General features: G+C 45.7%; 6 protein-coding genes, 2 long non-coding RNA genes and 2 pseudogenes across 11 annotated transcripts in view; 5 read left to right on the top strand and 5 right to left on the bottom strand.

The window, feature by feature from the left end:
- LOC145363523 (uncharacterized) overlaps positions 1-1,342 on the bottom strand; it is a 16,459-nt pseudogene extending 15,117 nt beyond the window's left edge. Inside the window, exon 1 of the transcript XR_013890017.1 lies at positions 862-1,342. The product of XR_013890017.1 is annotated as an uncharacterized LOC145363523 (transcript). The remainder of the gene's footprint in view (positions 1-861) is intronic.
- LOC145363463 (uncharacterized) overlaps positions 1-2,364 on the top strand; it is a 2,746-nt gene extending 382 nt beyond the window's left edge. The window contains exon 2 of the mRNA XM_080218666.1: positions 1,255-2,364. Coding sequence (XP_080074792.1) covers positions 1,345-2,214 — 870 coding nt within the window. The 5' untranslated portion in view covers positions 1,255-1,344 and the 3' untranslated portion in view covers positions 2,215-2,364. The remainder of the gene's footprint in view (positions 1-1,254) is intronic.
- A 4,016-nt stretch (positions 2,365-6,380) lies between these two features.
- Positions 6,381-10,163, bottom strand: LOC145363466 (uncharacterized). Its single transcript, XR_013890015.1, has 3 exons — positions 10,053-10,163; positions 8,148-8,313; positions 6,381-7,555 (listed from the first exon to the last, which is right to left on the bottom strand). It is a non-coding gene; the product is annotated as an uncharacterized LOC145363466 (long non-coding RNA).
- A 154-nt stretch (positions 10,164-10,317) lies between these two features.
- Positions 10,318-15,961, top strand: LOC145363522 (uncharacterized). The gene is made up of 3 exons (XM_080218713.1): positions 10,318-10,558; positions 11,278-11,769; positions 14,708-15,961. The coding sequence occupies exons 1-3, from the start codon at positions 10,318-10,320 to the stop codon at positions 14,713-14,715; spliced, it is 741 nt and encodes a 246-aa protein (XP_080074839.1). The 3' UTR covers positions 14,716-15,961.
- A 20,372-nt stretch (positions 15,962-36,333) lies between these two features.
- LOC145335622 (uncharacterized) lies at positions 36,334-46,681 on the top strand. The gene is made up of 3 exons (XM_080181427.1): positions 36,334-37,327; positions 39,985-39,991; positions 43,898-46,681. Exons 1-3 carry the CDS (start codon positions 36,546-36,548, stop codon positions 44,480-44,482), a joined length of 1,374 nt encoding a protein of 457 aa, XP_080037553.1. The 5' UTR covers positions 36,334-36,545; the 3' UTR covers positions 44,483-46,681.
- A 2,898-nt stretch (positions 46,682-49,579) lies between these two features.
- LOC145363521 (uncharacterized) lies at positions 49,580-68,586 on the bottom strand (the record flags this gene model as incomplete). Its single annotated transcript, XM_080218712.1, has 2 exons — positions 49,580-53,076; positions 67,964-68,586. Coding segments are annotated over 2 exons (1,752 nt in total), but the record flags the coding sequence as incomplete, so codon positions are not given.
- Positions 68,587-68,663: 77 nt separating this feature from the next.
- LOC145335623 (uncharacterized) lies at positions 68,664-78,709 on the bottom strand. Its single transcript, XR_013885280.1, has 2 exons — positions 78,270-78,709; positions 68,664-68,890 (listed from the first exon to the last, which is right to left on the bottom strand). It is a non-coding gene; the product is annotated as an uncharacterized LOC145335623 (long non-coding RNA).
- An 11,439-nt stretch (positions 78,710-90,148) lies between these two features.
- On the bottom strand, positions 90,149-96,347 carry LOC145335618 (uncharacterized). 2 transcript variants are annotated; one of them, XR_013885279.1, is made up of 3 exons: positions 96,186-96,347; positions 91,530-95,517; positions 90,149-91,401 (listed from the first exon to the last, which is right to left on the bottom strand). XR_013885279.1 is itself a non-coding variant. In XM_080181421.1 (2 exons), the coding sequence occupies exon 2, from the start codon at positions 95,409-95,411 to the stop codon at positions 94,794-94,796; it is 618 nt and encodes a 205-aa protein (XP_080037547.1). In that variant the 5' UTR covers positions 95,412-95,517; positions 96,186-96,347; the 3' UTR covers positions 90,149-94,793. The 2 variants fall into 2 exon arrangements, 1 of the variants encoding a protein (XP_080037547.1); XM_080181421.1 differs by having other exon boundaries at positions 90,149-95,517.
- Positions 96,348-107,626: 11,279 nt separating this feature from the next.
- LOC145335610 (uncharacterized) lies at positions 107,627-113,044 on the top strand. 2 transcript variants are annotated; one of them, XM_080181410.1, is made up of 2 exons: positions 107,627-107,656; positions 110,904-113,044. In XM_080181410.1, the coding sequence occupies exon 2, from the start codon at positions 111,550-111,552 to the stop codon at positions 112,765-112,767; it is 1,218 nt and encodes a 405-aa protein (XP_080037536.1). In that variant the 5' UTR covers positions 107,627-107,656; positions 110,904-111,549; the 3' UTR covers positions 112,768-113,044. The 2 variants fall into 2 exon arrangements, with proteins under 2 accessions (XP_080037536.1, XP_080037537.1); XM_080181411.1 differs by having other exon boundaries at positions 107,637-107,668.
- Positions 113,045-115,846: 2,802 nt separating this feature from the next.
- LOC145363520 (uncharacterized) lies at positions 115,847-123,647 on the top strand (annotated as a pseudogene).
- Positions 123,648-143,911: the final 20,264 nt, after the last annotated feature.

Genomic DNA, 143,911 nt, shown 5'->3' with positions numbered 1-143,911 from the left:
TGACTAACGTTTTCCCGTGCTGTAGATAGGGAACATTCACTACCGCGACGAATAGTGGGTAAAGTGTACGCCATTAACACTATTCATTTGTGAAAAGTGAGTTTTTTTTGCTACTATGTGAAAATTAGGGATGGGCTCCAGTCAATAAAATCAGGAATCAAATTATACTGTGTTTCTCTGTCTCCATAGATGCTGTCAAACCTAATGAGTATTTCCAACATTTTCTCTTATCATTTCAGATTTCCATCAGCTCCAATGTTTTGATTTTGCTTAAATCGCAAACAGAACGGAGTCTAGAAACAAACAGACCATTTAAAGCTGTGTTTCAAGTGTAGAAAAAGTAGTTCTGTTGGGGGATTTTCATTAAATTTACATATAGAAATTTTTCAAATTAGTAACTGGAAAATGGACATTACTAGAACCACCAGAAATTGGCTAAACCTCCTTTGACAGCACCTTACAAAACCACAAATTTCTCCACCAACAACATGGATAAAGGCAGTTGGTGCATGAAATCCCCACTACCTGCATTTACTCATCAAAATCACACACCACTCTGACTGTGCCTTCACTATCACTCGAGCAAAAGCCTAAAACTTATTTCCTAGCAATACAGCACAGTGGTTAGCACTACTCGTAGCACAGTGGAACAGGGCAAGCACAGTGGTTAGCACTGCTCATAGCACTATAGAGCTTGGTTCGATTCTGGCTTTGAGTGATTATTTGTATGCAGTTTGCACATTCTCCCCGTGACTGCATGGGTTTCCTTCGGGTGCTCCAGTTTTCTCCCACACCCCAAAGGTATGCAGGTTAAGTGGATTGGCCATGCTAAATTGCCCCTTAAATGCAGGATACAGTTACCTCAGGATTACAAGTTGTTTTGAGATTGAAAGTGACATTTGGAGGTGATAGTTTTCCTGTGTCCTTTGAGTTGGTGGAGGTTTTGGTTATGCAGGTTGTGTCAAAGTTTTTGTCCAGTTCTAGATGTATAAAGTCCTTCTCATTCATTCCCTCCTGATTTCATCTCTATCTTTCTCCTCCATTAAGGCTGAATTCTTGTGTAGATCTGGACTGGGTGGCAGGTTTCCTGCAATGAAGGACATTAACTTGGGTTTTTCATGACATTCCAGCAACTTCCATGCTCACTTCTTCCTTGTGCCTGCTCCACAAATTATCGGATTCATTCAGCTCAGTTTCACAATCTGCCATTAACTTTATCACACTCTTTTTCTCCTCTTTGAATTAATTTTACAGCATATTAGAAGAGAATGATTTGTAGGTGGGAAACTCAGATCAAAAATCACATCAGGATCTGACAGTCACTCAAATCATCGGCTTTTGAACATGGAATCAAAAAGCACCGTTCACAGTGGGGAGAAGGTGTTTTCATGTTCTGTGTGTGGACGAAATTTCAGTCGATCATCAAACCTGTCAAAACACAAGTGTTGTCCCACTGGGGAGAAACCCTGGAAATGTGGAAACTGTGGGAAGGGATTCGATTACCCATCTGAGTTACATATTCATCATCGCAGTCACACTGGGGAGAGGCCATTCACTTGCTCTGTCTGTCAGAAAGGATTCACTAAGTCATCCCACCTTCTAAGACACCGGCGTGTTCACACTGGGGAGAAACCATTCACCTGCTCCGTCTGTGGGAAAGACTTCACAAACTCATCCCACCTCCTGTCACACCATCGAATCCACAGTGAGGAGAGACCTTTCCAATGTTCTGACTGTGAAAAAAACTATAAAAGGAAAAATGATCTGTTGATCCATAAACGCACTCACACCGGGGAGAGACTGTTCCCCTGCTCCGTGTGTGGGAAGAGATTCACTCGTTCATTTGATCTACTGACACACCAACTTATTCATACTGATAAGAGACTGTTTAAATGTCCTGACTGTGAGAAGTACTTTAAAAGCCAGACGGATCTGCTGATGCACCAACTCACTCACACCAGGGAGAGACCCTTCACCTGCCTTTTCTGTGGGAAAGGCTTCACTTGGATGTCCAACCTACTTAATCACCAACGGAGTCACACTGGGGAGAGACCATTCATCTGTTCAGTGTGTGGGAAGGGATTCACTCAGTCCTCCACCCTGCTGACACACCAGCGAGTTCACACTGGGGAGAGGCCATTTCCTTGCTCAGTGTGCGGAAAGAGATTCAGTCGTTCATCCACACAGCTGAGGCACCAGCGAGTTCACAAGTAACTGAAAGGATTGGATTTAGAATCTGCTGTTATTGCTGCTGTTAATCACATCCAGGACTGAACAAACTCTGACAGTTGGACTGTATTACTGCTGATATTAATAAGCATGAAAGCTGGGGTGTACAGTGATGTTGTATGTAAGTGTTGATTAAATCAGCTATGATTCAAACACAGTGTTTTGAACATTTGATTTCTCCAATAATAAGAGGGGAATGATTGATCTCCTGTTTTTGACAGTGCCATTATTTGGGCCTTTTCTTACTCAAGATTATTTCTGTTCTCTGGTTCACCTTCTCCCAGATTAAACTCTGAACTTTCAAGATGATCAGAGGATTAGATAGGGTGGACAGTGAGAGCCTTTTTCCTCAGATGGTGATGGCTAACGCAAGGGGACATAGCTTTAAATTGAGGGGTGATAAATATAGGACAGATATCAGAGGTAGGTTCTTTACTCAGAGGGTAGTAAGGGCGTGGAACGCCCTACCTGCAGGAGTAGTGGATTCACCAACTTTAAGGGCATTCAAATGGTCATTGGATAGACATATGGATAATATTGGAATAGTTTAGGTTAGAGGGTCATTAGATTGTTGCGCCAACCAGTGGAACCATCGAGGGCCAAAGGGCCTGTACTGCGCTGTAATGTTCTATGAATAATATAAATCTATTGAAGACAGTGGGTGCTTGGTTAAACCCATCTGATGTTGGTGTCAATTGCCTTTCGGAAGATTTCCCAGTTTTCTGAAATTCCATCGTGGTTCTGGTGTTGATGTAATGATGGGAGTTTCAGTTCCAATGCTGATGATGTAGGGTCTGTGCTGACAGAAACACAGAATCCTGACAGTGCTGAAGGGTACCATTCAGTCCATTGAGTCTGTACTGGGTCTCTGAAAGAGCATTGTACCCAGTCCTACTTCCCTGCCTTATTCCCGTAACATTGCACATTCTTTTTTTTTTCCAGATAGCAATCTAATTTTCCTTTGAATACCTCGATAGAACCTGCCTCCACCACCTTCTCAGTGAATCTGTTCCAGACTCCGACCAACCTCTGAGTGAAACATTTTTACTCACATTGCTCTTACTTCTTTGCTAAATACTTTGAATCTGTGCCCTAGTTCTTGGTGCCCTCTTGAGTCTGAACAGTTTCTCACTATTTACTCTGTCCATACTCATTGATCAAGCCATTGAACTGAATGGCCTGCTGGACCATTTAAAGACCCACATTGCTGTGGATCTGGAGTCACATGTAGAACATACTGGGAAAGGGCAGCAGATTTCCTTCCCTAAAGGATATTAGTTTTTTTTTAAATAACAATTGGCAATGGTTTCATTAAAAGTTTATTTCCAGATTTTTTTTTGTTACTAAATTCAAATTCCACCAGCTGTCATGGTGGGATTTGAACCCAGGTCCCCAGAACATGACTTTGGATTTCCAGAGTACTTATTCAGTGACAATACCACTTCACCACTGGCTGCCCCTGAGCTCATAAGAAATCTTACACTAGAAGCTTTGGCCTGGATATCTAACTCAGACATTGGTATTTAACACGGTTTTTGCTTCTTCTCTCAGACAGTAAAAGAAAAGAAACTGCAAGCTTGTTCTGTTTGAGTGATCTACTTGTGGGTGTGACAAATTAGAACATAGAACCCTACAATGCAGAAAGAGGCCCTTCGGCCCTTCGCATCTTTGCCAAACACATTCCCACTCAGGCCCTACCCCCAAATCCCCACATATTACTCCCTCGAATACCTCTAACCTATGCATCCCTAGATACTAAGGGCAATTTCTTAGCATGGCCAATCAACCTAACCGCACATCTTTGGACTGTGAGAGGAAACCAGAGTACCCGGAGGAAACCCATGCAGACACGAGGAGAATGTGACCCAAGCCAGGAATCAAACCCAGGACCCTGGAGCTGTGAAGCAGCAGTGCTAACCACTGTGCTGCCCAATTGAACTGTAGTGTTTCACTTTACACCCATCTGGAGTGCCTGTGAACCATCCATTATATAACGATATTGCATAAGAAATCTGTTATTTTCTGGGTCAATTAACCTTCCTGGAATCTTGTTTATTAAAACTCCACCACACGTACTGCATGTGAGAGCCTTTGAAATGCTTTGATCTTTGTAATTGGCACTGTTGATTTTGATGGCTTTCCTGGCATCCAATAGATCCACACCCCACCCCCTACTGATGCAAATCTCCTGAATGCTAAAGAAATTGATAGTTTGGGAAGATTGCAGTGTCAAACTCGTCAGACTCTTTTGACACTTTTTGTGCCCTGTATGTTTTCAAGAAAGTGATGCTAGTGTGCTGTTAAGAAATGTATTTTTTTTAAATGTCCTCTGCAGTTTGTAAGCAGCTTTATTTTATTGTGGCACTGGCTGCCTGCTTAAGTATCCTCTTATTGCTGCTTAAATTTGGTGACTATATGTAAATGGTCTCTGGATTTGGTGTCTCGGTGTAAATGGTCCCTGGATTTGGTGTCTCGGTGTAAATGGTCCCTGGATTTGGTGTCTCGGTGTAAATGGTCCCTGGGTTTCGTGTCACAATATAGGTGATCCCTGGATTTGGTGTCTCAGTGTAAACAGTCCCTGGATTTGGTGTCACAGGGGAGGTGGTCCCTGGATTTGGTGTCACAGGGGAGGTGGTCCCTGGATTTGGTGTCACAGCGGAGGTGCTCCCTGGATTTGGTGTCACAGCGGAGGTGCTCCCTGGATTTGGTGTCACAGCGGAGGTGCTCCCTGGATTTGGTGTCACAGCGGAGGTGCTCCCTGGATTTGGTGTCACAGCGGAGGTGCTCCCTGGATTTGGTGTCACAGCGGAGGTGCTCCCTGGATTTGGTGTCACAGCGGAGGTGCTCCCTGGATTTGGTGTCACAGTGGAGGTGGTCCCTCGATTTGGTGTCTCGGTATAAGTAGTCTCTGGATTTAGTGTCTGAGTGTACGTGGTCCCTAATTTGGTGTCTGTGGTTGGATTTATTACTATTTACTGTGCATTCATGTCACACTGGAAACACTGTGTCCATATCTACTTGTCCATCCCATTTGAAGACCTGTATCAGGAGAATTATAGAATCCCTACAGCGTAGAAGGAAGCCATTCAGCCCACTGAGTCTGCGCTGACTCTGTAAAAGAGCATCTTACCCAGGCCCAGCCCCAGCAAGCCTACACATTTACCCTGCTAATCCTCTAACCTGCACGTCTTTTGACTGTGGGAGGAAGCCAGAGCACTAGGAGAAAACCTCTGCAGACACAGAGGAAAATGTGCAAACTCCACACAGACACTGAGGCAGCAGTGCTAACCACTGTGCCACCCTGTAGAGATGAGCCTTTCTTTAGTTTGAGATTGCTGTGTGTAAAATCTCCCCTTTTAATCCCCTGTAAAGGGAGTTTCCAAAATCCATTCAGGATTTCATCCATTCACAACATTCTCTCCTCCTACTCCAGCTTTGTCACCAGGATAATTCCCCTTCCGTCCACTCGGTAGCTTCCCATTTGGGGTTTGCGTTTACACAACATATTTCCGGAGAATCTCCGTCCACCCACCAGATCCATTGCTCCCGCCATTCCCTCCTTTTACCTATCGTGGATCTGAGAGAGAAGCATCTGTTCATAGTCATGGCTGACTCTGCGGATGCTCCAAATACTGGGCGGAACTGTGCCTGCCCACTGCTCTCGTGTGCTGTGGATAGGGGATATCTCAACCAAGGGGAATGCTGGGTAAAAACACCGCCATTGATGGTCCCAATTAAATGATGACAGAACCCAGAGGAAGATGCAGTTTCAGAGCTCAGTCAATGAGGAACTTTAGAAGCAATTTTTTTCTGGTGGGCTGCTGGAAGTAATAGAATTGGTTTGCTGGATGCTGTCGATCATAAAGAAGCTCTATGAGCTACCTGCACTTGTTATTGGAAGTGAGGATGGAGGTAAGAGGGAATGGGCAGAACATCTCAAAAGCTCCTAACATAGTGCGGATCTCGGTCACTCTGCTAAACACAAAGTTGATTTATTTAACTTTTAACCAGAAGATTAAAAACATACAACTAGCCTGGGGTTTATCATCAGCAGGAGAAATAGACCCCAAGAATATGGTTCATGACTGGCTGTGATTAAAAGTAAAATACAATCAGTAAAGTTTATTTATTAGCTACAAGTAAGACTTACATTAACACTGCAATGAAGTTACTGTGAAATTCCCCTAGTCATCACAGCCTGCCTGTTCAGGTCAATGCACTAACCAGTACATCTTTCAGAATATGAGAGGAAACTGGAGCACCCGCAGGAAACCCACGCAGACACACAGAACGTGAGACTTTATACAGATATTGACCCAATCCAGGAATTGAACCCAGGTCACTGGTGCTGTCAGGTACCAATGCTGCCCGTAGTGTAGTTATTTCTGAAATCACTGGGTCTCAGCAGGTGGGACAAATGAGTGACTCTCTTCCCACATTCAGAGGAAGTGAACATTCTCTCCTCAGTGTCAATGCACTGGTGTACAATGAGATGAGATTACCTGAACTCAGACCAGAATGATCGTCTCTAGTCAGTGTGGATTAGTCGATGGGAAAGCATTTCCCTAGAGCTTTTGTTGCACTTCCCAAGTTCAGTCTCGTCAGTGTGAACTTGCTGGTGCATCAGTAGGTGGGATGAATTCGTGAATCCCTTCCCACTCCATGCAAGTGAACGGCCTCTCCCCAGTGTGAACGTGTTAGTATCTCGGCAGGTTGGATGAATTAATGAATCCCTTTCCACACTCAGGGCAAGTGAATGGTCTCTTCCCAGTATGAATCTGCTGGTGTGTCAACAGAGAGGACAACTGAGCAAATCCCTTCCCACACTCTTTGCAGGTGAATGGCCACTCCCAGTGTGAATCTGCTGGTGGACAGGTGGGGTAAGATGATTGTTTGAACCCAGTCCCACAGTGAGAGCACCTGAACAGTCTCTTGTCAGTGTGAACATGTTGATGGCGCATCAGTTCCCCAAAACTTTTGTAGCACTTCCCACAGTTCATGCATTTAAGAGCTCTCTCCGCATTGTGAACTCGTTGGTGTCTCAACAGATGTGATGAATTAGTGAATCCCTTCCCACATTCAGTGCAAGTGAACGGCCTCTCCCAGTGTGAACGAGCTGGTGTCTCAGCAGTCTGGTTGAATTCGCGAAGCTTTTCCCACACTCGGTGCAGATGCAGTCATAGGTGGACACAGTGGTGAAGAAGGCATTCAACATGCTTTGTTTCATCGGTCAGAACATTGAATACAGGAGTTGGGATGTCTTGTTGAAGTTGTACAAGACATTGGTAAGGCCACACTTGGAATAATGTGTACAGTTCTGGTCACCCTATTATAGAAAGAATATTATTAAACTAGAAAGAGTGCAGAGAAGACTTACTAGGATGCTACCGGGACTTGATGGTTTGAGTTATAAGGAGAGACGAGATAGCCTGGGACTTTTTCCTCTGGAGCGTAGGAGGCTGAGGGGTGATCTTATAGTGGTCTATAAAATAGAGGGGCACAGATCAGCTAGATCGTCAATATCTTTTCCCAAAGGTAGGGGAGTCTAAAACAAGAGAGCATAGGTTTAATGTGAGAGGGGAGAGATACAGAAGTGTGCAGAGGGGCAATATTTTTCGCATGGTGAATGTCTGGAAGAAAGTACCTGAGGTAGTAGTAGAGGCGGTACACTTTTGTCTTTTAAAAAGCATTTGGATAATTTCATGGGTAAGATGGGTACAGAGGGATATGGGCCAAATACAGCCAATTGGGATTAGCTTAGGGATTTTTTTTAAAAAAAGGGCAGCATGGACAACATGGATGGGCCTGTTTCCATGCTGTAAACCTCTATGACTCTATAAATGGCTACACCCCAGTGTGAATGCACTGCTGAGTTCCCAGCATAACTGAGTGACTGAATCCCTTCCCACAGTCCTCACCTTTTGTGGGTGTCCTTGTGTCTCTCCAGGTTCCACAGTCAGATGAAGCCTCATCCACACACAGAAAACACATACGGTTTCTCCCCACTGTGAATGGTGCTTTATCTTTCCACGTTTACGATCCAGTGATTTCAGGTTTTGATAAATTAGGTGACTCCAGCAGTTTCTGATGTGATATTTAGTTTGAGTTTTCAAAAGAGAGAAAAGGGAATGAGAAATAAGCCACAAAAGCAGGCTGTGAAATTGAACTGAACAAATTTGGGCATTTGTGGGGCAGGCACTAAGAAAATGTGACCATGAAAACTGACATTGTTGTGAAAAACTCAACTGGTTCACTGGTATGGGAACCTACCACCTTGTAACGACTTACACCAGGCTCTCCTCTATGGGAGGGGAAGGAAAGGGAGAGAAGTGGAGCGGCATGGGGCGATGGGAGGGAATTTTATTACAAATCAATCAACCACCAACCTCCACCACCTTGGAGGACCAGGGTAGTAAGTGTATGTGAACATCACCCCTCCAGAATTACCTTCAAGTCACACATCGCACTGCCTTATCTGGCATCTGGTACTGGATGCACCGAAATTCCCTCCGTTGAGAGTCATAGAGTTTTACAGCATAGAAAGAAGCCCTTTGGCCCATCATGTCTATGCCAGCCAGCAAGCACCTATCTATTCTAATCCCATTTCCAGTAATTGGTTCATAACCTTGAATGCTATGGTTTCACATGTTCATCTAAATGCTTCTTAAATATTGTGAGGGTTCTTGTCTCTACCACCCTTTCAGACAGTGAGTTCCAGATTCCCACCACCCTCTGAGTGAAAGGTTTGTCCTGCACTCCACTCTAAACCTCCTGCCCCTTAACTTAAATCTATCTCCCTGGTTATTGACCTCTCTACTAAGGGGAAAAGTTCCTTCCAATTTACCTGATCTATGTTCCTCATAATCTTGTACACCTCAGTCAGGTCATCCCTCAGCCTTCACTGTTCTAAGGAAAACAACCTCAGTTTAACCAGCCTCTCTTCATAGCTGAAATGCTCCAGCCCAGGCAACATCTTGGTGAATCTTCTCTGCACCCTCTCTGGTTCAATCACATCCTTCCTATAATCTTCCAAACAGAACTGCACACATGACCCGAGTTGTGACTTAACAGGTATTTTATATAGATCCATCATAACCACTTTATCTTCTTGTCCTGCTGGCTTCAAGGACAATTGGGAATGCTCCCCAATGTCCCTCTGGTCCTCTATATTCCCTGGCCTTGTCATCCTCCTAAGAGTCATCACTTCATACTTTTCAGGGTTAAATTCCATTTGCCACTGTTCTGCCCATCTGACCAGCCCGTCTCTTTTACCCTGTAATCTAAGTTTGTCCTCGCTACTTACCACAATACCAATCACAATCTGATCCATTCTACCACACACCCGTCCCTGCTTTCTGTACCTACATTGTCCTTCCACACTGAACACGGATGCAAAATACTCATTTAATACCTCAAATACATCTTCTGGCTTCACTCCAAGGTTGCCTAATGGGCAACTGATTCCAAACCTACCAACCTACTTACTCTTTCCCTGATTACCTTCTTGCCCTTAAAATATTTATAAAGCATCTTGTGATTTATTTCCTGCTCTGCCTCATCAATAAGACATTGGGACTCAAGAGGGTTGATGCAGTTTGATGGGCAGGTTGTCTCCATTAAGAACAATAGAGGATAGCCCCACCCCCCATTCATTCACAACATTGCCCCTTACAAAGATGGCGATCACCCATGCGCACCACCGGACATTGCCCCCAATAAAGATGGAGGCTGTTAACGCGCGGGCCGATCTCACGGATCTTTGACCCGCTCGACGCAAATGGAGTAACCGGAAAATTTTAGGGGTGGTTTACAGATCGCACAACCTGTTTATGAAGCCTTCCCGTCCACTCGCCGGTTCCATCGTAGCCACCGAGCGGCGATTTTCCGATTACAAATTACGGATCGGAGACAATAAGCGTTGGTCGCCGCCGCCATTGCCCGCACTGCGCATGCTTCAGTCGCCGCCCCTCGATCACTCTGATTGGTTGGAGGACCGGCCCGCCCACGGTCCTCCAGCCCCACCTTCCTCATCCTATTGGCCCTGAGCTGCCGTCAATCACCCTCCCCCGGGGCATTGTGATCTAGCACATGCGTAGTCCGGTCCGGTTGATGAGGCTGGACAATCGGTCCGAATGTGGAGCATGCGCGATTCCTTTGTTCGCCTCGAGAGCGAGAGTCCTTTGTCCCGGAGAAGCGGAGTCAGCGTTAGGCGGTGTCTCGGAGGGTCTGGAAACACTTTGTGGACCTGCAAACCCTTCAGAATCATTGTCAGCTCCCTGGTTTGCAGCTGCGGGGCTTCTCCCTCCCTACCTCCCGGGAACAGACCCAGGTTAACGGCCCCATCCTGGCACAGCCTCTGGAGGATGGTTCACATCAGAGGACGGGGGGGGGGACAGTAAATAAGAGGTTACACTTTGCCCTCAAATCAGTGAGGACTCTGATCTCTGCGAAGGAAGGAAAGCCTGGGAGGTGGGCGGGGAGGATTCACAAACTGGAGGCCCCCCAACAAGCAGCAGCTCCCTGCAAGTGACCAGGAGAGAAAATAATTGATTTTATTTTCACTCTGTACAAAAGAGAACTGAACTCATCCAGAATAGAGTTGGGGGGGGAGGGAGATTTGTTCAGATGCTTCACACTGGGTTTGCCAGGCTGACCAAGTTTCACAAAAAAAATGAAAGAACATCCTTCATGAATCTATAGGAGCAGACGGGCAGTATTGTGTGTGGTGCTACCAGAACTGCGAGGGCAGACAGGGACTGGTTGGCAGGCAGAACAGCTGGAAGAGGGTGCTGCACAGATCCATTTTATAAGTCAAATAGGACCTATATACCATGCAGTGAACTTAAATATGGGATAATATAAGATATGACTTGGTTGGTCACCCTGGAGTTTGGATTCCAGCACAAGGCTGAAGGGTAGTGTGTGGGATGAGGGTTTATTGCTTCGTAGGAACAAGCGAGGAAAGCATGTTCCGTAGCAACTAGAATGTTTTGTTCTGAATTTCTATCCTGTATTGACAGTGATGATGTTTGTAAACTCCTTTCACAGGATATCTGAAATATACAGACACTAAATCAGCCAACCTGGAGAGGCACGAGGACATCTACACCATAGAGAACCCGTGGAAATGTGGGGACTGTGGGAAGGAATTCAGTTCTCCGTCTCAACTGGAGACACATCGGCGAAGTCACACTGGGGAGAAACCGTTCATCTGCACCATGTGTGGAAAGAGGTTTAGTCGAATGTTCAACCTTCGCACTCATCAGCGACTTCACACTGGGGAGCGGCCATTCACCTGCTCTCTGTGTATGAAGGGATTCAGCAGTTCATCTCGCCTGCTGAAACACAAGCGTGGTCACACTGGGGAAAGGCCTTTCACCTGCTCCGTGTGCGCGAAGAGATTCACTAACTCATCCGATCTCCTGACACATCAGCGAGTTCACACTGGGGAGAGGCCGTTCACCTGCTCCATATGTGGGAACAGATTTACTCAGTCACAAAATCTAATGAGACACCAGCGTGTTCACAAGTCTTCTGAAGGTAGATTCCCCAGTTATTGAAGAATTAATCACATCCTAGACTGACCCATGTTCATTCTGATAGCTGTGGGATGTTTCTGCTGCTGTTAATAATCTCTATAACCAGCTGGAGTTAACTGTTCAGGTATTTGTTCTTCAAGTTCAGAGAGACTAATTGATTAGCCAGGGTCTAACTGAAAGACAGAGCAGACTCAAAGGGCTGAATGACCTACTCTGTTTCCTGTGTTGTCCTGTTTCCCCTTCCCCCTTCCCTGGGCTTCTCCCCACTCTCTAACTCTGCTCTAGTGCTGGTTTTGGTGAAGTATCTTCTCCCCAGTTTTCCCATCACTTTCCATTCATCAGTGTGGTATTCGCACTCAAGTTTATTGGGAAGAAGAGGAAACCATTTATCCCCCTCGAGCCTGTTTCCTCATTCACTGGGGTCAGGGCTGATCTGTGACCTAACTCCATTTATCTGGATATTGTTTTAATCCTGACTTCCCCAGTCTGTTACAATGTGATTTTAGAATAATTTTTATTTACATCAGATCTTTAATGTAGGAGAGTGTCCCATGACAATCTCAGAAACAGAACATTACAGCACAGTACGGGCCCTTCAGCCCTCAATGTTGTGCTGAGCTATGTCCAATCCCAAGATCAAGCTATCCCACTCCCTATAATTCTGGAGTGCTCCATGTGCGTATCCAATAACCACTTGAAAGTTCCTAAAGTGTCCGACTCCACTATCACAGCAGGCAGTCCAACCACTCTCTGAGTAAAGAATCTACCTCGGACATCTCTCCTATATCTCCCACCATGAACCTTATAGTTATGCCCCCTAGTAACAGCACAATCAGTCAGAAGCTAACACTGATGCACACTGTAGGAAGGATGAGATTGCACTAGAAAGGGTGCAGAGGAGAGTCACCAGGATGTTGCTTGGGCTGGAGTGTTTCAGCTCTGAAGAGAGGCTGGTTAGGCTGAGATTGTTTTCCTTAGAGCAGAGAAGGCTGAGGGAGTCCTGAGTGAGGTGTTACAAAATCATGAGACACATAGAGTAGCTGAGAGGGAACGTTTCCTCGTTAGTGGTGAAGGGGTTGGTGGGGGGTGGGGTTAATACCAGGGGCGCATAGATTTAGCGGGGAATTGGTCGGAAAAATGGAAAGGTGACTGATTATCTAAATGACTTTGAGGTGCTCCAGTGCAGAGGGATCTGGGTGTCTCGTTCACAAGTCACAGTAAACTAGCATGCAGGTACAGCAGATTATAAAGAAAATAAATGGAATGTTGGCATTTATCGCTAAAGGAATTGATTATAAATGGAAGGAACTATGCAGGGCATTGGTGAGGCTGCACCTGGAGTATTGTACAAAGTTTGGTCCCCTTTTTTGAGGAAAGATGTCGTGGCATTGGAGGCAGTTCAGTGGAGGTTCACTAGACTGATTCCAGAGATGAGGGGTCTCTCGTATAGAGATTGAACAGTTTCGGCCGATACTCTCTGGAATTTAGAAGAATGAGCAGAGATCAAATTCAAGATGATAAAAGGTATGGCTAAAGTAGACCTGGAGCGGATGCTTCCTCTGGTGGGGCATTCTCAGATGAGAGGTCACAGTCTTAGGATAAAGGGCAGCAAATTTAAAACAGAGTTGAGGAGAAACTACTTCCCCCAAAGGGTTGTGAATCTGTGGAATTTGCTAACCGAAAGTGCGGTGGATGCTGGGACAGTGAGTAAATTTAAGGAGGAGTTGGACAAATTTTTAATTGGTAATGGGTTGAAGAATTAGAACATAGAAACACTACAACACAAACAGGCCCTTCAGCCCACAAGTTGTGCCGAACATATCCCTACCTATCTATAACCCTCTATTTTACTAAGTCCCATGTACTTATCCAAAAGTCTCTGAAAAGACCCTATCGAATCCGCCTCCACCACCACTGCCGGCAGCCGATTCTACGCACCCACCACCCTCTGAGTGAAAATCTTACCCCTGGCATCTCTGTACCTACTCCCCAGCATCCTAAACCTGTGTGGCAGCCATTTCGGCCCTGGGAAAAAGCCTCTGAGAATCCACTCGATCAATATCTCCCAACATCTTAGACACCTCTACCAGGTCGCCTCTCATCCTTCGTCTCTCTCTAAGGAGAAAAGACCGAGCTCTCTCAACCTATCCTCATAAGGCATGCCACCCAATCCAGGTAACATCCTTGTCAATCTCCTCTGCACCCTTTCTATGGCTTCCACATCCTTCCTGTAATGAGGCGACCAGAACTGCGCAAGTAATCCAAGAGGGGTCTGACTAGAGTCTTATAAAGCTGCAGCATTATCTCCCGACTCCTAAACTCAATCCCTCGATTGATGGCTTCAGTCTTCCCAATGTGTAAAATATCTGATCATCCAGTACTGGATGCCAGACAAGTCAGGACAGTGTGTTTAAAGTTTTTTTTTAAGTTTAGTTATTTCTGTCACAAGTAGGCTTACATTAACACTGCAATGAAGTTACTGTGAAAATCTGAGAGACTTGAATTTGAACGTAGAGGTGTTCATACACACTTATGATCCTTCCAGGTGCTGGAAGTAGAGGGTTTGGGAGATCGTGTCAAAGCTCCAGCTGAGTTATGGATGTGTAAAATTCCTCTCTTCCCGCCATCACCAGTGCCCCACCCGTTCCCCCCCCCATAACCTCACCTCTTGCATTACTCCTCATTCTCTCCCTCTGTCTTGTATTCTCCTTAAGTAGATACCTGAGTCTGTATAGACCCAGACTGGGTGGTAAGTTCCTTTCCCTGAAGGACATTAGTGAATCAGTTATGTTTTTATGACAATCCAGCACTTTTCATGGTCACTTTTTCTGAGTGTCAGACAAATTACCAGATTCATTCAGCTCAATTTCACAAGCGGCCTTTGTATTTTTGTGGGTTCTCTCTCACTCCTGTTTTTCTGTTTTAAATCAATTTCACAGGGTTTTAGAAGAGGAGGATTTGCAGTCGGGAAACTGAAATCAAACATCACACCAGGAGCTGACGGAGGTGTACAATTTATCGTAACTTGAATATCATTTAATATTAAACACGGAAAGAAGAAGCACTGTTCACAGTGAGGGGACACCATACACGTGTTGTGTGTGTAGACAAGGCTTCAGCCGACCATCTGGCCTGTCGAAACACAAGCAGTCACACTGGGAAAAACCTGTGGAAATGTGGGGATTGTAGGAAAGTGTTTAGTTGTCCATCTGACCTGGAAATTCATCGATGCAGTCACACTGGGGAGAGACAGTTCACTTGCCCTCAGTGTGGGAAGGGATTCACTCAGTCATCCGGTCTATTAAAACACCAGCGAGATCACACTGGGGAGAGACCATTCACATGTTCTGATTGTGGGAAGGGATTCACTCAGTTATCCAATCTGTTAGGACACCAACGTGGTCACACTGGGGAAAGGCCATTCACCTGCTGTGTGTGTGGGAAGGGATTCACTCAGTTTATCCCACCTGATGACACATCAGTGAGTTCGCACTGATGAGAGAGACCATTTACCTCGTCCGACTGTGGGAATGGATTCATTCAGTTATCTAACCTGCCGAAACACCAGTGAATCCACGCGGGGGAGAAACCATCTACCTGCTCTATATGCGGGAAGGGGTTCACTCAGTCGTCCCACCTACTGAAACATCAGCGAGCCCACACTGATGAGAGAGACCTTTTAGATGCCTGAACTGTGAGAAGTGCTTTTTCCCATCCCATCCCATCAGCGGGTTCACTCTGATGAGAGACCGTTTAAATGCCTGGATTGTGGGAAGTGCTTTAAAAGTTCTGGGGAGCCGGTGACACATCAATGTATTCACACTGACGAGAGACCGTTCAGATGCTCTCACTGTGGGACTGGATTCAGGAAATCATCTCAGCTCACTGCACACCAGAGAATTCACACTGGGGAGAGGCTGCCCACCTGCTCTGAGTGTGGGAAGGGATTCAATCATTGGTCCAATCTGCTGAAACACTGGTGTGTGCACGCCAGGGAGAAACCGCTCTCCTGCTCTGTGTGTGGGAGGGGATTCACTCAGTCATCCCATCTGCTGAGACACCAGCGAGGCCACAAGTAACTACAGTGATTGGATATTCTGTTAATCACCTGCAGGTCTGAAGATTATTCACTGCAGTTCAGTCCTGCTGATGTTAATAACCACCAGGTGTAAATATTCTGGATAAGAGACAAATAAATCAGCTTTGTGTTAAACACAGTGTGTTGCGTCTTCTTAATATCACTAATAGAAGTTAATTCCTTTTGAAAGGTCCTCCCCTTCCCCATCTCCACCATCCCCACCCCCAACAAGTGTGAAGAGCTCCATCACAGTTTATTTTCTTACAGGTCAGTAGCTGTCACTCTGAGGGAGCATATTGGAAATGCCAACAGCACCGTTTTTCTCAGTGCCCATCCCCTCCCTTCCCAGCAGCACTGAGCCTTTCCCAGCGTGCATTTCACACTGGCTGCTCACTAATTGGCCACCCGGTCTGAAATCACATTCCAGGGCCGATTGCACCCACTTCCAGGCACTCCTGTGTGAGTGTGCCCGACGGATGAAAAATTCACACCTTCTTGTCAAATTTAACAACAGCATGAGTTTCTGACCACATTTCCACACCCTCACTAATACCAGATATTTCAATCTCCATAATGTCAACAATCTCCACCCCACCCCAGCTCATCTGCTGCCGAAACCCTCACCCTTGCCCATGTTGTCTTTAGACTTGACAATTCCAATTCATTCTTGACCAGCCTCTCACGTTCACCCCACTCCAACGTGGAAACGTGAGATAATCCAAAACTTACTTCATATCTGCTTTCTCACACCAAATCCCATTCATTCATCTCTCTCCTCTGCCCCCTCCCCCACCCCATGTTCACTGACTTGCATAGATTTTAAGTCAAGTCATGCTTTTATATTCACATCCTTCTTTTCAAATTCCTCCATGATCTTATCCCCCCTTATCTCAGTAACCTCCAATTTCACAATTCCCTGAGATCCATTGAATAGAATTATTGAACTCCTACAGTGCAGAGGATGCCATTCAGCTCATCAAGTCTGTACTGACAATAATCCCACCCAGGTCCTGTCCTTGTAACTTTGCATAATCCCCCTGACACTGCGGGGCAATCCCACACAGATCTGTTCCCTGTAACCCCAAGAATTTACTAATCCCACTAACCTACACATTTTGGGACACTAAGGGGTAATTTAGCATGGTCCCCAGATATCTGTACTCTTCTCATTCAGGCCTCTGGAGCATCCCTGGGTTTTAATTATTCCATCATTAGTGGCAGGGCTTACGTGTGAAACTCTGAAATTCCTCCCTAAGCTCTCCATCTCTCTCCTGATTCAAGATCTGTCTCTCCAATCAGGCTTTTGTCTTTCTATCTGAATATTGTGCTCTGTCAAGTCATGCCTTGATTTTATATTCACATCCTTTTTTTCAAATTCCTCCATGATCTTATCCCTCCCTAGCTCAATAATCTCCAGTTTCACAGTTCCCTGCAATCACAGAATAGAATTATTGAACTCCTACAGTGCGGAAGAGGCCATTTGGCCTATCGTGTCTGTACCGACATTCTGTCAAATCTTACCCAGGCCTTCTCCCCCACCCTATCTCTGTTACCCATTTACCACTTCTAATCCATCTAAACTGCACAACTTGGGACCCTGAAGGGCAATTTAGCATAGTCAATTCACCTAACCTGCACATCTTTGGACCGAGGGAGGAAACTGGAGCACCCAGAGGAAACACACACAGCCACGAGGAGATTATTCAAACTGCAGACAGATAGTCACCCAAGGCCAGAATTGAACCCAGGGCCCTGGTGTTGTGAGGAAACACGAAGCACTACTGCTATCTTTTTCATTATGAAACTCATTTGAAATACTTTGCAACCCCAAGTATTTAGTCTGCTAATCCCACCAACATACACATCTTGGGACACTAAGGGGCAATTTAGCATGGTCCCTAGATACCTGTACTCTTCTCATTCAGGGCTCTGGAGCATCCCTGGTTTAATTACTCCATCATCAGTGGCAGGGCCTAGGTGTGAAACTCTGAAACTGTTTTCATTTCCAGATCTCCCAGTAATGGACTTGCTGCCATCTGGATCAAAACTGTTTTCAGCACTAAGTCTCCGCTGTGATGTAATAGTCTCTATGACATCATCACAGCAGGACTGTATGACATCATCAGAGTCCATTATTTCTGAATGATCCACATCAATAACAACAGGAAATACTCATCAAGCTGAGCACATTATCTAGGCTGACACTCCAGTCTGACATTGAGACACTGCTGCACTGGGAACATACACCATCCTTCAGATGGAGCTTGTGCTCTGGCCACAATCTTCCAATCCTCCTTATACAGCAGTGGTGTGAAAGGAGGAAAGCTATGCTGACACAGGGAGAATGTGTAAACTCCACATTGACGTTGGCCCAAGCCAGGAATCAAACCTGGGTCCCTGGCACTGTGAGGCAGAAGTGCTGACAACACTGTACGTTTTCAAGAATATGTTAGATAGTGCTTTTAGGTCTAAAGGAATCAATGGATATTGGGTGGAGGGGAAGGATAAATTCTTTTATCCTTCCAGATTCCCTCCCTTCCTTAAAGTGTGACTCCAGTTGTGGGTCAAACACATTCCTTCACTCCCATTCTACTCAAGCATTCCACTCGCAACAAATCAGCTTAAATGACTTTATTCATCATTGTGAATGTTTGGAAAGAATCATCTTTTCTCAATTGTGGAGAACAGAAAGTCTAGGGGTCGGTTCAGAGATTCCTTCTCCCCAGGTCTGTTCAAACAAGCTGTGTGTATCTGAGTTACATTGATACAGACCCACTCACTCAGTAAGTGATCAGATCTCTCTGAACTGTGACACAAGCTGTTTCTGTCTCAGTTACTTACTATGAATTAGAATTAAATTCAATCCATTTGCTGATCTCCCAGTAATGGACTTGCTGCCATCTGGATCAAAACTGTTTTCAGCACTAAGTCTCCGCTGTGATGTAATAGTCTCTATGACATCATCGCAGCAGGACTGTATGACATAATCAGAGTCCATTATTTCTGAATGATCCACATCAACAACAACAGGAAATACTCATCAAGCTGAGCACATTATCTAGGCTGACACTCCAGTCTGACATTGAGGGACTGCTGCACTCTGACATACACGCACTGTCCTTCACATGGAGCTTGTGGAGGCTCTGGCCACAATCTTCCAATCCTCCTTATAGAGAGTAGTGGTGGCAAAGGACTAAGAGATTGTAAATGTTACATTCCTCTTCGACAATACAGCAATTAGAGAGCAATTAGTTTAACATCAGTAGTGGAGAAAAATGAAGCTGATTATCTGGGACACAATCAACTGACACTTAGCAAATTACAATTGGATCAGCCATGACCTTACTGAATGGTAGAGCAGGCTCGAGGAGACGAGTGGCCTCCTCCTATTCCTAATTTATATGTTTGTTAAAGTGTGGATTATTAATTCCAGCATTTTCTGTTTTTAATATTGAAACTTCCTTGGATCTCTTGGCGGAGAGACGCTCTGGAAGGTACGGGGAGCTGGGACTTGTTCATGAGAGCAACTCAAGGTGTGAGAACTGAAATAACCTAGAGTTAGAAAGGAGAAAAGATCCAATATTAAAACAGTCAGTAACAAGATATCAATTAATCTCCTCTTATCCTGGAGAAGTCAAGGACTTGACACACTGTGTCTGGAACAAAGCTGATTTATTTAACAGACATCAGGATATAAAATTCCAGCTCAGTTACAGAAATATTAATAATTGTAGAAATAAATTGCAATTATCAGAATGAACATGGTTCAGTTCTGGGTGTGATTAACAGTGACAGAAGAATCAAACACATATAGAGGAACAGAGGGTGAATATAAACTATTTCTGCTGGTTTGACAGTCTCACAATAGGTGGCATTGTCTAAAAATTCAAAGCAGGCTCTTCAGGAATGAAAAGACACAGGGCACATGTGACAGAAACAGACCATTGGACACAACCAGTCCAGCTTAGTGTTTCTGCTCCACAGGAGATTCCTCCCATCTTTCCTCATCCCAATCTCTCATTATAATCCTCTAGTCGCCCTTTAAACACTAACACACATTCAGACAAATGAAACAAGAGCAGAAATAGGCCATTCAGCCCCTCAAGTCTACTCCATCATTCAATAAGATCATGTTTGTGAGTTCCACATTCTCCATTTACCCCCAATAATCTCTGATTCTCTTGCCTAAACATTATCTACCTCCACCTTACAAATATTTAGTGACCTCGCTTCCACCGCCTTCAGAGGCAGAATTCTAAAGTCACACAACCCACAGAGAACAAAATAATCAAAATTAAACATTTACATTTAAATACATCTATACTATTCCCTTCACCCACTCTGTTTGGCAGTGAGTTCCACGTTCTTACCATTCTCTGGGTGAAGAAGTTTTTCTAAATCCCCTATTGGATTTCTTGGTGACTATCTTATATTGATGGTCTTTAGTTTTTTTTCCTTCTCTACAAGAGGAAATATTCTCTCTGAACCCTTCCTATCAAAACTTTCCATCATTTTAAACTCAGCTCTAGATTCAGAATATTGATATTTATATTCACCCTCTGGTTAGCATTGTTTCCTCGCAGCACCAGGGCCCTGGGTTCAATTCTGACCTTCGGTGACAATCTGTCTGGAGTTTGAATAATATCCTCGTGACTGTGTGTGTTTCCTCTGGGTGCTCCAGTTTCCTCCCACATTCCAAAGATGTGCAGGTTAGGTGGATTGACCATGCTAAATTGCCCCTCAGTGTCCCAAATCGTGCAGATTAGATGGATTAGATTAGATTAGATTAGAATCATGGATGATAGGGGTGTGGAGGGATATGGTCCAAGTGCAGGTCAGTGAGACTAGGCAAAAAATGGTTTGGCACAGACAAGAAGGGCCAAAAGGCCTGTTTCTGAGCTGTAATTTTCTATGGTTCTATGTCCTAGAAGGGTGACCCCCTAATATTAAAACGGTGCCCCTATTTCTGGAGTCACCCACATCCACCTTGTCAATGTCACACAGGATCTTATAAACTTCAATTAAGTCACCATCAATCTTCTAAACTCCAGTGGAAACAAGCTCAGCCTTTCCAATCTTTCCTCACAAGACAATCTGCTGAATCCAGGCATCAGTCTAGTGAACCTCCTCTGAACTGTCTCCAAATCATTTGCTTCCTTCCTTAAATAAGGACATCAATACTGCACACAGTATTCCAGCTGTGCTCTCTCTGCTGCACTGTGTAAGTGGAACTATATGTGGAGATGCCAGTGTTGGACTGGGGTAAACACAATAAGAAGTCTCACAACACTAAGTTAAAGTCCAACAGGTTTATTTGGTAGTAAACGCCACTAACTTTTGGAACGCTGTTCCTTCGGCAGGTGGGTGGAGAGTTCTGATCACAAACAGGACATATAAAGGCACACACAGGTTACAGAATACTGATTAGAATGTGAGTCTTTGCAGCTAATCTGTTATTCAAGTCTTAAAGGTGCAGACAATGTGAGTGGAGATAGCATTAAGCATAGGTTAAAGAAAGGTGTATTGTCTCCAGACAAGACAGTAGAATCCTTACTTTTATGTTCAATTCTTCTCTCAATAAAAAATGGTGTTCCACCAGCCTTCATGATTACATGCCATACCTGCATATTATCTTTTTGCGACTCATGCACACCCAGATCTCTCCGAGCTTTGGCATTCTGCAGTTGTTCTCCATTTATGTACATCCAAGTAGGTTGGAATATACAAATCAAAATTAAATATTTACATTTAAATACATATACACTATTCCCTTCACCCACTGTCTTTGGCAGTGAATTCCACATTCTTACCATTCTCTGGCTGAATAAGTTTTTTCTAAATTCTCTGTTGGATTTCTTGGTGATTATCTTGTATTGATGGTCTTTAGTCTTTTTCTTCCCCACAAGAGGAAACATTCTCTCTTAACCCTTCCTATCAAAACCTTTCATCCTTTTAAACTCAGCTCCTGATCCAGAATATTGAACCACAGCCCTATTACATCAACAGAAATACAGCCCAAATGTCAGAACTCCCTGTAATAGGAGTTTACAAAAGTCATCACACTCAGCCCAGTGAAATTTGAAACAGACAATTCTCTGGAAGAGCTGGTCCTCCGCTCAGAGTGAATGAGGGGTGAGATAGAGGACCAAGCAGGAACAGCTGATCCAATGGGAAGAAGCTCCATGAAATCCACTTATTGAAAGTGAGGATGGACAGACAGGCGAGAGGGAGGTCACTTAAAATGAATTAACTCGAGTTAAAAATGTTAAAAATCTTGACAACAATACATATCACATAGCTGATTTATTTGACTTTCATCAAAAAAAAACCTTGCGACTGGGTTGATTTCAGAAATATGAGCAGAAACAGATTCTAACAAACATGGGATATGGGGGTAGGGCCTGGCTGGGATTGTGTTCGGTCCAGACTCGATGGGCTGAAGGGCCTCTTTCTGCACTGTAGGGTTTCTATGATTCTATGGTATGACTTACAGCAAAGTCCAATTCCTGTGCTTACTTGTGAACTGGCTGGTGTGTCAGCGAGATGCATGACCGAGTGAATCCCTTCCCACACTCAGAGCAGGTGAACGGCTTCTCCCCAGTGTGAATTCGCTGGTGTGCAGTGAATTGGGATGAGTGTCTGAACGCAGTCACACAGTGCGAGCACCTGAACGGTCTCTCATCAGTATGAACATATTGATGGAACATCAGTTTGTGGGAACTTTTAAAGCACTTCTCACAGTCTGAGCATTTAAAAGCTCTCTCAATACTGTGAGCTTGCTGGTGTCTCAGCAGGTTGGATGGTTGAGTGAATCCCTTCCCACAGTGCGAGCAGATGAATGGCCTCACTCGAGTGTGGACTTGTTGATGACTGAGCAGTTCAGATGACCAAAAGAATCTCTTCCCACACTCGGAGCAGGCAAACAGCTTCTCCCTAATGTGAATCTTCTGGTCTACCATGAGGTGAGATGAATGTTTGAATGCAGTCCCACAATGAGAGTATTTGAATGGTCTCTCGTCAGTGTGAACACACTGATGCGACATCAGTTCCTGGGAACTTTTAAAGCACCTCCCACAGTCTGGGTATTTAAATGGTCTCTTGTCAGTGTGAACACGTTGATGGGATGTCAGCGCCCCAGAACTTTTAAAACACTTCTCACACTCTGGGCATTGAAAGGGTCTTTTGTCATTGTGAATTCGCTGGTGTGCCATCACATGGGATAACTGAGAGAATTTCTTGCCACATGCTGAGCAGGTAACAGGTCTCTTTCCCGTATGAATGTGCTGGTGTGTGAGAAGGGTGAATGACCGAGTGAATCCCTTCCCACATTCGGGACAGCTGAAAGGCCTCTCCCCCAAGTGGCAGTGCCAATGTATTTCCAGCTTGGATGAGTAATTAAATCCCTTCCCACAGTCCCCACATTTCTCCCTGCTGTGAGTGTGTTTGTGTACTGACAGGCCAGATGATCGGTTAAATCCTCATCCACAGACAAAACACATGTACGGTTTCTCCCCACTGTGAACACTGCTTTTTCCTTCCATGTTCAAAGTCCAATGATATTCTGGTTTAGATAAATTGTAAAAAGCCTGACAACACCAGGTTTTAGTCCAACCTATTTATTTGATAATATACTCACAAGCTTTCGGGGTTAGCCCCTTCGTCAGGTGAATGGAGAGTTCTGGCCTCAGACAGAGCATATAAAGCACAGACAGTTTAGAGATTATCTCTAAACTGTAATCTCTAAACTGTCTGTGCTTTATATGCTCTGTCTGAGGCCAGAACTCTCCATTCACCTGACGAAGGGGCTAACCCCGAAAGCTTGTGAGTATATTATCAAATAAATAGGTTGGACTAAAACCTGGTGTTGTCAGACTTTTTACTGTGTTTACGCCAGTCCAACGCCGGCATACCCACATCATGACTACTTTAGATAAATTGGCCAACTCCATCAGACCCTGATGTGATATTTGGTTTCAGTTTCCTAGCTGCAAATCCTCCTCTTCTGACATCCTGTGAAACTGATTTAAAATGGCAAAAAAAGGGGGAGAGAGGAAATCCACAAAAACACGAAAGAACAAACCCATCAGTGTGAATGCAGGATAGAAATTCCCCCCATTCTCTCCTCCTGCTCCAAGAATAGTAAAGCGAGTTAAAGATGATTTCTCATTAACAAATCTATCAGTGTGGGTGCAGAATGGAAATTCCCCCCATTCTCTCCTCCTGCTCCAGGGTCAGTAAAGTGAGTTAAAAATGATTTCTCATTAACAAACCCATTACTGCATTTCCTTCATGAAGCCACATTTGTCCATTCGGGCCTGGCACTGGGAGAAAGCGCTGCAGGTGTTGGGTGTTGAGGCGGTGCCACTAGAATATAGAATCCTACAGTGCAGAAAGAAGCCCATCGACTCCGCACCAAACACAATCCCACCCAGGCCCTAACCCCATATCTCTACACTTTTTACCCACTAACCCACTAAGACGGATGTGGAAGCATTGGTGAGAGTACAGAGGAGATTTACCAGGATGCTGCCTGGTTTGGAGGGTAGATCTTATGAGGACAGGTTGAGGGAGCTGGGGCTTTTCTTTTTAGAGCGAAGGAAGATGAGAGGCAACTTAATAGAGGTTTATAAGATGATGAGGGGGATAGATAGAGTGGACGTGCAGAGACTATTTCCTCGGGTGGATGTAGCTGTTACTAGGGGGCATAACTATAAAATTCATGGTGGGAGATACAGGAGGGATGTCCAAGGTAGATTCTTTACTCAGAGAGTGGCTGGGGTGTGGAATACACTGCCTGCTGTGATAGTGGAGTCGGACACTTTAGGAACTTTCAAGCTGTTATTGGATAGGCACATGGAGCACACCAGAATGAGAGGGAGTGAGATAGCTTGATCTTGGGTTTGGACATAGCTCGGCACAACATTGAGGGTCGAAAGGACTACTGTTCTATGTTCTAATCCCTCTAACCTACGCATCTCAGGACACCAAGGGGCAATTTTTTAAACCATGGCCAATCAACCTAACCTGCACATCTTTGGACTGTGGCAGGAAACCAGAGAAAACCCATGCAGATACGACGGGGATGTGCAAACTCCACACAGTCAGTGACCCGAGCCGGGAATCGAACCCAGGTCCCTAGAGCTGTGAAGCAGCAATGCTAACCACTGTGCTACCGTGCCGCCCTAGTTTCTTATTGGGGGTGTTGAGTCCTCCACTGCGTTTGCGGAGCCTCCCCTCCCACCCACTGCCCCTAACGCTGCCTTCACCTGTCCGCCTCCTTCCAGCCTGAAAAGGAGACAAACAAGCGTCTGTCCTAGGATACGAACCGCACGATGCATGCTCAACGTCACAATGCATGCTCAACGTCACAATGCCTGGGGGAGACTGATTGACAGCAGTGCTGAACCAATAGGAAGGGGGGGAGGACTGGAGGACCGAGTTGGTGCGGCTGGTCCTCCAACCAATCGGACTGAATGAGGAGGCGAGACCGGGCTGTGACTGACACATGCGCAGTGCGGGTAATGACAATAGGCCTTTTCACAATTGGTGAGAGTATATGAAAGGTTCGTAGCGAGCGATGGATCTAGCGGGTGGGTGAGAAGAGGTTTTGTAAACATGTTGTGCAAACACAAACTCCGAACAAGAACTTCTCTGACCCCCTTTTTGCACCGAGCGGGGCTGCAGCTGCTCAAGTCCAGCCCATTGTTCAGAATGGACACAACTTGTCCATCAAACTGCATCAACCCTCTGAGTCCCCATGTCTTACTGATGAGGCAGAGCGGTGGCAGAGAAAGAAAGAAACCCTGCTCTCCAGATTCCACTACCTCATGGGACCTCCTGCCCCACGTATCTAGAGACCTGTGGCTCAAATGAAGACCTGTGGCAGAAACTCACCACCCTGAGATGTCCTCCTCGAATCGAGGGAGAGCTGATGATGACGAGAGGCAACGTGCAATAGGGAATTATTGTGGACATCCTGGATCAGGGAGCAGAAGGAGAGAATGTTGCGAATTTCTATCCTGGACTGACAGTGATTGATTTCGTAATCTTCTTTTGCAGGACATTAGAAATGGATTTACGGACAGAAAAATATCACATCAGAATCTTATAGGATAACTCGATTCACCAGGACCCAGATAGTATCACCATTTTAGAGTGTTTAGTCTGTAGAGGATTGTTTGTGAACAGAATTCCCACTCACCTGATGAAGGAGCAATGCTGTGAAAGCTTGTGGCTTATGCTACCAAATAAACCTGTTGAACTTTAACCTGGTGTTGTGAGACTTCTTACAGTACTTACCCCAGTCCAATGCCAGCATCTCCACATCTGAATGAGGTTTCCATAGCTGCCCGTTTTCCAACCATGCTAAGCTGGCTTAACAGCTTTATCTTCCTACAATATCTTCCACAGTCAGGAATTGTTTTTCCTGTACTATTGTCTATTCTCTTCCATTTCTGAGTGTACTTGGACCATCAAGCTCTTCACCATTTTCATTCAATGTAATTATTTCCACTCACACACTGAAACATTAACTGTGTTTCTCTCTCCACAGATACTGTCTGACCTTCTGAGTTATTTCCAGCAATTTTTATTTTTCTTTTGGATTTCCAGCAGCTGCAGTATTTTGCTATTATTTTGTTGCAGGTAATGCTAACGAACCAGGTCCAGAAACACACATGGACCAATTAAGAGTCGTTTGTAACAGGGTGGTTGTTGGTTGTCAAACTTAGTCCTTGGTCTTGAGTGTAGGTCCTTTTTCACTGAGTCCACTATGCGTGCCCTGGATTTCAATGAAAGAAATTATTGTTCATCCAATACTGAATGTCAGACAAGAGTCAGGGTGGTGTGTGAGTTTGACAGGAACTTGGAGGTGATGGTGTACGCATCTGTTATCCTTGACCCTTTAAGTTGTGGCTGTTGAGGATTTTGGGGTTTGGGCAAAGTTCTGATTGAGTTGTAGAAATGTAAAATATTTATTCTTCACCCCTTGCTTCTCCCACTCTGCCCCTTTGTTGTCTTCTCTTTTAGAGGCCAGTGTCTTGTGTAGCTCCAGATTGGGTGGCAGGTTCCTTCCCTGAAGGATATTGGTGAATCAGTTGGATTTCATGACAATCCAGCAGCTTTCATAGTCACTTTTTCCTAGTGCCAGCCCAAAAATTGCCAAGTTCGTTCAGCTTAATTTCACAACCTGCCTTTGTGTTTTTGTGAATTGTCTCTCATTCCCTTTTTTCTATTTTAAATCAATTTCAAAGGGTTTTAGAAGGGGATTTGCAGTAAGGAAACGGAAACCAAACATCACATCAGGTTCTGACAGAGTTGCCTAATTTATTATAACTTGTTTACCATCATAACTTAAATATTGAAGGAAAAAGCACCAATCTCAGTGGAGAGAAGAATCCATCTACATGTTCTATGTGTGGCTTTCATCAGCCATCTAACCTGTCAAAGCATAAATGCAGTCACCACAAGGAGAAGCTGTGGAAATGTGGGGACTGTGGGAAGGGATTTAATTACCCATCTGAGTTGGACAATCACCAATGCGTTACATTGGGAAGAGGCCATTCACCTGCTTTGAATATGGGAGGGGATTTACTTGTTCAGTTTCCCTGCTGCAACACCGACAGGTTCAAACTGATGAGAGATCTTTTAAATGTCCAGACTGTGGGAAGTGTTATAAAAGTTCCTGGGAACTGACTAGCCATCAACATGATCACAGTGACGAGAGACCTTTCAGATGCTCTCACTGTGGGAATGGGTTCAAGACATTATCTATCCTCCCTGTATACCAGCGAATTCATACCGGAAAAAAAAACATTCATCTGCTCCAATTGTGGGAAGGGATTTGCTCACTCATCCACATGAGGAAACATCAGAGAATTCACACTGGAGGGAGACCTTTTAAATGTCCAGACTGTGAGAAGTGCTATAAATGATCCAGGGAATTGATGTTCATCAACGTGTTCACACAGGAGAGGTTCAAGTGCTCTCACTGTGGGACTGGGTTCAGGCGATCATATGATCTGATTGTACAGTTCACACTGGGAGAAACTCTTCAATTGTTCCAAGTGTGGAAAAGGATTCACTCGATTATCCACCCTGCTGGAACACCAACACACCCACAGAGGAGAGAGGCTATTCACATGCTCCAATTGTGGGAAGGGATTCACTTGGTCATTCCACCTACTGACACACCAACATACAACCACATGGGAGAGAGACTATTCATCTGCTCTGAATGTGGAAAGAGATTCACTCAATCACCCCACCTGCTAACACATTGGTGCATTCACTCTGGGAGGAGGCCATTCACCTGCTCTGCGTGTGGGAAAGGATTCACGCAGTCAACCAAGCTGTTATGACACCAGCAAGTTCACAAGTAACTACAGTGATTAGATTTTTCTGTAAATTGTATCTGGGCCAGTTTCTGCTGATGTTAATAGTCGGCAGTGGAGTTCTTCTTCATATTTTGTATTAGTATCAAATAAATCAGTTTTGTGTTAAACACACAGTATGGTACTTCTTTTTAATGTCTCTGACATTAGTTAGTTTCTTTATGAAATGCTTTCCTTCTTCCCTGTCTCCATCATCCTCACTTTCAACAACAGGCATGAGGAGTACTTGAAGCTTCTTTACCACTGAAACAATCTGACCAGCTGCCTCTGCTGTTTCTCTCCCTCTGCTGCTTCCCTCCCTTCCACTAGCGCACTGAGTTAAATTGTCTCTAAAAGTTCCCACTTTTGGAGTCCTATATCTACACTGTTCTCTCCCATCACCCTTCTTGCCAATGGTTGGGACTCTAGGTGGTAGGAGATAGGAAGGAAGGAACATAGAAATATCTAAATGTTGTTTGACACCCACAAGATGACAGAGCTGTTGCATTAGTTCTGCCTTGACTTGGCCCTTTATTAATAATACCACTAGTATGTTTGGTGTGCAGAATTATTGAATTAAACTCTACTCTGTGTGATTAACTCACCACTAGGCTGCGAACATGTTAATTAAATGGGGCAATCAAACTTTCTAAAGGGTTTGAATGTGTCTGAGAACTATCCAGCTGCAAAATTATTTCCATTAAGGTCTTGGATTAATACAGTAGATGTACATTGTTCTGACTCTGCCAGCAGGGCTGTGGAATTAATTGGATAGATTTCTAAAGAGACAGCACGATGAGTTAATTGGGTTACATCTGTGCCATATCATTCACAAAACAATAAATATTCAGTGTCTGTCAAGAGGGAAATAATCACCTGGAATTATCCTATCTGCATCCAGGTCAGTATTCAGTATTTGGAGATAGAAAGGGGAACCAATGACTGTCGGATTGAACCCAGCCAAAATCTGCACCTTCAGGAGAGGAGAAACAGTGTGAAAATTCAGTGTAAAAGTCGCAGCACTTTCTCACTGAAGAGTGGCGTGTAAAATTTGAGAAATCGAATATATCGTTCACAAACGTTGCGTTTATGTTTAAACATTAACACATCGGAATTGAGTATCAGTATTTTCGTTTGCTGACTGGGAGTTCAATGGCTCTGTGATTACCCAGCATTCGCTGCGGTTGTGAAAGTGCCCTAGTCACGCCACAGGCACCGCATTGCGCAGCCGCAGTGTTCCACTGGAGCATGCGCAGTGTCACTTTGCTCGGATCCCTGCGAGTGGGGGAGACTATTTTAGCGGGTGAGAGTTGGTCAGGCCGAGGGAGGAATGAAGCTGGGAGTCGGGATGGGGAGGGAGCGGAGGCTTCACAAACATCCGCTGTAGGCCCCCAAGGCCCGAATATACCCCGCGGGTCCCGTGTTGACAACTGCGGGGCTTTTTGATGGGACCCAGGCCGAGTGCCAAGGCCGCCATCTTGGTTTGGCGGGGAGCGCATGCGTCGACATGTTAGTGACGCAACACGGAGTGGGCGGGGCTTCAGGGTCTTGGTGACCAGGAGAGAAAATTGTTGCCTCTTTGTCCCTATAGTACAGAAGGAGACCATTCAGCCCATCGTGTCTGCACTGACAACAATCCCAAATCTAGAAAGAGAGACAGACCCATTGTATTGGGTTGGATGTTGGTCACTGGCCACCAGTGTTCTCTCCTTTTCCACAGAGAATCATTGAATGATTACAAAACAGGTGGGGATCCATTCAGCCCATCGTACCCATGCTTGGATTTACAACAGCGAATCAGCTGCTCCCATTCCTGGCCCTTCCCTTGTGGTCCAGCATATTTATTTTATCTCCAGAGGTAATGATTCCATTTTCTTTTGTTGGATCAGTTTGAGCTGGAATGGATATGGAGGTGAAACTGCCACGTTTAACACAGAGGGTGTTGGAATCCAGTTGGGCCCAGCAATTTGCAAAGTGAAACTATCAATGGAGGTTAATTTTAGGGGAGATCAGACTGTTAAATGGGTATTGTTTTTGGGTTAATTATTTTTGTTGGTGATTTAATCTAATCAAATCAGATGTTGTAAAATGTTAAGAGGCATCTAGCTGGGTACATGAATAGGGAGGGAATAGAGGGTTAAGGACTGAGTAAGGGCAGAAGATTTCTATTTAGTTTAATTAGGGCATCATGATCTGCACAGGCTTGGTGGGCCAAAGAGCCTGTTCCTGTGCTGTTCTTTGCTTTGTTCTTTGTTGTATTTTTGGGATTTGGGAATCACTAACAATACCAGGAATACCTGGAGCATTGCAGCAAGATCTGACAGAGTCACTCAATTCATCAGGACCTGAATATCATTGGGCTTTGAGTGTGAAAATAGAAATGTTTGTTTTGTCTGTAGGAAAAGGTTTCAAACATCAGTGTGGCTGGAAAAGCACCGAGACACACACACACACATCCATCTGAGAGTGTTCCAGTGAACTGAATGTGGAAAGAGCTTTAACCTGTTGCACAGCCTGAAAAAAACATTACACCATTCACAATGAGAAGAAACTGTACATGTGTTGTGTATGTCGATGAGTCTTCAATTCATCATCCAACCTGAAGAGGCACAAGGACACCGACACCATGGAGAAACCATGGAAATGTGAGGAATGTGGGAAGGGGTACAATTATCCAACCCGGCTGGAATACCATTGACACACCCAAACTGGGGAGAGGCTTTGGAAACGTGAGGATTCTGGTAAAAGATTCGATTCTCAATACCAGCTGGAAAACCACCGACGTATTCACACTGGAGAGAGGCCCTTCACCTGTTCGGTGTGTTGAAAGGGATTTACTCAGTCAGCCTGTCTCTTGTCACACCAGCGATTTCACACTGAGAAGAGGCCCTTCAGCTGTACCGACTGCGGAAAGAGGTTCGGGCATTCATCCCACCTCAGTAAGCAGCAGCGAGTTCATACTAGGGAGAGACTGTTCACCTGCTCCAAGTGTGGGAAGCAATTCACGGTATTCTCGGACCTGCTGAAACACCAGCGAATTCACACCAGGGAAAGTCCATTCTCCTGTTCAGTGCGTGGGAAAGCATTCACTCAGTCAGCCAACCCGGTGGTACACCAGCGAATTCACATTGGGGAGAGGCCATTCAGCTGCACTCACTGTGGAAAGAGGTTAACGTTGTCGTCTGAATTCACTGCACACCAATGAATTCACTGGAGAAAAACCATTCACCTACTCTGTGTGTAGGAAGGGATTCACTCAGTCATCCCACCGCCTGACACACCAGCAAGTTCACACTGAGGAGAAGCCGTTCAGCTGCCCTTCCCATGGAAAGAGGTTCAGGCATTCAGGCAACCTCAAAGCGAGTTCACACCGGGGAGAGGCCGTTCACTTGCTCTGTGTGTGGGGCAAAGGTTTCCATTGACTATCCAGCCTGCTGACAAATCAGTGAGTTCATAAACTCGGCACGGTAGCACAGTGGGTTAGCACTGCTGCTTCACAGCTCCAGGGTCCTGGGTTCGATTCCCGGCTCGGGTCACTGTCTGTGTGGAGTTTGCATGTTCTCCTCGTGTCTGCGTGGGTTTCCTCCGGGTACTCCGGTTTCCTCCCACAGTCCAAAGATGTGCGGGTAGGTTGATTGGCCACGCTAAGAAGTTGCCCCTTAGTGTCCAGGGATGTGAAGGTTTGAGGGATTAGTGGGTATAATATGTAGGGATATGGGGTAGGGCCTGGGTGGGATTGTGAAGGGCCTCTTTCTGCACTGTAGGATTCTATGATTCTATAAACGATCACAAGGACTGGATTCTGCTGATATTGATGCTGCTGTTAATAACATTCAGGACTGACGGTCTGACAATATTTGTTTTGTTTCTACGGATGTTCACTGGCACCCAACAAAACACCACCCTCAAGGTCATACCAAATTCCCACCCCATCTGACTGAAATAAAGGACCGAAAGCTCTCCAGGTTCCCCCGTAAATCTGAGAGGAATGTGACACAGCACCCACAAAGAGAGGGAGATAAACCACAGTTGCAACCAACATCACTGAACGCAACAAAATCAACACATATACGTGGAACAGGTTCCCCGCAATGAACATGAGAGACCTCACAATGGGCACTGATGGAACACAGAATCAACAACACAGCCAAGGGGAAGGAACACAGCAATCCCGCAAACACACTGGGCCTGCACCAGGAAGGGGAACAGGAAGACAATCGTAAGGCAGAACACAGCGGAAGTAGACAGTACAAAAGTTGCCACCACACGGAGATAATAGAAGAAGACGAGGACAACACTAACTAGGGGGATAGTGACAGGGACATACAACAGGGACTTTAATGAACTGGGCAGTGAGGAGGAGGGAAAAAAACCCATTCCTGACCATTCCACCAAACCAAGAACATCCAAACAACCCATTCCATAAAGGGACTGTGAAGAGTGCAGCTCAGGACTGGACGAGCTCAGAATTAATCGCACTTACACCCCTAAAGCAGGGACAAAGTTGCAGTACCTCCTCCCTCCCAAAAAAAAACAAAAACAGAACAAAAAAACTCAAGAAATCCTAAGCAGACCATGAGGCAAAGGCACAGGGACCCCTCCATTAAATAGCAAATGACAAAATGGTACCCAATCCCAGAGCACCGGGGCGACAGGAGGAAAATAACAAACCACTCACCGAAGAGGAACTATTCAGAAAAACAGTTAAGGAACAGTGATAAAGATTAAATGTTAGAGTCAATGTGACAATATCCACTGGACAGAGGCCAACGGTGCAGATGGAGAAGCTTATCCAAAGATCGCAGAGGGACAACCAGCCCAGAGCAGAACACCACTCAGAATAGGTAACATCACCATAAACATCAGCGCAACTTTACAACTAACGGAAACATAAAGAAAGGTTCTAGGGAAAGGACGTTGCTTTATATCCACGGTCAATCCCAAAACCAGCCAACAGAAACAGAACTTAAGGAACTCTTCAAAAGGATAAAACTGATAGATTACTTTGAGGGAATGGACTCAGAGAAAACCCTTTACGAGTAAGGACAGAATGGTCTCGGAGGGAGCGTAGCACAGATTTACTTGCGTAATAACTGAACTTTTGTTGAATTACAAAAACAGAATACAGAAAAGAGTCATCAAATCGCTATTGTACAGAGGAAGCCATTCAGCAGATAAGAACATAAGAAATAGGAGCAGGAGTAGGCCAACTAGCCCTTCGAGCCTGCCCCGCCATTCAATAAGATCATGGTTGATCTGTCGTGGCTCAGTTCCACATTCCCGCCCTCTACCCATAACCCTTAATCCCCTCTCTCATCAAAAACCCATCAACCCGCGTCTTAAAAATATTTAGCGAGGCAGCCTCCACCACTTCAATGGGCAGAGAATTCCAGAGATTCACCACCCTTTGAGTGAAGAAGTTCCTCCTCAACTCTGTTCTAAACCGCCCCCCCTTTATCTTGAGGCTATGCCCCCTAGTCCTACTATCCTTTCTGAGCGGGAAGAGTCTCTCCACCTCTATCCTATCCATCCCATTCATCATCTTATACGTCTCAATGAGATCTCCCCTCATTCTTCTAAACTCTAATGAGTACAAGCCTAATCTATTCAGCCTCTCCTCACAGCTCAACCCCCTCAACTCCGGCATCAGCCTAGTAAACCTCCTCTGCACTCCCTCCAAGGCTAAAATATCCTTGCGTAAGTACGGCGCCCAAAACTGCACACAGTACTCCAGCTGCGGCCTCACCAATGCCCTATACAGCCGCAGCAAGACCTCCCTACTTTTATATTCAATCCCCCTCGCGATGAAGGCCAGCATCCCATTCGCCTTCCTGACCACCTGCTGCACCTGCAAGCTGGGTTTTTGCGACTCATGCACAAGGACCCCGAGGTCCCTCTGCACCGTCGCCTGCTGCAGTTTTTCTCCACGTAAGTAATAATCCTTCCTACCATTATTCCTACCAAAGTGGACCACCTCGCACTTGCCAACATTAAATTCCATTTGCCAGTTCCTGGCCCATTCGCCCAGCCTATCTAGATCCTTCTGTAGACTCTCCCCACCCTCCGCACAATTTGCCTTTCCACCAATTTTGGTGTCATCAGCAAATTTCGACACCCTACACTCGGTTCCCTTCTCCAGATCATCTGTATAAATTGAGCCCATTCCCTCGCTCTATCCCTATTTTTGCAGATTTATTTTCTGCAAGTGGTCCCTCTGTCCCTGCGCCTGCTTTCAAGCTGTGTCATCAATTATATCTCCCCCCAGCCCCAATCCCTTCTGTTGGAATCCATCACCTGACCATGAGGGCTGTAATTCCTGGAGTTTATAATGTTAAGAGATGATCTGATCAAAGCTTTTAATTGGAACTGAATGGGATAGATAGAGAGGAACTATTTCCACTGGTTGGGGGATCTGGGACGAGTGGACACAGTTTGAACATAGAATCAGGTTCCAGCACCTTTCCAGGTGGAGAATTTCAGATCCTGACAATTCTCTGGTGCAGAAACTGCTGAACTCAAGCGTTGAGTTCTGAAGGTTGCAAAGTGTCGAATGGAAAGATGAGCTGCTGTTCCTCAAGCTCCCATTGAGCTTCATTGGAACAGTTCAAGAGGCCAAGGTCAGAGTGGGGTGGAGAATTAAAATGACAAGAGAGCGGAAGTTCGGGGTCTAGTGTCCCCTGAAATCAGTCAAATCTTCAATGGCATCCTGGCAGTATAACATCCAGTTTTTTTCTGAAATGATTAATTGTCTTCACTTCCAGCATCCTCATGGACCGAGAGTCACTCACTGTTTAAAAATTGCCTTTCTCATATTCCGCCACCCCTCCCCCACACCATATCTAGAACATAGAACACTACAGCACAAACAGGCCCTTCGGCCCATAAATTGCGCCGATCATATCCCTACCTACCAGGCCTATCTGTAACCCTCAATCCCATTAAAACCCATGTACTCATCCAAAAGTCTCTTAAAAGACCCCAACTGGGTCTTTTGCCCAACTGGGGAAAAGGCATGGTTAATGAGATAATTCAGCAAAACAAGTATGGTCACACATATTAGTATACAGTGAAAAGTATTGTTTCTTGCGCACTATACAGACAAAGCATACCGTACATAGAGAAGGAAAGGAGAGCGTGCAGAATGTACAGTCATAACTAGGGTGTAGAGAAATATCAACTCAAGATACGGTAGGCCCATTCAAAAAGTCTGACAGCAGCAGGGAAGAAGCTGCTCTTGATTCGGTTGGTACATGATCTCTGACTTTTGTATCTTTTTCTCAACGGAAAAAGGTGGAAGGGAGTAGTTACGGGGTGCGTGGCGTCCTTGATTATGCTTTTCCGAGGCATTGGGAAGTGTAGACGGACTCAGTGGATGGGAGACTGGTTTGTGTGGTGGACTGGGCTTCTTTCATGACCCTTTATAGTTTCCTCAGTTCATGGTCAAAGCAGGAGCCGTACCAAGCCGTGATACATCTGGAAAGGATGCTTTCTATGGTGCATTTATGAATGTTGGTGAGATTTGTCGCGGACATGCCGAACTTCCTTAGCCTTCGGAGAAAGTAGAGGCATTGGTGACTGAGGTGCGATGTCAAAACATGTCTAAAGCCATTTTTTAAAACTTCTTGTATTGGATGTTGACATCACTGACAAGGCCAGATTTATTCTCATCCCTAATTGTCTTGCGGTGAGTGGCTGGCTAGGCATTTCTGACAGGAACTAAAATTCAACCACATTGCTGTGGCTCTAGAGTCACAACATAGGCCAGACCAGGTAAGGTCAGCAGATTCCCTTCCCTACAGGACATTAATGAACCAGATGGGTTTTTATGACAATCAACGATAGTTTCATGGTCATCATTACTAAGACAAGGTTTATGTTTCTAATTTATTAATTGCATTCAAATTCCACCAGCTGCCATGGTGAGATTTGAACCCATGTCCCCAGCACATTAACCTGGGCCTCTGGATTACAAATCCAGTGACATTACTACTACACCCTTTCTCTTCAGTGACCATGCTCAACGTGACTGGTGGGGACAGGCTTAGGCAAAATGGATGGTTCGAGGAAGTGGGAGGAGGTGAGTGAATCAGTCAAGTTTTATGATAATCCAGCAGTTTGCATGGTCACCTTTTCCTTGTGCCGGCCCTGCAAATTACCAGATTCATTCAGCTCAATTTCACAACTTGCCTTTGTGTTTTTGTGGGGTCTCTCTCTCACTCTCTTTTTTTCTGTTTTTAACCAATTTCACAGGATTTCAGAAGGGGAGGATTTGCAGTCAGCAACGCAAACCAAATATCGTACCAGGATCTGACCCATCCGATTTTGAACATGGAAGGAAAAGGCGCCATTCACAGTGGGGAGAAACCCTACACGTGTTGTGTGTATGGAAGAGGCATCAACCAATCATCTGACCTGTCAGAACATAAATACCGTCACCCCGGGGAGAAACCGTGGAAATGTGAGGACTGCGGGAAGGGATTCAGAATCCCATCAGAGCTGGAAAAGCATCGACGCACTCACACCGGGGAGAGACCGTTCTCCTGCTGTACGTGTGGGAAGGAATTTATTATTTCAGCCCATCTGCTAACACACCAGAGAGTTCATACAGACAAGAGACCTTTTAAGTGCTCAGACTGTGGGAAGTGCTATAAAAGTTCTGGGGAACTGATGTCCCATCAACGTGTACACACTGACGAGAGACCATTTAAATGTCCCGACTGTGGGAAGTGCTACAAAAGTTCCGGGGAACTGATGTCGCATCAACGTGTTCACACTGAGGAGAGGCCGTTCAGATGCTCTCACTGCGGGACTGGGTTCAGGCGATCGTCTCAACTCACTGTACACCAGAGAATTCACACCGGGGAGAGGCCGTTCATCTGCTTGGAGTGTGGGAAGGGATTCACTCAGTCAACTGACCTGCTGACACACCAGCGAATCCACACCGGGGAGAGGCCATTCACCTGCTCTGAGTGTGGAAGAGGATTCACTCAGTCGTCTAACCTGCTGGTGCATCAGCGCACTCACACTGGAGAGAGGCCATTCACCTGCTCCCGGTGTGGGAAGGGATTCACTACCTCATCCACTCTGCTGAAACATCAGCAAGTTCATAAGTAACCAAAGCATGTATATCCTGGATTGATTTTACTGCTAGTAATAAACTCTAGCCTAGTTATAGTGGCCAATTTGATAAGTGTCAAATAAATCAGTTTTCTGTCAAATAATGTCTTTTTTTGATGTCTCTGATACAAGTTACTTCTTTTTAAAGGTCTCTCTCTCTCTCCCTTGTCTCCTCCATCCTCACCTCCAACAATAAGTGTGAGGAACTCATAGAGGCAATCTGGTCAGCTTTCACTGGACAACCGTGCCAGACTCTCCCAAAAGATCCTCCTTGTCCAAGTCTTGAACTTGCATCTTTATTTTCTTTCCCATTTCCACTCATGCCCTCTCATGACTCATTTTATCAATGAAACCTCCTGCTCTATTGACTCTATATTCACTAAATTGATTACCCAACTTCCCCGTGTTTCTTGACTTTGTTAACAGTTCTCGGTCTTCAGGTTCCGTCTCCTTCAAATAACAAACCATAACCCTACCATCCTTACAAACTATTGCCCCATCTCCAGCCTCCCTTTAATATCAAAGCAAAATACTGAAGATGCTGGAATCTGAAATAAAAATAGAAAATGCTGGAAAATTGCACAGGTCTGACAACATCCATGGGTGGCACTGCTGCTTCACAGCTCCAGGGACCTGGGTTCGATTCCCAGCTTGGGTCACTGACTGTGTGGAGTTTGCACATTCTCCGCGTGTCTGTGTGGGTTTCGTTCGGGTGCTCCGGTTTCCAAAAATGTGGGGGTTGGGTTGATTGGACATGCTAAAAAAAATTACCCTTAGTGTCCTGAGATGTGTAGGTTAGAGGGATTAGTGGGTAAATATGTCAGGATATGGGGATAGGGCCTGGGTGGGATTGTGGTCAGTGCAGACTTCATGGGCTGAATGGCCTATTTCTGTACTGTAGGTTTTCTATGAGAGAATAGAGCCAACGTTTCGAGTCTGGATGACCCTTTGACGAAGCTCTATTCGCTCTCTACAGATGCTGTCAGACCTGTTCAGATTCTCCAGCATCTTCTGTTTTTATTCCAGCCTCCCTTTTCCTCTCCAAGCTCCTCAGTTCTGGTCCCCACATTACAGGAAGGATGTGGAGGCTTTGGAGAGGGTGCAGAGGAGGTTTACCAGGATGTTGCCTGGTATGCAGGGGAGGTCCTATGAGGAGAGACTGAGGGATTTGGGGTTGTTTTCACTGGAAAGAAGGCGGCTAAGAGGGGATCTTATAGAAACATATAAGATGATTAGAGGTTTAGATAGGGTGGATGGTGATAGCCTGTTTCCTCGGATGGAGAAAGCTAGCACGAGGGGGCATGGCTTTAAATTAAGGGGGGGTAGTTATAGGACGGATGTCAGGGGCAGGTTCTTTACCCAGAGGGTGGTGAGGGACTGGAATGCCCTGCCTGCTGCAGTTGTAAATGCGCCTAGTTTGGGGGCGTTTAAGAGATTGGTGGATAGGTTTATGGACGAAAAGGGATTGGTTTAGATTAGTGGGTCAATGTTTTTTTTAAAAATAAGACTGGTCGGCGCAACATTGTGGGCCGAAGGGCCTGTTCCGCGCTGTAATGTTCTATGTTCTAAATGTCCTGCACCTCCAATTAGGTTTCTGCCCTGTCACAGAACTGAAACACCTCTTAACAAAATTATAAGTGGCATTCCATTGGCGAGGATGGTATGAATGCAATAGATACGGGTCATGATTTCCTACACCGAGTGTTTGTGAATCCTCCCTATTCCACCCCTCCAGCTCCATTCCTCGCTGGCTCTCGGCTCTTCCGAACCCACTGCGCTTTCTGATGAAAGTTCATTGACCCTGAAACATTGCCTCTGTTCCTCTGCAGCCGGGCCCGCATTGCGCATGCTCCGGCCTGGTCCCGCCTTTCATTCACTCTGATTGGTTGGAGGGCAAGCCACGCCCTCTGGTGGCGCTTCCAGTCCATTCCCCTCTTGCTATTGGTCCGGAGCCGCCGTCAATCACCCGATGCATAGGAGCATGCGCAGGTCGGATTCTGGTTGTTGTCCTCACTCTGGGCTGGTAAGCGGCTTGGGAGGAAAGGGAGCCGATGGTTAGGTTGGGATGCTTCATCAACGCCCGATGTAGGCCCGAGGCCCCGAATATAAGGAGCTCCTGGTCCAACTTTGAACCGGCAGCTGCTGCCCGGGCCTCGTCCGACGTCAGGCCCGATTAATGGCACCGTCTTGAGAGCGTCAGGATGCGCATGTGCAGCAGCTTAAGGTGATGCGGGCTCAGTTCCGCCCCCTCATTCACTCTGATTGGTTGGAGGACTGACCGATTTCGCTTGGTCCTCCGGCTCCGTCTCCGCATCCTATTCGTCCGGTACTGCTGTCAATCATCTCGGGTATTATGAGGTGGGCAGGGGGCGGGATTCAGGAACACCCTCTGGGAGGCCCCAACATCCATAAGAAAGAACATAAGAAATAGGAGCAGGAGTAGGCCATCCAGCCCATCGAGCCTGCCCCGCCATTCAATAAAATCATGGCTGATCTGTTGTGGCTCAGTTCCACATTCCCGCCCTCTCCCCATAACCCTTAATCCCCTCTCTTATCAAAAACCCATCAACCCGCGTCTTAAAAATATTTAGCGAGGCAGCCTCCACCACTTCAACGGGCAGAGAATTCCAGAGATTCACCACCCTTTGAGTGAAGAAGTTCCTCCTCAACTCCGTTCTAAACCGCCCCCCCCTTTATCTTGAGGCTGTGCCCCCTAGTCCTACTGTCCTTTCTGAGCGGGAAGAGTCTCTCCACCTCTATCCTATCCATCCCATTCATCATCTTATACGTCTCAATGAGATCTCCCCTCATTCTTCTAAACTCTAACGACTACAAGCCTAGTTTATTCAGCCTCTCCTCATAGCTCAACCCCCTCAACTCCGGTATCAGCCTAGTAAACCTCCTCTGCACACCCTCCAGGGCCAAAATATCCTTGCGTGAGTACGGCGACCAAAACTGCACACAGTACTCCAGCTGCGGCCTCACCAATGCCCTATACAGCCGCAGCAAGACCTCCCTACTTTTATATTCAATCCCCCTCGCTATGAAGGCCAGCATCCCATTTGCCTTCCTGACCACCTGCTGCACCTGCAGGCTGGGTTTTTGCGACTCATGCACAAGGACCCCGAGGTCCCTCTGCACCGTCGCCTGCTGCAGTTTTTCGCCACGTAAGTAATAGTCCTTCCTACCATTATTCCTACCAAAGTGGACCACCTTGCACTTGCCAACATTAAATTCCATTTGCCAGTTCCTGGCCCATTCGCCCAGCCTATCTAGATCCTTCTGCAGACTCTCCACACCCTCCGCGCAATTTGCCGTTCCACCAATCTTGGTGTCATCAGCAAATTTTGACACCATACACTCCGTTCCCTCCTCCAGATCATCTATATAAATGGTAAACAGCTGAGGCCCCAGCACCGACCCCTGGGGCACTCCACTAGTCACCAACCGCCAATCCGAATAGCACCCATTAACCCCCACTCTCTGCCTCCTATTTGACAACCAATCCTCTATCCACGCTAACACCCTACCCCCAACTCCATGCCCCCTTACCTTCTGCAATAACCTCTTGTGAGGCACCTTGTCAAACGCCTTCTGAAAATCTAGAAAGACCACATCCACCGACTCTCCTCTATCCACCGCCCTAGACACATCGTCATAGAACTCCAATAAATTTGTCAGACACGACTTCCCCTTAACGAAACCGTGCTGCGTCTGCTCTATCAAGAAATTCCCCTCAAGATCCCCAACAAGACCCATTGGTTTTATTGTCCATCTACAAGCAGGAGCTGGAGAACTGAACTCATGATGTGGTGATGCAAAATTGGAAGCCAGAGGGTGGTTGTAGAGGGTTGTTTTTCAAACTGGATGCCTGTGACCAGTGGTGTGCCTCAGGGATTATGGAACAGTACAGCATAGTACAGGCCCTTCGGCCCTTGATGTTGTGCCGAGCTTTGTCCGAAACCAAGGTCAAACTATCCAACTCCGTACCATTCTGGTGTGCTCCATGTGCCTATCCAATAACTGCTTGAAAGTTCCTAAAGTGTCCGACTCCACTATCACAGCAGGCAGTCCATTCCACACCCCAACCACTCTCGAGTAAAGATCAGGGCTGGGTCCACTGTCATTTTTCATTTATATTAATGATTTGTATGAGAATATAGGAGGCATGGTTAGTAAGTTTGCAGATGACACCAAGATTGGTAGCATAGTGGACAGTGAAGAATGTTATTTCCAATTGCAATGGGATCTTGATTAATTGGGCCAGTGGGCTGATGAATGGCAGATGGAGTTTAATTTAGATAAATGCAAGGTGATGCATTTCGTCACATTTAACTGAGTAAGTCCTGCCCTGGTTCATGGTAGGGCGTTGGGGAGAGTTACAGAAAAAAAAGAGATCTCGGGGTACATGTTCATAGCTCCTTGAAAGTGGAGTCACAGATGGACAGTGTGCTGAAGAAGGCATTCAGCATGCTTGGTTTCATTGCTCAGAACACTGAATACAGGAGTTGGGACGTCTTGTTGAAGTTGCACAAGATAACGAAAGGTCACACTTGGAGTAGTGTGTACAATTCTGGTCATCCTGTTATACAAAGGATATTATTAAACTAGAAAGAGTGCAGAAAAGATTTACTAGGATGCTACTGGGACTTGATGGTTTGAGTTATAAGGAGAGGCTAGATAGACTGGGACTTTTTTCTCTGGAGCTTAGAAGGCTGAGGGGTGAACTTATAGAGGTCTATAAAATAATGAGGGGCATAGATCAGCTAGATAGTCAATGTCTTTTCCCAAAGGTAGGGGAGTCTAAAATTAGAGGGCACAGGTTTAATGTGAGAGGGGAGAGATATAAAAGGGTCCAGAGGGGCATTTTTTTCACACAGAAGGCGGTGTGTCTGGAACAAGCTGCCAGAAATAGTAGTAGAGACGGGTACAATTTTGTCCTTTAAAAAGCATTTAGACAGTTATGGGTAAGATAGCTCTCGAGGGATATGGGCCAAATGCAGGCAATTGGGATTAGCTTAGGGATTTCAAAAAAAGGGTGGCATGGACAAGTTGGGCCAAAGGGCCTGTTTCCATCCTGTAAACCTCTACGACGGCATTGGACTAAGCACAGTAAGAAGTCTCACAACGCCAGGTTAAGGTCCAACAGGTTTTATTTGGTAGCACAAGCTTTCAGAGTGTCGCTGCTTCCTCAGGTGAGTGAAGAGTTATGTTCACAAAGAGGGCATATCTAGCCACAGACTCAATTTACAAGATAATGATTGGAATGAGAGTCTTTACAGGTACAGACAATGTGAGTGGACAGACAGTTAAGCACAGATTGAATTGTCTCCAGCCAGGATAGTTAGTGAGATTTTGCAAGCCCAGGCGAGTCATGGGGTTTACAGATAGTGTGACACGAACCCAAGATCCTGGTTAAGACCATCCTCATGTGTGTGGAACTTGGCTATCAGTTTACGTCTGGTGATTCTGCATTGTGGTAGGTCATGAAGGCCACCTCGGAGAATGCTTACCTGAAGATCAGAGGCTGAATGTCCATGATCACTGAAGTGTTCCTTGACAGGAAGAGAACACTCCTGCTTGGTGATTGTCAAGTGGTGTTTATTCATCCATTGTCATAGTGTCTGCATGGTCTCGCCAATGTACCATGCCTAGGAACATCCTTTCCTGCGGCATATCAGGTAGACAACATTGGCCAGATGGATGGTGTTCTCATGGGAGTTGATGGCATCCATGTCAGTGATCCAGCAAGACATGCTGGATCACTGGGACACGGTTGTGTGGTGTTGTGGTCACTGTTCTCATGAAAGCTAGATAGTTTGCTGCGGACAATGGTCTGTTTGAGTTTGTGTGGTTGTTTGAAGGCAAGAAGTGGGAGTATGGGGATGGCCTTGCCGAGATGTTCGTCTTCATCGATGACATGTGGCTCCGGAGAAGATGTCATAGCTTCGCTGCTCCGGGGAAGTACTGGAAGACGAAGGGTACTCTGTCCGCTGTGCCCCGTGTTTGTCTTCTGAGGAGGTCGGTACAGTTTTTCGCTGTGGCGCGTCAAAACTGTCCATTTCGACCCATGGGGATGTGGAAATGCCGGCGTTGGACTGGGGTAAACACAGTAAGAAGTTCTGATCACAAACTCTCCACTCACCTGACGAAGGGTCAGAGGCCCGGAAGCTAGTGGCTTTTGCTACCAAATAAACCTGTTGGGCTTTAACCTGGCGTTGTGAGACTTTTTGCTGACTTCAACCCAGACAGAGGAGAGTGAGGGAGAAAACTGGGAGTGGAGGAAAGAAATGGTGGAGATGGTGAGATGGGTTTGGATTTCAGCCCAGGGAGGAGGGAGAGTGTGTAGAACAGGGATCTGCAGATTTCCTTGCAGCTCACTCAATATTTTTTCTGTTTTGAATCATTTCCGCAGGATATTAGAAGGAGAGAGGATTTGCAGTCAGAAATCTCTCAAAAAGCAAACATCATTTCAAGATTTGACAGAGCCGCTCTATTTAGCGTACTCTGACTGTCCTAGGTATCGGAATATGGAACCAAGAAATACAACTAACAAGCGCGAGAAAGCATACACGTGTTCCGTGTGTGGACGAGGTTTCAGCCATTCATCCGGTCTGTCCAGACACAAACGCAGCCACAGCATGGGGAAACCTTGGAAATGTGGGGACTGTGAGAAGCAATTCAATTACCCATCGGAGCTGGAAACCCATCGACGCAGTCACACCGGCGAGAGGCCATTCTCGTGCTCCATGTGCGGGAGGGGATTCACTGCGTTATTCGGCCTCCAGTCACACCAGCGGATTCACACCGAGGAGAAGCCATTCAGCTGCACAGTCTGTGGCAAGAATTTCAGGCAGTCATCGGCCCTCACTGTACACCAGCGAGGTCACACCGGGGAGAGGCCATTCACCTGCACCCTGTGTGGGAAGGGATTCACTTATTCATCTGTATTACTGAAACACCAGCGAATTCACACCGGGGAGAGGCCATTCACCTGCTCCATTTGTGGAAAGGGATTCATTCAGTCATCCCAACTGCTGACACATCAGCGAGTTCACACTGGAGAGAGGCCCTTCACCTGCCCTCTGTGCGGGAAGGGATTCACTCAGTTAGCTAACCTGCTGACACATGAACGAGTGCACAGATGACTTTGGGATTCTCTGCCTGAGAAGGCAGTGGAAGTGGGGGGGCAGTCACTGAATATTTCTAAAGCGTAGTAAGTACATAGATTCATGTTGAGGAATCAAAAAATATAAGGGGCAGATGGGGATGTGGAACTCAACACAAACAGATCAACCACAATCTTATTGAACGGTGGAGCAGGCTTGAGGAGCTGAATGGCTTAATCCTACTCCAATTTTATATATTTGTATGCTCTGCTGACGGCTGTTTATTTAATCAATCACAATTATTTACATACTGGACATTATCAAATTCTAAATTTCTAATTTGACAGATATGGACAAATCAACATATTGGTTCTTGGGCAGAGTCAAATAGATTTTTTCTGTATTTTTAAACAACTGATTATAGTTTCCAGGGCCACTGATATTGCAGCAAATCATCTAGAGGTTTGTACAAATTCAGAAACTTTTTTACAAACATCGCAACATGGTATCAATTTGAACCAAAGACTTTAGCTTTCACTGACTTGGCCTTAACCATTCAGGCAAAGTGCTTGAACACATGAGATATGGAAATTACCTCTGAAGTGATTGTTTCTGTCTCTGATATAAAAACTGAAAACCAGCAAGCTTGGGTATAATTGTTTCTGACATTGAAATTGATAAAGTACATTGATGTGAGCTGCTATTTCAAAGCATTCAAATACTAACAAAAACTAATGGAAAAAAAGCAGTATCGTTCCCTGGGTATTAAAAAGAGTTCTTTGAGGAGAAGTAAACTGAACAGGAACAAAACCAGTGAGCCCAATCACAAATTTGGGATTGATTTGTAATTTCTGGCTCTTTATAATGAGTTGAAGTGAAGAACAAATAAATAAAATATATTAATCACTGGATTTAAATAGTAACGTTTGAATCTATTTTATAAATGAGAATATTGGATTGGACAGTACAGTTTCTCTAGGGCTGATCAGTGAGGTCAGATAGTAAATAAGAGATTGAATGAGAAAATGGATTAGGATTGGAGAAAAAAGATGGGAAAAATCACAGCAGCAAATGGGAATTGAAATAACGCACTGTGGGTCCAATGTAACAGCTCAATCTGGTATTGATGCACATTCTAGTGAAAAGAAATTGTAAATTAGACTAACAAGTTAGACAGCTTCTGATTGATTAATTTACTGATTCTCCATAACATCTACTAGATTGATTCCAGAGTGATTGGTTCTATGGAAAGAGATTGAACAGTTTAGGCCTATACTGTCTGGAATTTAATAAGAACATAAGAAATAGGAGCAGGAGTAGGCCATCTAGCCCTTCGAGCCTGCCCCGCCGTTCAATAAGATCATGGCTGATCTGAAGTGGATCAGCTCCACTTTCCAGCTCTCTCCCCATAACCCTTAATTCCCTTGTCTGTCAAAAACCTACCTATTTAGAATGAAGAGAGATCAAATTGAGGTATAGAAGATAAACGATATGGATAAAGTAGACGTGGAGTGGATGCTTCCTCTTGTGGGACATTTTAGGACAAGAGGTCATAGTCTTAGGAAATAGTCTTTCTGGTTGTTTCACAACTTGGTATATCTCTTGCTCTGCCCAAGACTGCAAGGAAGGTTATGCAAACCAGCCTCCCATCCATTGACTCTGTCTACACTCCCCACGGCCTCAGCAAAGCAGCCAACATAATTAAGGACGCCACACACCCCAGACATTCTCTCTTCCACCTTCTTCCTTCAAGAAAAAGATACAAAAGTCTGAGATCACATACCAACCAAAGAACAGCTTCTTCCCTGCTGCTGTCAGACCCCTGAATGGACTTACCTTACATTAAGTTGATCTTTCTCTGCACCCTCGCTATGACAGTAATACTACATTCGGCACTCTGGTTTCCTTCTCTACAAACGATATGCTTTGTCTGGAGAGTGTGCAAGAAACAATACTTTTCACTGTATGTTAATACATGTGACAATAATAAATCAAACCAAAGTCAAATCAAATAAGGGTAGCAAATTTAAAAGAGTTGAGGAGAAACTACTTGTCCCAAAGGGTTGTGAATCTGTGGAATTCGCTACCCTGAAGTGTGGCAGATACTGGGACACTGAGTAAATTTAAGGAGGAGTTAGACAGATTTTAATGGTAATGGGTTAAAGGATTATGGGGAAAAGGCAGGAAAATGGGGAAGAAGAGCATATCAGCCATGCTGGAATGGCAGAGCAGACTTGATAGGCCGAATGGTCTAATTCTGCTTCTATATCTTATGAACTTATGATAACTATGTGATGAATTATTGTTTTATTTTTATCATTACAATTCAATATTAGACACAATGACTTTTTATTACTAATTATCTGGTGAACCAAACCAATTCTCTATTAATCGGAATCACCCTGACTGACCAGACAGAAAAACAGACGTTAACCTTGTGTCGAGCACTGACTGGAGATTTAATGATCAATCCTGAAGGTGATTTCTCCAAACCTCCCAGGGTTTCCTTCCTTCTTTCTCTCCTCTCTCAATAAGTTAAAACTCAATCTCTTGTCCTGTTTTGATTTCTTGCCCAAGGTAAACCTGAGCTGACATTTGAAAAGGGAACCTTTGTGAGTAGCTTCCAGAGATCAGAGTCCTCATTGATTTGAGGCCAAAGTGTAACCTCTTATTTATTGCCCCTTTCCCCCATCCTCTGATGTGAACCACCCTCCAGTGGCTGAGCCAGGATGGGGCCGTTAACCTGGGCCTGTTCCCGGGAGGAGCCCCGCAGCTGCAAACCAGGGAGCTGACAATGATTCTGAAGCGGCTCCACAAAGTGTTTCCAGACCCGCCCAGCCTCCACCTAACGCCGACTCCGCTTCTCCGGGACGAACCAGCACCAAGGACAGCAATGACACTGCGCATGTTCCACATCACAATGCCCAGGGACTGATTGACGGCAGCTCCGAACCAATAGGAAGAGGGGGCGGGACTGGAGGACCGAGCGGGAGCGGCTGATCCTCCAACCAATCGGAATGAATGAAGGGCAGGACTGGAGGACTACGGAGGAGAGACTGGTCCTCCAACCAATCGGAGTGAATGAGGGGCGGGGCTGAGCCCGATCTCCCTCATTGGCTGAAAGCTGCTTTTGTGTCAAACTCCAGGAGAAAATGACGAGAGGTCATCATTTAAGGGTGAGGGAGGGGAGGTATAATTTGGAGGTGAGAAGAAGGTTCTTTACGCAGAGAGTTGTGGGGGTCTGGAACGCGCTACCGAGTAGGGTGGTGGAGGCAGGAACGTTGGACTCGTTTAAGATGCAGTTAGATAGGCACATGAGTGAAACGAGAATGGAGGGATATGGTAGGGGCTATTAAATAGGGTTAAACCTCGGAGACACCGGAAGGGCAGGCTGTATGATTAATATTTTTTGTCTTTATTCCACAGGTGGAGGTCCACCTCGTGTCAAGCGAGGGGCATGCACACGGCGGGTCGTGCGTGGACTGCTCTTGGAAGTCCAGGAGTGGCCTAGTACTTCATGTCGGTGTGTGTGCTTGATCCTGGACTGGTAGACGGGCGCCGCAACAGCTCAGTGACTAGCACTGCTGGCTGTGCAGACACATGGATTTGGGCCTGTGTCTGTGGGAGTTTGCGCATTCTCCCTGTGGTTGCGTGGGTTTCCTCCGGGCACTCCGGTTTCCTCCCACACCCCAAAGATGTGCTCTTAGGCTAATCGGTTTTTACCAAATTGACACTATTTCTTCCCTGAATCTGACTGAGTAGGGTTCCATTCGTAGACATGCAGGGTAGAATAGGTGTAGGGTGATGCGGCGGCGCGGGCTCGTTGGGCCGAAGGGCCTGTTTCCTGTGCTGGGTTGTTCTTTGTAAAACTGGACCTTTCTGTTTGTGGCTTTAATCAGATGGAGCCCTGTGGGTGTGGAGCAAACAGACCAACATTTGTCGCTGAGATGGGTTCATTCAGCACAGAGAGCAGGGATTATTTCAGGAAATTACACTATATTCCACACCCTATCCTGCCTTCTCCCCTATGTACTCTATGAGTATTGTGTATTGTCTGTATAGCTCGCAAGAAACAAACTTTTCATTGCATAAATTCAATTAAATGTTTGCACTCACCCAGAGAAACGTTTTGAAACTACAAAAGTAAAAATACATCTTGGTATGGCTCCTGCTCTGTCCAAGACCGTAATAAAGTACAAAGGGTTGTGAATGAAGCCCCGTCCCATCATGCAAACCAGCTATTGACTTTGTCTATACTTCCCACTGCCTCAGAAAAGCAGCCAGCATAATCAAGGACCTCACACACCCAAGACATACCCTCTTTCACCAGGAAAAAGATAGAGAAGTCTGAGGACTTATACCAACCATCTCTAGAACAGCTTCTTCCCTGCTGCCATCAGACTTTTGAATGAACCTACCTTGTATTAAGTTCACCTTTCTGTACACCTGATCTATGACTGTAACACTACATTCTACACTCTATCCTTCCCTTCTCTATGTATACTATGCTCTGTCTGTATAGCGTGCAAGCAACAATACCTTTTCACTGTATACTAATAGATGTGACAATAATAAATCAAATAATAGTCTTGAGTCTTCCAATGGGGAATGTAGACAGAGGGAGGCCAAACAGGGAAGACCTAAATCATTCTAATAACTTTATTCAACTTTTCTCAATAGTAAACACACTTACAATAAATTAAGGATTTGTAAATGAACCAGGTTCTAGCAGATAATATTGAAGGTAAGATTAGAACCTGTATACAAACTGAATAGATGAATGATCTGAAAGAATAGACAATGCTCGTTCACATTTCCAAACCATTACCAAAAGAATCAAAGAAAAAGGCATCACTAATTCTTTCAGAAAGACTGGTGTTTCAGTTTATAAAAACAGGAAACGTTGACATGTTACCGTTGAGTTATTAAAAACCTTTTCTAAAACCAAAAAGGTTAAATACACAAAAACTCAGGGTTCTTAACCAGGTCTACTTTCGACCAGACTAATCAGATTAGAATAATTTGCTTGGAACTCTGTCTGATGAATCCTCCCATTGAGTATCCAGTCATCTTGTGGTCTGTAGTGAGCTATGAATTACAGAATTACTATAGAAATAAAAACATTAAACCAAAGTCTCATTGTTTCCTAGTTTCTGAGTTTATTTAAAGAGATGCAAATAATTCTGTAAAAACAGAAAGTGTGTTTAGCTTTTCGGAACAATACAGTACAACAATTTAAAATTAATCTCAGGATTTTTGAAAAGCCCTCTATTCACACAGCAGACACGCACAGCTTCTTGTCGCGTTAGACGTTAAAATGAGTAAGTTCCTTTCCAAACGTAGAGCAGGTGAACAGTCTCAGTCCCCTGTGAACTGCCCCTAGAAGATTGGATGAATGAGCAAATTTAACCTCACACCCCTTCCCCAATGTGAACATCCTGGTGATTCATCAGTTCAATTTATCCATGAATGCTTTCTCATACACACGGTAAATGAATGGCTGTGAAACAGCGGTCAGGATAACTGATTGAACCCCTTCCCATACCCTTTGCATAAGAACATTAGAAATAAGAACAGAATTTTGGCTCCGCCAAATTCATGATTGATCCATTTGTATTCTAAAGTCCATATTCACAACCTTTAATTCTTGTGCCCATTGTGAATCTATTTCCTTATTCCCTTAAAAATATTCAATGACCCCGCTTCCACTGCCTTTTAAAGCAGAATTCCAAAAATTCACAACCCTCTCAGAGAAAAATAATTTTCCTCATTTCTGTCTTAAAATCTTGCAAAGTTCATGTTATCTTTACAGCGTTTTACTACTTTCATGACTTCCAATTAAAACCAAGTGTATAAAAGTTATTAACTTGTGTTGCAGTTATATTACCAACCTTACTAATACATCTGTTAATGAATTTTTTTTTAATTGTTCCACAAGTAAGGATGTATATTTAACTAATCTACTGGGTTTCCAATAATGCTGGAATGGGTTTAGTTTTTAAAATGATTTCTGTCAATTTAGCACAAACTGCTAAACAACTTATTAATTCAGATGACGAAATGACAGTCAAACAGTTCCAAGGAAAGACTGGATAGGCTGGGTTTGTTTTTCTTGGAACAGAGTAGGTTGTGGGTGTATTTGATAAGAGTTTAATCATTTACTTATTATTCACAAGTAGGCTTATATTAACACTGAAATGAAGTTACTGTGAAATTTCTCCAGTAGCCACATCATAACGCATGTTCAGGTCAACGTACCTAACCAGCACGATTTTCAAAATGTGGGAGGAAACCAGAGCACCCGGAGGGAACCCATGCAGAGAACGTGCAAATTCCACACAGACAGTGACCCAAGCCAGGGATCGAACCTGGATCTCTGGCACAATGAAGCAGCAATGCTAACCACTGTGCCACCATGCCGCGCAATGTTATGAGAGGTGGATAGATTGTAAGAATCACTTCTCCATTGCAGAGGTGTTTAAGGGAGTTATAGAACAAAGAGATCTACAGAGACAGGTTCACAGCTCCTTGAAAGTGGAGTCACAGGTGGATGGGGAGGTGAAGAAGGCATTCAGCATGCTTGGTTTCATCAGTCAGAACACTGAATTCAGGAGTTGGGACGTCTTGTTGAAGTTGTGCAAGACATTGGTAAGGCCACACTTGGAGTACTGTGTACAGTTCTGGTCGCCCTATTACAGAAAGGATATTATTAAACTAGAAAGAGTGTAGAAAAGATTTACTAGGATGCTGCCGGAAATTAATGGTTTGAGTTATAAGGAGGGGCTGGATAGACTGGGACTTTCTAAGCTGGAGTGTTGGGGACTTACGGCTTCTAGAAGTCGATAAAATAATGAGGTACATAGGCCAGCTAGATCGTCAATATCTTTTCCCAAAGATGGGGAGTCTAAAACTAGAGGGCATAGGTTTAAGGTGAGAGGGGAGAGATACAAAAGGGTCCAGAGGGGCAGTTTGATCACAGATGGTGGTGAGTGTCTGGAGTGACCTGCCAGAGGTATTAGTAGAGGAGGTACAATTTTGTCCTTTAAAAAGCGTTTAGACAGTTACAAGGTAAGAATGATATAGAGGGATACGGAGGCAATTGAGTCTAGCTGAACGGTTAAAAACAGGCGGGCATGGACAAATTGAGTCAAAGGGCCTGCATCCATGATGTAAACCTCTATGACTCTCTAATAGAGAGCATAGGTTTAAGTTGAGGAGTAGGTGGTTTAGAGGTGATCTGAGGAAACATTTTTTCACCCAGAGTGTGGTGGAGGCAGGTACTCTCACAAAACTTAAAAAGCATCTCTACGAGTGCAATTCACCAAGATATAGTAGCCTACGGACAAAATACTGGTAAATGGGATTAGTATAGATTGGTATTTGATGGTCAGTATAGGCATGATGAGCTGAAAGGCCTGTTTCTGTGCTGTAGACTGTAAAATTAGATGCCCATGAACATGGATCAATCATGCATAGGATTCACAGAAAAATCCAGACACGGTATTTACTTGTGATTTCGCTGGTGTGTCCGCAGGTTGGATGAGGTAATGAATCCTTTCCCACACTTGCTGCAGGTGAACGGCCTCTCCCCAGTGTGAATTCGCTGGTGTGTCAGTAGTGTGGAGGACTGAGCAAATCCCTTCCCACATTCGGTGCAAGTGTACGGTCTCTCCCCGGTGTGAACTCGCTGGTGTATCAGCAGCGTGGCTAACTGAGTGAATCCTTTCCCGCACGCAGGGCAGGCGAACGGTTTCTCCCCGGTGTGAATCCGTTGGTGTGCAGCGAGTTGTTCTGATCCCCTGAACCCCGACCCACAGTAAGAGCACCTGAACGGCCTCTCGTCGGTGTGAGCTCGTTGGTGGCGCATCAGTTCTGCAGAACTTTTATAGCGTTTGTCGCAATCTGGGCATTTGAAAGGTCTCTCAAAAGTGTGGACTCGCTGGTGTTTGAGAAGGGTGGATAAATCAGTGAATCCCTTCCCACACTTGGTGCAGGTGAACGGCCTCTCCTGGGTGTGAACTCGCTCGTGTGTCCGCAGTGTGGACGACTGAGTGAATCCCTTCCCACAAACAAAGCAGGTAAACGGTCGCTCCCCAGTGTGAATTCGCCGGTGTTCAGCGAGTTGCTCTGATCCCCTGAACCCCGTCCCACAGTGGGAGCACCTGAACGGTCTCTCGTCAGTGTGAACTCGTTGGTGGCGCACCAGTTTCGCAGAAACTTTGTAGCCCTTCCCACAGTCCTGGCATTTAAACGGTCTCTCGTCCGTGTGAATTTGCTGGTGTTGCAGCAGCCCTGACGACCGAGTGAATCCCTTCCCGCACTGGGAGCAAGTGAACGGCCGCTCCCCAGTGTGAATTCGCTGGTGTGTCAGCAGCCCTGACGACCGAGTGAATCCCTTCCCGCACTCAGGGCAGGTAACCGGCCTCTCCTCGGCGTGACCGCGCTGATGAGTTTCCAGCCCCGACGGGGGTCTGAATTCTTCCTCACAGTCCCCACACTTGCGTGGTTTCTCTCCAGGGCGAACGGCGCTTTTTCCTTCCATGTTCAAGACTCGCCCGTGTTCAGGTTGCAATAAATTGGAAGATTCTGTCTGATCTGGACGGGATGTTTGTTTCTCAACTGCAAAGCCATAAAATTGATTTTAAACAGAAGAAAAAAAGGGAGTGAGACAGAACTCACAAGAACGCAAAGGCAGGCTGTGACATTGAGCTGAACAAATCTGACAATTTGTGGGGATGGTACTAGGAAAAAGAGACCATGTAAACTGCTGGTTTGTTGCTAAAAACCCAACTGGTTCACTGATGTCCTTCAGGAAAGGGAACCTGCCGCCTGGTCTCGGTCTACACAATACTTTGGCCTCTATAAGAACATGAGAAATAGGAGCAGGAAAAAAAACCCAAAAGGTCCATCAATACATGTACACTGCTGCCCAATGCCCCCTAGAAAGATGGAGGCCGCACATGCGCCCTGCTGCTCATTGCCCCTAATCAAGATGGCGGCCGCGCACTCCCATTGTTCACTAAAGATGGCGGCTGAAAAATCTGTCCCTGCGCAGGGCCTCGAGATTATTCTTTGTGGTTTCAAGCCTAAAACCGTTTTTTGTTTACGAACTTCCCCTTCCTACACTAGGTATTTATGAAACCATTCTCCTCCCCGCACTGCCGGCTAGATTTAACCTCACTCACTCGCTGAATCCAATCAGTTTCTGTCCTCACTGCAACTGCGGCACCACCCCGCCTGACCACTGCCAACACCCGCATTGCGCATGCTCCAGTCAGAGCAGCACTGCGCCGGCGCAATGACCTTCTGCCCTGAAGATTGGACTCATTCACCCTCGCTCTGCACTCTGGGTACCCGCACCGCCATTGGTAATGGATACTTCCTGCGACAATTATGATGGAGTCATTGATATCCAACAATTAGATCAGCGACATAGCATCTGAGTACGTGGGATCTGCTTCATAGTTTCATTTTAGATTTCATTAAAAGCCAAAAAAAATCCTAAATGTCAATGTGAAGTTAATGGAATCTCAGAGCTGATGTGAACTGGTGTCTTTTTTTCTCTCTCAAAGAGAACATTTTGACAGTTCCTGAGCGAAAGAATGTACTGAGTGTATATCAACAGATTTGAACTTCTACAGCTGAAATGGAGCTGAGGAGGTGACAAAAACGGTCGACGAAGGACGAGCCGTTGATGTTGTCTATATGGATTTCAGTAAGGCATTTGACAAAGTCCCTCATGGTAGGTTGGTAGAAAAGATTAAAGCTCATGGGATACGTGGCCAGGTATCTAGATGGGTAGAGAACTGGCTTGCTAAGAAGAGACAGAGAGTAGTAGTGGAAGGGTCCTTTTCTAGCTGGAGGTCTGTCACTAGTGGTGTGCCGCAGGGCTCAGTACTGGGACCTCTTCTCTTTGTAGTGTATATAAATGATTTGGAAGAGGGAGTAGGTGGTGTGATCAGCAAATTTGCTGATGACACTAAGATGGCTGGATTGGCGGGCAGTGAGGAGCAGTGTCTGGCAATACAACGGGATATTGATAGGCTGGTTGATTGGGCAGATATATGGCAAATGGAGTTTAATCCGGAGGAGGTAATAAATTGTCCCTAAATTAGTTTCCCTCAATGTGGAATGCCATAAGCATAGATAAGGGTCATGGGTTGAGGGGACACTGTTAATGTCAAAATGGCGGCGTGGGCTCGTTGGGCCAAAGGGCCTGTTTCCCGGGCTGTTTTTGTTCTTTGTTCTCTTTGTTCTTTGAGTATTGATGCTGTTGCTGATAACCATTGTAACTGGACTGCAGTTGGAAGAATTTTCATTTACATAGCACTTTTCATAACCTCAGAATGTCTCTGTACAGAAAGCTTCCACACATAGAAATGTGATAATGACCAGAGATAACCAGGGCGGCACGGTAGCACAGTGGTTAGCACTGCTGCTTCACAGTTCCAGGGACCTGGGTTTTATTCCTGGTTTGGGTCACTGTCTGTGTGGAGTTTGCACATTCTCCTTGTGTCTACATGGGTTTCCTCTGGGTGTTCCAATTTCTTCCCAAAGATGTGCAGGTTCGGTTGATTGGCCATGCTAAAAAAATTGCCCCTTAGTATACTAGGATGCTTAGGTTAGAGGGATTAGTGGGTAAAATATATGGGGGTAGGGCCTGGGTGGGATTGTGGTCAGTGCAGACTTGATGCGCTGAAGGGCCTCTTTCTGCACTGTGGTTCTATGATTCAACTTGTTTTTAGTGAAGTTTGTTGAGAATTAAATGCAAAATTAATTTAGAATAAAATTTTACATAAAGTTTGAAAACAATGTTACTCAATCTGAATCTAGGGTCATAAACCTAAACAAAATAAACAGTGAAGTTTTGAGGAGGCAACTTGGTTATGGTGGATTAGGAAAATACATCAAATGCTGGTAGACAGGTAATGGCTGGTATTTAAACAATTAATACATGATTTATAACAAATATAGATCATTTTAAGGCACAAATTCCCAACAGGAAAAGTGAGTCACCATGCAAACAAAAGAAGTTAAAGGTTGTATTAAATCAAAGGAAAAGTCTTATATATGGAGGATTGGGAGCATGTTCGAATGCAACTAAGGTGGACCAAAAAAATGATGAAGAAAGAGAAAAAGAAATATGAATGGAAATTAGTAACAAACACAAATACAGAATTTAGATGTTTCTAGTTATGTAAAAAGGACAAGGTTACAGACATAAGTATGGGTCCATTACAGGAAGATATGGTATATTTTATAATGGGAGAAGAGGGAAATGTTGGAGAAGTTAAGTCATTACTTTGTGTCTGTTTTCAAGGAGGAATGGACACAAATCCTGCCAGAAATAAGAGAGAAACAAGGGACCAGTAGGAATGAAGGACTGAAAGAGATTAGTGGAAAAGTAGCACTGGAGAAATTAATGGGGTTAAAAGTTAATAAATCCCCAGGACCTGATGATTTACATCCCAGCATGTTGGAGGAAAAAGCTGTAAAGACACAAGATATGGTCATCTTGAAAAATTCTATAGGTTTTGGAACGATGCTTGCAGATTTGAGGTTTATATTATTTTTCTATTCATTTGTGGGACATGGATGTTACTGGTTGGCCAACGTTTATTGCCCATCCCTAGTTGCCCTTGAGAAGGTGGCTTCTTGAATCTCTTCCTGTTGGGGAACACTTCAGCAGTCACGAGCATTCAGTCTCTGATCTTCGGTAAGTGTTCTCCTAGGCGGCCTTCATGACACAGGACAACGCAGAATGGCTGACAGAAACTGATAGGCAAGTTCCGCACACATGAGGATGGCCGCCACGACTTGTCTGGGCTTGCAAAATCTCAATAACTGTCCTAGCTGGAGACAATACACCTATGCATAACCCTCTCTCCACTCATATTGTCTGTACCTTTAAGGCTTGATTACCTGTAAAGACTCACATTCCAACCACTATCTTGCAAATTGTGTTTGTGTCTATATATGTCCTGTTTGTGAACACAACTCCCCACTCACCCAAAGAAGGAGCAACACTCTGAAAGTTAGTGCTACCAAATAAACCCGTTGGACTTTAACCTGGTGTTGTGAGACTTCTTCCTATTCTTGAATCGCTGCAGTCCATGTTCTTTGAGTTGACCCCCAATGCCGCTAGAGAGGGAATTCCAGGATTTGACTCAGAAAGAGTGTGACATTTTTCCAAGTCAGGATGATGAGTGCCTTGGAAGGGGACTTGCAAGTGGTGGTGTTCCCATATATCTGCTGCCCTTGTCCTTCTAGATGGAAGTGGTTGTGGGCTTGGAAGGATATTTGGTGATTTGCTGCAGAGCATCTTGTAGTACACGCTGCTGTTACAGTGCATCAGAGGTGGAGGGATTGAATGTTTGTAGATGCCAATCAAGTGGGTTGCTATATCATGGATGGTGTTAAGCTTCTTGAGTGTTGTTGGAGCTGCATCCATCCAGGCAAATGGGGAGTATTCCGACACATTCCTGACTTGTGCCTTGGTTGAAAATGTAATCCTACTATTTAAGATGTGGAGATGCTGGTGTTGGACTGGGGTGGACAAGATGAGAGATCGCACAATACCAGGTTAAAGTCCAACAGGTTTATTTGAAATCACAAGCTTTCAGAGTGCTGCTTCTTTGTCAGCTGCACTTCACCTGACGAAAGAGCAGTGCTCCAAAAGCTTATGATTTGAAATGAACCTTTTGGACTATAACTTGGTGTCATATGACCTCTCATCTTGTCCACTATTTAAGATCTAATGCAGGGGGGAGCTATACAATAAATGGCAGAATCATCAGGAGTATAGAAACACAGAGGGACCTGGGGGTGCAAGTCCACAGATCCCTAAAGGTGGCAGCACAGGTGGAGAGGGTGGTGAAGAAGGCATATGGCATGCTTGCTTTTATTGGACGGGGGATAGAGTATAAAAGTTGGCATATGATGTTACAGCTATATAGAACGTTGGTTAGGCCACATTTGGAATACTGCATCCAGTTCTGGTCACCACACTACCAGAAGGACGTGGAGGATTTGGAGAGAGTACAGAAAAGGTTTACCAGAATGTTGCCTGGTATGGAAGGTCTTCGCTATGAGGAGAGATTGGGCAAACTGGCGTTGTTCTCCCTGGAAAGACGGAGGATGAGGTGTGACCTAATAGGGGTGTATAAAATTGTGAAGGGCATAGATAGGGTGAACAGTGGGAAGCTTTCTCCCAGGTCAGAGGTGACGAACACAAGGAGTCACAAGTTCAAGGTTAAGGGGGCAAGGTTCAACACAGATGTCAGGGAGACATATTTTACACAGAGGGTGGTGGGGACCTGGAATGCACTGCCAAGCAGGGTGGTTGAGGCGGACACGCTGGGATCGTTTAAGACTTATCTAGATAGCCACATGAACAGACTGGGAATAGAGGGATACAAACGAATGGTCTAGTTGGGCGCATGAGCAGTGCAGGCTTGGAGGGCCAAAGGGCCTGTTCCTGCGCTGTATTGTTCTTTGTTCTTTAAAGGAGGGAGAAAATGGGGAACTACAGACCTGTAATCCTGACATCAATACTGAGGAAAATATTGGAATCTATTACAAAGGATATGTTAACAGTAATACTTCAAAAATAATGATCTGACTGGGCAGATTCAGCAAGGATTTATGAAAGGGAAGTCATGTTTGCAAAACTGTTGGAGTTTTCCTGAGGATATCATTACGGAATAAATAAAGGAGAACCAGAGGATGTAGTTTATTTGGATTTTCAGAAGGCTTTTGATAAGGTCAACATAGGAACCTAGTAAACAAAATGAGAACAAATGAGATTGGGGTAATGTACTGGCATGGATTGACGATTGCTTAATGATGGAGAAGTGGGACATCCTGTTTCCAAACACATCCCACCCTGTTCACACTGAGAATCCTGGAGTGGGGACTCGGGACATTCAGCCTCCAAACACATCCCACCCTGTTTACACTGAGAATAGTAGGAAGTCTCACAATACCAGGTTAAAGTCCAATAGATTTATTTGGTAGCACAAGCTTTCAGAATGTCGCTCCTTCTTCAGGTGAGTGAGCAAAGGATCTCTAAGTGGGGAAAGAGCTTTAACCAGTTACATAGCCTGAAAAAAAATCACACACAGCAGGGAGAATCCATACACGTGTTGTGTGTGCAGTCAAGGCTTCAACTGATCATCCAACCTGGAGAAATACAAGGACATTGATACTGTAAAGAAACCATGGAAACATGCGGACTGTGGAAAGGAATTCACTTGCCCATCCCAGCTGGAATCTCATTGATGGATTCACACTGGGGAGAGATCGTTCACCTGCTCTGTGTGTGGGAAAGGATTCACTCTGATGTCTAGCCTTCAGTTACACCTGCGAGTTCACACTGATGACTTTTAAATGTTCTGATTGTGGGAAATGCTTTAAAATCTCACCAGATCTAATGAAGCACCAGTTTGTTCGCACTGATGAGAGAACTTTCAGCTGTTTTCAACATGAGAAGAGATTCAGTCATCCCACCTCATTCAACACCAGTGTGTTCACACCGGGGATAGGCCATACACCTGCTGTGTATGTGGGAATGGATTCATTTCATCATCCAACCCACTGAGACACCAATAGGTTCACACAGGGGAGAAGATATTCACCTGCTCTTTGTATGGGACAGACTTTTCCTCAAGTCTTCCAACCTGCTGAGACACCATTGGGGAGAGGCCGTTCACCTGCTATGTATGGGGAAAGAGATTTATTTGTTCATTCACCTGCTGATGCACCAGTGAGTTCACAAGTGACTGCAGAGGTTGGAATCTGCTGTTGCTTTTTTTTCTGTTGCTGCCAGTAACCCCTGCAATTGGGCAAGAGTTTAATATTCTGGATATCTGTTAAATAATTCAATGTTTATGAAAGCAGACAAGTGTCAGGAAAACAAAGGTAGTTTTACAGGATTTATATTTGTAGTGTTAAATATTAGAAATAAGGTATCATTTTAAGTGGGTTTAATTTGGTGTTTCTGTGTAAGGATGGATAAATCTGTAGTTAGATTCATGCAAGACAAAGATGTTTGTATGTGCCGGGGTTTTGCTTTTAATTCAAATTGTGCCTCCATTTTGCTTAGAGAAGTTGCAGCATGAAGAGTAAAGGAAGGCTGGCAGAAGTCAAAGTCATTGCTTAGTAACCTGAGACCTTTTCCAGAGGAAAGAGATTTCCCTTTTTCTTAGTTAAACTGAAAGCCAGGGTAGTTGGACGTACGGTAGTGAGAGAGAAGGCAACTTTTACGGTTCTGTTGGAAGCAGCTGGTTTAGAAGGCTAGGGAGGGAACATTTCTCTCAGCTTTGCCAGAATAAAAGCCATACAACGAACTAATGGTTAAGAAAATAAGTGAAGAGATAAAGGGCCTGTCGGAAAGGGAACTAGAGAATTGAAGTTTCCAAGAAGTAACAGAAGTTAACAGAATTTGAGGAACCTGGAAACCAAAACAGATTACTATTGAGTGAAGTCACAGAGAGTCTAAAAGGATTGTGAGAAGCGCAAAATGTATTTGCAGTAGCATCATAGAATCCCTACAGGAGGCCATTCAGCCCATCAAGTCCGCAACAGCACTCTGACAAAGTATCTTACCCAGGTCTTATCTCCCAGACTATCCCCAGTAACCCATACATTTAATATGGCTAATCCATCTAACCTACACACCTTTGAACACTAAGGGGCAATTTAGCATGGCCAACCCACGTAACCTGCACATCTTTGGACCGTGGGAGGAAGCCTGACCACCGGAGGAAATCCACGGAGGCACAAGAAGAACGTACAAACTCCACATAGTCACCCAAGGCCGGAATTAATCCCAGGTCTCTGACACTATGAAGCAGCAGCGCTTACCACTGTGTCACCGTATCACCCTTTCATTAGTAGTGCTAATGTTTGTGAGAAATTACTACACTTTGTGAGACATCATTTGAAATAACTGAAAATTTGGGGCTGGACCTCAGAGTTTGTGTAAAAGTCTTTAAGACAAAGGGAACCTGAAGGGAGAGATGTAAAACCTGGAAATGAAACATTGATGGAAGCAGATGAGGGGAGACATTATTTAAAAGATTTGAAAGTGTCTTTTCGGAAGCAGAATTTGAAATCATGTATGTGGACGCCGGAGTTCAGTGAGACAAGGTGGCTCAAAGTATAAGAATCACCTGGGGAGGATTTTGAGGAGAAACCTACAGTAATTCATGGGTTCAGAGCAGAGTTTTGTCTAACCACAGCCAGCCTCTGTGATGAAAGAGTCTGTATGTTACTGAGACCATAGCCTAAGATACACCACTGTTAGTCTTAAAATCTGTGTATACTTACAAAGATAAGTGGTGATCATAATCCAAATTTCATACTTAATAAATGATTTTGTTGTTAAAACTAATTAGCAGCCCCGCGATTCTGTTCCTCTACGTTTTCTATGAAAAAGTTAAGGATACAGTCTTTTGCGCCAGTGTTTCATTCTCGGATCTTCCTGTCCAGTTATAACACAGAGGAAAATAATTTGTGAAGTGAACCTGAGGAGTGTGCAATGGGCAGCACGTAGGTTAAGTGAGGCAAGCAAACAAAAAGGCCAATTGAATATAACGTGGGATAATGTGAACTTGTTCACTTTGACAGCAAGGATAGGAAAGCAGCATATTATTTAAATAGAGAGAGATTACAGAATTCTGAGGTGCAGAGGGATTTGAGTGTCCTAATACATGAATCACCAAAACTTAGTCTGCAGGTATAGCAAGTAATTAGGATGACAAATAGAATATTGTTGTTTATTACAAGGGGGCTGGATATAAGAGTAAGGAGGTTTTTCAAGAGTTGTACAGAGCTTTGTTGAGACCATGTTTAGACTACAGTGTACAGTTCTGGTTTATTTATTTATGAAGTGACCCAATTGCATTAGAAACAGTTCAGAGAAGCTTCACTCCCCAGATTTCTAAAATAATGGATTTATCCTATGAAGAAAAGTTTGACAGGTTGGGACTATATCCATTGGAGTTTAGAAGAATGAGAGGTGATCTTACTGAAACACACGAGATCCTGAGTGGACTTGGCAGAGAGAATGCTGAAGGGATACTTCCCCTTGTTGCAGAAACTGGAACCGGTGGCAGTTTACAAATAAGTCTCCACTTAAGATGGAGATGAGGATATTTTTTTCCCTGAGGGCTGTGGATCTGTAGATTCTTTCCCCAAGAGAGTGGTGGAGGCAGGATCACTGAATATGTTTTAAGGCTGAGTTTGATAAATTCTTGATTGACAAGGGAGTGAAATAGGAAGGAAAGTTTAAAGATTTTAACTTAGTAAGATAGAGGGTTATAGGTGAGCCTAGTAATCTCTGAGGTAGGGACATGTTCGGCACAACTTTGTGGGCCAAAGGGCCTGTATTGTGCTGTAATTTTTCTACGTTTCTATGAATGTGAGTTGAGACCACAATCAGATCAGCCATGATCTTATTGAATGGTGGAACAGATCGAAGGGCGAAGTGGCCTATTCCTGCTCCTAATTTGTATCTGTTAACCCTTGATTTTTTTTTGAAATGATTCACAGTTATTGGTAACAGTATTAGATTTTATTCCGTATCATTAAGAGCTGACACAGTCTAATGTCTGAGCAGTAGTATCAAGGTGCAGCAGCATTACCATAACACTCTGCGTAGGAGCACCATTTCCATGGAAACGCTCCCTGCTCTGCCCCAGATGCCATGGCACCAGTCAATGCAATATGTAAAACCTCAACAAATCTCTGTGCTCGGGGAATCCCTTCTTATACTTTTTTACATCGCAAAGTCTATGGAGACTGACTTAACCCAATCATTGCTAACATCTGAATGGACCAAGACCTGTCATTGAACCATCTGTACCCACCCAACTCACATCAAACTCTCAAACAATTGTCTTCCCACACTCTGAACCCCATACGTGGAGTCAACATTCCCATGCCAAGCAAAGAAACAAAGAACAGTACAGAACAGGAACAGGCCCTTCGGCCCTCCAAGCCTGCACCAATCGTGTGTTCCTAACTGGACCATCTGTTTGTATCCCTCTATTCCCACTCTGTCCATGTGGCTATCTAGGTAAGTCTTAAATGATCCTAGCCTGTCTGCCTCAACCAGCTTGCTTGGTAATACATTGCAGGCCCCCACCACCCTCTGTGTAAAATATATCCCCTGCTTTTTGAACCTTGCTCCCCCTTACCTTGAACTTGTGACCCTGGGAAAAAGCTTCCCACTGTTCACCCTATCTATGCCCTTCATAATTTTATACACCTCTGTGAGGTCACCCATCAACCTCCGTCTTTCCAGGGAGAACAACCCTAGTTTACTCAATCCCACCTCGTGACTAATACCCTGCATACTAGGCAACACCCTGGTAAACCTTTTCTGTACTCTCTCCAAAGCCTCCACATCCTTCTGGTAATGTGGCGACCAGAACTGGACGCAGTTCTCCAAATGTGGCCTAACCATCGTTCTATATAACTGTAACATCATATGCCAACTTTTATACTCCATGCCCCATCCAATAAAGGCAAGCATGCCATATGCCTCTTCACCACCTTTTCCACCTGTGCTGCCACCTTTAAGGATCTGTGCACTTGCACATCCAGATCCCTCTATACTCCTGATGGTTCTGCCTTTTATTGTATAGCTCCCCCCTGCATTAGATCTATCAAAATGCATCACTTCGCATTTATCTGAATTAAATTCCAGCTGCCACTTCTCCCTCCAATTTTCCAGCCTATCTATATCCTGCTGCACTCTCTGACAATGTTCATCACTATGTGCAACTCCAGCAATCTTTGTGTTGTCTGCAAACTTACTAATCAGACCAGCTACATCTTCTTCCAAATCATTTATATATGTCACAAACAGCAGAGATCCCAGTACAGAGGCCTGCAGAACACCACTACTCACAGGCCTCCAATCACAAAAAGACCCCTCCACTGCTACCCTCTGTCTTCCATGGCCAAGCCAGTTCTGTACCCATCTAGCTAGACCACCTTTGATCCCATGAGATTTAACCTTTGTACCAGCCTGCCATGAGGGACCTTGTCAAATGCTTTACTAAAATCCATGTAGACAACATCCACAGCTCTTCCCTCATCAATCATTTTTGCCACCTCCTCAAAAAACTCAACCAAATTATTGAGGCATGATCTCCCTCGTACAAAACCCATTACCTTACCCATAGGGCAACCCTTATCCTTCTCCATGACAATCTGAAAGTTTACAGAATTGTGGTCACTGTTCGTCACATGTTCCCCCATTTAAATTTTGATGAACTGACTGGACTTATTCCCCATTACTAGGTCCAGTATAGCCCCCTCTCTAGTTGGACTATCAACATATTGTTCCAAAGAACCTTTCTGGACACATTTTATAAATTTCTCCCTGGCCGAACTCCCAGCCCTGAGGGATTTCCAGTCTACATGAGCGAAATTAAAGTCTCCCACTACAACAACTCTATTTTTTGTACACCTGTCCAGAATCTCCTTACATATCTGTTCTTCAACTTCCCGTGGGCTGTTGGAAGGCCTGTAGTATACCCCAGCATAGGGACTGTGCCCTCCCTGTTTCTGAGCTCTACCCAGTGTCTCATTACATGATCCTTCCAAATTGTTCACCCTCTGTACTATGTAATATGCTCCCTAACCAGTATTGCTACTCCCCATCTCTTCCAGCCCCTCCTCTGTCTCACCTAAAACACTTATACCCCAGAATATTCAGCTGCCAGTCCTGTCCTTTTAACTAAGTCTGTCACTGCAACCACATCCAAGTTCCATTCATGTATTAAGGCTCTAAGTTCATCTGTCTTGCCTGTTACGCTCCTTGCATTTAAGCAAATGCACTCCAGACCTCCAGGCCCACTGAGTTCATCCTCCCCCCAGATTGCTCTCCCTCTTAGGTAGCCTTGTTTTGGCCCCATTTTCGTCCCCAGTCTCTATGCTTGCTGACCTACTGTTTTGATTCCCACCCCCCTGCCAAATTAGTTTAAGCTCACCCGAATCACACTAGCAAACTCCCAGCCAGGATATTGGTGTCCCTCCAGTTCAGGTGCAACCCATCCTTCTTTTACAGGTCCCATCCTCCCTGGAAGGCTCCCCAGTGATCCACAAATCAGAAACCCTCCCTCCTGCACCAGTTCTTTAGCCATGCGTTCAGCTGCACTATTTCCCTGTTCTTAGCCTCACTAGCATGTGGCACAGGGAGTAATCCAGAGATTGCTACCCTAGAGGCCCTGTTTTTTTAGCCTTCTACCCAACTCCTTAAATTGCTCTTGCAGGACCCCCCCTGCTCTTTCTGCCTATGTCATTTGTACTAATGTAGACAATCTGTCTGATTACCCTCCCTGTTTAGGATGCTTTCTACCCATTCAGAGACATCCAGGGCCCTGGCACCAGGGATTTCGTTCGTGCCCACAGAACCGTCTGTCTGTGCCTCTATTAAACCCCCCACTACTATTGCCCTCCTATTCTTCCCCTTTCCCTCCTGAGACACAGAGCCCGACTCCAATCCAGGGACCAAGCAGTGAAAACATGGTGACCTTGACATCCAGATGATGTCTAGGACTCAAGGCACTCTTGCTTTCTTTGTCCTCTGGGAGCTGTTTATCCACACAGCAAGTCGTTTGTTCTCAGCTCTGTAGGATTTCTGCTGAGGATTGGCCCCCTGTTACACCTTTCGGATCAATAAAACATTTGGTCAATGAAGACCCAAACCACAATTTCCCATCCTGTGACCTGTCAACCATCCTTACCCAGAGCGTAATCACAACAGGAATAAAAACAGGACAAGTGTAACAATCAAATTCAAAATAAACAGTCAGACATCAAATTTAATTTAATGTGAACTAATTTGCAAAATACAAAGCCCATGATTCTTAGAATCCACACCTTGAGAGAGAGGAGTACTCTCTCCTCTGATTCTTCACAAATTCTCCCTCAGTGTACCTGAACAGGGGCTGGTGTGTGGTATCTTGGGGATTTTCACAGTAACATCATTGCAGTGTTAACGTAAGCGTACTTGTGGCAATAATAAATAAACTAAACTCAATTTCAGTCCATTATTTTCCATTTCTACTCTGACCCTGCCTGGGGTATCAGTTACTTGATCTTTTGTTTTCCCGAAGGTACGCCATGAGTTCTAAATTACTAGTACAAGCCCATTTGCTTCAAGCAAGAAATCAAGCAAGGATGCAAAATATTCTCCAGCTCATTCTTTTCCCCTATCCAACTTGTGGACAATTTTTACTGAGGATTGTTTCTCCCAAGCCCATGATTGATCCAATCCAAATTTTTATAATCCTTTTTACTAACTTTACTCATCCTTTGACTATGATCTGTGTTTAATTCCATCCTGGTGACTCTGAGGTCCATCTCTCTCTGGAGTGTGTGTCAATGTCTTGATGTCATAACGTTGTCTCATTCTCCTGGCCACATTAACCATTTCACGTCCTGATGTTTGTCAAGTAACTGTGCATGTTTGGGATTCAGAGCATTTCATCATGAATTTATACTGGTTATTGCTTTACATGTAACAAATTACATCTGCACACGCACATCAGTATCATGTCACACATTCTTAACTTTCAGATGTTTTAATTAATAGACACAGGTTTAAAGGTGCTGGGGAGCAAGTACAGAGGAGATGTTAGGGGTAAGATTTTCACTCAGAGGGTGGCGAGTGAGTGGAATCGGCTGCCGGCGGTGGTGGTTGAAGAGGCAAGCTGGCTGGGGTCTTTTAAAAGACTTCTGGATGAGTATATGGGATCTGATGGGATTGGGAGTTAGAGATAGTTCTATGGCTTGGTAGGTATAGATGTGATCGGCGCAACTTGTGAGCCGAAGGGCCTGTTTGTGCTGTAGCGTTCGATGTTCTAAAGTGGATGTCAATTTTGAGATCTTTGTCTCTCTCCCACTACATGGTCCTGATATTTCAGCTAGTAGTCAGGTTAGCAAATGTAGTTCTATTTTTTAAAAAAAATAAGCAAAAGGATACAAGTATTTCTAAGGTAAAGCCATCAACTTAGTCATCTCACCTCCACTTTCCTGACTTTCACTAGAATGTAGGTGGGTGTCAGATTGATATATTCCATTGCACTACACCACGTGAGTTACTCCATTTCCTTTAACATCCAGTACAACATTTTCATAACATCGTTAAAACAGAAATTAAACATTCCCATTTGATTTCAAGCATTATTTGTCTGGTTAGTTATTTGAGACGACAAACTGGGATTGCTCTCCTTGCAGTAAAGGAGATTGAGGGGAGATTTGATAAAACTTTTGAAGATTGTGACAGGTTTACACAGATGAACAAAAACAAAAAGCTGTTCCCATTAACCTGCAAGGATTAGGAAGACACAGATTTTAGGTTTTGGGGAGAGATGCAGGGGAAAGGAGGAAGAATATTTCTACACACCGGGATTGAGCTGGAAATCGCTGCTTGTTAAGGGCAGTGGAAGTGGAGATGATGAATCATTTCAAAAGAAAATTGACGGGCACTAGAGAGAAATAAACCTTCAGTGCAACAGGGACAGAACGGGGGCAACAGAACTGACTGATCTGCTCAACTCAGAGTCATTCAGTGGGCTGAATGGCCTCTTTCTCTACCTGAATGACATATAATCTAAAGACAGCAATTTCAGCTGCTCCCGTCTCACCAATTAACTGAAGTCCATCATCCTGCCGCCATTCTCATAAATCTCCTCTGCATCATCTCTAAGAATGTCACATCTTTCCTCCAGTGTGGGGCTCGTATATAGGGTTCCATTCTAGAGGGACAGAATTGAAAAGCAGGGAGGTTATGTTTAACTTGTTTAGGGTTAGACTACATTGGGAGCACTGTCAATGTTACTGATCTGCATTTAGAGAGAAAGGAAATAGAGGCATTGGAGAAAGAGGAACAAAGATTCATAACAGTAATCCCAGAACTGAGAGCATTTAACCCTCAGGAAAGGCTGGGCCTGCTTTTCTCTGGAAAAGAGGAGACTGAAGGGTGACCTGACTGAAGTCTTTAAGATGATGAAGGGGTTCAATAATCCAATAGGGATTTCAGGAGAAACCTCTTTACCCAGGTTGAGGTGAATAGTATGAACACGTTGAAGAGGAAGCTGGATACGTACATGAGGGATAAAGGAATAGACGGATATGCTGATGGGGGGAGATGAAGGGCAGTGGATGGAGGCTCACGTGGAGCATAAATACTGACACAGACCGATTGAGCCGACTGGCCTGGCCCAGTGCTGGAGACTCAATGGAACATAGACAAACGTATTTACTTTAGATCTACCTGTAACAGTAGGAAAAACACTATTATTTAGGTAGAATTTCTGTCCTTCATCAGCTTCTGTAGGTCATTTCAACGGAAATGTGCTCTGCCAGGCTCAAGGAGCATCAGCCCACTGGAAGCAATCCAGCAGAACGAAATCCTCTGACCCTCCCACTTCACCCACTGTCAGGATCAATATGGATCAGTCCAGGATGTGATAAACAGCAGAATACAATCCCTGTAATCACCTATGAATTCGCTGGTGGGTCAGCAGGATGGACAACAGAGTGAATCCCTTCCCACAGACGGAGCAGATGAACGGCCTCTCCCCAGTGTGAACTCGCTGGTGTATCAGCAGGTAAGTTGACCGAGTGAATCCCTTCCCACATTCGGAGCAGGTGAACGGCCTCTCCCCGTTGTGAACCCGCTGGTGTGTCAGCAGGGTGGACGTATCACTGAATCCCTTCCCACAGTCAGAGCAGGTGAACGGCCGCTCCCCGGTGTGAACTCGCTGGTGCGTCAGCAGGTTTGATGACTTAGTGAATTGCTTCCCACACACCGAACAGACGAACGGCCTCTCCCCTGTGTGAACTCGCTGGTGTGTCCTCAGGTGGGTCGACCGAGTGAATCCCTTCCCGCACTCAGAGCAGGGGAACGGCCTCTCCCCGGTGTGAAGTCGCTGGTGTGTCAGCAGGTTGAATGACTTAATGAAGCCCTTCCCACACACAGAGCAGGTGAACGGCCTCTCCCCGGTGTGTACGTGTCGATGAGTTTCCAGCTCAGACGGGCAATGAAATCCCTTCCCACAGTCCCCACATCTCCATGGTTTGTCCAGGATATGGGTGTCCTCATGATTCTCCAGGTTGGACAATCAGTTCACTCCTCATCGACACACAGAAACTTGTAGTCTCTCCTCACTGTGAACGGTGTGACACTTTTTTTTTAAAACAGGCTCTTTCCACAATCAGTTTACCATAACACTCTGCCTCTGTATTCTGTTCTTTTTCAGTCACACTGAGGTTTAAAACATTGTGAAGCAGATAGATCAGATAAACATTCCACCTTATAGATTTAGAGGACTGTGTTATTCAGCTGCTGATGAATCGAGTGGCTGTCTCACTGAATGGACCACTTGTTTTGAGATTTCTGTCTGCAAATCCTCAACTCCAGATATCCTGTAAAAGGAAATTAGAAAATTCATCACAGTCAGTACAGAGCAGAAATTCAGAGCAGACAATTCTAGTTTCTACAGAATATTCTTTCTTCTCTTGTTCCCCAAAATCTGCAAATCTCTATCCCCCACACTCTCCCTCCATTCACACTCTAATCTCCACCCTCCCAATCCTTCTGAAAGTATCAATTCGTGCTGATTCCAAGCGCACTGCTTCCTATCCAGGATACACGAAGCTGAAAATCCTGAAGCGGACTGCCAGCATAAATATATTTGCATATTTATTGACTAAAAATACATGTAATATGCAGCTCTTTATTACGTAGATAGAAAGATAAGGGTTAATGAGGAAGAACTTCATTTAAGCAGCAAGTAGTCATGATTATCTCCAGGTTCCCCTCCAAGTAAGACACCAGTGCTCTTTGAGCACAAATGTCCTCCCATTCAATACTGGGAAGAGGAAAGCCACTGTCTTCAGTTCTTGCTACAAACTCCACTCCCCACCTACTCTCTCTGTTGCAACTCTGAGGCTGAACCAGAGAGTTCATAATCTGGTTGTCAAATTCCATCCCAAGGTGAGGCTCTGATCACATATCACCAAGATTATTATACTAACAACTATAACAGTGCTGGGGTAATTTTGCAATTCAGCAGAAACAGACCCAAATGAATATGATTCAGTCCAAACATGACTCACAGCAAAATCCAATCACTGCAATTACTTGGAATTTATTGCTATTATAACAGCCTGGATGAGGTAATATATCCCTTCCCACAATAGGAACAGGTGACGGCCTCTCCCCAGTGTGACTGCGTCAGTGAGTTTCCAACCTGGATGGATATCTGAGTCTCTTCCCACAGTCCCTACATTTCCATGCCATCACCCTGTTGTGACTGCAATTATGTTCCAAAAGGCTAGATGTTTGATTGAAGTCTAGTCCACACACAGAACACATGTACAGTTTCCCTCCAATGTGAATGGTGCTCTTTCCTTCTATATTAAAAATACAATGGTATTCAGACTACAACAAACTAACTGACTCCATCATATTCTGACGTGATGTTTGGTTTCAAATCTTCCTTTCTAATTCATATAAGCCTTACTTTGTGAGTAATAAATAAACGTTAACTGACACCAAGATTGGTGGAACGGCAAATTGTGTTCGGAAAGTGTGGAAAGTCTGCAGAAGGATCTAGATAGGCTGGGTGAAGGGGCCAGGAACTGGCAAATGGAATTTAATGTCGGCAAGTGTGAAGTTGTCCACTTTGGTAGGAATAATGGTAGGAAGGACTATTATTTACGTGGCAAAAAACTGCAGCATGCAACGGTGCACAGGGACCTCGGGGTCCTTGTGCATGAGTCGCAAAAACCCAGCCTGCAGGTGCAGCAGGTGGTCAGGAAGGCAAATGGGATGCTGGCCTTCATAGCGAGGGGGATTGAATATATAAGTAGGGAGGTCTTGCTGCAACTGTACAGGGCACTGGTGAGGCCGCAGCTGGAGTACTGTGTGCAGTTTTGGTCGCCGCACTTACACAAGGATATTTTGGCCTTGGAGGGAGTGCAGAGGAGGTTTACTAGGCTGATGCCGGAGTTGAGGGGGTTGAGCTATGAGGAGAGGCTGAATAAACTAGGCTTGTACTCGTTAGAGTTTAGAAGAATGAGGGGAGATCTCATTGAGACATATAAGATGATGAATGGGATGGATAGGATAGAGGTGGAGAGGCTCTTCCCGCTCAGAAAGGACAGCAGGACTAGAGGGCACAGCCTCAAGATAAAGGGGGGTGTGGTTTAGAATGGAGTTGAGGAGGAACTTCTTCACTCAAAGGGTGGTGAATCTCTGGAATTCTCTGCCCGTTGAAGTGGTGGAGGCTGCCTCGCTAAATATATTTAAGACGCGGGTTGATAGGTTTTTGATAGGCAAGGGGATTAAGGGTTATGGGGAGAGGGCGGGAAAGTGGAACTGAGCCACGACAGATCAGCCATGATCTTATTGAATGGCGGGGCAGGCTTGAAAGGCTAGATGGCCGACTCCTGCTCCTATTTCCTATGTTCTTTCTTACTATCTCTGCTGTCACTCTGCCTTATCAATCTGTGCAAACCAGGGTAATGCAGGGTCAGATTGCTCAGGTCAAGAGGGTTGATGCAGTTTGATGGACAGGTTGTCTCCATTCTCAACAATGGGAACAAGTTCCCCCCACTCAGTCAACATTGCCCCCTACAAAGATGGCGGTAGTGCCAACGCTCTGGTGCACGTTACCCCAACAAAGATGTCGGCCGCACATGCGCAACTCCCAATTCCTACCTACAAAATGGCTACAGTCAACCCAAACACAACACTATAAATTGCGGCTCCATTTGGCACAAACGAGGGGGGAGGCGAGTCGTTATTTTCCAGAGTTTGGGTGTCGACAACATGTTTACGAAGTCTCTCCACCCACCTGCCACATCCATCGGTCTCTGCGTGCCGCCACTACTTCGTATTGATTCCGCATCCGAGCTAAACCCGTCCGACCGTCCCCATTACCCGCAATGCGCATGCTCATGGGCCCGCCCCAGCCGCCCCGCCTCCGTCCTCCAGCCCCGCCTCTCATTCACTCCGATTGGTTGGAGGACCAGCTGCTCCCGGCACGTCCCTCCAGCCCCGCCCCTTTTCCTATTGGCCCGGTGCTGCCCTCAGTCAGTCCCTGGGCATTGTGACTTTGAGCATGCGCACTGCGGCTCACGTCCAGGGTCATCTTCAGGTGGGAAGGAGGTGGATGAATGGAGGCAGTGTTAGGCTCCACACACCCAGAACAAACCCCATTCATCAGGACCTAGATACTATGGGCCTTTGAATTTAAGCGTTGAATCAGCCATGATCTTATTGAATGGCAGGGCAGGCTCGAAGGCCTCCTCCTGCTCCTATTTCTTATGTTCTTATTCTAGTTCATTACCACTTACTGCGTAAAAAAACTTCCTAATTTTTTCCTCCCATCCCACCACCCTTCCCAAAATCCGAAAGGTGTCTCTTTTAAGAACATAAGAAATAGGAGCAGGAGTAGGCCATCTAGCCCTTCGAGCCTGCCCCACCATTCAATAAGATCATGGCTATCTGTCGTGGCTCAGTTCCACTTTCCCGCCCTCTCCCCATAACCCTTAATCCCTTCTCTTATCAAAAACCCATCAACCCGCTTCTTAAAAATATTTAGCGAGGTAACCTCCACCACTTCAACGGGCAGAGAATTCCAGAGATTCACCACCCTTTGAGTGAAGAAATTCTTCCTCAACTCCGTTCTAAACCGCCCCCCCTTTATCTTGAGGCTGTGCCCCCTAGTCCTACTGTCCTTTCTGAGCGGGAAGAGCCTCTCCACCTCTATCCTATCTATCCCATTCATCATCTTATACGTCTCAATGAGGTAGGGGGAGAGTTATAAGGGGGAGAGTTAAATAGGTGAGTTTCCTCCATCCTTGAAACCAATCTAATAAACGGTCTCTCCCAGTTTGAACTTGCCTCTGTGTCAACAGGTTAACTGTGCCCCACCACCACCAAAAGAAAGAGAATGTGGAAATTGGTTCACAGTGAGTGGTTGAGGTGAACAGGATAAATACATTGACGTGGAAGCTGGATACATACGTGAGGGGGAAAGGAATACAAAGATACACTGATGGGGGGAGTTGAAGAGCAGTGGGTGGAGGCTCACAGAGCATATATACCCACACAGACTAATTCAGCCAGCTGGCCCGGCCCTGTGCTGTAGACTCAATGGAACAGAGACAAATGCAATTATGAGACCTAACTGCAGTGGTAGATGCAGAATCTATCAAGCAAATTCAGGCCAGACTCAAGGGTCATGGCTGTTGTGATCTCAGTTAAGAGTACAGAGCAGCCACAGCATCTCAGTTACAATGAACATGCATCTTCTGAAAGCCCTTCTGTGGCTGGTAACATGCGTCTGTGAAAGCTGGACCATCGAAAAGAGTGACAAGGCTCCAAGAAAAGTGTTCGAAATGAAAGGACTCAGACGGATATTCCATATGTCACAGAAGGCAAAATGGATGAGAGTGGGTGCTGCAGAAAGCTGGTGTTCACAGAAACCTGTCTGAGGCACTGACATTTAGGAAACTCACCTATTTTGGACATATGTTGAGAATAGGGAGGGTATGTTCAGAAAAAGGGGCAACGTAGGAAAAAAAACCTGGAAAAATTGTGTACAAGGAAGGCCCAAGATTGCACCGGTGAATAATATCACCGGTGCAATCTTGATTGCCTCTTGATGGGACAGGCAGTTAGAGCAGTAGAAAAATAAGTGGAGAAAGATTGTTCAGAGTGCGACCAACCCTCAGAACAAGGCTGGATGAAAGACAAGATACCTGTAGTGGTAGGAAAAAAGACTGTTTACTATCCAGGATAAAATTAATGTACTATGTACAAACTAGAAGCATGCCATTTGAGTCTGCTCCACCGTTCAATATGATCACAGCTGATCCTCTATCTCAATGCCATATTCTCCCCATACCACTTGAAGCTCTTAAAAAAACTCTCTTCCTTGAATATATTCAGTGACTGGGATTCCACAGCCTTCTGTGGTAGAGAATTCCACAAGTTTACTACCCTTTCAGTTAAGAATTTTTCGTCATCTTAGTCTCATCTGACATCTGCTTTTGTGGATCATTTCAGTGGAAATGTGAATTTCCCTTTCGCTGAAAGGGAATCAGCCACTGGAATGAAAGTTGGGAGAGTCGCCAGTCCAATAGCAAGAATGAACAAGGTTCAGTCCTGAATGTGATTAACAGCAGCAATAACAGCCGAATCCGACCCCTGTTATTATTTGTGAACTCGCTGGTGTCTCAGCAGGTGGGATGACTGAGTGAATCCCTTCCCACACACACAGCAGGTAAATGGTCTCTCCCCAGAGTTAACTCACTGGTGTGTCAGCAGGTTGGTTAACTGAATGAATCCCTTCCCACAACTGGAACAGGTGAATGGTTTCTCTCCAGTGTGAACTCAACGGTGTCTCTGCAGGGTGGATTACCAAGTGAATCGCTTCCCACAGTCAGAGCAGATGAATGGCCTCTCCCTAGTGTGAACTTGCTGGCGTACCAGCAGGGTGGATGAATCTCTGCATCTTTTCCCCCCCCACACTGAACAGATGAATGGTCTCAACACTGTGCAACTCAATGGTGTCTCACTAGGTTTGATGAAATACTGAATCTCTTCCCACACTGACAGCAGGTGAATGGTCTCTCCCCAGTGTGACTACATTGATGAATATCCAGCACAGATGGGGATCTGAATTCCTTTCCACAATCCCTTCCACGCCCATTGGGCACCGCAGGGGCTGGGGTACATTACTGACCCTAATAATCACATTTTAAGTTGTCGTTTTTAAGTTTCCTTTGTACTTTGTTTTTGTTCGGGCTGTTCCCCTTCCTTTTGGGGAGCTGCCCCTTTTACTTTGTCCTGATTTAATTTGAGTTTGTTTATTTGGTTTGACCTTAAAAGAGGCTCACGGTGTTGGTGTCTGAGTCTCGGTGCTTTTCCAGTCACGGGGATGCTAAAATGAGTGATGGTTTACCCCATCCGAACAAATCAAGTGACTGTCAGATCTTGGTGTGAAGTTTGGTTTGAGAATTCTTATGGCAAGTTCGTCCCTTTTAATACCCTGTAAAAGTAGTGTGCAAATGTCCTCACTGTCAGCACAGCTCAGAAATTCAGAACAACCATGGGGTACATTCTGCCACAAGATAATTATGGATTGCAACACTGTCATTAATGGTCATAAAGGGGGGGTCGGTTTAGAACGGAGTTGAGGAGGAACTTTTTCACTCAAAGGGTGGTGAATCTCTGGAATTCTCTGCCCGTTGAAGTGGTGGAGGCTGCCTCACTAAATATTTTTAAGACGCGGGTTGATGGGTTTTTGATAGGCAAGGGGATTAAGGGTTATGGGGAGAAAGCGGGAATGTGGAACTGAGACACAACAGATCAGCCGTGATCTTGTTGAATGGCGGGGCAGGCTCGAAGGGCTAGATGGCCTACTCCTGCTCCTATTTCTTATGTCAATCGGTGAAAATATATTTTCGGCAACATATTCGGGTTGGACAAAATGGCCTGTTTCTGCAATGTAATTCTTTGCAACAGACATGGTTTAACGCTCGGGTATGTACAGTGTCACCCTGTCAGGACACTGTGGGTGAAGAGGGATAGAGAGTGATAGAGATACACACACATAGCAGAGAGGGATATACAGAGAGATACACATGTATAAGAGAGAGTTTGTCTCTGATATAAATTACACTCCCTACACCACTGACTCCACCCCGCTCCACAGCAACTATGAAGTTGAACCAATTTCACAATGTGGCTGTCATTTTTTTTTAAAACTCAAATTGAGTTTCTGACCCTCTATCTGAGTGTAACCGCCCCACCTGTAAATCTCATGACCCTGTGAGATATCTGTGCTCATCAAATCGTGGCATCATGAACGTTCCACATTTTAATCACACCAGCATTGGCGGCTGTTGTTTCTGTTGCCTCGGCCTCAAGCTCTGGAATTCCCTCCTTGAATCTCTCTTTAATGCACTGAAAATCTGTAAAAATCTTCTTTGACCAAGCTTTAAATCACCTGCTGTAATATCACCATACGTGGGAAATGCTGCTTTCTACCATTTCAGTAGAATGTCTTGGAAAGTTTTAGGATGTTAAACACTCCATAAAAATATAAAATTAATATAGTTGACTTGGGAAATTTTGGCATCATCATTGTGAGAAAATCCTGTAAATCCTTATCCAACAGCATTGTTTGAGCACCTTCATCACAAAGACTGCAGTTGTTTAAGACGACGAAACAACATCTTCTACACAGATATCTGGGGTTTAGCTGCTGGTCTTGTTAGTGATGCTCAAATCCCAAGAATAAATCTCCCCTGGAATCAACCTCCCTTGTCAGTTTCACATCTGAGATCATTGCTCAATACTGGCTTACAAAGTCCTCAGGTTTTGGTCGCTGTACTTACGCAAGGATATTTTGGCCTTGGAGGGAGTGCACAGGAGGTTTACTAGGCTGATGCCGGAGTTGAGGGGGTTGAGCTATGAGGAGAGGCTGAATAAACTAGGCTTGTACTCGTTAGAGTTTAGAAGAATGAGGGGAGATCTCATTGAGACATATAAGATGATGAATGGGATGGATAGGATAGAGGTGGAGAGACTCTTCCCACTCAGAAAGGACAGTAGGACTAGGGGGCACAGCCTCAAGATAAAGGGGGGGAGGAACTTCTTCACTCAAAGGGTGGTGAATCTCTGGAATTCTCTGCCCGTTGAGGTGGTGGAGGCTACCTCGCTAAATATTTTTAAGACGTGGGTTGATGGGTTTTTGATAAGCGAGGGGATTAAGGGTTATGGGGAGAGGGCGGGAATGTGGAACTGAGCCACGACAGATCAGCCATGATCTTATTGAATGGCGGGGTAGGCTCGAAGGGCTAGATGGCCTACTCCTGCTCCTATTTCTTATGTTCTTATGTTAAACCCAGCAGCTTCTCCTCCAAACCAGTCACACTGATACAACAAAACAAAGGGAATTGGACAAGATCCAGGAAAGAAAGACAGCTGCAGGGATATGAGGAAAGGTCAGGGCAGTGGGAGGTGCTGGCATGGCTACATTGGGCTGAATGGCCTCCAGCTGCATTGTAATTATTCAATGAAAAAGGACTGTAACTGGAGGTCAGAGACCTACCTCCACAACCAACACCCGCCCTAAAACAAATCAGTTCTTAATTGGTCTATCTCTGCTTCTGGACTTGGTTCTGGGACAAACGCCTGCAACAAAAGAACAGCAAAATAATATGGTTGCTGGAAGAACCTTCAACCTTTGACCTGGACACATGGGACATCAGTTGTGACTTTGAGGAGAGCTGCATCCAGTGCTGTAGCAGTGACTGAAACTCGAAGGATTTGACATGGGAGTTGTGGAAAAGATTCGGAATGGATTTGGGAAGGCCACAGGATGTTGAAAGACTTTGCAGAGAGAGAGAGAGAGAGAGAGAAAAAGGTGGGAGGGGGTTGGAGATAGGCTGGTCTTTCGAGAGGGTGTTGTCGTGGAAGTCTGTGACCCGATAGTTGGTGATGGCATATTTGAATACAGGGAGCGAGAGAGAATTAGAGAGCGAGAATGAGAGCGCAGGAGGGTCAACCACTGGAGAGAGAGACATGAACAATTTTGGCTGGAATATTGTGCGCAGTTTAAGTGTCCTCGCTATAGAGGGAATACAGCAAAGGTTTAGCAGGCTGATTCCTGGGATGGCAGGTCTGTCATATGAGAAGAGACTAGGTCAGTTAAGATTATATTCATTGGAGTTTAGACAAGTAAAAGGGGATCTCATAGAAACTTATAAAATTCTAACATGGTTAGACAGAGTAGATTCAGAAATAATGTTCCCAATGGCGGGGGAGTCCAGAATTAGGGGTCATAGTTTGAGGATAAGGTATGAACGATTTACAACTGAGGTAAGGAGAAATTTCTTCACCCAGAGGGTGGTGAATCTGTGGAATTCATTACCACGGAACGTAGTTGAGGCCAAAACGTTGCGTGATTTCAAGGAGAAATTAGATATAGCTCTTGGGGCTGAAGGGATCAAGGGAAATGGGGGGAGGACAAACAGGGGGATCAGGATACTGAATTTGATAATCAGCCATGATCAAAATGAATGGTGGAGCAGGTTTGAATGACCTACTCCTGCTTCTAGTTTTTATGTTTCTAAATCTGAAATAAAAAAGAGCAAATGCTGAAAATACTCAACATGCAAGTTACTCGCCAGTCAGTGTGGCAAGAGAAACAGTTAAACTGTCAGGTTGCACAGAATAAATACAGACAGACAAACAAACAAGGAGCAGGTGCAGGCCATTCAGCCCCTCAAGCTTGCTCCATCATTTAACAAGGTCATGGTTGATCTGATCATAACCTCAACTCTTCAATTACAAGGGATAAACATGATGCAGAATTTGATGCTTACTATCAGCTGATGAGTGGGACAGGCACTGAGTGAACTCACTGTAAAAAGAGATTACAAGAGCCATGTGTCAAGTGTGATTCGATCTCCAAGGCAGGAAAATCAATTCCTGACCATGAGAAGAAAAGATGTTAAAATCAGCACCACATAGCGAGTGACAGGCAGCAGCCGAAACTTCATTTAGACAGTTGGAAGAAAGAACAGTAAAATACCAAACATGGTTCAAATAATCTACTATTAGAGACAATGACAGGGAGGTGATCAGGAAGGGCAGAGGTGAAACAGAGCAGTGGATGGACATGGATTCAGATCCACAGTAAACGAGTCACACCAACCCCAGAGTCCCAGAACCAAAGCACTAAAAACTCTAAACTGTAGGTGAATGCTCAATAATACTCACCTCTGGAGCAATTTTACTGTTTTCAAAGGTAAACTTCAAGCTGGAGACTGCAACTGGAAAGATATGAGAAGCACTGGAGTCAGAAAAATCAGTCTTCAAATCTTCAGATTACAAGAGCCATGTGTCAACTGTGATTAGAAATGAGATAAACATTTTTCTTGGTTTCAGGTTGCTATGTGAAGTTCCTCTCTTTTGAACACCATATAAAGGGAGATTCTATAATCAAAGATTCCCTACAGTGCAAAAGGAGGCCATTCAGCCATCGAGTCTGCACCAGGTTTCCATCAGAGAACCTTTCCCGGGCCCTATCCGTCCCCTGATATGCTGACCCACTAATCAACAGAGCAGCTTTACCCAGGCCCTATCCCTGCACCCTGACCGCGTGAATTGAGAGAGCACCTTTCCCCACTATCCCTTTACCCTGATATACTGACCCCACTAACAACAGAACACCTCTCCCCAGGCCCTATCCGTGTTCCCTGACACACTGACCCCACGAATCAATACAGCACATTTCCCAAGGCCCTATCCCTGTACCCTGACATACTGACCTCCAGCAATCAACAGAGAACCTTTACCCAGGCCCTATCCCTGTACCCTGACATACCTGACCCCCAGCAATCAACACAGTACCTTTACCAAGGCCCTATCCCTGTAAGCTGATGTACTGACCCATCTATTCAACAGAGTGCCTTTCCTCAGACCCTATCCCTGTCCCCTGACATACTCACCCTGCTAATGAACAAAGCGCCTTTACCCAGGCCCTATCCCTATACTCTGACGTACTGATCCCACTGATCCACAGAGTACCTTTACCCAGGCTGCATTTCTGTAGCCTAACATACTGACCGCACTAATCAAGAAAGCACCTTTATCCAGACCCTATCCCTGTCCCCTGACATACTGACCCCAGTAACCCACAGGGCACCCTTACCCAGTCCCTATCTCTATATCCTGGTATACTGTCCCACTAACCAGCACAGCATCTTGACCCAGGCTCTATCTCTGTACCTGATATAGTGACCCTGTTAATCAACAGAGCACATTTCCCCAGGCCTGCTCCCTGTGTAATGACACACTGAGCCACACATATCAACAGAGCACCTTAACCCAGGCTCTATCTCCCCCTTATACTCACCCCACTAATAAACAGAGCACCTTCACCCAGGCCCTCTGCACTCTGACATACTGACCACCCCACTAATCAACACAGCATCTTTCCCCAGCGCCTATCCCCTGACATAATGCCCCACTAATAAACAGAGCACCTTTATCCAAGCCCTATCCCTGTGAACCATGACACACTGACCCCACTAATCAAGAGAGCACCTATATGTACGGCCTATCCCTGTGCCCTGACACACTGACCCACTAATCAACAGAGCACATTTGGTCAGACCAATCCTGTCCACTGACCCTGCTAACCAAAGGAGCACCTTTCCCCAGGCCCTATCCCTGAATCCACGAATCAGTCGAGCACCTTTACCCAGGACCTATCCCTGTACCTTGACACACTGACCCCACTAATCAACAAAGCGCCTTTACCCAGGCCCTATCCCTGCAACCTAAGACACTGACTCCACTAATCAACACAGCACCTTCACCCACGCCCTCTGTACCCTCACATACTGTCCCCAGTATTTAATGGAGCACTTTTCCCCAGGTCCAATCCATGTACCCTGACATTCTGACCCCAGTAACCAACAGAGCATCTTTATCCATGCCATATCCCTGTACCCTGATACACTGACCCCACAAATCAACAGAACATCTTTATCCAGGCCCTATCTCTATATCCTGTTATACTTCCCACTAACCAGCAGAGCATCTGGTCCCAGGTTTTATCCCTGTACCCTGATATACTGACCCCACTAATCAACGGAGCACTTGACCCAGGTCCTATAAGAACATAAGAAATAGGAGCAGGAGTAGGCCATCTAGCCCCTCGAGCCTGCCCCACCATTCAATAAGGTCATGGCTGATCTGAACTGGATCAGTTCCACTTTCTCGCTTTCTCCCCATGACCCTTAATCCCCTTGCCTACCAAAAACCTATCTACCCACGTCTTAAATATATTTAGCGAGGCAGCCTCCACCACTTCAACGGGCAGAGAATTCCAGAGATTCACCACCCTTTGAGTGAAGAAGTTCCTCCTCAACTCCGTCCTAAACTGCGCCCCCCCCTTATCTTGAGGCTGTGCCCTCTAGTCCTGCTGTCCATTCTGAGTGGGAAGAACCTCTCCACCTCTACCCTATCCATCCCTTTCATCATCTTTTGCGTCTCAATAAGATCCCCCCTCATCCTTCTAAACTCTAATAAGTACAAGCCCAGTCTATTCAGCCTCTCCTCATAGCTATCCCTGAACCAAAACATGTTGACCGCACTAATCAACAAAGCACCTTTCCCCAAGCCCTACCCTGTACCCTGACACACTGACCCCATTAATCAATAGAGCACCTTTATGTAGGGCCTATCCCTGTATCCTGACATACCAAACCGCACTAAATCAACAGAGCACCTTAATCCAGACCTTATCCCTGTACCCTGATAATCCACAGACCCCACTAATCCACAGAGCACCTTTACCCAGTCCCTATCTCTATATCCTGGTATACTGTTCCACTAACCAGCACAGCATCTTGACCCAGGCTCTATCCGAGTTCTCTGATATACTAACTCCACTAATCAACAGACCACCTTGCCCTATCCATGCCCCCTGACATACTGACTCCACGAATCAACAGGGCACCTTACCCCGGCTCTATTCCTATATCCCAACACGTGGACCCGATGAATTAACAGAGCACTTTTACCCAGGCTCTATCCCTGTATTCTGACATACTGACCCCACTCGCAGAGCACTGTTTCCCATGCCCTGTCCCTGCACCCGAGACACCGAACCCACTAATCAACAGAGCAACTTTATCCACGGCCTCTGCACCCTGACGTACTGACCCCCACTAATCAACAAAGCACCTTTCCCCAGGCCCGATCCCTGTACACTGACCCCACTAATCAACAGAACACCATTACCTGCCCCCGACATCCTGACCCCAGTAATAAACAGAGCACCTTTTCCCAGGCCCTATCTCTGTACACTGACATACTGACCCCAGTAATAAACAGAGCACCTTTATCCAGGCCCCATCCCTACCCCCTCATATACTCACTCCACTAAGAAACAGAGCACCTTCACCCATGGTCTCTGTACCCTGAGACACTGACCCCATTAATCAACAGAGCATCTTTACCGAGTCTCTATCCCTATATCCTCATATGCTGTCCCATTAATTAGCAGAGCATCTTGACCAAGGCCCTACCCCTGTGTCCTGACACACTGACCCCACTAACCAACAGAGTAGCTTTCCCCAGGCCCTATCCTGTAACCTCACACGCTGACCCCACAAATCAACAGGGCACCTTTACATAGGCCCAATCCCTGCAACCTGACAATACTGACCCCACTAGTCAACAGAGCACCTTCACCCACTCCCTCTGTACCCTGACATACTGTCCTCAATATTTAACAGAGCACTTTTCCCCAATCCCAATCCATGGTTAGCACTGCTGCTTCACAGCTCCAGGGTCCTGGGTTCAATTCCCGGCTCGGGTCACTGCCTGTCTGGAGTTCGCATATTCTCCTCGTGTCTGCGTGGGTTTCCTCCGGGTGCTCCGGTTTCCTCCCACAGTCCAAAGATGTGCGGGTTAGGTTGATTGGCCACGCTAAGAAATTGCCCCTTAGTGTCCAGGGATGTGTAGATTAGAGGTAAATGTGTAGGGATATGGGGGTAGGGCCTGGGTGGGATTGTGGTTGGTGCAGACTCGATGGGCTGAAGGGCCTCTTTCTGCACTGTAGGGTTTCTATGTTCTACCCTGACATACTGACCCCAGTAACCAACAGAGCATCTTGTCCCCAGGCCCTGTCCCTGCAATCTGCCACACTGATCCCAATACTCAACAGAGCATCTTATCCCCAGGCCCTGTGCAATCTGCCATACTGATCCCAGTAACCAACAGAGCATCTTGTCCCCAGGCCCTGTGCAATCTGCCATACTGATCCCAATACTCAACTGAGCATCTTGTCCCTGCAATCTGCCATACTGATCCCAATACTCAACAGAGCATCTTGTCCCTGCAATCTGCCATACTGATCCCAATACTCAACAGAGCATCTTGTCCCCAGGCCCTGTCTCTGCAGTCTGCCATACTGATCCCAGTAACCAACAGAGCATCTTATCTCCAGGCCCTATCCCTGCAATCTGCCATACTGATCCCAATACTCAATAGAGCATCTTGTCCCCAGGCCCTGTCCCTGCAATCTGCCATACTGATCCCAATACTCAATAGAGCATCTTGTCCCCAGGCCCTATCCCTGCAATCTGCCATACTGATCCCAGTAACCAACAGAGCATCTTGTCCCCAGGCCCTGTGCAATCTGCCATACTGATCCCAGTAACCAACAGAGCATCTTGTCCCCAGGCCCTATCCCTGCAATCTGCCATACTGATCCCAATACTCAATAGAGCATCTTGTCCCCAGGCCCTGTCCCTGCAATCTGCCATACTGATCCCAATACTCAATAGAGCATCTTGTCCCCAGGCCCTATCCCTGCAATCTGCCATACTGATCCCAGTAACCAACAGAGCATCTTATCCCCAGGACCTGTCTCTGCAATCTGCCATACTGATCCCAATAACCAACGGAGCATCTTGTCCCCAGGCCCTATCCCTGCAATCTGCCATACTGATCCCAATACTCAATAGAGCATCTTGTCCCCAGGCCCTATCCCTGCAATCTGCCATACTGATCCCAGTAACCAACAGAGCATCTTATCCCCAGGACCTGTCTCTGCAATCTGCCATACTGATCCCAATAACCAACGGAGCATCTTGTCCCCAGGCCCTATCCCTGCAATCTGCCATACTGATCCCAATAACCAACAGAGCATCTTATCCCCAGGCCCTATCCCTGCAATCTGCCACACTGATCCCAATAACCAACAGAGCATCTTGTCCCCAGGCCCTATCCCTGCAATCTGCCATACTGATCCCAATAACCAACAGAGCATCTTGTCCCCAGACCCTGTCCCTGCAATCTTCCATACTGATCCCAGTAACCATCAGAGCATCTCGTCCCCAGGACCTGTCCCTCTACCCTGACATACTGACACACCCCCCACTCTGGGATGCTGGGCCAGATCCCGGATAAAGTCCCCGCAGCTGCAAACTCGGGGCCCGCAGGCTCTGATTCCGGAGTCTTGCAGCCTCCCCCCCCGCCCCACCATCCCCTCCCTCCGCCCCACCCACCCGCAGGGCTCCGAGCAGAGTGACACTGCGCATGCCCCGCAGGCAGCGCCGCGCCTGCGCACTGGCCTCCTGTGGAGAGAATAGGGCACGTTCGTAGCCGCGGTGCGTGCTGGGTAATAACCTCCCTACTGAAATCTGACCTTTAACACTTGAGAGAAATTTAGTTAATCAAGACTCCGGCGGTGTTCGAGCAACAAAGGGAGAATTTAGCATGGGCTCAATCGCACAGTCTCTGGTTCCTCTCTGTGTCTCTGATACTGAATATTCACTGTTTTATACAAATGAGGCAGCACAGAATGAAAACGTTTGGCCCGTTATGTCAGTGCTGGCTCTCTGGGAGATCTACCCGATTAACGGCAGAGTCAGAACAATGTACATCTGCTGCAGTAATCTGAGACCTTAATGGCAAAAAGTCTTCCAGTTAGATAGTTCTCAGGCACAATCAAAGGGGCCATGTCCAATGGACCTGGAAAGATTGATTGCCCAATTCATTGAGCAGATATTAAGCACACAAAGTGCCTGGCAGAGTTTAATTGTATATATCTGCAAACCCCATATACTAAAGGGCCAAGCGAGTATTCCAATGTGTTAAGGGTGGTTGAATTATGGAATTACAAAGAGAAAACATTCATGTCTTGAATCTTCATAATTACTACTTTGCTGGTGAAGTAGGGAAAGGGTTAATGAATTTGATGCATTTTGTATCTAGCACACATCACTAACATAATCCTTCCTCATGGCTGATCTCAAGTTTATACTGCTCCTGGCATCAATATAAATTATTTATTCATGTTTTCCTTAGTTGTTCATATCTTTCATTCTTTAACATTTATTTCCATAAAAAGACAGATAGTCAAATATAAATGTTATTTTGCATACATTACAAACCTTACCTGTTTGTGCTAAAGGAACATTGTTAAACAGCTGCAGTTGGTAGATTGCGATACCAGCTTTTTAACAGGAAGAGTCCTGCTGAGACAGCCATGACCCCCAAGTACCTTCAAGGAAGGAGATGCCAACACCGCCGGCAACATTGTGGGTCATGATCAGACCGAAGATTCATAGAATCATAGAATCCTACAGTGCAGAAAGAGGCCCTTCAGCCCATCGAGTCTGCACCGAGCACAATCCCACCCAGACTCTACCCCCCCTATCCCTACATATTATACCCACTAACCCCTCTAATCTACACATCCCTGAATACTAAGGGGCAATTTCTTATAATGGCCAATCAACCTAAGCCGCACATCTTTGGACTGTGAGAGGAAACCAGAGCACTCGGAGGAAACCCACGCAGACACGAGGAGAATGTGCAAACTCCACACAGACAGTGATCCGAGCCAGGAATCAAACCCAGGACCCTGGAGCTGTGAAGCAGCAGCGCTAACCACTGTGCTACCGTGCCGCCCATGATATAACATGATTATATCATGACTGCAGCTGCCAAATGGACTATGAGTCCTGGTTGAATTGGGAGTTCACATCATGATCAAAATAGGAAGACCTGTGGTCCTAAGCTGGAATCGGGAGTTTCCATCATGACTGACACTGGAACTCATAGAACATAGAACATAGAACATTACAGCGCAGAACAGGTCCTTCGGCCCACGATGTTGCGCCAACCAGTTAAAAAAACAATGACCCACTAACCTAAACCAATCCCTTTTCATCCATAAACCTATCCACGGATCTCTTAAACGCCCCCAAACTAGGCGCATTTACAACCGCAGCAGGCAGGGCATTCCAATCCCTCACCACCCTCTGGGTAAAGAACCTACCCCTGACATCTGTCCTATAACTACCCCCCTTTAATTTAAAGCCATGCCCCCTCGTGCTAGCTTTCTCCAACCGAGGAAAAAGGCTATCACTGTCCACCCTATCTAAACCTCTAATCATCTTATATGTTTCAATAAGGTCCCCTCTTAGCCGCCTTCTTTCCAGCGAAAACAACCCCAAATCCCTCAGTCTCTCCTCATAGGACCTCCCCTCCATACCAGGCAACATCCTGGTAAACCTCCTCTGCATCCTCTCCAAAGCCTCCACATCCTTCCTGTAATGTGGGGACCAGAACTGCACACAGTACTCCAAGTGCGGCCGCACCAGAGTTGTGTACAGTTGCAACATGACGCTGCGACTCCTAAACGATGTATTAATACCCACTTGTATTTGTGTTCAGTGAGAAGTCTGGTAAGCCACTGTTCGGGGCTGGGTTTCTCTCAAAGCTTTGTGAGCCTAAGGGCCTGTATTGTGCTGTGCTGTAGTTTTTCTACGTAAAAGCTTTTGAATTAAAACCGACTATTTTGACTCACTAACACTTTCAGAGGTGTATTTTACCTACAACACCGGGATGTGTCAGTCTGAAAGAATCCCATGTATTTGTCAGGCAAAGGGGTCGTGTCCAATGGACCTGTTAAAGACAAGTCACTGTTAGATTGCACTGGGGTGTATGGGGGTGGTGAATCTCTGGAATTCTCTGCCCGTTGAAGTGGTGGAGGCTACCTCGCTAAATATATTTAAGTCACGGGTAGATAGGTTTCTGACAGACAAGGGAATTAAGGGTTATGGGGAGAAAGCGGGAAAGTGGAACTGATCCACTTCAGATCAGCCATGATCTTATTGAATGGTGGGGCAGGCTCGAAAGGCTAGATGGCCTACTCCTGCTCCTATTTCTTATGTTCTTACTTAGGTGTTGGTTTTTATAAACAGACTGGGGCCTGCGTTTTTGATTCTCCACATCAGTTGTTGTATCCTTACTCAATATCCACCACAATCACAACAGTTAACCCAGAACTCTGAGGTTATTGTGATCACAGCCCTTCAAACTATTACTGACATAAATCACCAAATATTCTGAAAGCTCCTTTGGTTGTAACTCACTCTCAGAAACATGCGCCTCTGGGGGAGAAAACAAAGCTTCTCTACAGCAGAAAGGAAACCACTGTCCACCTCTCCAAACTGAATGCTTGGGGATGTTGCTGATAAGTGTCCAGGACAAATTACTATTTATAAGGTGAAGGTACATCAGCAACAGGGGTTAGTGAAGGGAGTGATGGTAATAACCAGGCAGACTGACTCACCAGGAAAGCTGCTCCAAATGAGATTCCATGGGATCCACCCAAAACACAATCGTTGGGACTGGTACCTCAGACTCCAATTGAAATGTGACTTTAAAACTTGTCAGGACACTGACTTTAATGTGACTGTGAGCAAAGAGGGTGGGGCACCATAGAAAAAAAAACTTTCCCTCCTCACTCACAGCCAGGACTCACTCATCTGACATAATTAGGTTTCTTTTAAAATCATAAGCCTGGTTTGAATTTGACTTTAGTCACATCTCAATGGCTTTGAAAGGAATTAGAATAGTTGGTGGATCAAAGCAACATATATTTCTTGTTTTTTTGACTCCTCAGTGTTATACAAAATGATCATACTATCAGTAGCTGAGGCTGCATCAGAATGTCCATCAGCACCTGAAGCTGTGTCTCATCTGTGTCCAAACTAATCAGACCCTGCATTGTCCCAATTAACACATCCCATATTATTGATCTTCCTTGGACTGCAGCTTGATTTTACAGGCCCATTCTCCACGCAAAGACTGGTATATCCTGCTAATTGCAGGTACGTTTATCTGGTGGATTGAAGCTTTCCCTGTTTGTAAAAATGATGCAGATATTACAGCAAAAATCTTGTGGGAACAGATCTTTAGATGAGGCTCCTAAAATGGATGGAGAGTGATAATGGTTCTCATTTCACATCAGAAATAATGTAACAGCTCTATAGACTTTGGAAAAGAAAAAAATCCAAAAGAAAATTGAAAAAAAGTGGATTAATTTCGTATTTATCCAGAAGTAAAGCCCAGTTGAGTTAGAATGGTTTTTACTGTCAAAAACAAAACAAACTCTCAGAATGAACATTGTTCTGTCAAACTGGGTGACATGGTGACAGAGGTGAGTACTGCTGCCTCACAGCGCCGAGCGCTCACGTATGATTCCCAGCTTGGGTCACTCTGCATGTGGACTCTGCATGTTCTCCTCATGTCTACGTGGGTTTCCTCCGGGTGCTCTGGTTTCCTCCCACATTCTGAAAGATGTGCTATTTAGGTGCATTGGCCATGCTAAATTCTCCCAAATTCAGTGTACCTGAACAGGCACCGGAATGTGACGACTAGGGGATTTTCATTGCCCTTGTGTGAATGAGTTGCTGTTTCAGCATTTCACGTCTGCTTTTAAAATTTTTACACATTTAGAACATTTAAAAGGACATCGGGGACCTGGGGTGGAGGCTGCTGCACGCAGCAGTGCCGCACAACCGTAGGATTCACTGGTTCACGGGCTCCCGAGACTGCCCTTTCTGTGGCCTCGTGGAGTCCGTGGACCACGTCTACGTTTCGTGTTATAGATTGCACACCCTTTTTGATTTTCTGAAGAACCTTTTACTGATGTTTTGTTTGCACTTCAGTCCCACGCTCCTGATCTATGGACACCCGGTGCGGAGAGCGGGGGGTCGGGATGCCGATCTCCTCGTGAACCTGCTCCTGGGCCTGGCGAGACGCGCCATCGACAGGTCCAGGCAGCGGGGCGATCGGGGGGGGGGTGGGGGGCGTCCGTCCTGACTGTCTGCCCCTCTACCGCGGCTATGTTCGCGGCCAGGTGTCCCTGGAGAGGGAGCACGCAGAGTCCGCGGGCACAGTCAACGCCTTCCGCGCCCATTGGGCACTGCATGGGCTGAGGTGCGTTATAGACCCCGACAATCACATTTTGATTTGATGTGTCTTAAGTTTCCTTTGTACTTTTTGTTTCTGTTCGGGCTGTTCCCCTTCCTTTTGGGGAGCTGCCCCTTCTTCTTTGTCCTAATGTAATTTGAGTTTGTTTACTTGGTTTGACCCAAAAAAAAAACATTTAAAAAGGACTATTTTCAGTGTTAAGAAATTCAATTTCAGTGAGGCAGAGTGACAGAGCAAATCCCTTCGCACACACAGGTTAGGGTCTGTAATGCAATGCCTGAATATGTGGTGCAGACAGATTCAATTGAAGCATTCAAAGGGAAAACTAGACGTTATCTGAATAGGAAAAACGTGCAGGGATACAGGGAGAAGGCGGCAGAATGGAACTCGTTGAATTACCCATTCAAAGAGCTGGCGCAGACACAATGGGCCCAATGGCCTCCTTCTGCACCAAAACTCTTCAATGACTCTGAAATATTTAAAAGCCTAAAATGCTGGAATAAAACCCAACCAGGTTAGGCAGCATCTGTGCAAAGAGTGAAACAGATTTAACATTTCAGATCTGCAATCTCTCATCAGAACTGGGAAAAGTTAGAAATGTAACAGGTTTGGAGAAAGGGGTGGGTGGGACAGGGACTAAAGGATGGCCTGAGAGAGGGTGGAAGACAGGAGCGATTGAATGAGAGAAAAGGTGAACCCTCCCAGAGCCAAAGGGAATGAAGATGGAGCGAGCAAGGAAACAGAAAAACAAAAGCTGTGGACTGGAGCAGGGGGGGCTGCCAACTGAAAGAAGGAAAAGTGAAACAATCAAAGAGAAAGAAGCAAAATGGGCTGAGAGTTTACTCTCTGAAACTGTTGGGCTGAATGTTGACTCCAGAAGGCTGTAAAGTGTGGAGGGGATGGGTGCGTGGGAGGATGATCTCCTGGACCCTGGTTAAAACAGTAACCAGTAGATCCAAGATGGGTGAGGTTGAAGGGGGAGGCAGGGGTGTCACTCTGGCTGATGTGCTGTGGTCCTGTCTGTGCCCAGCTCAATCTGATCTGTACAACTCAAAACACACTGGAGAACATTTGACAGGAAATGAAGACTGTGAATCTAACTCAGTGTGTGAACTCCCCCAGAGGCTCACACACACACTGCATTCTAACAAACTGAACTGGATTGGACTGAATGGGAAGTCATGGAGTGTAACCCTCACTGACCCGGGCTGAATGTTGAGTTCAGAAGGTGTAAAGTGTGGAGGGAGGGGTGGGTGATTGGGAGGATTCTCTCCTGGAGCAGCTGTAGACCCTGGTTAGAACAGTAATCTGTAGATCCAGGATGGGAGGGGCTGAAGTGGGAGGCAGGAGTCACTCTGGCTGCCAGCTACTCTTCTGTAGTGTTGTCTGTGCCCAGGCAGCCCTGGAGAGGGAGATTCTTTTGCGACTTAGTGGCTGATTTTGATATTTTAGTTTGATTGAACCACATGTTTCAGGTAACAAGAGGGAAGAATTTTCTAGAAAAAACTAGGATTGTCTGTTCTGCAGTTTTATCCGGCACTGATAGTGACACAGACCCTGTTCTCTCCTTTTACAGGAGATTGGAAGGGGAAAGGATTTACAGACAGAAAATTCAAACCAAACATCAAAATCTGACAGAGCCTCTTGATTCATCAGGACCTGAATATCACAGAATCACGGTGCGGAAGGAGGCCATTTGGCCCACCGTGTCTGTGCCAGCTCTCCAGATGAGCACTATGGCTGAAGTGCCATTTTCCTGCCTTTTCCCCATACCCCTTCTTGGGGAACACCACTAGCTATCCAGCTATCCCATTCTTCGCTGCCCCAAGAGATCAGATGAAGACTTTCAGAGTTTAAAATTGGCCTTTACTCAAGCTGTAACAGGCAAAACGTGTTTCGATACACTTCACGTATACAGATTCCCATAACAAAGGAATGCATTGGCAATTATACCTATTAGTAAGTCGAAAACGCCAATAGAAAATGTACACTTAGTCAAGGGTACTCACTATCCTATCTCAACTAATAGTTCTGATTACTTCATTTGTTTCCCACAGTAGTTTACCAACTTAACCAATTACAGCAACTCTACACTTGCCTAATTACAATATCCCACAGTTAACAGGGCACGCACAAATAGCCATCTGATCAATAAACACATGTCTATGGTCCTTAACTGTCTGGCATCCCTAAGTGCTGACTTACGATTTCTGTCAAAGCACGCAGCAGTCCTGGGCTGTTATCTGAAAGCAGTGACGAATGTAGTTACCACCCTCTTCTGGTCTATCAAAGCCTCTTTGTCTATTGTTTTTGCAGCTGTACCTTGCAGCTCCAGCAGTTTTGCAGTCATCCCAGAATTGCTCAGGCCACCCATGCAAAAAGGGACATCATTAGATAGATTGTGGAAACTGAAAGGTAAATGGGTATCATATCCTGTAATCATACAGGATTATCTTTCACAGTACTCCATCTGTGGTCCTCAAGAAATGCTCCAAAAGCTAAGGTTTCTCTAAGCTCTAACCTATAATTGTCAAAAAAAAACCTACCTGTACTTAATTTATATTTGCAAACAAAATAGGCTTTTTTTTTTCCAGATTGTGAGAATTTTCCTGTATTGAATGATTTTTAACTCTTTCATCATCCATTCTAGGTATTAGTCTAGCAGACCTTTCCTGAACTGCTTCTTATTTACATCCTTTCTTAAATAAGGAAACCAACGGTCTCACCAGTGTTCTGTATAACCGAAGAATAACATCCCTTCTTTTGTAATCTATTTGCCTCACCATAAACAATAACATTCTATTAACTTTCCTGGTTACTTGCTGTACCTGCATTCCAACCTTTGGTGATTCATGCACTAGGACACCCAGATCCCTCTGAATCTCTCACTATTTAGAGAATTTACTCTGTTTTCATTCTTCCTGCCAAAGTGGACATTTTCACATTTCGTAGAAATCATAGAATCCCTAAAGTGCAGGAGGAGGCCATTTGGCCTATCAAGCCTGCACTATTCCACGCAGGCCCTATACCCGTAAGCCCACATATTTACTCCACTAATCCACCTGACACTAAAGGACAATGTAGCATGGCCAATCAACCTAACCTGCACATCTTTATACAATCTCACCCAGGCCCTACCCCCATATCTCTACATATTTTACCCGCTAACCCCTCTAACCTACGCATCTCAGGACACTAAGGGGCAATTTTAGCATGGCCAATCAACCTAACCTGCACATCTTTATAATTGTTTCTAACATTTTCGCTATGACATGTTAAGTTAACTGCTCTGCCGTTTCTTGCTTTTTATCTCCCTCCTTTTTTGAATAATAGAGATCCATTGGCTACTTTCTAATCTAACGGAACTTTCACCAAATACAGGAAATTCTGGAAAATTAAAAACAATGCATCAACTATCTCACTAGCCATTTCTACCACTCTTCAGCTGAAGAAGTCACATGGACTCAAAACGTTAACTCTGTTTCTCTCCTCACAGATGCTGCCAGACCTGCTGAGTCTTTCCAGCTTTTGATGTTTTTATTTCAGATTTTCAGCTTCCGCAGTGTTTTGTTTTTACCTCATGAGCCACTTTCAATATCCTAGGATGAAGCTCATCAGGACCCAGGGATTTGTCAGCCCACAGCTCCAACTATTTGCTCAGTACTACTTCATAAGTGACAGCAGTTTTCCCGAATTTCTCCCTAACTTTCATTCCTGACTTTGTGGGATATTACTTGTAACCTCCGTACTATGGGCTGGAGTACCGGATTATAATGAAGACTGATGCAATGTACTTAAGAACATAAGAACCAGGAGCAGGAGTAGGCCATCTGGCCCCTTGATCCTGCTCCGCCATTCAATAAGATCGTGGCTGATCTTTTGTGGACTCAGTTACTTGCCCACTCACCATAACCCTCAATTCTTTTACTGTTCAAAAATGTATCTATCCTTGCCTTAAAAAACATTCAATGAGGTAGCCTCAACTGCTTCACTGGGCAGGGAATTCCACAGATTCAGTGTGTGTGAAGAAGTTCCTCCTCAACTCAGTCTTAAATCTGCTTCCCCTTATTTTGAGACCATGCCCCCTAGTTCTAGTTTCACCCACCAGTGGAAACAACTCCCCTGCTTCTATCTCATCTATTTCCTTCATAATCGTATATGTTTCTATAAGATCTCCCCTCATTCTTCTGAATTCCAATGAATATAATCCCAGTCTGCTCAGTCTTTCCTCATAAACCTCTCAACTCCAGAATCAACCTAGTCAATCTCCTCTGCCAGTGCCAGTGCCAGTATGTCCTTTCTCAAGTAAGGAGACCAAAACTATACACAGTATTCCAGGTGTGGCCTCACTAGCACCTTATACGCTGCAACGTAACCTCCCTGTTTTTAAACTCCATCTGTCTTGCAATGAAGGACAAAATTACATTTGCCTTAATTACCTGCTGTACCTGCAAACCAACTCTTTGAGATTCCTGCACAAGGATACCCAGGTCCCTCTGCACAGCAGTAATAAATAATAATTTTGCTGTTATTCCTACCAAAATGGATAACCTCACATTTACCAAAATTGTACTCGACCCTTGCCCACTTACTTAGACTATCTATACCCTTTGAAGACTTTTAGTGTCCTCCACACACCTGCCCTGTCACTCATCTTAGTGTCATTTTGCAAATTTTGACACACTACACTTGGTCCCCAACTCCAATTGTGATCCCAACACTGATCCCTGAGGCACACCTTTAGTCGCTGATCGCCAACTAGAAAAACATCCACTTACCCCCCCACTCTTTTGCTTTCTGTTAGTTAACCAATCATCTATCCGTGCTAATACATTACCCATAACAACACGCACCAGTTGAATTTATCCGTCATCTCCTTACTTTCCATTATTAATGGTTAACACTCACTTTCTGTAGGACCAACATTCACTTTGTTAACACATTTTTAAAATTTAATATCCAGAAACATTTACTATCCACCTTTCTCTTGTACTCTAATTCTTCCCTCCTTATTAATCTTTTTATCGTTCTTTGCGGTTCTTTATATTCTGCTCAGTTTTCTGACCTGCCACCAGTCTTTATGCAATTGGTTACCTTTTTCTTTCAGTTCGATCCCTGTCTTTATCTTTTTTAGTGAACCACAGATGGAGGGTTCTCCCCTTGAATTTTTCTTTCTCACTGGAACGTGTCTTGTTCTGGGTTTGTCTGAAATATTTCTTTCGATGTCTGCCACTGCACCTCTATTGACCGGTCCCTTAACCTCATTTACCAGTTCACTTACACTGAACTCAGTTCGGTCCTTGATGTGATTAACAGAAAAATCCATTCACTGTAGTTAGCTGTAAACTCGCTGGTGACTCAGCAGCGTGGATGACCGATTGAACCCCTTCCAAAACTCGGGGCAGTTGAATGGGTTCTTCCCAGTGCGAAGATCGCTGACGTACAGCGAGCTGAGCTAATCCCCTGAATCCAGCCTCACAGCAAAGGTAGACGAATGGGCTGTTCCCGCTGTGAACTCACTGGTGTACAATCAGATAGGAAGGCTGAGTAAATCTCTTCTCACACTGGGAGCAGGTGAATGGCCTCTCCCCAGTGTGAATGCGTCAATGAGTTTCCAGCTCTACAGGTAACCAAATCTCTCCTCAGTTTCCACATTTCTTTCTATGCTTCTAATCATTAACAACTATAACAGAGCTGGAGTCATTTCTCAATTCAGCAGAAACAGATCCAAATGAACATGGTTCAGTCTGAATATGATTAACAGCAAAAATCCAATCACAATAGTTACTTGTGAATTTGCTGGTGTTTCAGCAGCCTGGATGAGGTAATGTATCCCTTCCCACACTGGGAACAAATGAATGGCCTCTCCCCGGTGTGAGTTTGCTGGTTTCTCCCGCATGTGACTGTGGTTGTAAACGGTGCTGTTTCCTCCCATGTTCAATATTCTCGGCTTTACAGGTTATGATAAACTGTGCAGCTCCATCCAATCCTGATCTGATGTTTTGTGCGAGCTTCCTGACCCCAAATCCTTCCCGTCTAAGACCTGATAGAGGTGTATAAGATGTTGAGAGGTATTGATCGAGTGGATAGTCAGAGGCTTTTTTCCCAGGGCTGAAATGGTTGCCACAAGAGGACACAGGTTTAAGGTGCTGGGGAGTAGGTACAGAGGTAAGTTTTTCACTCAGAGGATGGTGGGTGCGTGGAATGGGCTACCGGCAACGGTGGTGGAGACAGATTCGATAGGGTCTTTTAAGAGACTTTTAGATAAGTACATGGAACTTAGTAAGATAGAGGGTTATAGGTAAGCCTAGTAATCTCTAAGGTAGGGACATGTTCGGCACAACTTTGTGGGCTGAAGTGCCGTAGTCTTTCTATGCTTCTAATCATATTAACAACTATAACAGAGCTGGAGTCATTTCTCATTCAGCAGAAACAGATCCAAATGAACATGGTTCAGTCTGAATATGATTAACAACAAAAATCCAATCACAACAGTTACTTGTGAATTTGCTGGTGTTTCAGCAGCCTGGATGAGGTAATGTATCCCTTCCCACACTGGGAACAAATGAATGGCCTCTCCCCGGTGTGAGTTCGCTGGTGATTTACCAGCGTGCATGATTGACTGAATCCTTTCCCACACAAAAAGCAGGTGAATGGCTTCTCCCCAGTGTGAATTCGCTGGTGTTTCAGCAGATGGGATGAGGTAGTGAATCCCTTCCCACACTGGGAGCAGCTGAATGGCCTCTTTCCAGTGTGAACTCGCTGGTGTAGTGCGAGGTTAGATGACCGATTGAACCTCTTCCCACACTGGGGGCAAGTGAATGGCTTCTCCCCAGTGTGAACCCGCTGGTGTACTGCTAGGTTAGATGACCGATTGAATCCCATCCCACACTGGGAGCAGGTGAATGGTCTCACCCCGGTGTGAATGCGCCGATGAATCTCCAGCTGGGATGGGTAATCGAATCCCTTCCCACAGTCCCCACATTTCCACGGCTTCTCTCTGTTGTGACTGCAATTATGTTCCGAAAGGCTGGATGATTGGGTGAAATCTTGTCCATGCACAGAACATGTGTACAGTTTCTCTCCACCACCAACGGTGCATTTTTCTTCCATGCCCAAAATACAACGATATTCAGATTATGATAAATCAGCTAACTCAATCAGGTTCTGATATATTTGCTTTCAGTTTCCAGACTGTAAATGCTTCTCTTCCAGAATCCTGTGAAAGTGATTTAAAACAGAATAAAGGGGGTGAGAGAGAACCCACAAAAACACAAAAGTGGGTTGTGAAATTGAGCTGAATGAATCTGGAAATGTGTGGCATCGGTACTCGGAGAAAGTGACCGTGAAAACTGCTGGATTATAAGAAAAACCCAACTAGTTCACTGATATCCTTCAGGGAAGGAAACCTGCCACCGATGTGGGCAATATGGGAAAAGACAGAGAGAAGTAGGAGAAGCTGGGGATGCAGGAGAGGGATTTTATACATCTACAGCTCAATGAGAACATTGATAGAATCTCCCGAAGCTTAACCTCCAGCATCTAGGGGAGGGAATGGGTTTGACTGAATTGTTCCACAGAGAGTTGGCACGCCTTTAAATTGCCAAACTGATTCCTCCCATGTTGTAATGTTTCCATCACTGGAAATACATTGCTATATATTTCAAGACAAAAAAATACATTATCATAAACAACATAGTATATAACCATTAAATGTCTCTGCCCCCATCCAAATTTAGTGATCATTTAAATGTTAGCCTTCTCCTCAGAAAACTCCCTCTTTAATCATGACCATTAAGTGAGATGATATCCTGTTAGCTATATAATTAAATGTATCAAATGAGGGAGCTAAAGGATGTCAGTGTCTTTGAGAGAGAGAAATAATACCTGGGCCTAGTCCTGCTCCTATTTCCGATGTTCGTCTGTAATCTCGTCTGCAACCTTCCTGAATATACTTCCTTTTTCTTCAAGTTGCTGCAAATCCCCAAAATGAGAAGAGAAATGGAAAGGGGGGGGGAAGATATTGAATTTCCTCCCAAATGTTGCACAGAGGAAGGAATGTCACTCTGAAATGCATTGGACAACTTCCGCATTGAGACGTCACAATGCAGCCCTGCCTGCATCAGCCAATAAGAATCAGTCTGCAGCGCGGTGACGTCTCCGGGTTCCAGCGCACAGGCCCGGGCGCGCGGACCCGGGAGCTCCGCCCCCACCCATTGTTCCCCTCCCGGGAGCCCCGCCCCCGCCCATTGTTCCCCTCCCCCCTCCTCGAGCCAAGGTTTGCAGACAAGCGGCTGGCGGCTCCGGCCAGAGCGAGAAGCCGCTCGGTGGTCTCCCCCTCCCCCTCTCCGGTTGCTCCAAAAAGAGTCGCACTGCGCCTGCTCCGGACAGCCCGGCGCACCAGCGCTCTCTGCGCCTGCTCCGGACAGCCCGGCTCAGCAGCGCTCTCTGCGCCTGCGTGCTGGGCTGCCCAGCTGAGGGAGTGGGGGAGGGGACTTTGCAAAATCTCTTCCCATCATTTTCTCCCAAGTCCTGCAGTTTGATCTGAAACAGCACAGCTTCTGTTTTCAGCTTCATGCACAGACTCAAACTTCCTCCTCTGGCCAACAGCTGTGAGTAAAACACTTTCTTGCAACGTTGACTCTGTTCTCTCCCCACTGATGCTGTCAGACCTGCTGAGGTTTTCCAGCTTTTAGTGTCTTTGATTCAGATTCCAGCATTTGCACTATTTTGCTTTTCACTTTCTGTCTCCCCCTGGAAAATACAGAGAGCTGTGGGACTCTGCAATCTGGGCAGCACTAAGACAATGGCTAAATACTGTGGATGCTGGAATCTGAAACATAAACAGAAAATGCTGGAAAATCTCAGCAAGTCTGACAGCATCTGTGGAGAGGGAATAGATTTTATTCCTCTGTGGGACATGGGTGTCGCTGGTCAGCATTTATTGCCCATCTTGAATTACCCTTGAGAAGGCAGTGGTGATGATACAACTGAGTGTCTTGCTAGGCAATTTCAGAGGGCAGTTGAGAGTCAGCCACATTGCTGTGGCTGTGGAGTCACATGGAGGCCAGACCAGGTAAGGATCTCCCTCCCGAAAGAACAACGTAAAAGAGCCAATGTTTCAAGTCTGGGTGACACTTCATCAGCGGTTAGCACTGCTGCTTCTCAGCATCAGAGACCTGATTTGAATTCCCGGCTTGGATCACTGTCTGTGCAGAGTCTGCACGTCCTCCCTGTATCTGCATGGGTTTCCTCCCACAGTCCAAAAGTTGTGCTGGTTAGGCGCATTGGTCATGCTAAATTCTCCCTCAGTGTACCCGAACAGGCATTAGAGTGTGGTGTCTGAGGGATTTTCACAATAACTTGATTGCAGTAATTACGTTAACGTAAGCCTAACTGTGACAATAAATAAATATTGCTAGTATGAAATGGAATATATATATGTGTGTGTGTATGTGTTGCAGGTGCCTTTGCCTCGGGCCCACCTCGACAATCCCCCCTTTTGGTAATGGTCTACCCTAGTCCCATTAACCAACATCATTAGTTTACAAGCTTAATTGTGACACTAAAAAACAATTTTTAAAATTTTGAGCCAAAAATGCTGAGGGGGGGGGTGAAATGTTTATGATTTTGTGGAACCTGTTTTTATTTGGGGAGGTGACGGCCTAAGTGGCATCGCTAGATTATTATTCCAGAAACTCAGCTGATGTTCTGGAGGACCTGGGTTCAAATCCCACCACAGCGGATGATGGAATTTGAATTCATAAAAAAAATCTGGAATTAAGAATCTATTGATGACCCTGAAACCATTGTCGGAAAAGCCCATCTACTTGACGAATGTCCTGGAGGGAAGGAAATCTGCCATCCTTACCCTGGTCTGGCTTACATGTGACTCCAGAACCACAGCAATGTGGTTGACTCTCAACTGCCCTTGGGCAACTAGGGATGAGAGACACAGAGTTGGGGTGAGGACTACAAGTTTCAGGGACTGAGTGATGATGTCTGCAAGGGTGTAGAAGAAAAGACAATTAACAATTTCAAAATGAAACTGGATGGACACTGAAGGAAACATAACAGGAGCAGGAGTAGGCCATCTGGCCCCTCAAACCTGCTTCGCCATTCAATAAGATCATGGCTGATCTTTTTGTGGACTCAGCTGTACTTACCCGCCTATTCACCATAACCTGTAATTTCTTTACTGTTCAATAATGTATCTATCTTTGCCTTAAAAACATTCAACGAGTAACCTCAACTGCTTCACTGGGCAGGGAATTCCACAGATTCACAACCCTTTATGTGAAGAAGTCCTTCCTCAACTCAGTCCTAAATCTGCTCCCCCTTATTTTGAGGCCCTGCCCTCTAATTCCAGTTTCACCCGCCAGTGGAAACAACTTCCCTGCTTCTATCTTATCTATTCTCTTCATAATCTTATATGTTTCAAAATGCTGGCCAGCCAGTGATGCCCATGTCTCTCAAATGAATTAAAAAAAGCTCTTTTCAATTCAACCTTATTCAGCCTATTCAAATACTGTTGCCTCTTAATTAATGATTCATTTTTGTTGATATTAGTTTGGTTGTCACAGTAAAAGTTTTTAAAAAATGAAATCTTGTCCTTCACTTTATTCCATTTGTCTGGGACTTTGTTTATCGGCCTTTACAGGGATCATGACAACAAAGATATGTCTCGTGTTGTTATATGGTACAAGTTAGATGTATAGTTAATGGTTCTGTTATAAAGTGTATGTATTACTTCTAGTCTTGTAATCTAGCTCTGTAGCTATGCCACATTTCCATTCAAACAGCCATTTTAACACAAGAGCCTGTTTGAGCATGCTGACACTGCAGAGAAATTCAGTCTCTCCTATTCCCCCTTAACCCCATGTTTAAACAGGGATGTAATGTTGCAGCTGTAGAAGGTGCTGGTAAGGCCACACTGAGAATACTGTGTACGGTTTTGGTTTCCTTACTTGAGAAAGGATACACTGGCCCTGGAGAGAGTGCAGAGGCTGATTCCAGAATTGAGAGGGTTGGCTTATGAGGAGCGACCGAGTAGAGTGGGGCTACACTCATTGGAATTCACAAGAACGAGGGGAGATCTTATAGAAACATATAAGATCATGAAGAGAATAGATAAGATAGAAGCAGGGAAATTGTTTCCACTGGCAGGTGAAACTGGAACTAGGCGCAGGGCCTAAAAATAAGGGGGAGCAGATTTAGGACTGAGTTGAGGAAGAACTTCTTCACAGAAAGGGGTGTGAATCTGTGGAATTTTTTGCCTAGTGAAGCATTTGAGGCTACATCGTTGAATGTTTTTAAGGCAAATGTAGATACATTTTTGAACAGTAAAGGAATTAAGGGTTATGGTGAGCTGACGGGTAAGTGGAGCTGAGACCATGAAAAGATCAGCCATGATCTTATCGAATGGCGAAGCAGGCTCGAGGGGCCAGATGGCCTACTCCTGCTCCTAGCCGTTATGTTCTTATGTTCTCCTGCAAGTTTATTTCCTTCAATGTCCATCCAGTTTCATTTTGGAATTAATTGTCTCCTCTTCTATATCCTTGCAGACAGCAAATGCCATTCATCATCATCAGTTCCTGAAACTTGTATTCCTCACCCCAACTCTGTGTCTCTCATCAAGTAACGTTACCCACATTTTGTTGCCCATTAGATTTGGACTCATTCTTTTCAAAGATTTTCAGGTCCCTTTGATCTGCACAGGAAGTAGTGAGCATGGATCTGTCAGTCAGGATGAATGGGTACCTGGGGGAGAATTGGGAGGGTACATAATAGGTACAACAGAGTGAGAATGGAGGGAGAGCGTGTGAGATGGACATTTACACCTTTTGGAAAATGAGAGAGGACAGAATGTTCCATAGAAACTAGAATTGTCTTTTAAATTTCTATCCTGTACAGAGAATGATGAGATTTGTAAACTATTTTTACAGAATATTAGAAGGGGAGGATTTGCAGACAGAAACCTCAAACCAAACGTCACATCAGGATCTGACAGAGGTAATCGATCCATCAGGCTCCGAATATCATCGACCTTTGCACGTAGGAGGAGAAATGTTTGTTCTGTCTGGAGGAAAATACTTCAAACATCAGTGTGACTGGGCACACACACACCCGAGTAAGAGTGTTCGAGTGAGAGTGTTCCAGTGAACTGACTGTGGAAAGAACTTTAACCAGTTACACAGCCTGAAGAAAAAATATCACTCCATTCACAGTGGGGAGAAACCATACACACGTTCTGTGAGGACAAGGCTTCAGTTGAGGACACAAGGACGCTGAAACCATGGAGAAACCGTGGAAATGTATGGATTGTGGGAAGGGATTTCGGTTCCCGTCTGCACTGGAAACTCATCGACGCATTCACACTGGAGAGAGGCCGTTCACCTGCCCTGACTGTGGGAAGGGATTCAGTGACTCGTCGACCCTGAGGAAACATCGGCACGTTCACACCAAGGCGAGGCCGTTCACCTGCTCTGAGTGTGGGAAGGGATTCCGAGATTCGTCACACCTGCTGACACACCAGCAAGTTCACACCGGGGAGCGGCCGTACACCTGCTCTGACTGTGGGAAGGGATTCAGAAATGCGTCGCACTTGCTGACACACCAGCGGGTTCACACCGGGGAGAGACCGTTCACCTGCTCTGCGTGTGGGAAGGGATTCACTCAGTCTTGCAACCTGCTGGTGCATCAACGGGTCCACACCAGGGAGAGGCCGTTCACCTGCTCTGAGTGTGCAAAGGGATTCAGTGATCCATCCGCCCTACTGAGACACCAACGGGTTCACACCGGGGAGAAGCCGTTCATCTGCACCGTGTGTGGGAAGCGATTTACACAATTATCTAACCTGCTGAGACACCAGCAAGTTCACAAGTGACTACAGGCATTGGACTCTGCTGTTAATCACATCCAGGACTGAACCGTGTTCATTCTGACAGTTGATGAAGTGTGAGGGTTGAGGATTTCTTTCTGCTGGACTGGCTGGTCTCATGACTTTGCTCCCAGTGAGCTGATGCTTTGTGAGGCTGGGAGAACACATTTCCATTGAAATGATGCACAAAAGCTAACGAAGTTCATTTGTTTTATCCTGGATAGTAAATACCATTTTCCTAACACCACAGATAGATCTAGAATAAATACATTTCTCTCTGTTCTGTTGGCTCTTGAGACTGGAGAGAGGATTTAAGAGAATAATATCAGGGATGAGGAACTTCAGTTATTTGGAGAGTGAAGCAGCTGAAATTTCTCTCATTTAGACCTTTGTGTCATTTAGGGCTGGGAGGGATCCATTCAGTTTTTCAGTTGGGCTCACTGTGCAATGTGCTTATGTATTCCAAAAGTGATGTATGTTAATACACAGAACCCTATTCTTTACTGATAGAAATAAGATGTACACACACTTCGCTTGTTTCAACTGAACAGAATAGGCAACAGACTTGCTCTAGTTCATTCTATGGGCCAATGCCTTGATCCAATCAGTCAACCTGCCTAGTTTGAATATGACCAAATTTGTGTTAGTTAACTGTAAGTCAGCAGTTGCATTCTCCATGGCAATGCCTCGACTAATCAGAGTCAACTTGCCAACAAATCAAAACTCTCTTCTCACGAAGTATAAATTGCTGCTCCCGTTACTTTCCTGCGAATATGCTGATGAGTGCAAGATGAAACCTTTCAACATGTCTCGTTTTTCAGCGATTACTGTTCTAATTAACTACCAGTCTGTAATAGGTGCTTCAATAAGTAGTGAGCCTTAATTGATTTATGAATCAGTAGTCATAGTAAAAGACTGCAAAAATGTAAAAGCTTAATTGCTGTGCATGTAAAGAATGTACAATGAAGATAAATGAACTGGCAAGAGAGATCTTCAGGCTCTGATTAGCCTCAACATTTGATATTGTATGGGAACTACAGGCCAGTGAGCCTCACATCTGTGGTGGGTAAATTGTTAGAAGGTATCTCGAGAGACAGGATCTGCAGGCATTTAGAGATGCAAGTACTAATTAGGGACAGTCATCATGGCTTTGTGAGTGGAAAAACATGTCTCACGAATTTGAGTTTTTTGAAAAGGTAACCAAGAAGGTAGATGAAGGCAGTGCAGTTGATGATACCCATGTGGACTTTAGCAAGGCCTTTGACAAGGTACTGCATGGTAGGTTGTTGTATAAGGTTAAATCTCACAGGATCCAGGGTGAGGTATCTAAATGGATACAAAATTGGTTTCTTGACAGAAGCCAGAGGGTGGTGTAGAGAGTTGTTTTTCAAACTGGAGGCCTGTGACCAGCAGTGTGCCTCAGGGATCAATGCTGGGCCCATTGTTATTTGTCATTTATATTAATGATTTGGATGAGAATATAGGAAGCATGGTTAGTAAGTTTGCAGATGACACTAAGATTCTTGGCATGATGGACAGTGAGGAAAGTTATCTCCAATTGCAATGGGATCTTGATCAATTGGGCCAGTGGGCTAATGAGTGACAGATGGAGTTTAATTTAGATAAATGTGAGGTGATGCATTTTGGTAGATTGAACCAGGGCAGGTCTTACTCAGTTAATGGTAGGGCGTTGGGGAGAGTTACAGAACAAAAAGATCTAGGGGTACAGGTTTATAGCTCCTTGAAAGTGGAGTCACAGATGGACAGAGTGGTGAAGAAGGCATTTCAGCATGCTTTGTTTCATTGGTCAGAACATTGAATACAGGAGTTGGGACATTTTGTTGAAGTTGTACAAGACATTGGTAAGGCCACACTTGGAATACTGTGTACAGTTCTGGTCACCCTATCATAGAAAGGATATTATTAAACTAGAAAGAGTGTAGAAAAGATTTACTAGGATGCCAGCGGGACTTGATGGTTTGAGTTATAAGGAGAGGCTGGATAGATTGGGACATTTTTCTTTGGAGCATAGAAGGCTGAGGGGTGATCTTATAGAGACCTATAAGAAAATGAGGGGCACAGATCAGCTAGATAGTCAATATCTTTTCCCAAAGGCGGGGGAGTCTAAAACTACAGGGCATAGGTTTAAGGTGAGAGGGGAGAGATACAAAAGTGTCCAGAGGGGCAATTTTTTCACACAGAGGGTGGTGAGTGTCTGGAACAAGATGCCAGAGGTAGTAGTCGAGGCGGGTACAATTTTGTCTTTTAAAAAACATTAGACAGTTACATGGGTAAGATGGTTATAGAGGGATATGGGCCAAATGCAGGCAGTTGAGACTAGGGGTTTAAAAATCAGGTGGCATGGACAAGTTGGGCGAAGGGCCTGTTTCCATGCTGTAAACCTCTATGACCCTATGAAAGAAATCTCTCCTCATCTCTGTTTTAAAGGATCGTCCCTTTAGCCTGAGGTTGTGCCCTGATATCGCTGTCCTGCCTTATCAGTAAGAAATTGGAAGTGAAAAATTGAAGCAGTTTGATAGTCAAAATAATTAAAAGCAGATTACTGCAGATGCTGAAACTTGAAATCAAAAGAGAAAATGCCGGAAAATCTCAGCTGGTCTGGCAGCATCTGTAAGGAGGAAAAAGAGCTGACGTTTCAACCCTTTGCTTTCATTTTATTTAATTTCTAACGATATTTGACCATATATTTCCTAATTTATCTTTATTCATTTTCTTTTCCCCCGCTCTTTCCTCCTTTGCTTCCCTTTTGGCCCCTTTCCCTCAATTTCACCACCCTCCCAGCCATCTGCCCCTCCTGTTCCCCCCTCACACCCTCCTCCCACCCTTCCCCCCCTTCCTCCTCCCACCCCCTCCCACCCTTCCCCCCCTCCTCCCTTCCTCCCCCCACCCCTTTCCACCCTTCCCCCCCTTCCTCCTCCCACCCCCTCCCACCCTTCCCCCCCTTCCCCCCCACCCCCTCCCACCCTTCCCCCCCTCCACCCATCCATCTTCTCCCCCTCCCCCACCCACCCACCTACCTACCTATCCTCTCCCCCACCCACCCACCTATATTTTCCCCCACCTACCCATCTTCGTCCATCCCCCTTCCCCCAACCACCCATCCATCTTCCACCCCCCACCACTCATCTCCCCCCCTTCCCCCACCCACTCATCTCCCCCCCCTCCCCCCGCCTGATATAAACCCCACATTCAGTTCAGTGTGCGAACTGAACTCCCACTCACCTGACGAAGGGGCAGAGCCCCGAAAGCTAGTGGCTTGTGCTACCAAATAAACCCATTGGACTTTAACCTGGTGTTGTGAGACTTTTCACTGTGTTCACCCCAGTCCAACGTGGGGTCTCCACATCACGGGTTAACATCAGACAGGAGGAGGTTGGTGTCAGTGACTGTGGGGTTTTATATCAGACAGGAGGAGATTGGTGTCAGTGACTTTGGGATTGGTTTATATCAAATAGAACAGATTGGTGTGATCCGTCATGAAGAGATTACACCTTCACTGTAATCAATCCCAATGTGCCAGGAATGTAATATTCTCCTTGCACCATCTCTTCAGCCTTGCATTGATCTTCTCTCTCCTCCTCCTCCTCTATTTACCAGCATGTGACACTGGGTTTGATCAGATTATTGACTGAAGTTCTGCTTTCTGCTCTCCTTCCAGCTCCCAAAGATCTGCCTGCAGGACTCTGTAACATCATGTGTTTCCCTTTTTACTGTATAGATATTGTCCTAGTATTCTGGGGACCAAATTGGAGGTATAAACTCAGGCATGTCAGCAAGGTGTTAACATGAGACAAAAGCAAAATCCTCCAGGTTCGGGACATGATCAGATGTTCAGTCTCCATCTATGAAAGGAAAAACAGGCTTCATGTTTGCTCGATGACCTTTCATCAGAGCTCACTGTGAGCCTGTTAGCATTTGTGAAGGAACAAAGTGATCATCCATCTTGGGGAGATACAAAGACATTTGCACCATGGATAAACCGTGGAAATGTAGGGACTGTGGGGTGGGATTCAGTTACCCATCTGCACTGCAAATCCATCAACGCAGTCACACTGGACAGAGACCATTCAGTTGCTGTGTGTGTGGAAAGAGATACACTTGGTCATCCCACCTGCTGATGCACAAGCGAGTTCACACTGAAGAGAGACTGTTCACCTGCTCTGTTTGTGGGAACAGATTCGCTAATTCATCTCACCTTCTGACACACCAGCAAGCTCACACTGGGGGGAGACCTTTTATCTGCTCCTTCTGTGGTAAGACGTTCCACTTGGTCAACACTCCTCACTGTGCATCAACTTGTTCATACTGATAATAGATCTTATAAATATCCTGATTGTGAGAAGAGCTTTAAAAGCAGGCATGGAGTGTTGGCACATCAACGTGTACACAGTGAGGAGAGGCCATTCACCTGTTATGAATGTGGGAAGAGACTTGCCACTTCATCCAACTTTCTGAGACACGAATGAGTTCACACTGAGGAGAGATTGTTCACCTGCTTTGTCTGTGGGAAAGGATTTGCTCAGTCAAACAACCTCGTTAATACCAGTGAGTTCACAAGTGACTGCAGAAGTTGGATTCTGCCGTTATTGCTGCTGTTAATCACATCCGGGACTAAACCATATCCATTCTGACTGTTGTGTTTTTCCTGCTGATGACTGAATTGAAGTTTAGTATTCTGGAAATAAATTAATCAACTTCATTTGAAACAAATTGTTGTAGATTTTGTTTTTCCCACCTGTGTGTTTAACATCACCTGTCTGGAACTCACAAAGGACAATCTGAGGGAGGGTCATACAGCAGGAACAAAGCTTCAGCTTGGACACAGCCTAGGAGCACGATGACCATCCACATTCTATCCCTGTGATAAAATCAAACACAGCATTTCTTCTCCATCCAGTTATTTGACTTTTTCATTTTGTACATTCCACACTGATCTCCAGGGTAACGTAGCTATTATGTTCCTTCTTCATTTCTTAGGTGTTTATTTTTGTTTTCTACAAATTAACCCAGAACATCATATGGACCTTCACAATTAGCCTCCCAGTTCCACTTCTTTTGTCAATGCTTTCAACTACGTCACCACCTATTGAACAGTTAACATAACAGTCATGGTGGTTCTCTGTGGAGATGATGAGTAATACCGATCTCTTCTACTGCCTGTAGCAGGGAGGGTGCTACAGTTTGTTGGAGTTGCTGTAGAAATTGTTCATGAGTCCGTTGAGTAGCAGTGGAGAGTGGGCCTCTTTTCGGGTCAAACCAAATAAACAAACTTGAGTTAAATCAGGACAAAGCAAAAGGGGAAGCTCCACAAAAGGAGGGGGAACAGCCCAAACAAAATCAAAGTACAAAGAAAACTTGAAAACATCAAATTAAAATGTGATTACTAGGGTCAATAATGCACCCCAGCCCGCTGCGGTGCCCGTTGGGCAATGGGGAGTGGGACCCAGGTGGTAAGCACAGTCTTGGATTGACTGAAATGGGCTGTGATCAGAGGTTTGAAAAGGTAGGATATGAATGGTCATTTAGACACCAGGTGAGGCAGCGATCCAGTCACTGACCTTGACTAGATCATCAGCTCCCTTCATGACAGCTTTTTTCAGTATTGTTTCTCCAGAGTTGTCTAGAATGTGCAGAATTATTGAATTAAGCCCCAAATGATACTTTGGGCACTAAACTAAGCAATGAACGTTTGGACAATTGATCCTATCACAGGGGAAAGCGTGTTCGAGAACTATCAACTAGAAAACCCTTCCACCGTCGCACAAGAAAGAAACTGGTGATTCTGAAATCGAAACCAGTCAGAGTATGGTCAGGGATGGAGTGGTAAGTGGAGAGGTGTGTTAAGGTGCAGTTGGAAAAGTTTAGAAACCTCTGCTTGTTTGCAGAGGAGAGTAGGGATTTAAATCACTTTGAGAAATCATAGAATCATAGAACCCTACAGTGCAGAAAGAGGCCCTTCGGCCCATCGAGTCTGCGCAAAACACAATCCCAGCCAAGCCCTACCCCCATATCCCTACATATTTTACCCGTTAATGCCTCTAACCGACGCATCTCAGGACACTAAGGGGCAATTTTAGCATAGCCGCTCAACCAAACCCGCGCATCTTTGGACATATGAAACCGTGATGTGGGGATGCCGGCGTTGGACTGGGGTAAACAGAGTAAGAGGTCTCACCACACCAGCTTGAAGTCCAACCAATTCACCATGATATGAAAGCATAGCAGAGTTTCCATTCACGACAATGTGATAGTTAAAAAAAATAATAATGAATATGGGAGGGGTCAAAATTATTTGACTTTCGCGTTCGGTTGGGGGGGGCGGCGGGCAATGGCGCTACAGTTACCCAGCATTCACCCCGCTTGTGAGAGTGCCCTATTCAGGCCACAGGAGGCCTGTGCGCAGGCGCGGCGCTGTGGCGGGAGCATGCGCAGTGTCACTCTGCTCGGAGCCCTGCGGGTGCGGGCGCGGGTGAGGATCGGGGTGGGGCGGAGCCCGGAGGGGGCCCGGGGAGGGGGCGGAGCCCGGAGGGAGCCCGGGGAGGGGCGGGGCCCGGGGAGGGGGCGGAGGCCTCGCGCACACAGGGCCGCTGGAGGCCGCCAGGCGCCCGCACCGAGCCCGCGGGCCCCCTGACATTTCAGCGCTGCGGCTTGTGCCCGCGAACAGGCCCAGGGTATCGGCCTCCACCCCATTGACCGGATTTTATTATTGTCCACGTGCATTAGCCTGCGGTGAAAAGTCTCGCCTCTTGCACCCTGTACAGACAGAGCATGCCGTTCATAGAGAGGGAAGGGAGAGGGTGCAGAATGATGTGGTGTTACAGTCATAGCCAGGGGCGGCGCGGTGGGTTAGCACAGGGGATCCTGGGTTCGATTCCCCGGCCCGGGTCGCTGTCTGTGCGGGGTTTGCACGTTCTCCCTCGTGTCTGCCTGGGTTTTCCTCCGGGTGCTCCCGTTTCCTCCCACAGTCCAAAGACGTGCGGGTTAGGTTGATTGGCCGTGCTAAAAATTGTCCCTTAGTGTCCTGAGATGGGGTATGTTAGAGGGATTAGAGGGTAAAATGTGTAGGGATACAGGGGTAGGGCCTGGGTGGGATTGTGGTTGGCGCAGACTCGATGGGCCGAAGGGCCTCTTTCTGCACTGTAGTGTTCTATGGTAGTGTTACAGTCACTCCTAGAGTGTAGAGAAAGATCAACTTAATGTGAGGTAGGCCTTTTCAAAAGTCTGACAGCAGCAGGAAAGAAGTGTTCTTGAGTCGGTTGGTTTGATGGGGACAGTGTATCTAAACTGGTGCTCTGTCTGTCCTGGGAGTGTTTGACTAGACAGTGCAGAGGATTTGATTTGATTTGATTTATTATTGTTACATGTATTAGCATGCAGTGAAAAGTATTGTTTTTTGTGAACTATACAGACAAAGCATACGGTTCATAGAGAAGGAAATGACAGATTGCAGAATGTAGTGTTACAGTCATAGCTAGGGTTAGCACAGTGGTTAGCACTGCTGCTTCATAGCTCCGCAGTCCTGGGTTCGATTCCCCAGCTCGGGTCACTGCCTGTCTGGAGTTTGCACGTTCTCCCTTGTGTCTGCGTGGGTTTCCTCTGGGTGCTCCGGTTTCCTCCCACAGTCCAAAAAATTGTCCCTTAGTGTCCAGGGATGTGTGAGTTAGAGGGATGAGTGGATAAAATGTGTAGGGATACAGGAGTAGGGCCTGGGTGGGATCGTGGTCAGTGCAGACTCGATGGGCCGAAGGGCCTCTTTCTGCACTGTAGTGTTCTATGGTTCTATGGTAGTGTTACAGTCACTGCTAGAGAAAGATCAACTTAATGTGAGGTAGGCCTTTTCAAAAGTCTGACAGCAGCAGGAAAGAAGTGTTCTTGAGTCGGTTGGTTTGATGGGGACGGTGTATCTAAACTGGTGCTCTATCTGTCCTGGGAGTGTTTCACTAGACAGTGCAGAGGATTTGATTTGATTTATTATTGTTACATGTATTAGCATGCAGCGAAAAGTATTGTTTCTTGCGAACTATACAGACAAAGTATACCTTTCATAGAGGAAGAAATGACAGATTGCAGTCATAGCTAGGGTTTAGAGAAAGATCAACTTAATGCAAGGTAGGTCCATTCAAAAGTCTGACAGCAGCAGGGAAGAAGCCGTTCTTGAGTCGGTTGGTACGTGACCTCAGGCTTTTGTATTTTTTTCCGGAAGGAAGAAGGTGGAAGAGAGAATGTCCGGAATGTCTGGAGTCCTTAAGTATGCTGGCTGCTTTCCCGAGGCAGCAGGAAATGTAGACAGAATCAATGGACGGGAGGCTGGTTTGCGTAATGGGCAGTGTAATGGGAGACTTAATCTTCATGTAACACATACTGTTCCTGCCCTGCAAGTGTTTGATGTGCACAGTGTAAAGGACAGTTAGTGAGATTTTGCAAGCCCAGGCAAGTTCTTATGGGGGTTACAGATGGTGTGACATAAACTCAAGATCCCGGTTGAGGTAGGTGAACAAGATTTGATGTGAGGAAGGATGTGGACACAATGGTGGACAATTACATGGAAAATATGGGGAGCATGGATGTGGAGGGTTGGTTTGGAGTGTATTAGGGTAATAAAGTCTGGAGGTAACAAAGGAATGGGTGAGACTTTCAGGAGCAGATGACCTGGGACTGGGGTGGAAATAGATGGCCTGGGTGATGACGTGGTTATGTGGTTGGAAGCTCAGCTTGGGATGAAACGTGACAGTGAGGCTGTGAACAGTCTGGTTCAGCTTCAGCGTTACTCAGGAGAGAAATGGACTCAATGACTGGAGAGTGGAGTTTTTTTCTGACTGATCTTGCCAATATTTAATTGGATGAAATTTTTGTTCTTTCAATCTGGGTGTCAGACAAGTCAGGATGGTGTGTGACTTTTTAAAGTTTTTTTTTATTGTTTAAAGTTTATTTACTAATGTCACAAGTAGGCTTACATTAACACTGCAATGAAGTTACTGTGAAAGTTCTCTACTTATCACACTCTGGCACCTGTTTGGGTAAACTGAGGGAGAATTTATCATGGTCAATGCACCGAACCAGCACATCTCTCCTCCTGTGGGAGGAAACCGGAGCACCCAGAGGAAACCCCCGCAGACACGGGGAGAATGTGCAGACTCTGCACAGACAGTGATCCAAGCTGGGACTCTAACCCGTGTCCCTGGCGCTGTGACGCAGCAGTGTTAACCACTGTGCCACCATCTCACCCCCCCCAGGACTTGGAGGTGAATCTGCGATTGATTGTGTTCACACACACCTACTGCGCTGGTCGTTCCAGATGATGTGGTTTGAGGATTCAGAGTTCTGGCTGTGATATAGATATGTATATTTTGCACCTATCTCTTTCTCTGTTCTCCCACAGAGGCTTGGTTTATCTTGGTTTAAGAAATATTGACTAGGTATGTCAGTGCAAGCATAAATTTAGAGATTTAGTCAAATTCTTTTCTTTATTTCTGCGTTTTTTTTTGTTGTGTAGATTCAGACTGAGTGTCAGGTTCCCTTCCCTAAAGGGTATTAGTTAACCAGTTGGTTTTTTTTATGACAATCCAGCAGTTTTCATGGTCACTTTTTCCTAGTGCCAGCCCCAAAAATTACCAGACTCATTCAGCTCAATCTCACAATCTGCCTTTGTGTTTTTGTGAATTCTTTATCATTGTTTTTTTTTCTGTTTTGAATCAATTTCACAGGGTTTTGGAAGAGGAGGATTTGCAGTCAGGAATCTTAGATCCTGTTGTGATGGTTGTTCTGACGGAGCTGCCCATTAATGGTTATCATTCGGATTTTAAACGTTGAAGTAAAAAGCACAGCGGATGAAGCCGTTCCTCGTGTGGACAGGGCTTCAGCTGATCATCTGGCCACAGGAGCTACAAATGTAAGTTTGCTGAGGAGAAACCATGGAAGAGTGAGGAGGGATTCAGTTACCTGTCTGAACTAGAAACTCAACGCGTAGTCACACACAGGGAGAGGCCATTCACCTGCTCTGTGTGTTGGACTGGATTCCTCACTGGAAAATTCACAATGGTGGGAGGTTTTTCAAACTTTCCGGAGATGGGAAGGGATTCACTCAGTCATCCCACCTTCTAATGCACAAACAAGTTCACACTCGGGAGTGATTCATTAAATTGCCTGGACTACAAGAAGGGCTGTAAAAGTTTCCGTGAAGTGATATCCATCAACGTGTTCACGCTAATTAGAGGTCGTTTGGGGTGCTCTTACTGAGGGACTGGGCTCAAACGATCTTCTGTCCTCGCTGCACACCAGCAAGTTCACACTGGGGAGAAGTTGTTCCTCTGCTCCGAGTGTGGGAAGAGATTCACTCAGACATCCCGCCTCATGGAACACCAGCGAGTTCACGCGGGGGAGAGGCCACTCAGCTGCTCCGAGTGTGGGAAAAGATTCGCTCAGTTATCTAAGTTGCTGACACACCAGAAAGTTCACACCGAGGAGAGGCCTTTCAAATGTCCCGACTGCCCGAAATGTTATAGAAGTTCCTGGGAACTGAGGCGCCATCAAAGTGTTCACACTGAGGAGAGACCGTTCAGTTGCTCTCACTGCGGGACCGGGTTCAGGCGATTATCTCAGCTCAATGTACATCAGCGAATTCACACTGGGGAGAGACCTTTTCAATGTCCAGACTGCAGGAAATGCTATAAAAGTTCCGGGGAACTGAGGCGCCATCAAAGTGTTCACACTCAGGAGAGACCGTTTAGTTGCTCTCGCTGCGGGACTGGGTTCAGGCAGTTATCTCACCTCACGGTACACCAGCGAGTTCATACCAACGAAAGACCTTTTCAATGTCCAGACTGCAATCAATGTTATAAAAGTTCTGGGGAACTGAGGCGCCATCAAAGCGTTCACACTGAGGAGAGACCGTTTAGTTGCTCTCACTGCGGCACTGGGTTCAGGCAATTATCTCACCTCACGGTACATCAGCGGGTTCACACTGACGAAAGACCTTTTCAGTGTCCAGACTGCAATCAATGTTATAAAAGTTCCTGGGAACTGAGGCGCCATCAAAGCGTTCACACTGATGAAAGACCATTCAGCTGCTCTCGCTGTGGCACTGGGTTCAGGCGATCGTCCCATCTCACTGTACACCAGCGAATTCACACTGGGGAGAGGCCCTTTGAATGTCCAGACTGCGGGAAATGCTATAAAAGTTCCTGGGAACTGAGGCGCCATCAGCGTATCCACACGGTGGAGCGACCGTTCAGCTGCGCTCACTGCGGGACTGAGTTCAGGCAATTATCCCACCTCACTGTCCACCAGCGGGTTCACACTGGAGAGAGGCCGTTCACCTGCTCTGTGTGTGGGAAGAGGTTCACTCAGTCATCAGCGTTCAAGGCGCACAAGGTAGTTCACACCGGGGAGAGGCCGTTCACCTGCTTCCAGTGCGGAAAAGGATTCGCTCGGTCATCCAACCTGCTTTCACACCAGCTGGTTCACACCGATAAGAAACCTTACAAGTGCCCAGACTGTGGGAAGTGCTATAAAAGTACAAGGGAACTAATGCGCCACCAACGCGTTCACGCTGATGAGAGACCGTTCTGATGCTCTCGTTGTGGGACTGGGTTCAGGCGATCATCTTATCTCGCTGTACACCGGTGCACTCTCACTGGGGAGAGACCGTTCACCTACACCCAGATTCTCTCAGTCATCCAGCCTAATGAAACACCAGTGAGCTGGTCAGTGACTGCAGGAGTTGGATTTGTTGTTAGTCACATCCAGGACTGAACAATATTCATTGATGTTAATAAACCCCAGCCCAGTTATAGGTTTTAATATTTTGTATAAAAGTCAAATAAACAAGCTGTGCATTAAACACAGAGTACCATGTCTTTTTAATATCCCTTTTAATACACAAGACCATTCCTTTTGTTTGCCAGTTCTCCATCCTCACCTCCAATGACAAGTGTGAAGAGCTCAGGGAAATTCTTTGTCACTAAGATGAGCCTCATCCGTGCCTCCCATTTGTTATACATATTCCAGCTCAACTCACTGGAACCCCGGGCCATTCTTGCCATCCTGCCAGGTCACAGGTACTGAGACCAAAAGTAGTGCCCTAATCGAAGATGCTTCAGTGCCACATCAGGGCAGTGAAAAGGGAGACCACTGGCTTCAGATGGACAGTGATAAAAGCTAATGTCCCAATTGCTTCACTCTTATTCTTTCAAGTAGAGGTTTAAAAAGTGAAAACTCTGCTGTTTATAGAAGTGGCTACATAAGCAATAACCCACCACACGGCAAGTAGTTGTAGGCATTGGTGAGGCCGCAGCTGGAGTACTGTGTGCAGTTTTGGGCGCCGCACCTGCGCAAGGATATTTTGGCCCTGGAGGGAGTGCAGAGGAGGTTTACTAGGCTGATACCGGAGTTGAGGGGATTGAGCTATGAGGAGAGGCTGAATAAACTAGGCTTGTACTCGTTAGAGTTTAGAAGAATGAGGGGAGATCTCATTGAGACGTATAAGATGATGAATGGGATGGATAGGATAGAGGTGGAGAGACTCTTCCCGCTCAAAAAAGACAGTAGGACTAGGGGGCACAGCCTCAAGATAAAGGGGAGGCGGTTTAGAACGGAGTTGAGGAGGAACTTCTTCACTCAAAGGGTGGTGAATCTCTGGAATTCTCTGCCCGTTGAAGTGGTGGAGGCTGCCTCGCTAAATATTTTTAAGAAGCGGGTTGATGGGTTCTTGATAAGAGAGGGGATTAAGGGTTATGGGGAGAGGGCGGGAAAGTGGAACTGAGCCACAACAGATCAGCCATGATCTTATTGAATGGCGGGGCAGGCTCGAAGGGCTAGATGGCCTACTCCTGCTCCTATTTCTTATGTTCTTATGTTCTTATGTAGTTCAGAATTTATCCCATCACCGGCCCATCGGTTGCTTATGTGTCACCTGGAGCTGTTTTCTTGGCAGTTTTTGTCAGTAATCGAATCTGCACCAACTCTCTGACAGAACATCTTACCCAGGCCCTATATCCGTAACTCCATATATTTACCTTGCTAATTCCCCTAACTTACACATCTTGGGACACTAAGGGGCAATTTACCATAACCAATCCACCCAATGTGCGTATCTTTGTGGAGTGGGGGAGGAAATCCGAGCGTGCAAAGGAAGTCCACGTAAACATGGGGGGATTGTGCAAACGCCCCACAGACGGTCACCCAGGTCTGGAATTGAACCGGGTGCCTGACACCTGAGACAGCAGTGCGAACCACTGTGCCACCTGCATCACCTTCCACTGTCGGGCAGGGCTAGGAGGCATCTCCTGCAACTACCTCAGCTGGAATGTGAATTGAACCCACACTTTTTGTCTCATTCTGAACCATTCATTAGTCCAGCTCCCCTCATTCAGAATTATGAGCATTATTAAGATACATAGAATCATAGAAACCCTACAGTGCAGAAAGAGGCAATTTGGCCCGTCGAGTCTGCACCGACCACAATCCCACCCAGGCCCTACCCCCATATCCTACACATTTACCCTGCTAATCCCTCTAACCTGCACATCTCAGGACACTAAGGGGCAATTTTAGCATAGCCAATCAACCTAAACTGCACATTTTTTAATACAAGTATTAATCCTGTGACTTGGGGAAAAAAACAAGTGGCCCACGGGCTTCAACAGTAAATGAGCCAACATGATGGTAGAAATCCCAGGAAAGACTGAATTTGACTCATGACAGGTAAACATCAACATGCATGCTATAATTGACCTCAGAATCCTCAGGTGGCACAGTGGTTAGCACTGCTGCCTCAGCGACTGTGACCCGGGTTCAATTCCCAATTTGGGTCACTGCCTATGTGCAGTTTGCACTTTCTCTCCCTGACTGCATGGGTTTCCTCTGGGTGCTCCAGTTTCCTCCCACACTCCAAAGATGTGTCGGTTACGTGGACTGGCCATGCTGCATTGCCCCTTAGTGTCAGGGAGACTAGCGAGGGTAAATGCATGAGGTTATGGGGATAGAGCCTGTGTGGGATTGCGGTTGGTGCAGACACGACAGGCCGAATGGCCTCCCGCACTGTAGGATTCTATGATTGAGACAAGAGGAAATAGGAACAGGAGAAGGCAGATTGGCCTTTCAAGCCTGCTCTACCATTCAACAGGATCATGGCTGACCCAACATTCCTCACATCCACTTTCCTGCCCTTTCCCCATAACCCCTGATTCCCTTACTGTTCAAGAATCTATCTCAGCCTTAAATATATCACAAGGATTTTGCCCCCTTGGCTTTCTCTGGCAAGGAATTCCAAAGTCTCGCAACGCTTTGAGATAAGAAATTTCTTTTCATCTCAGTCTTGAATTGGCTTCTGGTTAAAATTCTGTTTTGTTTCCCCTAATCTACCTCCAGAGGCTAGACAATCGGAGTGAATGAAGGGCGGGGCTGGAGGACCGAACAGGAGAGTCTGATCCTCCAGACAATCGAGAGTGAATGCGGGGCGGGGCTGGAGGACCGAACAGGAGAGCCTGGTCCTCCAGACAATCGGAGTGAATGAGGGGCGGGGCTGGAGGACCGAACAGGAGAGCCTGGTCCTCCAGACAATCGGAGTGAATGAGGGGCGGGGCTGGAGGACCGAACGGTGAATGAGGGGCGGGGCTGAGTGCGGGTCGCCACCATTGTGACCTGGAGCATGCGCAGTGCCGATTACAGCCGAGAATTTGAAGAAATTCTCAGCCCGGGAGATTCCGGGTAATTCAGGAATGAGTGATGGAGCCGGTTGGTTTGGAGGCTTCAAAAAAGATCCCATTTAGGCCCCAGGTCCCCAACATGAAGCTCGGATTCGGTATTTGAACTGATAACAGCTGCTCAGGCTTTTCCCAGACACCCCCGGGTGGACGACCGCCATCTTGAGAAGGGACAAAGTGCGGCCGGGTGCGCGCGCAGAGAAGGGGAGGTCCAGGCTCCGGCTCAGCTCCGCCCCTCATTCACTCCGATTGGTTGGAGGACCAGCTCTGTCCTTTAACCCTTCCTTTCCCTTCACTATTACTGTTCACAAACTCCATGTCTGCATCATCCTCCAATACACCTTTGGTCTCCACTTTAAATACTTCCATCAGTCCTACTAGCAGATAGCAATGGGGCCACAGGAATCAATAAAGAAATGCAGTCAATCTGATTTGTTTGAACTTAATTTTAGTTTAATAATTGTTGTGTCCTCTACCTGAAGGCTGGTCTGAGCCACAGTAAAAAGTCTGGCAACACCAGATTTAAGTACAACCAATTTATTTGATAGTAAACTCACAAGCTTTCGGGGTTAGTCCCTTCGTCAGGTGAATGGAGAGTTCTGGCCTCAGACAGAGCATATAACAGCACAGACAGTTTAGAGATTACTGATTAGAATGCAAATCTTTACACCTAACCTGCTGTTCAAGTCTTAAAGTGGCTGACAATGTGAGTGGAAGGAGCACTGATCACAGGTTAAAGAGATGTCTATTGTCTCCAGACAGTACAGTAAGTGAGGTTTTGCAAACCCAGGCAAGTCATGGGGTTACAGATAGTGCGACATGAACCCAAGATCCTTGTTGAGACCATCCTCATGTGTGTGGAACTTAGCCACTAACCACGAAAGCTTGTGAGTTTACTATCAAATAAATCGGTTGGACTTTGTGTGCAGTTTTGGTCACGGCACTTACGCAAGGATATTTTGGCCTTGGAGGGAGTGCACAGGAGGTTTACTAGGCTGATGCCGGAGTTGAGGGGGTTGAGCTATGAGGAGAGGCTGAATAAACTAGGCTTGTACTCGTTAGAGTTTAGAAGAATGAGGGGAGATCTCATTGAGACGTATAAGATGATGAATGGGATGGATAGGATAGAGGTGGAGAGGCTCTTCCCGCCCAGAAAGAACAGTAGGACTAGGGGGCACAGCCTCAAGATAAAGGGGGGGCGGTTTAGAACAGAGTTGAGGAGGAACTTCTTCACTCAAAGGGTGGTGAATCTCTGGAATCCTCTGCCTGTTGAAGTGGTGGAGGCTGCCTCGCTAAATATTTTTAAGACGTGGGTTGATGGGTTTTTGATAAGCAAGGGGATTAAGGGTTATGGAGAGAGGGCGGGAATGTGGAACTGAGCCACGACAGATCAGCCATGATCTTATTGAATGGCGGGGCAGGCTCGAAGGGCTAGATGGCCTACTCCTGCTCCTATTTCTTATGTTCTTATGTTCTTAAACCTGGTGTTGTCATACCTTTTACTGTGTTTACCCCAGTCCAACGCCGGCATATCCACATCCTGACCCACAATGTCAGGATCTCCGTCATGGTTAGGGCAAAGAATCGGAACCCAAATCCACCCTGTTCAGAATGGGCATTGTTGGCACCAATCTGATCCACACCGGTCATCTTGACCACACAGGGAATCCAGGCTGCTGTGGCAATGGGCATTTTCATGTTCTAGTCTGGGGCCATGATTAGTGATGGGAGAGGCTCCAAATTCGGGCGGCATGCTAGCGCAGTGGTTAGCACTGCTGCTTCACAGCTCCAGGGATCTGTGTTCAATTCTCGGCTTCGGTCACTGCTTGTGTGGAGTTTGCACATTCTCCTCATGTCTGCATGAGTTTTCTCTGAGTGCTCAGGTTTCCTCCCACAGTCCAAAGATGTGCGGGTTAGGTTGATTGGCCATGCTAAAATTGCCCCTTACTGGATTTCAGTAAGGCGTTTGACAAAGTCCCTCATGGTAGGTTGGTGAAAAAGGTTAAGGCTCATGGGATACAAGGACAGGTGGCTAGATGGATTGAGAACTGGCTTGGTAACAGGAGACAGAGAGTAGTAGTGGAAGGGTCTTTTTCTAGCTGGAGGTCTGTAACTAGTGGTGTGCCGCAGGGCTCGGTGCTGGGACCTTTGCTATTTGTAATATACATAAATGGCTTGGAAGAGGGAGTAACTGGTGTGATCAGCAAGTTTGCAGATGACACAAAGATGTCTGGACTTGCTGATAGTGATGAGCAGTGTCAGACAATACAGCAGGATATAGATAGGCTGGTAAATTGGGCAGAGAAATGGCAGATGGAATTTAATCCAGATAAATGCGAGGTGATGCATTTTGGAAGATATAATGTAGGGGGGAGTTAGACAATAAATGGTAGGACTATTAAGAGTGTAGAAACACAGAGGGACCTAGGGGTGCAAATACACAAGTCCTTGAAGGTGGCAGTACAGGTGGAGAAGGTGGCGAAGAAGGCTTTTGGTATGCTTGCCTTTATAGGAAGAGGTATAGAGTGTAAAAGCTGGCGTCTAATGTTGCAGTTGTATAGAACGTTGGTTAAACTGCATTTGCGTCCAGTTCTGGTCGCCGTACTACTGGAAGGACGTGGAGACCCTGGAGAGAGTGCAAGGGAGGTTTACCAGGATGCTGCCTGGTATGGAAGGTCTGGGTTATGAGGAGAGATTGGGCAAATTGGGGCTGTTCTCCCTAGAAAGACGGAGAATGAGGGGTGATTTAATAGAGGTGTATAAGATTATGAAGGGTATAGATAGACTTAACAGTGGTAAGCTTTTTCCCAGGTTGGATACAAAAATCACGAGGGGTTACGTGCTTACGGTGAGAGGGGTGAGATATAATTCAGATGTTAGAGGGAGGTTTTTCACACAGAGGGTTGTGGGAGCCTGGAATGCACTGCCAAGTAGGGTGGTGGAGGCAGGCACACTAGTGTTGTTTAAGGCTTACCTAGATAGGCACATGAGCGGGCTAGAGATGGAGGGATACAAAAGATTGTTCTAAATAAGGATCAAAAGCCTCAGGACATTCCTGGGAATCAATAGATTCCTATGGGCCGTCCAACATATTTTATGGCTTAAGCCTGAGCTTCTGGGGATCTTCTGTGAATGTCTGTATAAACTGTGTATGTTTATTGATGTCTGTTTTTCACATCCACAGGTGATTCGGTCCGCCTTGTTGACCAACAAGGGACATACACGCGGTGGGTCATGCAAGGGCTGCTGTTGGATGTTGCTTTGAGAGTTGCCTAGTGCGTCATGTTGTTAGTGTACGCTTAAACTGGACCATCTGACAGGCAACATGACAGCTCAGTGACTATCACTGTTTGCTGTGCAGACGCATGGATTTGGGCCAGTGTCTGTGGGAGTTTGCGCATTCTCCCCGTGCTTGCATGGGTTTTCTCCGGGTGCTCCGGTTTCCTCCCACACCCCAAAAATGTGCTGTTAGGCTGATTGGTGCTAACAAATTGTCCCTAAATTAGGCGTCCCCCAATCTGGTTATAATTCTCGAAATTTGCACATCTTTATTGTGGAGTCCAATAGGCGTAGACAAAGGTCATAGGTAGAAAAGGGCACTCACTGAACGTTAAAGTGACGGCGCGGGCTTGTAGGGTGGAAGGGCCTGTTTCCTGTGGTGTGTTGATCTTTGTTCTTGTCCTGAGATGCATAGATTAGAGAGACTAATGGGTAAATATATAGGGATATGGGGGTAGGGCCTGGGTGGGATTGTGGTTGGTGCAGACTCAATGGGCCAAATGGCTTGTTTCTGCACTGTAGGGTTTCTATGATTCTACATTCTTTCCATCATATGACTGACCAGGAATCTCTCCTGCTCTTACTGTCTCTCACTGCTGTATGTTGGAATGACTTACAGGTTGATATTCAATCTGTTGGGCCACATCATGAACACACATTCCTCAGCCATGTACTCTGAGGGTGGGACTGGAAACTAGAGCTTCTGGCAGGGTTACTCCCCACTGCACCACGTCTCCACAGTACATAATCCAGACTAATAAACCCAACTTGAAGACAGGAGATTTTTTTTTTTCACAGACAGTTGTTAAAATGTGGAACTCACTGGAAGTCATTGAGACAGATAACTTAGATTCTTTTAAAAGAAAACTGGACGTGAATGAGAGAAAAGAGAAGCTGAAATGAGGTTAGCAGAATCATAGAACCCTACAGTACAGAAAGAGGCCCTTCAGCCCATCGAGTCCACACCGAACACAATCCCACCCAGGCCCTACCCCCATATCATGCCTACTAATCCCTCTAACCTCCACATCCCTGGGTACTAAGGGCCAATTTCTTAGCATGGCCAATCAACCTAACCCACACATCTTTGGACTGTGGGAGGAAACCAGAGCACCCGGAGGAAACCCACGCAGACACGAGGAGAACGTGCAAACTCCACACAGACAGTGACCCGAGCCAGGAATCGGACCCAGGACCCTGGAGCTGTGAAGCAGCAGTGCTAACCCACTGTGCTACCGTGGGAGGGGAATGGGAGGAGAATCGTGTGGAGTAGAAATTCCAGTACAGACTAGATGGACCAAATGGCCTATTTGTGTATTATATAGTCTACATAATTTTTCGTGAAATTATTTTAAAGGGTAATAGAAGAGGAGGATTTGCAGTCGGGAAAAATAGACGAAAGATAAGGTTGTTAAGAAGGCGTACGGTGTCTTGGCGTTTATTGGTAGGGGGATTGAATTTAGGAGTCGCAGCGTCATGTTGCAACTGTACACAACTCTGGTGCGGCCGCACTTGGAGTATTGTGCGCAGTTCTGGTCCCCACATTATAGGAAGGATGTGGAGGCTTTGGAGAGGGTGCAGAGAAGGTTTACCAGGATGTTACCTGGTATGGAGGGAAGGTCCTATGAGGAGAGGCTGAGGGATTTGGGGTTGTTTTCGCTGGAAAGAAGGCGGCTAAGAGGGGATCTTATTGAAACATATAAGATGATTAGAGGTTTAGATAGGGTGGACAGTGATAGCCTTTTTCCTCTGATGGAGAAATCTAGCACGAGGGGGCACGGCTTTAAATTAAGGGGGGGTAGTTATAGGACGGATGTCAGGGGTAGGTTCTTTACCCAGAGGGTGGTGAGGGATTGGAATGCCCTGCCTGCTGCGGTTGTAGATGTGCCTAGTTTGGGGGCGTTTAAGAGATCCGTGGATAGGTTTATGGACGAGAAGGGATTGGTTTAGGTTAGAGGGTCATTGTTTTGTAACTGGTCGGCGCAACATCGTGGGTCGAAGGGCCTGTTCTGCGCTGTAATGTTCTATGTTCTATGAAACTCTGTGTCACAGTTGGAAAGTCACCCGATTCATCAGGATGTGAAGGTTTGTATATCTGAAGGGATTTAGTTGACTGTCTCAGCAGGAAGCTGGTGAGAGCCTATATACCTGGTTTTCCCATGGGGAGGGATTGATACGGCTGAAAAACATGCTGATATGACAGCGATCTCGCCATAGTGATTGTTCTGTGTGTGTGTAGGACCCGCCCTGCGCACACACAAGCGAGTTCACACCAGGGAGAGGTCATTCCCTTGCTCCGTGTTTGGAAGAGGTTCCCTCGTTTGTCCCATGCTGTGATACACAAGGGGGTTCACACCAGGGAGAGGCCGTACATTTGCCATGTGTGCGGGAGGGGCTTTACTCTCAGCTGCTCCACGTGGGGGAAGAAATTCACGTGTTTGTCCAACCTGCTGGCTCACCAACTCGATCACATTGACGAGAAGCCTCTTAAGAACGTAAGAAATAGGAGCAGGAGTAGGCCATCCAGCCCTTCGAGCCTGCCCCGCCATTCAATAAGATCATGGCTGATCTGTTGTGGCTCAGTTCCACTTTCCCGCCCTCTCCCCATAACCCTTAATCCCCTCTTTTATCAAAAACCCATCAACCCGCGTCTTAAATATATTTAGTGAGGCAGCCTCCACCACTTCAACGGGCAGAGAATTCCAGAGATTCACCACCCTTTGAGTGAAGAAGTTCCTCCTCAACTCCGTTCTAAACCACCCCCCCTTTATCTTGAGGCTGTGCCCCCTAGTCCTACTGTCTTTTTTGAGCGGGAAGAGTCTCTCCACCTCTATCCTATCCATCCCATTCATCATCTTATACGTCTCAATGAGATCTCCCCTCATTCTTCTAAACTCTAACGAGTACAAGCCTAGTTTATTCAGCCTCTCCTCATAGTTCAACCCCCTCAACTCTGGTATCAGCCTAGTAAACCTCCTCTGCACTCCCTCCTTCAAAGCTCTGACTCTGGGGAAAGCGTTGAAACCTCTGAGGAACTGACCCAACACCAGTGAGTTCACACTGACGAGAGACCGTTCAAATGCTCCCACTGCGGGAAGAGGTTCGGCTTTCAGTCCTGCTGCCTCGCAGAGCCCCAGCTCCTTCACACACACACACACACACACACAAAAGAGACTGTTCAGCTGCTCTCACTGCAGGGAGTCATTCAGTGACTCAGTGTATCCTACTGAGCACCAGTCACCAAGTTCACTCCTAGGACAGACCATTCAGCTGCTCCCAGTGTGGGAAGAGATTCTCTCAGTCCTCCCACTGCTCTGAGCACCAGCTCATTCACTCTGATGAGAAAAGATTTAAATGCTCAGAGTGCGAGAAGACCTTTAAAAGGAACAGTAGTCTCCTGAGACACCAGTGCACTCACTCTGGGGAAAGGCTGTTCCCCTTGAGTGTTGGAAGAGATTCAATCATTCATTTCACCTTCTGAGGCACAAACTTGTTCACACGGGGGAGAAAGTGTGGGAATGGATACACTCGCTCATCTGACCTTGTCATACACCAACGAATTCACACTGGAGAAAGGCCATTCGCCTGCTCCAAGTGTGGGAAGGGATTCACTCGTTCAACGCACCTTGTGATGCACAAGTGAGTTCACGCTGTGGAGGGGTCATTCCCTTGCTCCGTGTGTGGGAAGGGATTCACTCAGTCATCCGCCCTGCACACACACAAGCAAGTTCACACCGGGGAGAGGACATTCACCTGCTTTGTGCATGGGAAGAGTTTCCCTTGTTTATACCATGCTGAGATACACAAGCGGGTTCACACCGGGGAGAGGCCGTACATTTGCCATGTGTGCAGGAGGGGCTTTACTTGTTTACACCACCTGCAGAAACACCAGCTTGTTCACACTGGGGAGAAGGTGTTCACTTGTTCTGTGCGTGGGAAGAAGGTGGAAGAGAGTATGTCCGGGGTATGTAGTGTCCTTCATTATGCTGGTTGCTTTTCCAACGCAGCAAGAAGTATAGGCAGAGTCAATGGATGGGAGGTTGGTTTGCATGATGGATTGGGCTACATTCACAGTTCTTGGTGGTTTCTTGCGGTCTTGGGCAGAGCAGGAACCACTCGAGCTGTGATACATCTGGAAAGGATGCTTTCTATGGTGCATCTGTAAAAATTGGTGAGAGCTGTAGCTTGTTAAATCTGAGCTAGGGAGGAGAGAGTTCTGAACCCACTGACTCCTTCAGCCTCCAGAGACACGAACACGTCCACACTGGGGAGAAGCCATTCACCTGCTGTGTGTGGGGGTAGGGATTTGTTCAGTCATTTGACCTGGTGAGTTCACACCAGGAAGAAGCTGGTCACGCACTCTGTGTGTGAGAAGAGATTTAGCAGACATCCAGCCCGCTGAAACACCAGACACGTCACACAAAGCTGCATTCTGCTGTTGCTACTGAGAATCACACCCAGAAGTGAATCTTTTCTCCTTTATAACTCGAGATTATTTCAGACTAATACCTTCAGTTACTCTCATGGACAAGTCCCAGCTCCCCATACCTACCAGAGTGTGTCTCCCAGCCTCAAGATCCAGGGAAGGTTTTGGTAACGTCCCCAGGATCAATGAACACAAAATGCAGTTTGTAAATCACTTTCAGCTGCTGGGCTCAGTGTGTGTCCCACAGGATCTCACTCACCTTCAATATGTGAATGGAACGTCATGTCTGCAAATGGGGTTTAAACTGAATTTGATTTGATTTATTATAGTTACATGTAGTAGTACACAGAGAAAAGTATTGTTTCTTGCACGCTATACAGGCAAAGCATTCTGTTCATAGAGTACATAGGGTATAAGGAAAGGAGAGAATGCAGATTATAGTATTACAGTCATAACTAGGGTGCAGAAGAAGGTCAGCTTAATGTATGATAGGACCATTTAAAAGTCTGATGGCAGTAGGGGAAAAGATGTTCACGTCTGTTGGTACAAGTTTTCAGAAATTTGTATCTTTTTCTCGATGGAAGAAGGTGAAAGAGAATATGACCAGGGTATGTAGTATCCTTTATTATGGTAGCTGCTTTTCCAAGGCAGCAAGAAGTATAGGTAGAGTCAATGGATGGGAGGTTGGTTTGCATGATGGATTGGGCTACATTCACAGTTCTTTGTGGTTTCTTGCGGACTTGGGCAGAGCAGGTGCCACTCAAGCTGTGACACACGCAGAAAGGGTGCTTTCTATGGTGCATCTGTAAAAATTGGCGAGAGCCATAGCTTGTTGATCAGAGCTGGTGAGGAGAGAGTTCTGAACCCACTGTATTATCTCTGTTCAGATAACTATTTTTAAAATGTAATGGTATTTTGTTCAAGAAACAAACAGCCCAAAGGCTGAATTACATCAAAATATTCATAAAGTTAAAGATACAAACAATGGAAACATGTGACAATCCAGTAATAACAATAAACAAATTGATCAGGTAACAAGGAAGTGGTGGACATGATATTAAAAGGAGTATTGAATTAAAATTACAGACTAATACGCCATTCCTCTGTTACAGGCTCTGAAATACGTATACATTTCAGTAATTTGTTGTGCACTGGAACCATGTGAGGAATTACTCTGTCTGTATTATTGCAGTGCTGTTAATAAAATCAGTAAAAGACAACCTGTTGTTGGGAGTTTGATTATTTGGTGTCTGAAACCACAAGATTCAATATTTAGAGTCAACAAGATGAACAAGGAAACACATCAGGGCCATACTCCAATTGGATAGTCAAAGGAGAAAGTCTGTTATCCAAAACCTCGAGTGGACAAAACAGAGAGATCCAACTGTTAAAAAAAACCCTCCAATCATTTGTAAATATATTTCAAATGCTGAGAGATTTCAACAGTGAGTTTCCATCACATTGAAGTCAATGGAAGGTGAGAGATGGTTAAAGCTTCCAGATAGATAAGTAACTCGATGTTACCGTTGCCGTACATTGGAATGTCACACTAACACTTTAAATCTTTGTACTATTTTCAGACTGGAAACTTAAACCTGCTGTTTCACTCTCAGTCAGGAACAGATCCCTGTTTTACACCAATTTCTGATTTGACAACACATTTCCAGCATTCACCATTGTTCTTCCTGAGTCTAAACACAGTTGTAAAGGGGATTTTGTTTCATGTCTAGGAGCTCTGAACCATGGAACAGAACAACTGAGACACATTCCTTACATGCCTCAGGATTAACCCCCACATTCAGTCCTGGACGTGACTAACTGCAGCATTAGCCAAATCCAACTCCTACATTCATTTGTGAACTCATTGATGTTTCAATAGGTTGAGACCCTTTAAATAGAGTGAGTCCCTTTCTACACTTGGAGCAAGTGGAAGGCCTCTCTTAGTGTACTCGTGGCGTGTGAGTAGATCGGACAGCTGAATTCATCCTTTCCCACACGTGAATGTTTGAATTTGCTCATGCGCCAGCAGGTCAGATGAGTACATAAGAACATAAGAAATAGGAGCAGGAGTAGGCCATCTAGCCCTTCGAGCCTGTCCCGCCATTCAATAAGATCATGGCTGATCTGAAGTGGATCCGTTCCACTTTCCCGCTTTCTCCCCATAACCCTTAATCCCCTTGCCTATCAAAAACCTATCTACCCATGTCTTAAATATATTTAGCGCAGTAGCCTCCACCACTTCAACGGGTAGAGAATTCCAGAGATTCACCACCCTTTGAGTGAAGAAGTTCCTCCTCAACTCTGATCCAAACTGCACCCCCCCCCCCCTTATTTTGAGGCTTGCCCTCTAGTCCTGCTATCCTTTCTAAGCAGGTAGAATCTCTCTACCTCTACCCTATCTATCCCCTTCATTATCTTATATGTCTCTATAAGATCCCCCCTCAGCCTTCTAAACTCCAACGAGTAAGCAAATTGCTTCTCACACATGGAGCATCTGAAAGGCCTCTCCTCGGAATGAACTTGCTGGTGTGTCAACAGATTGGATAACTGAATAAATCCATCTCCATACATAGAGGTGAAATTTTGCTCCCCAGTGTGACTGCGTTGATCATTTCCCAGTTCAAACAGGTAAATGAATCCCATCCCTCAATCCCCAATATGCTCACGGTTTTTCCGTGGTGCTGGTGTCCTTGTGTCTCTCCAGGATGGATGATCAGTTGAAGCCTTGTCCACACACGGAACATGTGTACAGTATTTCCTCACTGTGAACGGTGTGATGTTTTTTCAGGCTGTGTAACTGGTTGAAGCTCTTTCCACAGTCAGTTCACTGGAACAATCTCACTCGGGTGTGTGTGTGTGTGTGCGTGTGTGTGTCGTGTTTTGCCAGTCACACTGATATTTGAAATCTTTTCCCACAGACAGAACAAACAAACATTTCTCCTCCCACATTGAAAGGTTAATGATATTCAGGTCCTGATGAAGTAAGTGATTCTGTTAGATCTCAATGTGACGTTTGGCTATAAGTGTCCTACCTGTAAATCGTCCCCTGCTAGTACCCTGGGAATAGTGTTCACAAGAATCATCAGTAACCAGCCTCCTGTGCTGTTTGGGTTTCTGTCTCTTCCTGCACAGTGTAACCCTGTTCTCCTGTTCTACACCCATCCATTTCCCAAACACCGATCTCACAAATTTAATTGAGTTTTTTTGAAGGAGTAACCAAGAAAATGAATGAGGGCAGTGCAGTTGATGTTGTCTACATGGATTTTAGCAAGGCCTTCGACAAGGTACTGCATGGTAGATTGTTGCATAAAGTTAAATGTCACAGGATCCAGGGGGAGGTATCGAAATGGATACAAAATTGGCTTCTTGACAGAAGGCAGAGGATGGTTGTAGAGAGTTGTTTTTCAAACTGGAGGCCTGTGACCAGCGGTGTGCCTCAGGGATCAGTGCTGGGCCCTCTGTTATTTGTCATTTATGTTAATGATTTGGATGAAAATATAGGGGGCATGGTTAGTAATTTGCAGATGACACCAAGATTGGTGGCATAGCAGACAGTGAAGAAAGTTATCTCCAATTGCAACAGGATCATAAGAACATAAGAAATAGGAGCAGGAGTAGGCCATCTAGCCCTTCGAGCCTGCCCCGCTATTCAATAAGATCATGGCTGATCTGTCGTGGCTCAGTTCCACATTCCCGCCCTCTCCCCATATCCCTTAATCCCCTCGCTTATCAAAAACCCATCAACCCGCGTCTTAAAAATACTTAGCGAGGCAGCCTCCACCACCTCAACGGGCAGAGGATTCCAGAGATTCACCACCCTTTGAGTGAAGAAGTTCCTCCTCAACTCCATTCTAAACCGACCCCCATTTATCTTGAGGCTGTGCCCCCTAGTCCTACTGTCCTTTCTGAGCGGGAAGAGTCTCTCCACCTCTATCCTATCCATCCCATTCATCATCTTATACGTCTCAATGAGATCTCCACTCATTCTTCTAAACTCTAACGAGTACAAGCCTAGTCTATTCAGCCTCTCCTCATAGCTCAACCCCCTCAACTCCGGTATCAGCCTAGTAAACCTCCTCTGCACTCCCTCCAAGGCCAAAATATCTTGATCAATTAGATCAATTGATCTTGATCAATTAGGCCAGTGGGCTGACAAATTGCAGATAGTGTTTCATTTAGACAAATGTGAGGTGATACATTTTGGTAGACTGAACCAGGGCAGGACTTACTCAGTTAATGGTAGGGCATTGGGAAGAGTTACAGAACAAAGAGATCTAGGGGTACAGGTTCATAGCACACTTGGAGCACAGTTGGGCAGAGTGGTGAAGAAGGCATTTGGAATGCTTGGTTTCATTGGTCAGAATATTGAATTCAGGAGTTAGGAAATTTTGTTGAAGTTGTACAAGACACCGGTAAGGCCACACTTGGAATACTGTGTACAGTCCTGGTCACTCTATTATACAAAGGATAATATTAAACTAGAAAGAGTGCAGAAAAGATTTACTAGGATGCTATCGGGACTTGATGGATTGAGTTATAAGGAGAGGCTGAATAGACTGGGACCTTTTTCTCTGGAGCTTAGGAGGCTTATAGAGGTCTATAAAATAATGAGGGGCATAGACAAGGTAGATAGTCAATATCTTTTCCTAAAGGTAGGGGAGTCTAAAACTACCTCTCCCCATTGTGAACTCGCTGGTGCGTCAGCAGATCACTTGTAGTTTTATAACTCTTCTCACATTCAGTACATTTGAAAGCTCTGTTATCAGTGTGAACCAGACAATGTGTAGTGAAATAAATAATCACATGAATCCTTTCCCACTCACAGAGCAGGTGAATGGCCTATCCCAGGGTGAGTGTATTCATGTTCAATGAGGGGTGGCACTGTAGCACAGTGGTTAGCACTGCTGCTTCACAGTTCCAGGGTTCGATTCCCAGCTCTGGTCACTGTCTGTGTGGGGTTTGCACATTCTCCTCATGTCTGCGTGGGTTTCCTCCAGGTGCTCCGGTTTCCTCCCAAAGTCCAAAGATGTGCGGGTTAGGTTGATTGGCCATGCTAAAATTGCCCCTTAGTGTCCAGGGATGCGTAGGTTAGAGGGATTAGTGGGTAAAAGATGTAGGGATATGGGGGCGGGGCCTGGGTGGGATTGTGGTCAGTGCAGACTCACTGGGCCGAAGGGCCTCTTTCTGCACTGTATGATTCTATGAATAGGTTCTGTGATCGTATGAACCCCTTCCCAAAGTGGGAGCAACTGAACTGTCTCTGGGGGTGAACAACCTGGTGCATGACCAGCTCATCTGAGCTTTCAAAGTCTGAGCGGTTTAACAGCCTCTCATCAAGTTGAACTTGCTGGCGTGAAAGGAGGTGGAATGAATGAATGAATCCCTTCCCACACACAGTGCAGGTGAATGGTCTTTCCCTGTGTGACCGTGTGATGATTTTTAAGCTGGGAAGGTAACTGAATCCCTTCCCACACTCCCCACATTTCCACAATTTCTCCGTGGTGTCAGTGTCCTTGTATCTCTCCAGGTTGGATGAACAGTTGAAGCCCAATCCACATATAAAACATGTGTACGGGTTTCTCCCTGCTGTGAATGGTGTGATGTTTTTTCAGGCTGTGTAACTAGTTAAAACTTTCTCTTCTAGTTACAACTCTTTCTACAGTCAGTTTACAGGAACGCACTCACTCAGGTGTGTACGTGTATCGATGCTTTTCCCGTCATGCTGATTTTTGCAGAACTAACAAACCTTTCTGATTCCACATTCAAAGGTCGATGATAATCAGTTTCTGATGAATGGAATGATTTTGTTAGATCTTTGTGTGATGTATTGTTTGAGTTTCACGTTTGCAAAACTTCCTCTCTTAATACCATGTAAAAGGAGTTTGCAAAAATTATCATTGTGACATGACAGAAATTCAGAACAGGTAATTTAGTTTCTATTGAATGTTCTTTTCTCTTGTTTGTTTCCCCAAAAATGTCATCCAATCAAACAAAAAGAAAATATCAGCAACGTAATACCAACAAAAAGATGGGTTAGCTTCCCAAGTAAACTAGAATGTTTTTTTCCAGCGTTTTGAAGTTACTCTACTCTGTACCATGTGACACTCACCAGTTGTAGAAGGTAGCAAGTGTACTAGTGGACACCACATGTTCTCTCTCCAGGAGAGGCTGCAAGGCTGTGTGACAGTCACACAACCCCCATGGGGACTGCTCATTTAGCTTCAAGACATTGCTGTTTGAACCTGGCCCAGGATAAGATTCTCTGATTGCCCCAACTTCCCCCACACAGCCAAAGATTAGGAGAGTGGGGCTGCTGGTTGAGGGGCAGTCTCTTCCTGTTGCAAGCTCTCACACTGAATATGTACATGGCCCATGGACTCCTCGGCTGAAGCCTAAGGGTGGGTGAAGCTGTTTAAAAACCTTTTGCTCTGATTACTGTCTCCCCCGAGCATTAGGACCCGGTAGGGAAGAGAAACCCTGAGCCGCGCCCACTCTGCTGCGTCATCGGAACCTGAACGCATGCGCACTCCTGAGCTGTCAACCAAGATGGCGGCCGGTAATCTAAGGTTTCGTCTCGGGAAAAAGACTCGAAGCTGCAAAGACAGCACCTTCAGGTTTGATTCCAGGTTTAGAGCCTTCACCCAGGGTTTACAAACCCTCCCCGAGCACAGCCGGCTCCATCGCTCTCTCCGGGTTTCCGCACCCTTACCGAGAAGTGACCCTCTCGGATCGGAGCCGTTACTGACGCTGCGCATGCTCTGAATCGATGGCTACTGCGCTTGCGCACTGCTCTCCTGCGTTGCAGATAGGGGACGTGCACCAACGCGGGGAATGCTGGGTAGGGAACCTGCCTTTGACATTCCCAATTAGTGAATCGTGATTATTTTTGCTATGTTGTGGAGATTGTGGCGGATGGAGAAACCAATAAACGTAGGAACAAAGTCATGCATAAAGCCAAGTATGCAGATCCGCAATTATCAACCAGAAAGAAGGAAAGTGGGAATTGCTGAAAGCCTGTCCATTTAAGTATTGAAAATATATTAATAATGACAGCAAAATCAATCTGCGTAGCTTCAACGAACATCGACATGCAAAGGGGAAGATGAAAGAGTTCTAAACACCTCAAATAGTTTTGATTTATTATTATTATAAAATGCATTAGAATATTGAAAAATATTGTTTCTTGTGCTATACAGCCAAAGCATACCATTCATAGAGAACGAAACGAGACTGTGCAGAATGTAGTGTTACAGTCATAGCTATGGTGTAGAGAAAGAACTAATTGGCATAGAGTTGTCTGAAACTGAAAACATTTTGATTTGATTTATTATTGTCACATGTATTAGTATATATTAGTATTCTTTCTTGCGCTCTATACAGACAAAGCATACATATTTAGAGAAGGAAAGGAGAGTGTGCAGAATGTAGTGTTACAGTCATAGCTAGAGTGTAGGGAAAGATCAACTTAATATGAGGTAGGTCCAATCGAATGTCTGATGGCAGCAGGGAAGAAGCTGTTCTTGAGTCGATTGGTATGTGTCCTCAGACTTTTGTATCTTTTTTCAGATGGAAGAAGGCAGAGGAAAGTATGTCTGGGATGGAATGTCTGGGGTGTGTGGCGTCCTTGATGTTGCTGGCAGTTTTCCTGAGGCAGCAAGAAGTGTAGACCGAGTCAATGGATGGGAGACTAGTTTGCATAATGGATTGTGCTACGTTCATGACCCTTTGCAGTTTTTTGCAGTCTTGGACAGGGCAGGAACATTACAAGCTGTATTTCTCTGGTGCATCTGTTAAGATTGGTGAGTGTCCTAGTGGACACATTGAATTTCCTTAGCCTTCCAAGAAGGTAGAGGCGTTGGTGGCCTTTTTTAACTATAGCGTCGGCATGGGTGAACCAGGACAGGTTGTTGGTGATATGGACATCTAGAAAACTGGAGCATCAGGATATCAAGACACTGATAAATGTCAACCTGTTCGGTTGACAGAAGAAAAATTTAAAATATAATTTATTTATCAGCGGTTCACACTCTTTCGCTTGACTGGCCAACTCAGGTTCCAGGCCTCAAGGCTGGCGATTGACCCCATTGTTGTCTTGCTCTTTTAGCCTCTTGAGCTCCTTTGCTGTTGTTTCCCAGGACAATCAGTGTCCATTCTCCAGAACTTCCTTGTCAGACGCAGTTCAGGGGCTGAGTGGAAAAGAAGGAAGACATGAATCTGAATTTGGAAATACAGTTAAAGAAACCCGGCTCAATTTAGAAACTGAAGTATTTGAATTGAAGTCAAAGTACTTTATTGCGATTAATATATTCATTTTACCAGACATTGATAGTGAATGAGAGTGGATTGTGTTCTTTGATTTATATTATTCTACTTTTTTATAATTTTGGCAAATCATTTTTTTAGTTATGTTTATATGGTGGACGGTGCTACCCAGAGTGTTCTGTCTGGGTGAATACCTTCTATCTCAGTTAAAAAGACTGGAATGTGCAGCTGCAGAAAAGGTAGGCGGACCAATTAACAAGTTTGAATTAGGTTGGATGCAGAAGCAATTTGTGCTGGAGTGGGGATAGTGGAGAAGCTGCTGGGTTTAATCCATTGGACTAGGGTTTAGGAGCAGAAGCAGGCCAGTTGGCCCTCCAGGCCTGCTCCACCATACATGGCTGATCTGGCTTTGGTTTCAACTTCACTTTCCTATCTGCACCACCAACTCCCACACCCATCACCCTGACTCCCTTGTCTATAATAAATTTGTCCAGCTCTGCTTTAAATAAATTCAATACCCAGCCCCTACTGCTTTCTGGGGAAGTGAATTCCACATCCCGATAAATCTCAGAAAGAAAAATATCCTAATTTCAGTCTTCAATTTCTCCTCCTCTTATTCTTGGTCTTATTCTTGACCAAGTTCTTCTGGTCTTCCTCACTGACCCAAACCCCAGAGGATTTGTTGGGCCCAGCCCTGGGGGACTCTAAAAAGAGGCAGTTTCTAATAGAAATTAGTTTGTGAAGCAGACTGTGCCCATACTGTGATAACGGTATTGATTTATTAACAAAAGTTTATCTGTCAATTATTTAAGCCACTAAAATTATTTCCAAAATACCTTTTGGTATGGATTTTTGTTCACTGACCATGCAGGAACAGGGAAACCTGTCCAATTCAGAATGGTGTGTGACCGGAAGGCGATTTGGAGGTGATGGTGTTTGTATGCACCAGCAGGCCCTTGTCTTTGTAGATGATGGAGGTGACAGGTTCTATTAAAAACTTCAGGTAAAGATGTAGATGTGTGAAATCTTCATCACTGCCACCTCCCAACTCTTTGTCTTGTGCATGTTTAAAGCTTCCTTTCCCTGAAAGACATAAGTATACATTTGGGCTGTGAAATACTCCAGCAGCTTTCATGGTTTCTTTTTCTCAAGTTGGCCCCATAAATTCTGCCCAATTTCGCAACCTTTTTGTTTTTATGGGTTTCCCTCTCATACTCACTTTTTCCACTTCACTTGCCAGAGAGAGTGTAGAGTAGGGAAACTCAAGCCGTACGTCTGACAAAGCTACTCGATCCCTCAGGATCTGAATATCATCAGCCTTTTGAACACGGAAGGAAAAAGCACTGTTCCCTCTGGGGAGAAACCGTACACGTGTTCTCTGTGTGGACGGGGGTTCAGCCGATCATCTGGCCTATCAAAACACAAGTGGAGTCACACCAGGGAGAAACCGTGGAAATGTGAGGACTGCGAGAAGGGATTCAGTTACCCCTTTGAACTGAAAAATCATTGACGCAGTCATACCGGGGAGAGGCCAGTCACTTGTACTGAGTGTGGGAAGGCCTTTGTTCATGCATCCACGCTGGTGACACACCAGCGAGTTCACACTGGGGAGAGGCCATTCGCCTGTTCCGTGTGTGGGAAGAGATGCATGTTTTTACCTGGGCTGCTCAGACATCAGCAAGTTCACAGTGACGAGAGACAGTTTGATTGCTCCGACTGTGATAGGAGTTTTAAATGTCGGTATGGACTGAGAGAGCACCAGCGCATTCACACTGGGTACTCACCATTCAGCTGCTCTCGCTGTGCAAAGAGCTTCAAGCGATTGTCCAGCCTGTTAATCCACCAGCCAGTTCACACCGGGGAGAGGCCTTTCGCTTGCTCTGTGTGTGGGAAGGGATTCATTAATTCATCTAATCCGCTGATACACCGGCAAGTTCACACTGGGGAGAGACCTCTTAAACGCCCAGACTGCGGGAAGTGCTATAAAAGTTCCGGAGACCTGGCACACCATCCAGCCAGTTCACACTGATGAGAGACCATTCAGGTGCTGTCGCTGTGGAACTGGCTTCAGGCGATCGTCTGACCTCAGTGTACACCAGAGAGTTCACACCGGGGACAGGCCATTCACCTGCTCCGAATGCGGGAAGGGATTCACTCGTTCGTGCAATCTGTGACGGCACCAGCAGGTTCACACTGGGGAGAGGCCATTCACCTGCTCCGAATGCGGGAAGGGATTCACTCGTTCGTGCAATCTGTGACGGCACCAGCAGGTTCACACTGGGGAGAGGCCATTCACCTGCTCCACGTGCGGAAAAGGAGTCACTCAGTCATCCACCCGCCTGACACATCAGCAAGTTCACGAGTGACTCTGCTGTTGATCACAATCCAGGACTAAATCACTTTGGTTCTAACCACTAGGAGCTTGTTCCGATGATTTGAATGAAGTCCAGCCCAGTTACAATTGCTCCAATTCTAGATGATTGTCATATCAATTTTGTGTTAAACACCGTGTGTGGGCGAGTTGTGTCTTTTTAACACTGTGAAGACAAGTTACTTCCTTTTGAAATGCTCCCTTTGTTATTTTACAACAACAGGTTTGTGCATAGCAAGATCCAAACAGCAATGAGACAAGTGACCAATTGATCTAGTTTTATTGGTGATGTTAGTTAAGACAGGAATGTTGGTCCCACTGCAGCAGGAGAACCCCCCTGTGGGCAGTGCGTGGAGTTGTTAAGCTCTTCTGAGTTGAGAGTGGAGCCTGCTTAAAGAACCTCTGACTGGGATTTTTTTCCTCTCAGTTCACTGACTTCCAAATGAAGTTGTTCCCACAGTAAAGTAGCTAACTTTGAATTTTAACCACAACTTAATCTTTGGAGCAAAATCTACAACTTTAGACAAGCTGCAAGAGAGAAAGTTCTTGTGGGTGGGGCAGATCAAGAGAAGATGTTCCCACTGATGGAAGGATGAAGAATCAGAGGGCACAGATTTAAGATAATTGATAAAAGAAGCAAAAATCATTTGAGAACAAAACCTTTCTTGTACGGCAAGTGCACTACTGTGTGCAGTGTTACAAGGGGATGGCAGGAGAATGGCACTGGGTGAAATGCTCATTCAGAGAGCTAGTGCTCGACACAATGGGCCGAATGGCCTCCTTCTGTGCTGCAACAGTCTGTGATTCTGTTGCGTCATTTAGAACCTTTCACACCCCCAGAACACCCCAAAAAAGTGATTCACAATCAATGATGGATTTTGGAAGGCAGAATGAGGAGAGGCAGAATAAACTAAATGTGACAATTTTAAACCAAATGTAGGAACGTTCGGTGGCTGCAGGAATAGGGTGAGGGAAGAAAGCCTGGGTAAAGTGCTCTGTCAGAGAGTTGGTGCAGACTCAATAGTCTGCCAAATGGCCTCTTCTGCACTGTAAGCATTCTATGATTCTATGAACACTGTGACCTGACGGTAGACCTAATAGATGTGTATAAACCTAATAGAGGTATATAAAGTTATGAAGGGCATAGATAGGGTGAGCAGTGGGAAGCTTTTTCCCAGGTCGGAGGTGACGATCACAAGGGGTCACAGGTTCGAGGTGAAGGGGACGAGGTTTAACTCAGATATCAGAGGGAGGTATTTTACACAGAGGGTGGTGGGGGCCTGGAATGCACTGCCAAGCAGGGTGGTGGAGGTGGACGTGCTGGGATCATTTAAGATTTATCTGGATAGCCACATGAACAGACTGAGAATAGAGGGATACAAACGAATGGTCCAGTTGGACCAATGAGTGGCACAGGCTTGGAGGGCCGCAGGGCCTGTTTCCTGTGCTGTACTGTTCTTTGTAGAAGGTGGTGGGGCAATCCTCGTCTTCATTGAAAAGGGCTTAGATTATAAAAGCAAGGAAGTTTATTCAACCACGACTGAGACCCCAGCTGGATGTTGTGACCAATTCTGGGCAGCACAATTTATGATGTGGATGTGCCGGCGTTGGACTGGGGTAAACACAGTCAAAAGTCTGACAACACCAGGTTTTAGTCCAACCGATTTATTTGATAGTAAACGCACAAGCTTTCGAGGGGACTCCCTCTCAGTCCCCTCGAAAGCTTGTGAGTTTACTATCAAATAAATCAGCACAATTTAGACAGGATGTCAAAGGATGTGGGATTTCAGTTTTATGGAGAGAATTTGGGATTTCCTTCCTTACGGCAGAGACAGTTGGGGGAAATTTGTTTCCAGTGTTCAAAATGATGAGAGATTTCAACAGTTAGATAGGAAGAAAATGTTTCCACTGCTAGGGAGAGTCAGTAAGCATAGGAATTTCTCCCCTCAATATTCCCACCTCATTTCCCTCCTTTAGATTCTCCTTAAATCCAGGTTTTTGGTCACATCCACTCCATTCCATCCATAGAGTGCTCAGCGTTAAATGATGATTGATAAACTCTCCTGTGAAATGTTTCGCAGTGTTAAAGATGTTCCATAAAACCAAGTTGTTGATGTGAGAATCATTGTGAGTTATAAATTGTACCAACATTAAAGGTACGGAAAGAAGATTTCAATCTGTCTGGTCCCTGATTAAATCTGGAGTAGAGGTAAACAAAATGATTAAACAACAATACTGGTGATATTTAGTGAGTTCAGGGGATGCTATCAGAGGGAATGGAGCGGGGAGAGAGAATCCCTGGGGTGATGCTCAGTGAGTTCAGGGGGATGGTGTCAGATGGAAAGAAACAGGGAGAGAGAGAGAGAATCCCTGGGGTGATGTTCAGGGAGGTCAAAGGCTATTGTTTCAAAAGGAAATGGCGGCTAATGCATCATCGAAAAATGAATCAGAGGAACACTGTTAATTGGTGCAAAAAGGGAAAGCTTGAAGCAGACAGTAACTGTGTTCACCAGAAAATGGAGCATGTGCATTTCTAACAGAACATGGAGACAAAATATATATTAGTGTGTTTAAGAGAAAATGCTAGACTCTTTACATCAGAATAAGCCACATTCTCTGGGAGCATTTCCCATAATTTCTGCTTATTTGTTGTTTCAGACTGATCCCAGGATCTGGGAATTTCTGCATTTTTCCCATAGTAATAGAGGTTTACAGCAGGGAAACAGGCCCTTCGGCCCAACAGGCAAAAGGCGGGGAATTATAGGCCGGTTAGTTTAACGTCTGTGGTAGGTAAAATGTTAGAATCTGTCATTAAGGAGGAAATTGCGAGGCATCTTGAAGGGAATTGCTTGATAGAGCAGACGCAGCACGGTTTCATTAAAGGGAAGTCGTGTCTGACAAATTTACTGGAGTTCTATGAGGATGTGTCTAGGGTGGTGGATAGAGGAGAGCCGGTGGATGTGGTCTTTCTAGATTTTCAGAAGGCGTTTGACAAAGTACCTCACAAGAGGTTATTGCAGAAGGTCGAGGGACATGGAGTTGGGGGTAGGGTGTTAGCGTGGATAGAGGATTGGTTGTCAAATAGGAGGCAGAGAGTGGGGGTCAACGGGTGCTATTCGGATTGGCGGACGGTGACCAGTGGAGTGCCCCAGGGGTCGGTGCTGGGGCCTCAGCTTTTTACCATTTATATAGATGATCTGGAGGAGGGAACCGAGTGTAGGGTGTCGAAATTTGCTGATGACACCAAGATTGGGGGAACGGCAAATTGTGCGGAGGGTGTGGAGAGTCTGCAGAAGGATCTAGATAGGCTGGGTGAATGGGCCAGGAAATGGCAAATGGAATTTAATGTTGGCAAGTGTGAGGTGGTCCACTTTGGTAGGAAGAATGGTAGGAAGGACTATTACTTACGTGGCGAAAAACTGCAGCAGGCGACGGTGCAGCGGGACCTCGGGGTCCTTGTGCATGAGTCGCAAAAACCCAGCTTGCAAGTGCAGCAGGTGGTCAGGAAGGCAAATGGGATGCTGGCCTTCATAGCGAAGGGGATTGAATATAAAAGTAGGGAGGTCTTGCTGAAGCTGTATAGGGCATTGGTGAGGCCGCAGCTGGAGTACTGTGTGCAGTTTTGGGCGCCGCACCTGCGCAAAGATATTTTGGCCTTGGAGGGAGTGCAGAGGAGGTTTACTAGGCTGATACCGGAGTTGAGGGGGTTGAGCTATGAGGAGAGGCTGAATAAACTGGGCTTGTACTCGTTAGAGTTTAGAAGAATGAGGGAGATCTCATTGAGACATATAAGATGATGAATGGGATGGATAGGATAGAGGTGGAGAGACTCTTCCCGCTCAAAAAAGACAGTAGGACTAGGGGGCACAGCCTCAAGATAAAAGGGGGGTGGTTTAGAACGGAGTTGAGGAGGAACTTCTTCACTCAAAGGGTGGTGAATCTCTGGAATTCTCTGCCTGTTGAAGTGGTGGAGGCTGCCTCGCTAAATATTTTTAAGACGCGGGTTGATGGGTTTTTGATAAGAGAGGGGATTAAGGGTTATGGGGAGAGGGCCGGAAAGTGGAACTGAGCCACGACAGATCAGCCATGATCTTATTGAATGGCAGGGCAGGCTCGAAGGGCTAGATGGCCTACTCCTGCTCCTATTTCTTATGTTCTTATGTTCAACTTGCCCATGTCGCCTTTTTTTTAAACAATTAGGCTAGTCCCAATTGCCCACGTTTGGTCCGTATTCCTCTGTACCCATCATATCCACGTAACTGTCTAAACGCTCTTTAAAAGACAAAATCGTACTTGCCTCTACTACTAACTACCTCTGGCAGCTTGCTCCAGACACTCACCACCCTCTGTGTGAAAAAAATGCCCCTCTGGACCCTTTTGTATCCCTCCACTCTCACCTTAAACTTATGCCCTCTAATTTTAGACTCCTCTACTTTTGGGAAAAGATATTGACTATCTCGCTGATCTATGCCTGTCATTATTTGATAGACTTCTGTACAATCACCCCAAAGCCTTCTACCTCCTGAGAAAAAAAGTCCCAGTCTATCCAGCGTCTCCTTGGAACTCAAACTGTCAAGTCCTGGTAGCACCCTAGTAAGTCTTTTCTGCATTCTTTCTAGTTCAATAATATCCTTTCTATAATAGGGTGACCAGAATTGCACACTGTATTCCAAGTGTGGCCATACCAATGTCTTGTACAACTTCAACAATTCATCCCAACTCAAGTATTCAGTGTCCTGACCAATGAAACCAAGCATGCTGAAAGCCTTCTTCACCACCCTGTGCACCTGTGACCCCACTTTCAATGAGTTATGAACATGTACCCCTAGATCTCTTTGTTCTATAACTCTCCCCAATGCCCTATTAACTGAGTAAGTCCTGCCCTGGTTCATTCTATAAAAATGCATCACCTCTCATTTGTCTAAATTAAACTCCATCTGCCATTCGTCAGCCCACTGGCCCAATTGATCAAGACCCCATTGCAATGTTAGATAACTTTCTTCACTGTCCACTATTCCACCAATCTTGGTGTCATCTGCAAAATTACTAATTCTTGTAGCTGGTGTGTGGAGAAGATCATGTTCGCTACAGATCTGTCAGCACAGAAACCCCACTGTGCTTCTGGATACACTCAGTCTGCAAATAGCTGGAGTCTTTTAAACATGACCCTGATGAAGGCCTTCCCAGTGATGCTAAGGAGTGAGATTTCCCTGCAGTTGTTCCAATCTCCTCTGTCACTGCAGTGAAGATTTTGGTGTTATACATCTCCTGTGAACCAGTCCTACGCCTCAGAAGAGGCGGAAGTAATGAAGATGTGACAGTCAATGGGACTTTCCGTGTTTGACCAGTTCAACCTTTCTGCTTGCTCAGTAATCAATGGCCTTTTCCAGCTCAAGTGACGAGGGAATCTTGTCCAAGTTAGCTATGACAGGAAGCTGCAGGAGGGTTCCAACAGAGACTTGGAGGTATCTGTCTCACTGGAGTACAGCTGACAGTCGTGTTCAAGTCAGCGGAACATCTAGTTACTTCTATCAGTTAAAACTTCACCTGCTGATTTTGGAGGAGGAAATTGTAGTGATGGTAAGACCAAATGACTCCAGTCTCACCGTACACATAGCAAGTAGGTTTAAATGGTCATAGTCTGGATGTATTGACACAGGCTGATTCAGTGTTTATTAACACAACATCTCTGTCTTCTGCACAACTTGGCTACATTTAGGTTCAGCAGTGTTTCAACTGTGGGGTTTATGTTGTGCATCAGGTAGGCTTTGCTTTTTGCTTCAATGACAGGTGTCATCTCTGCTGAGTGGGTCACAAACCAGTCTTTGTTGTGGGTTCCCACTTTTACCAAATGTTGCTGCTGCTGTGTCAGCAATGATTGAACTCAGCGACTCCCCAGTTTCCTTCATATCAATGTTTGACCGATGAAGCTTTTACTGATGTGCCTGTGAAATATTTTACTATTTGCTTTCGTATTCCTTGATAATTTAAGTGGAAGTCTGAAAGAATTGTCAATAAGGATTAATCAGCCCTTTCTAGTTGGAGATGTTGAGGATTGGAAGAGGGTAAATTCCAGTTATCAAAGCCCACAAAATTTCCATTAAAATTCACCCCTGGGGTGACCATTGAAAGAAAACTTGCCCCGAATGTGGGAAAGACAGAATCTGTGAGAAACATTTCCAATCAGATTAGGTCCTTTCCACCATCGCTGTTCAGTCCAGGATGCGACTGACAGTAAAATCCAATCATTGCAGTCACTTGTGAACTTGTTGGTGTTTCAGCAGAATGGATGACTGACCAAAGCTCTTCCCGCACACAGAACAGGTGGAGGGCCTCTCCCCAGTGTGAACTTGCTGGTGTCTCAGAAGGGTACACGTCTGATTGAGTCTCTTCCCACACACGGTGCATGAGAATGGCTTCTCCCCAGTGTGAGTGCCCTGATGTACAGTGAGGTCAGATGATCACCTGATCCCACTCCCACAGCGAGAGCATCTGAACGGTTTCTCGTCAGTGTGGACACGTCAATGGGACATCAGCTCCCCAGAGCTTTTATAGCAATTCCCACATTTAACAAGGTTTCTCATCAGTGTGAACTCACCAGTGTTTCAGCAGCGTTGACGACTGAGTGAATCCCTTTCCACACACACAACAGGTGAATGGCCTCTCCCCAGCAGTGAACGAGTTTGTGTGCCTTGAATGGCGATGACTGAGTGAATCTCTTCCCACATAGACACGACAGGTGAATGACCTATTCCCAGTGTGCATTCCCTGGTGTGTTAGGAGATTAGATGACTGAATCCCTTACCACACACGGGGCAGGTGAATGTTCTGTGCCCAGTGTGAGCGTGCTGGTGTGTCAGCAAGTGGGATGAGGTACTGAATCCCTTCCCACACTCGGAGCCAGTGAAGGGCCTCTCCGCAGTGTGAATTTGCCTTTAAATTTCCAGACTAACTGGAGAATCAAATTCCTTCCCACAGTCCCCACGCTTCCACAGCTTCTCTTCAGTGTGACTGTGCTTGTGGTTCGACAGGCCAAATCGGCTGATGTCTTGTCCACACTGAAGACACGTACTGTTTTTCTCTTCCCTGTGAACGATGCTTTTTCCTTCTGCGTTCAAAATCCAATGGTCTTCAACTTATGATAAATTGAGCGAATCTGTCCCACCCTGATGTGGGATTTTGCTTCAGTTTCCTCACTGCAAATCTTCCCCTTCTAATGCCCTGTGAAGTGTGTTTCAGACAGAAAAAAAGGGAGTGAGACGGAGCTCCCAAAAATGCAAAGGCAGATTGTGAAATTGAGCTGAATGAATGTGGTCTCCTGTGGGATCGAGGCAGTGGGCAGAGAGAGAACTTACACATCTACAATTAACCAGGACTTTGTTAGATCTTCCCAACTCTCACCCTCCACCACCTCGAAGGACCGGGATGGCAGGTATATGTGAACGCTATCACCTACAAATTCCTCTGAGTCACACACTGTTCTGACTTCTCCGACATCCAGCAAATGGCTAGAGGAAGGCCATTTCCATTTGACAAACCACGCTTGCTAGCGGTGTCTGAGAGTCTATGGAGACAATGCCTTCCCAAACACCAAACCCTCAACAGATAGCACTTCTTTTTACCCAGCATTACTGAGACGTTATCAGCCTGAAACGTCCTTTGTTGAAGACATTGTGCAGAGGGGTGGTCACATGAGCTGAGACTCTGGCTTGTTGAACAGGTTAATGTTGCCTTTCTGAGCTGCAGGCTCCAGGCTGCTATTTAACATCTAACTGGCAGGTCACACTGAACAGGCCCTGGCCAGGCTGGACAACTAGCCCCATCCAACCTGGCTCCAATTGTCGTCAATGTTGTCATCAAATCAGCAGACAAAGGAGGGGCCGCTGTCATACTGAACAGAACGGATTACTGCAAAGAAGTGTACCAACAACTGAACAATGAGGAACACAGTTACCCGCAGATCCGACCGAAGAACACACCTGTCAACTCAACAGACTGATGAAGACTTTTGATACTGACCTTCAGAGCATCCTCCATGCTCTCATCCCAGGTGGTCCCCACGTTGGAGATCTCTACTGTCTCCCAAAGATACACAAGGCCAACACACCCGGCCGTCCCATCATATCGGGCAATGAGAGAACCTCTCCGGCTATGTTGAGGGCAACCTGAAACCCATTGTACAAAGAACCTCCAGCTTCTGTCACAACACTACAGATTTCCTACAGAAACTCAGCACACATGGAGCAGTTGAACCAGGAGCACTCGAACCAGGAGCACTCCTCGTCACAATGGATGTCTCAGAGCTCTGCACCAGAATCCTCCACGACGACAGCATTGCTGCAACTGCCTCAGTACTCAACACCGACAACTGCCAGTTTCCAGATGCAATTCTACAACTCATCTGCTTCATCCTGGATCACAACATCTTCACCTTCAACAACCAGTTCTTCACTTAGACACACACAACAGCCATGGAGGCCCAATTTGCACCTCAATATGCCAACATCATCATGATGTGGGTATGCCGGCGTTGGACTGGCGTAAACACAGTAAAAAGTCTGACAACACCAGGTTTTAGTCCAACAAGCTTGTGAGTATATTATCAAATAAATAGGTTGGACTAAAACCTGGTGTTGTCAGACTTTTTACAACATTATCATGCACAGATTCAAACAAGACCTCTTCACTGCACAGGACCTTCAACCGATGCTATACACTAGATACATCGATGACATTTTTTTCCTTTGGACTCATGGCGAACAGTCACTGAAACAACTGTGTGATGATATCAACAGGTTCCACCCCACCATCAGACTCACCATGGACTATTCTCCAGAATCGGTTGCATTCTTGGACACACGCACCTCCATCAAGGATGGTCACCTCAGCACCTCACTGTACCACAAGCCCACAGACAACCTCAGACATTTATAACAAATGAGTGTCTGTCACGAAGCCAAATTCCACCGGGAGGAAGCGCTGCAGCTGCCGTTGTGTTGGGTGTTGAGGCGGTGGCGCTGGTTTCTTATTGGTGGTGTTGAGTCCTCCACTGGGTGTGTGTGTGTGGGGGTGTGGAGCCTCCCCTCCCGCCCACTGCCCCTAACGCTGCCTCCGCTTATCCACCTGAAGAGGAGACAAACAAGCGGCTGTCCCTGGACATGAGCCACACTAGGCATGCTCAACGTCACAAATGCCCCGGGAATGATAGACAGCAGCTCCGGACCGATAGGAAAAGGAGGCGGGATTGGAGGACCGAGCGGGAAGCGGCTGGACCTCCAACCAATCGGAGTGAATGAGGGGGCGGGGCTGGAGGACCGATCGGGAAGCGGCTGGACCTCCAACCAATCGGAGTGAATGAGGGGGCGGGGCTGGAGGACTGAGCGGGAGCGGTTGGTCCTCCAGCCAGTCAATGAGAGGGCGGGGTTTAAAGCAGGAGGAGTGCGGGTGATGGGGACGATCGGTTTTAATTCGGATGCCGGATCAATACGAGGTAGAGGCCGGTGCGTTGAGAGCGATGGATCTGGTGGGTGGGTGGAGAGGTTTCGTAAACATATTGTTCAAACCCAAACCCCGGAAAGGAACTTCCCGGACCCCCAGTTTATTGCAACGTGTAGCGTTGGGCCTAGGCTGTCCGACGCGTCGCAATTTAGTGGGAAGCTGCATAAGTGCGCA

Source organism: Carcharhinus amblyrhynchos, unplaced genomic scaffold, assembly GCF_965287045.1.
Source record: "Carcharhinus amblyrhynchos unplaced genomic scaffold, sCarAmb.v2.hapA scaffold_39, whole genome shotgun sequence".
NCBI classification, from domain to species: domain Eukaryota; kingdom Metazoa; phylum Chordata; class Chondrichthyes; order Carcharhiniformes; family Carcharhinidae; genus Carcharhinus; species Carcharhinus amblyrhynchos.
The sequence above is the reverse complement of the archived record's forward strand: the minus strand, read 5'-3'. Positions and strand labels throughout refer to the sequence as shown.

Excerpts from the sequence above, each read along its gene's own strand:
- LOC145335618 (XM_080181421.1), bottom strand. The coding sequence starts at position 95,411 with ATGGAAGAAAAATGCACCGTTGGTGGTGGAGAGAAACTGTACACATGT.
- LOC145335622 (XM_080181427.1), top strand. The coding sequence starts at position 36,546 with ATGGAAGGAAAAGGCGCCATTCACAGTGGGGAGAAACCCTACACGTGT.
- LOC145335610 (XM_080181410.1), top strand. The coding sequence starts at position 111,550 with ATGGAACACCAGCGAGTTCACGCGGGGGAGAGGCCACTCAGCTGCTCC.
- LOC145363522 (XM_080218713.1), top strand. The coding sequence starts at position 10,318 with ATGCGTAGTCCGGTCCGGTTGATGAGGCTGGACAATCGGTCCGAATGT. Across the intron at positions 10,559-11,277 it reads CCTCCCGGGAACAGACCCAG|GATATCTGAAATATACAGAC; the intron begins GTTAACGGCCCC and ends CTCCTTTCACAG.